Below are 113,772 nucleotides of genomic sequence, written 5' to 3' on the forward strand. Positions count from 1 at the left end.
CACGTCGGTCTGAACAGTACATTCTCTCCCTGTAGGCAAGATACATGGGAAGCCAAATTATAATCAGAAGGTTGTTTAGTGAGCGGGGCGTCAGAGCAAGGAAAGTTAATTACAGTCTATGATTAGAATTTTTAATGGTATCCAGTTCTAATAGCATGATATATCCAATTCTATAACCAGAAGACACCTGCCAGCCAGCCAGCTGGTCGCTTGTGTTGGCTAGTCAGGGCTGCCTTGGACTAGACAATGCCCCAGTGGGCATGACAGTGCTTGCCTCTGTGACTCGCCTATAACCTGGCTCTATTTGTAGACCTTCTCACCCCCAAGACTGAGATTGCCCTTTGGATTCCTTGAGGGAAAGATTTCTTACACGACACGGGAAAAGCCATAAAAAGAGTACCTGTGAGTGTAATAAAACTAAGAGCCTCCGTTCCTTAGAAGACACCATAAAGAAAGTGAGAAGTGAAGTTATAAACTAGAAGGTATTCACTATATTCATAATACATACGACAAAGGACATATGAGGAACCCCTACAGATCAATAAGAAAAGCACAAATAAGCAATAGAAAAATGGACAAAAGCATATGATAAACATATGAAGAGGGGTACCTGGGTGGCTCATTCGGTTGAGCGTCTGACTCTTGATTTCGGCTCAGGTCGTGATCTCCTGGTTCATGGGATTGAGCCCTGCATCGGGCTCTGTGGGGCCTGCCTGGGATTCTCTCTCTCCCTCTCTTTCTGCCCCTAATCCACTCACTGTCTTTCTCTCTCTCTCAAAATGAATAAATAAACTTAAAAAAAAAAACATATGAAGAGATGGTTACTGATTGAGGACATACAAGTCAAGACCACAATGAGATGCCATTCTATACTCGTTCAACTTGCAACAATCAACACGTTGGAGAGGGGGTGGATGATAGGATCTCATATATTATTGGTGGGCATGTGACTTCATAAAACCACTTTGGAAAATAGTTTGGCGTTATCTTCAAAAGTTCACGCTTCATGGTCTAGCTGTTTCACCCCAGGCATAAACCCAAGGAATTCTTGCACATATACAACAGGAGACATTTATGAGAATGTTCACAGCAACCCTGTTCATAATAGCAAAAACCTAAAAACAACTCAAAAGCCCACCAGGGGGAGAATGGGCGAATAAGGTGTGGTATTTTCACATACTGGAATACTCTACAACAGTCAAAACAAAATTTAGTATGACTTCCTTTCTAGAAAGTTCCAAATAATGGAACAAAATAGAAATAATAATTCCTTTTCAGGAAGACACGTAAAATTTGACAGAACTGTATAAAAAGGGAAGAAAGATAGGAGACATGCTCAGACCTCTGTTCCTGTTCAAGTGCACGGATTCCCAGCTGCCATGAGTGTTTTCTGCCAGCAGCTCCATTCCTCTCTGGAGAGTTGCCGCTAGCCAGCTGGGGGCTGACTCACCCAGGAAGCCGTGCGCTTGCTTTTTCTGTATCACCTCCCCAGATGTCAGCCAATGATTGACTGACTCTGGGGCACAAACACCTCATCTTCTGCCTCAACGTAGGGTCATACCGTGGGGCAGTGGTGCTCCAGAGCTCTGAATACCATTTCCAGCTGATTCCACATCCTTGCTTAGCTTTTTTACTCTGCCCTGTCCTGCTTCCCAAACTCCCCTTCCCCTGAGAACTCCCTCAATAAGTCACCTCAACAGGATTCCCATCTCAAGCTCCATTTCCAGGGACATAGACAGAAGACAACAGGAAATGAAGAGCCTGGGTTCTGAACGATGATTACCTTAGATGGGGAGGGGCAGGAGGATGAGTTAGGGGTAGGAACCTTAGGGTTAAATGCAGGGCCTTAGCTTCTGTTGTAGGTTCTGTCTTTTTTTCAGGTATTTTTTACCCGATTTAAGACAAAACAAACTAATTCAACAGCGAAATAAATCGTAAAAGAGGGCCATGCGTGGATCAATGATGAACATGCCATTAGCCAAGGATTATGGTAAATCTATTTCTGTGGACCTGAAGTCCGGTTTTAAAAATGTTTATAAAGATACAGATTTCAACAAAGAAATGTTTGTGTCACAATGCATCAGTACGCATATTTTGAATGTCTAGTGTGTGCCAGGGACAGTTTTAGATGCTGGCAGTGCACTGGCAAACAAGAAGACAAAATCCCTTCTTGCATGGAGTTTCATTGTAGCTGGAGAGACAGAAAGTACTCCTGAAAACAAATGAAAAATTTTAATTCGGTTACTGAGAGCTGCCATAAATAAAAGAAGACGGGCTGCTGTGAGGAGAGAGATGTGTAGTGGTGGGGCCTGTAGATTGGGAAAGTTCGAGAAGATGGTATTTGGGCTTGTGTTATAGAATTATTCTTAACTCTTTTCTTTGTATTCTTTTTGTACTCCCCAAGCCATATGAAACATGTGGGCTAGATGTTATTATCCACATTTTGCAGGTGGAAAAATCTCAAGAGCAGTATGTTTCTTGCCTCCGGCAAATAATATTTTCTCTTCTCTAAGTGAAGACCCCATCGAAAAAGAGAAAACTTGAGCCATTAAACATTCATGGACACAACTTAAATTTCTGAAACACACTGAACTTTGAAAGGCTTTCATACCTCATCAAACCAGCCTCTATGGAATTTTCCACTATTAAGGACACCAGTGGGGATGGAAAAGGGATAATCCATTGATAATGGAAAAAAGTATTTTGAGTTCTCTTTTTTTTTTTTTTGCAGTACTGGGGGTGGGGTGGGGTTTGCCAAGCCATTCCTAAGTCTTACACCCAGTCGTGTTGGGGTCCAAAAAGAGACCTCTGTGAAGTAGGTGACAGGGTGAGGGATACAGTCCATGGCTGCCGATGAGATTAGCTATTATGCCTGTGCTGCCCACTTGAAACTAGAACCATCCATTGAGCTGCAGCCACCTGGGGCCTGACAAACAGACCACATCTGCTTCTGTTCTAGATGGTGAGGAGCAGGAGAGTAGCCCAGCTCCTGCTCTTGGCCATGAAGTTCGTTGGGTCTTAATGTAATTTCCGGGAGCTCAAGTTTCCTGATCTTTTCTTTTTTTAAGCTTATTTATTTTGAGAGAGAGAGAGAGAGAGAGAGAGAGAGAGAGAGTGCATGCATGAGTTGGGGAGAGGGGCAGAGAGAGAGAGAGAGAGAGAGAGAATGAATCCCAAGCAGGGCCCACTCATAGTGGGCTCAATCTCATGACCCTGGGATCATGACCGAGCTGAAATCAGCAGTTGGATGCCCAACTGACTGAGCCACCCAGGCGCCCCAGTTTTCTCATCTTTAAAATGAGAATAATGGTGGTATTTACAGTAGCGTATTAAGATAATTTAGTAAGCTCATGCATTAAAGTATTGAGCACCTTACCTGTGGTATGGTATGTGGTATGTGTTAGGTTGAATTATTATTCTCACCAAGTGGTAGAAATTCATTTACGAATCAGGTTATTGGCATTTCCCCTAACATCATCCTTTAGATTTTTCGTGAGGCTTAATGACAAAGATTTCAACAGTTCACAAAAAGGCACTAGTTGGATGCTAAATCATTTTTAGTATTACATGGGTTTTGAAATACTGGAGTTCTTTCTCTGGGAGCTGATTTCTCATGTTAAATAGATCTCGATGCCCTTCTACGGGGTTAATGCGAAGGATTATTGCCTGAAGCCGTTACAGGTCCAGCTTCCAACCACGTCAAGTCTATGGGGCCACCTTTGATTTTTACAGGTTCTGGGAAGACCCTGCCGTAATGTAAACCTGTCGCAAGTGAAGTTGAGGGTAGGTTCTGGCTCTGGAATATCCTATGTAGGCTGCACATTGTTTAGGTCCCTATAGTAGGACCGACTGTGAAGAATCGTTTGTATTGTTATCATCATCATCCTTATCTTTCTGTTTGATGACTTCTGGAATTTTGCCAAACCAGACAGCTTGTAAAATAAATTCTCTCTACTATTTGTATCAGGCCCTAAATCATGAACACCAGCTGTTTCTTGTATTTGAGGTAAAGCTCCAGGTGTATTGGGGGCATACAGAGAGCACAGTTTTTTCCTCCTCTACAGTGTATGGGTGCTGTGGTGGAGCTGGGCAGCTTTCTCCTTTAATCCAAAAAGTGAATCTCATAGTTGTGTGTGTGTGTGTGTGTGTGTGTGTGTGTGTGTGTGTGTGTGTGTTTTGTATCTCCTGCAAGGTCGAGCTCAGCAGCTAGTAAATATTTGTTGATTTGATTTGCTGCAGGGGCAGTGAGTTAACAATTGCATAAGCCCTACTCTCAACAAGTTAGGGCAGCAGGAAGAGAGGACTTTTTCCGACAAATATTAATCAGTGGAATTCTGGAGAACAGTTTGGAATGTAGGTGCCTAGCTAAGTTCTCGGAGAGAGCATACATGAAGCCTTCAGAGATAAGAAAGACTTGATATGGGCTAAATTTTGTACATTCTTGTAATGATTTATAGCTTTCAAAATGCTTGTCTAGATATTGGATAATTACATTCTCACAACCACCTAGTGACATATGCAGGATGGCTGTTACTATCCCTGTTTGACTGATGAGGAATCAGAGTTTTACGGAAGTGAGGTGATGAAGCAGCTGCTCAAGAGCAGCACGATAGGTTGTTGCTTCGGAAGCAGTTTGAATACCTTTAAAATCCACCGAGTTCCTCCAGCGCCTCTGGTCTCACAACGCTGTATCGTCTGCCTGGCTCCTCAAACCTTTGTTTCCCGTTTTGCAGTGATGTGGGGAGGAAACAGGAGCTAGGTCTCCCTCCCTGGCTGCCACCGATGACGACCACGATGGAGGGGCACTGTGTGTGGGTCCTATGGGTCTGCTCCTCTTGTACCCACACCCGAGATTGCCATCCAGGGAGAGCTTGGGGGTAATTTTCAAATTATGATAGAACATCCAGAATGGACGCGAAACGCTATTTTCACTGTTCAGGGTCTTTATGCCCTTTCACGGGGATTCGACAACCCACAGAACCACCAAGCCCTGTCTTTAACTATTAGCTCTCAAAGTCTGGGTGACAAAATGCCCACTTCTCTCAACAAGCAAATAGATACATTCTGTTTGAGTATTTCAACAACTTGGCCTAACCTTAGGAAAATGTTAACCCAGATTTGAGGCTTGTAATTTTCTCAAGGGCAGAGCCAAGGTTTTATTTATTTTGGATCCCTAGCACCGAAGCGTATACTGGTGCATCGCAAAGATATATTGAATGGATATCTGCACGCGGTGTCAGTTTCACACCTGACCCAAAAGAAGCCCGGCGTCGTCTTCCCACTTAGCTGAGGCGGCCTCCCTCCTTCAGCTCCGAGTACATTGCCATGGCACTGTTCTTTTCTGATGGATGTGGGAAACACAGAGATCAGGGAAAGCAAAGCCCTTCTCCAATTTCAGCAAATCTCTGTTAGGGAGCTCAGAGACGCCAGGCCCAGTGGAAAGGGAAGGAGGACCTATCCCGCTGTTGTGACGTGGTATTTCTAGAAGTCTTCCAGAGGCAGCTGGTGGCGGACAGGTGTTAACTTGTTAAGGAGGCACCGGATCTTCCTCCGCCCCCCTCTTGCCTAGGGCCATCAGTAGGATGAATATTTAACAGGCACGTTTCTCTCTGTCCTCAGGCTCCCTAGTACCTGGCAGGTCTGGGCCCTTCCATTTGCTCTGGAAAAGAAGTGAGGGACTTGCGTAGCCAGAAAGATATTTGATCAAGCTGGGTAGTAGACAGATTGCTGGATTGGGGAAGGCCTGGTAACGAATAGCACTGGCCCTGGGGAGGGTGTTTTCCTCCCTTGCCAAAGCTTTAGGATGGTGGAAGGGTATAGATGCCAGCTCGGAGACCTCAGAGGCCAATGCCATCAATGACCTTTCGAAATGAAACGAGGAGATTAGGAAAAGTCGGTCCAGAAACATTTCCCTTATTCCCAATAGAAGAAGAAATCATAACAAGTTGATCCATGTTTTCCTGAGTTACTCAAACCCGATGTGGCTTTTCCTCCAGCAATATCAGGATTTTACTTAAAAAAAATTTTTTTTTAACTTTTTTATTTATTTAAAAAAAATTTTTTTAACGTTTATTCATTTTTGAGACACAGAGAGAACGGAACGTGAGCTGGGGAGGGGCAGAGAGAGGGAGACAGAATCCAAAGCAGGCTCCGGGCTCTGAGCTCTCAGCACAGAGCCCGACGCGGGGCTTGAGCTCACTGACCGAGAGACCGTGACCTGAGCCGAAGTCAGACGCTCAACCGACTGAGCCACCCACGTGCCCCTTTTTTTAATTTTTAATTTTAAGTTTTAAGTAATCTTTGTACCCAGTGTGGGCCTCGAATTTACAGCCCCGAGATCAAGAGTCACACACTCATCGGCTGAGCCAGCCAGGCAACCCCAGGATTTTACTTTTTATTTCTCTGACCCTCGGATCCAAATTTGTGGACTCTTCCCTAACTGGTACCTTCGTCAATATGTGAGGAACGTAAGGTTCGGCAACATAAGGTCGCTTAGGATTTAATGGCCCTGGGTTCTAAATCTCTGCTTTTCAACCCCCCTGAGGTGTCTTTCAAACAGTTTGTCATGATCTCAACACCCAGGGTATTTCTGTGGTCCTGAGAAAGGATAGGCCTTACTCTAATTGCGAGAACCGTGTTTAGCAGCAGGCTCTCTTCTCCTTTCATATAGGAGAAATTCCTGAACACAGCTGTACATAAAGCCCAAAGTATGAAAGTCTAGCAGGAGACCCAGACTATGATGAGAAGTATATTCTCAGTGAGCCAAGATCTTTCTACTCAAAGTTGAATGCCAACATCCGGCTATCCCAGGGAGCTTGTCAGAATCTCCGGCTTTGCTCTGACTTACTGAATCGGAATCTGCGTTGCACATGAGTCCCAGGTAAATATACCCATATCATATACCCGGCAAAGTTTGCGAGGCCCTGAGCTAAACATGAATATTACTAATTACTTCTCACCTCATAATCTCTCGGACAGGTGGACTCCACCCTGTCTGTACATCAGAATCACCCGGGGGCTGCTGTAAACTGCTGATGCCTGGGTTCCATCCCAGATCAGTTAAAACAATCTCTAGGGGCGCCTGGGTGGCTCAGTCGGTTAAGCGTCCGACTTCAGCTCAGGTCACGATCTCACGGTCCGTGAGTTCGAGCCCCGCGTGGGACTCTGGGCTGATGGCTCGGAGCCTGGAGCCTGTTTCCGATTCTGTGTCTCCCTCTCTCTCTGCCCCTCCCCCGTTCATGCTCTGTCTCTCTCTGTCTCAAAAATAAACGTTAAAAAAAATTAAAAAAAAAAAACCCAAAAACAATCTCTAGACATTGGTTTTGTAAAAACCTGCCCAGGTGATGCTAGTGGACAGCCAAGGCCGAGACCTTCTGTTTTAAACCCGGTTTCCACGGCCCTTTCCCCGGTGTTTTACACATCGGTTGGGAGACGATTCTCCACGGATCGCTTACATTTCTCCCTGCCTGGATCACGCCAGATTCAAAGAACTGAAATCATAAAAGGTTTCGGGTTCCCTTCGCTCGTGGTTCCTCTTCTGTGATTCTGCCCTACTCCCCGTGAGGGTGTCACCTGGCCCCCCTTTGCGGAAAAGGGGGCCCACGGAACTGGCACAAAGACCGATATTGCCATGAGTGACAAAGTCCGTGTCTCCAGCCCCGGGATTTTTGTTTCTGCCGCCGGCATCCACGAAATTGTGGCAGGCTAACGTATTAGCTCGAAGGTAGGGCAGACTCTTCGAGCTTTCACAGCTCTGGACAACATCTTTCATAGTTTTGTTCTTCTGCCCAAATCAATACCTCGCTACCTGGGTTAATCCAACAAATGTCTGACGAGGCTATTTCCTGCGAGAACGTTAATCTCTGTCGTTAGCTCAGTTGCATCAGGTTCACCTCAATTGTTTCATCATGGGCACTGGTTTACATTTTCCACTAATTTTTACAAAATGTGGGCAAAACGCACGAACCCGGCTGTTTAGGTGAAATCAAATAAACTGAGAAGCTACCCTGACAAGCGGTCCCCCCGGCCGCTCACTTGCGGTCCTTCTATTACTGCACAGAAGTCTGCTGTTGTAGAAGAGACTGTATTCCGCACGCACGGGGAATGTTAGTATATAATTGGTGTCAGTCAAAGAGAGCCTGAAGTTAACATGGACCTGGCATTAGTTTTAAAATTCTTGATCCCAAAGGCCTGCCAGAGGAGGGTGGTTCTTACTCTTAGTGACAAAAAGGAACAGCAAAGATTAAAATCCCCACCAGACATCGGGTTCCAAAAAGAGAACCTTGATCATAGCAGTGCTCAAAAAATAGCGCCCCCCCCCCCACCCCGGCCCAGGCCACATAATACACTGATTTCAAGGATAGTGAAATTCTTCAATATTTGTCCACATTGACTTAAATACATTTTAAATAAAAAATCAGATTTTGCCATCCAACATAATGTGAAAGGAGAGCCACTTACAGAAACAAAAGCATGACCGAGATAAATCGGTCCCTGATCATCAGGCCAGGATTCTTCAGATGTTTTTCATCCTGCACCCATATAAGGAAAACTTTTTAGGGGTGCTCGCGTGGCTCAGTCGGTTAAGCGTCCGACTTCGGCTCAGGCCATGGTCTCACGGTTCGTGGGTTCGCGCCCTGTGTCGGGTTCTGCGATGACAGCTTGGAGCCTGGAGCCTTCTTCGGATTCTGTCTCTTGGTCTCTCTCTCTGTTCCTCCCCGGCTCGTGCTCTGTCTGTCTGTCTTTCTCTCTCAAATAAATAAACATTAAAAAAAAAAATTTAGCATATCACACCCAACATACGTAGTTACCTAGAAATCCTGTGCAAATACCATTGTACTCACTATGTATTTTACAAAACACAAACAAAAATTGAAATAAAAAGGATGAGATAAAAGTACACAGAAGTCTTAACAATTTCTTCCTTTCCCCCCAATAGGAGCGAATGCCTCTCTTTTGGAGATCATTGGATTTGATGGGAATGCTTCGAACACGGGTCTCTGATTTCCCTCGAGCTCTGTCATGGCTTCTCATAGTCTTATAAATGAATGCCTGCCTCTTCCGTTAGACCAGGAGCAGACAAACTGTAGCCTGCAGTCCAAATCTAGTCTCTACGTATTTTTCTATAGCCCCAAAGCTAAGACTGGTTTCTATATTTTTACTTGTAAAACAGACAATTCAGTGAGAACGCTTGCTCTCTCATACCTTGTGGTCCCCCCAAACCTATTATGATTTATTTGGGGCCCTTTCTACAAAAGAGTTTGCCGCCCCCTTGGCAGGGAAAGTGTTTGGGTCATGTTCACCTTTTCTTTCACACAGTAGGACTTCCTGAGCTCCTCACAGGGCCGTACAGGTGGCTCTCCAGTCCAAGGGGCTGGCCCTGGCTGTAGCTATACCCCTTGGCCTGTAGGCACCCTTTCTCCAAAGAGCAGGAAGTGGCTTCCTCAGTGGTGGCTGCCAACCCTCTGTGTTCCTGGGGACAGGCTCTTGGGCTGTGGTCCTGGGCACATCACAGTGGTCATTAGCTGGGTTCCGGGTGGCCAGACCCTCAGCCACAGGGTGGCCAGAACAGCGGGCCGGGAGCCAGAGCACGTCACTGGACAAACCCTCGGCCCTGCAGAGACTAGGTGGAAGCCGGGGAGTGGGGGGAGCTCTGGGCTCCCTTGGTGGGTGGCCGGACCAGTGCGGAAGGGAGTAGCTGTAGTGCAGTTGGGAGGCGGCCAACTGGGTGCCCAACTGAAGGCAGCCGTGTGGCAAAGGGCGGCCCAAGAGCCCGTCACCAACCGCTTGGCCTAGGTTCAGGGGAGGAGAAGGCAAGACCCTGGTATTGGAGGGCTGCTCTTAAGGGTGACACCAGGTGAGGCCTCTGACTGTGGCGGGTGGGAATGGGGTCCAGGGAACTAAAACTGGGGAGCAGAACAGAGCAAAGGTTGGGGAGCTCTGAGTGGATGGATGCAGAACTGGTGGCACCGGCAGGGGGTGAAGGCCTAGGAGGCAAGTGTGGGTTCCCCAAGCTCTGGGCAGTGCTCACTGGAACGAGGCAGTCAGCGAATCAGTCAATAGGTAGGTCGTGGCCAGTGGCCTGGGCTGCACGCAGGGCTCCCGGGTCACCTAGGTGAGGATGACCCAAGGAGATTGTTTCATGTCTAGACTGATGCTTGCAAACGAGTAGAATCTATGTGGTTTTTGATGGTGGGGGGGGGGCACAAGGCGTGATCAGCTAAATTAGAAGTGTGGTGAGTCAGCTATGGCTTCCCCGGGGGGGTGGCCCCAGTGTGGGGTTTTGAACCATGAAATGGATTTGGAAACTCCAGAGCAGCATTAACCACCTTTTGGGGGGTTATTGTTTTCTTGGATTTTCATCGCTCAAGTTCCTTGGAAAGCGCCTGTCTGGCATGTGTCTCGAAGGTGGGATAAGCCTGGTTTTTGTTAATTAAATCACATTTTGAGTGTACCGGGGGGGAGCTGGCTATAGTTAAGAAACTGTGGTAAATCCTCTTGTTAATCAAAGGATCCTTTTGTAATGTGAACGATGACACTCCTGTTATTCTGTGTTTTAAGATTCCACTTGATATAATTTATTTCCGTTAAACGCCCAAAGGGGACTTTTGGAAATCAAACATAATTTAGTTTGGGAGTTTTATGTGTACATATTGGAGCACCTCATGCCATCTCTGGAGACCCTCAGGGAGGTCCCCAACCAAAGTGGGAATTAATACGTTTAATGAAGAGGGATTCAGGGCAAGAATCAGATTTCCTGCAACCTCCCCACCAGCTTTGGCTGGTTAACTCCTTCGTATCTTTACCTAACTGCCACCCTTTTTTGAGCTTTAAGTTTTTGGTGTTGTAAAATAGGCCTAACGTGAAATTTACCACTGTCATCGTGTCAGGCGAACGGTTTCGCGGCATTAAGTGTATTCACGTTGTTGTGCGACCGTCGGTACCATCGACTTCCAGAACTTTTTCATCTTCCCCGACTGAAACCCTGCCCCAGTGAAACAATACTTCCCCCGTTGCCCCCACCAGCCTTTGGAAGCCACCCTTGTATTTTCTGTCTCTGTGCATTTGGCCACTCTAGGGATCCAATGCTGCTTTTTTAATTTTTAAGTTTTTATTGTTTTTATTTTATTTTATTATTTTTTTAAAGTGTATTTATTTTGAGAGAGAGAGCATGAGCAGGAGTGGGGGAAGGGCAGAGAGAGAGAGAGAGAGAGAGAAAATCCCAAGCAAAGCAGGCGCTGAACTGTCAGTGCAGAGCCCATTGCGGGGCTCGAACTCACAAACCATGAGATTGTGAGCTGAGCCAAGATCAACAGTCAGACGCTTAACCTACTGGGTCACCCAGGCGCCCCTTATTTTTGATTTTTTAAAAGTTTATTTATTTATTTTGAGAGAGAGCGAAAGCGTGAGTGGGGGAAGGGCAGAAAGAGAGAGGAAGAAAGAGAATCCCAAGCAGGCTCCACACTGTCAGCGTGGAGCCCAACGTGGGGGGCTCGAGCTCACGAACCGCGAGATCATGACCCGAGCCCAAGTCGGACCCTCCACTGACTGAGCCACCCGGGCGCCTCTGCGATGCCACATTTTGAACTTGACTTTTATTTTAATTGGTTATACGGTACAGTGTTTAAAGAGTCAAATAGTTTCATAAGACTTGTTATAAAAAGCAGCCAAGCCCTCGTTCCTCCTTCCCACGTCCTGCTCTCCAGCGACAACCATATTGAATTCTTTTAGACTTGACATTCACATCCACAAACCTAGGTAAGGTGCTTGTATTGCTACTTCTTGATTTTTCTGTTTTAGGCATTTTCTATTGATTCCTCATTGTGCAAAATAAGAATTTAGCTTTCCCATAGTTCCTTTGGAATAGATTTTATTGGGAAGTATATCCTACAAAAGCCTGTATAAAACGTCCGTAGCCTTTTCAAAATAAAATACCGTTACTTCAGTTTAAGAATGAGACCCTGACACTGTGAGAAGCCTGCTTGTGCCCCTCATGGCACTCCCTTCTCTCTTCCAGATGAAACCACTAATCTGTACTAATAATTTCCTTCCGTTTCCTTATAATTATCCTGTGTGCACGTATTCCTAAACAATCTAGTGTTACCTGTTTGTGAGTGCATTTAAATGGAAACATATGGTATGTTTTCTGATTTTGCTTCTCTCACTCAGCTTTACGGTTCCAAGTTTCATCTACTGGACGCATGTAGCTATGGCGGGTCCATTTCCTCTACTCTGCTGTGTCCTATAGGAACACAACTAACTACATCCCCATTTATCCAGTCTTGTCCATATAGCTGGTAACCACGAGCAAGAGTTTCTCCAGGCCACACAGGTGGGAGTGGAATTGTCAGGGCGTAGGGTGTGCGGTAACGTTTCAACTTTACTAGGAAACAACCGTTTTGCGAAGTAATTTCATCCAAGTTCCACCAGAAGTGAATGAAAAATGCTGCTTCCCCCCCCCCCACCCCCATCCTCGCCGACACTGGCTATTGACTGACTTCTTAATTTTGGCCAATTTGGTTGGTGTGATACGGTAATTTTAGTGCAGTTTTCATTTGCTTTCCCCTATTGCAAATTTTCATGTTTTGAAAAGATCACTTGTGAGTCATCTTCTGTGAAATGGCATTCATATATTTTGCCTGTTAAAAAAGTTAATGCACAGGTGTTCTTGGTACATCACGGATATCAATAGTTTACTTCCAGTTTTATGTGTTGCAAATAGGTCCTCTCAGTTTGAAGTCGGCTTTCTTTTTTTTTCTTTTTTTTTTTTTAATTTGAGAGAAAGAGAGAGAGTGCATGCATGCACATGCGAGCTGGGGCAAGAGGCAGAGAGAGAGAGAGAGGGAGAGAGAGAGAACTTTAAGCAGGCTCCACACTCAGCATGGAGCCTGAGGTGGGGCTTGATCCCATGATCCTGGATCACGGCCTGAGCTGAAATCAAGAATCCGATGCTTCCCGGGGCGTTCAGGTCATGATCTCACAGTCCGTGAGTTCGAGCCCCGCGTCGGGCTCTGTGCCGACAGCTCAGAGCCTGGAGCCTGCTTCGGATTCTGTGTCTGCCTCTCTCTGCCCCTCCTCCCCTCATACTCTCTCTCTGTCTCTTTATCTCTGTCTCTCTATCTCTGTCTCTGTCTCTCTCTCTCTCAAAAATAAACATTAAAGAGTTGGATGCTTAACCAGCTGAGCCACCCAGGGGCCCCTGAAGTCAGAATTTAATTTAATTTTAATTTTCTTGATTTTTATCCATCCTTCCCTCTATGGGAAGGTTTATGTTCTTTTTTTTTCCCGTTTGTGTCTTATTCAGAAAAATCATTCCCTGTTCCAGTGTCAGGAGATATTCTCTATGTAGCTTTATAATATGTTTTCCTGTCTGGCAGAGAAAGTCTTCTGTTCTTCAGGATCGTCTTAGACTCTTCTTAGGATGTTTGCTTGTTTGTTCGTGTTTTTGGTATCCATTTTTATCAGCTTGTGACAGTTAGTAAAATGGTTGGGTTTTTGACCAGAATCGCATTGAGTCTCTAGATCTATTTGGGATAGCTGAAGAATACATACGTGAAGATAAAACTAAAGGACATCAAAGACAAGAAGATCTCCAAAGCAACCCGGGGTAGGAAAAGATCACCTACTAAGGAACAGTGAATAGACGAATTAATTACCTTTTAACGGTAAAAATGGAAGCCAGAAGACTGTGGGAGGATGTTTCCAATGTGCTGACAGAAAAGCAATAATCAACCTGGAATTGATATCCAGTTAAACTCTTTTAAGAATGAAAGCAAGAGGGGCACCTGGGTGGCGCAGTCGGTTAAGCGTCCGACTTCAGCCAGGTCACGATCTCGCGGTCCGTGAGTTCGAGCCCCGCGTCAGGCTCTGGGCTGATGGCTCGGAGCCTGGAGCCTGTTTCCGATTCTGTGTCTCCCTCTCTCTCTGCCCCTCCCCCGTTCATGCTCTGTCTCTCTGTCCCAAAAATAAATAAACGTTGAAAAAAAAAAAAAAGAATGAAAGCAAGATAACAAAAATTTCAAACAAATGAAAACGGAGACTATCACGAAAGGAAAGTTTTAAGAGCTATACTTCAAGCAGAAGGAAAATGGCCATAGACGCTAGGTATGTTCTTCCAGGAGGAAGATCAAGAACTCTGGGGTTGAGGGAACTCTTCCGGGGGGGAAAATTTGCTGACTTCTCTGATGTCTGCCTTTTACTTCTTTGGGGGATCTGTAGATTCTTACTTTCATGCCCACTCAGTGATGTGTTTTAACGTTTATTTATTTTTGGGACAGAGAGAGACAGAGCATGAACGGGGGAGGGGCAGAGAGAGAGGGAGACACAGAATCGGAAGCAGGCTCCAGGCTCTGAGCCGTCAGCCCAGAGCCCGACGCGGGGCTGGAACTCGCGGACCGTGAGATCGTGACCTGAGCTGAGGTCGGACGCTTAACTGACTGAGCCACCCGGGCGCCCCTCAGTGATGTGTTTTAAAAGTTATTAAAAATATTTCATCGTATCCAGAATTTTAGTGGATAAAATGTTTCATGGAGGCAGGGTTGTTTGGGTGTCTAAACCACCCACTCACGGGAGGTAAAAGTCCTCCAACAAAACTTCTTTGAGGAAACTCTCCCTGTCTCAGCCCGTGCGGAGTCCTTGTTATCTGTCCTCATGGTAGATTGTATTTTCGCCTTAGAGCACATACGCCAGCTATATTTTTACAATTATTTATATGCTCTTTAAACTAATTGTCTACTCACCCCATTAGAAATCTAAGGTCCAGGTCTGTATTGTTCTCTGTTTTCTTCCCATACTTTATTCCTAGTAAGCAAGTGCCTGGCACATTATAGATATGCAGTAGACACTTATTGAGTAAATGATTAGATGAATGATTAGTTTTTGGTTAGAAGCCAATATTAGGTATTAAGTCAAGCCCTGCTGTGTATCTCTGCTTCATATCCAGCCATTGAAGGCCCTGCGTTAGGGCTAGTGAATTCCCATAGAACTGTGCCGTGTAATATGATAGCCATCAGCCACCGTGGTATTTAAATCAGTGAAATGAATTAAAATGAAATAAAATAAAAAATTCAATTCCTTAGTCTCACTGGCCACATCTCGAGTGGCTAGTGGCTATCCTATTGGATGGCACAGACACGGAATATTTCCATTATCACAGAAAGTTCTACTGGAAATTCTCAAGAATTCTGAAGTGCTCTTCTCTCTTCCTCTCTTTCTTTTGCTCTTGCTCTCTCTCTCTCTCCCTCTCTTTCTCTCTCTCTCATCCCACCCCTAAACCAAATACAGGGATAGTTGTCTTATTATTAGTGACTTAAATGATGCTTTTGAGCGAGAAGATGCTGGGTACTTTTGGTGCCTAGCACCATCCCACTTTTTTCTTTTAAATTCCTGAGCTGTTGTTTACTAGGGCGTTCTTTTATTCCTGTTTCTACTAAAGCTGAATGTTACTTGGGTGGAAAGCCTAATTGCTTTCTTTTCTAGGTCCTTAAACCCTTTGTTAATGTTTCTGTCTGAGAGTTCCCAAAGCCAGGGTTCTAGGAGAGTTTGGCATGTCTGAACAACTGAACCACGAAATAATGGAGTAGGTCCGGCGGGGTGTGGGAGCAGGGCATTCTGTCAATAAAAGAGCTCCCCTCTCTGCACACATGGCCAGTTAATTGACCATTCTGGGGAAGTATGGATGGGGAGGGGGGCTGCTGAGAATCGCCGGTGACAGTTAAGTGGCCTTTTGTTGACGTCCTCTGCTGAACAACTTTGTTGGATTTAGTCTCTGCCTTTCTCCCCCCCCCCCCCCCCCGCCTCCTGTGGATTTTCTGTTAGATTCATCATTTACCATTCACGTATCATCTTTCACTCTCTCCTTCCAATATGACTGCTTTGTGTGCTGGCCTCCGCTTTATTCCTGCTATTCCCAGCCCATAAAGGGGGCTGTGTGGGCCTTCAGCAGGACTGAGAAATTGACTCTGCTGTCTGTTGAGAACTATAATGATTGCAGTGACCTTCATGTCTGGCAGAAAATCCACTACCTGTGCCGGCATAATGGCGGCCAGCTGAACATAGAGAAAAGGGAGTCTTCACCGAATTCCTTCTCGTGCTATATGTATTTCCTTTGTTCCCCTCTCTATTCCCTTCTGTCCCCCTTCTCCCCACTGCCACTGGAGTGCTGACCTAAGATGCAGCTGTGACTAAGAGTTAATGCTTGGAAATAATAATACATTCTACTTTGCGGGCTTTCCCAAGCCAGTTCACCCACGTTGTCTCATCTAATATTCCCCCCAACCCCTGTGAGGTAGGGAGGGGAGGTATTATTAACCCCATTTACTGATGAGTAAACTGAGACTTAGAGAGATTAGGGCAGTTGCCCGAGGTCTTTTAGACAGGAAGTGAGCCCATGGTCCCTGTCTCTAAACCCGGCGTTCTTTCAATGGCGTCCACACCCTTATGCGTAAGGGGGACGTGGCCCAGGGGAAGCGTGAGCGGATGGGGAGGGAGAAGGAGAGCAACAGAAAAGACTTAAATGAGGAGGGAGGAACGGAGTGGTTTCCTGGGGCCTTCCAGCTACTCTTCTCTTTCTCCGGAGAAGGAGGACTTGGTGTTCACCAGAGGCTGGCCCAGCAAACCTCCAGGGAGGAAGGAAAGCCAAGAGCCTCGTCTTCCTCTTTTCCTCTTTCCTCTTGCCGGGAGGGGATTTGCCTAGCCGTGGGGAGGGGTGGCCCTAGCTCTGTCAAGGCCCTGCGTGTGGGAGCCACATGCTGGGTCTCCCCCAGAGAGAACCTAACGCCCCTTCTCAGGCCGGGCCTGCCGGCCTTTAGGTGCTGTCCTGTCCTGAGGCTTCGGCCATGCCCGCGCACGAAGAAAGGCCTTGAAGCTCACCTGAAGGAAGAAGCATGCAGGGGGCCCCTGGAGGAGGCGTGGGCCCTGGGCTGTCCCCTGTGGACAGGTGGACGCTCCTGGCCTTCAGCTTTATTCTGGCAGCAGCTTTGGGCCAAATGAATTTCACAGGGTGAGTGGCTGCTCCATAGTGGGGAGGAAGGGCTGCTGAGAGCTTGGGGACCAGGTGTGCCAGCAGGGAGGAGGCTGTCTTCCTGGGACCTGGTCAAAGTAGAGGGAGTTGGGACCTCACTTCCCATTCAGGTCCACAATCTCCCACTCTCACGCTCAAGGGTGGGACAAGCAGCTGTCTTACTGTCCTTCCCCACATGAGTTCTTTCTTCTTCTTCTTCTTCTTTTTGAGTTTATTTATTTATTTTGAGAGAGAGAGCACGAGTGGGGCAGGGGCAGAGAGAGGAAAGGAGAGAGGGAGAATCCCAAGCAGGCTCTGCACTGAGAGCCTGATGCGGGGCTCGAACTCATGAACCAGGAGATCATGACCTGAGCAGAAGTCAGACCCAGGCGCCACCTCCCCCCCACCACCACCCCCCCCCCCCCACAGCATGAGTTCTTAATCTGCAGCCCATGGGGAAGTTTCCAGGGCTCCAAGATCCCCCTGATTCTTGCTTATATGTAAAATTGTTTATCTATTTTTTTTTCCTGGGGGGATGGTTTCCTCTAATTTTGAAAACTTTTTTGAATGTTTATTTATTTTTATTAAAAAAATTTTTTTTAAAGTTTATTTTTTTTTGACCCAGAGAGAGCGCGCGAGCATGAGCTAGGGAGGGGCAGAGAGAGAGGGAGACACAGAATCCGAAGCGGGCTCCAGGCTCCGAGCTGTCAGCACAGAGCCCGACGCGGGGCTCGAACCCACAAACTGCGAGATCATGACCTGAGCTGAAGTCGGATGCTTAACCGACTGAGCCATCCAGGCGCCCTGAATGTTTACTTATTTTTGAGAGAAAGAGAGAGGCAGAGCGTGAGTGGGGCAGGGGCAGAGAGAGAAGGAGACACAGAATCCGAAGCAGGCCCCAGGATCCCAGCTGTCAGCTGTCAGCACAGAGCCCGACATGGGGCTCGAACTCATGAGCTGTAAGATCATGATCTGAGCTGAAGTCAGATGCCCGACCGACTGAGCCACCCAAGTGCCCCTGGTTTTCTCTGATTCTTAAAGACGTTAGTAACCCCCAGAAGACTCTGTATCCCTACCATATGGATACAGTATTGTCCTCCTTTGAATACGAATAAGCATTAGGATTTTACCCCAGGCCCTCTAGGGACATGTTTCTCAGCTTCCCAGACGTCACCTAATGGAATGACCCCAAAGTATCCCCATAGTAGTGATTAGAGGGGGCTGGGTGGGGGCGGGGTTCATCCTCCCTGATATCCAAGCCAGTCAGGGAGGGAGTCAGCGGCATCCCGGGTGGCGGACACCGGAGGTCACGCGCACAGCCTCTCGCGGCCTCTCCGCCGGGGTGGGAAGGGCTCAGCTTCCTCTCCTATGTTAGCGTGAGGCTCATCTCCCCTTCCATGTCCTCAATCTCTTGAGAGAAGGCTGGAAGGGGCACAGGGTTTGGACAGACCATGGCCTTTGGCCCTTGTACGAAGAGCGCTCGGGGCCACTGTTGGTCTCCCCTGCCCTCTGTATCTATTCTTTTCTCCCCTTCGTTCCTTTGGTTTTCCAGGCCTCCTCCATTCTCCCATGTCCCTGTCCCATACTTCCTCCCCTGTCTTGCTGCTGGGTTCATCACTAGTTGTGACGGGCTTTATTTAGTGGCTCGGGTGGTCTGTCCTTGGTCTGGAGCGACCGCTGTCTCATGCTGAAGGACTCGCGTGCTTCCCAGAGTGGCACGTCCTTCTGCTCAGTCTCCTCCGGCCTCCCAGCCTTCCTGCCGGGTCCCCTCAGCCTGGTCCTCAGGGTCCCCTAGCCCAGCCTTCCAGGGAGCCGTCTCAGCATCTCCTTCCACCCTCCCTGTGTCTTTCCAGAGATCAGGTTCTTCGAGTCCTGGCTAAAAATGAGAAGGAGCTTTCACTTCTCAGGGATCTGGAGGGCCTGAAGCCCCAGAAGGTGAGGACTCCTCAGGGCTGGGGAACACATTCTCCACTTTCTTACGGTGGCCTGCATCTTCAGCCCCCCGTCCTGCTCCCCGAACCCCAAACCTGCCCCTATCATATCTGCCAAAGATCACAACACCGTGGAAAATCACATGTGGGATCTTCTTCAGGAAAGGTTGGGAACACTCGCCCGGAAAGTTGGGTGGCCTTTCTTGGCCTTCTCCTCTGTCCTAGATGGGGAGCTGCCGAGCAGACCCTGTCAGGGGCCACCTCACAAATGACTGGAGTGTCCGGAAGCCACCCGGGGAGTACATATGTCTCTGGGTGGGATGCCATGTAGCATGCAGACTGGACACGTCGGTTTCCCCCACTGAAACGGCTCAGCTTGGCGAACCTGTGTTTTATTTGGGTTCGTCCCTGTCAGCCTGAGCATTTGTTTCCGAGAACGTTTGTCCTCTGCAAGTATTCCACAATGGAAAACATTTTCTTCAACAGTTACAATAGAAGGGTTTTGTTTGAGGGCTGCCGAAGCAACCAGGTATTTCTGGATGTGGCCCAAAGCCCCTGTCCCTATTCGTTTGAGTGCCCCTATCTACTAGGACTCATAACACTTTATAACAATTCTCTCCCTTTTACAAGTTGGTGAGTAGACGTAGCATTTGGAGGTCATGGGAATGCAGGTCGGGTTCCTCCCCCCTCCCCAGGGCTTGAGGGCAGTGATGCCTCCCCCTTCTGACCAAGGTTCTTGTCCATGTGAATGCCCCGTATGATGAGCTGTCTCACTTTTAGCAACTGTTTAGGGTTCTTGGGGTCCAGGCGAAGTTGGAGTGAGGCGGGGAGCGAGGGTGCTCGGAATCGGAGAAAGAAACGCAGCTCGGGGGTTTTGTTTGCCCCCATCTCTGTGCTCGGCCTGAGGGTTTTCATTTTGGAACTGGGGCCCTTTTAACTGTCTAAGAGAAGAAGACCGTCTGCCTGTCTAAGGTGCCCACAGGATCATGTATGAGGACACACGATTAAACACATCCATTTTCCTTTCCTTTGTGGCCAAGGTGGACTTCTGGCGTGGCCCAGCCAGGCCCAGCCTCCCAGTGGATATGAGAGTTCCTTTCTCTGAACTGAAAGACGTCAAGGCTTACCTGGGCTCTCACGGCCTTGCTTACAGCGTCATGATAAAGGACATCCAGGTGAGGTCCTGCCCCAGCACCACGGCTAGGGTTTCACCTTCCACGCGCCTTTCTGGTTTGAGCCCAGCCCAGAGGAAAGCAACCCAGGGCTCACAGTGGACAGGTTTCTAGAGTTCCGTCTGCATTCTTGTGGACCTGCTGTAGAAGGAACGACACCTCACACTTCTCAGAGAATATTGAAAATCTAGGACAGAGCCCACGGTCGGGGGAGGGGGGACGTCCTCCTCGTGTGGTAGTGGCAGTCACTTGTGGACGAGTCCTCTTGTGGGGGGATTTGCAGCTCACAGCAGAGGAGGAGACCAGGGAGGAGGGAGACAGGAGCAAGTAGCTCGGGTCTTTCCTGGGCACCCGGGGGAGGCAGCTCTGGAAGAGTCCCTTTGCTTTTCTGACCGTCCCCGCCGTCCTGGCTGTCCCACGACCCTTGTACCTCCAGGCTCTCGGTACTAGGAGGTACCAGTCTCCTCTCCCAGGCAGGATTCTCCCAGGGGAATAGCTTTGGGAGGGCTGCACACCCACCCTTGGGTAGGACAGAGAGAGCCTTCATCCCGGCCCTGCCCGTGTCCCCACCCGCCCTGGTCGGCGCAGCTTACGGTGTCTTTTCTGAACACCGTGACATTTTATTTCTGTTGTTCTGTCTTCAAGGGTGTCCCAAGGAGCCCCCTTCCTAAAGCGCTTCTTGTGGGCACCGCGTGCTGGTTAGGCGCCTCTGGCCGCACCCCTCCACAGTTGCTGTGGTGCACCTGCAGGGTCGCATCCCCAGACATTCCTCCCCAGCCACGGCGCGCTGCAGCTACCCTCTGAGGGCTCTGAGTGTGGGAACCCAGTCTCCCGGAGCGCACACACATGACATCACATGCCAAGGGATAAACGCATCAGGGGCATTCCTTTCCCGCGAACGCACCGGGCTGGGCCACTTAGATCCACGCACGGACCTTTGTCCCTCATCGGGCCCATGTGTTTGCTGCTCAGTGCGTAGGGGTGGCCCCTTTCTCTAATTAATCCCCCACAAACCCAAATGGGGAAACTCCCCGCAGACAAGACAGGGTACCACATCGAAAGAAATAGCACTCAATTCTCATTTTTCGCCCATGCGGGCATCTTCAGGTTTGCCTTTCCTCGCTTCTGCCCCGCCCTGAAAGCCCGCAGCATTTAGCCAGCAGATGCGAAGACGTCTCTCAAAATGTTCTGTCGATTTCCGCACCTCAGGAGTGGCCCCAGAGGCACCTCTGAGCCTGCCCCCTGGCTCCTCTGGAGCTGTCCTCTTCACGTCCCTCCCCTGTCGTCCCCAGGCTGGAATCCCTTCCGGGGGCGCTTTTTACTCCCTGTCAGTAGTAGATGCCCTGGACTGTCTGCCCTAACCCAGCCGGGCAGGATTTCCCCCAACACCTCGCTCTGTCTGCAGTGCATCAAGCTCCGATTGTCAGACTTAAGATCCCATTTTGGCTTGGAGGGAGCTGGGGGGGCGGGGGTAGGGGAGGCTGCCGCGTTGAGTTGATTTGTGGTGACGAGGGGGAGGGTGTCCAGGAGGAGAGAAGCTCAGAGGCGCTAACAGGAGGGGAAGGCTTTGCACCACTCAGGTTTTTGGCCTCTAGCCTTACGTTTCGTTATTGACGCACGGGCCTAATCTCTTCTGAATCTTCCGGATCTCTCCGCCGCAGCGTTTGGCGTAGCCTCTCTTGCACGGCGGGCCCTCAACGGTCTCCACAATGACTCTGTTGGCAGGTTCGGAAAGAGTGTGCCCAGACAGAGGCCTTGCTATTAGGTTGGTCTTTGTCTCCAGGGCCCCCTCTCCTGAGCCCCTCAAGGTCCAGGCTCGGGCCTCTTATCTATCTTTATGCCCTAGCGCCTTCCATGGCACCTGCCACTCGGTTGGGGCTTAATAAATGTTGGTTGAATTCACGGATGCGAGGAAAGGAAAGAAGTGAGGGTGTGTTTCCTCCGCAGCACTAGGCTGAGAGGGAGCGTGAAAAACCTTGGTGCCGGCTTCCGGCTTTCGCTTTGGCCAGGGGTGCTGGAGATTTTTGAGGAAGGGAAGTGTCCCCTGCTCCCCGCCCTGCCCACCCCCACCCCTCCCCCCTCCCCAAGCTGTGATCAGACGCGTGCTTGAGGTGGAAGAGCTGGGTTCGTTTGTTCCATCTCCTGATATGGAGATACCTACTGTGTGCAAGGTGCAGGAAACACAAAGACAGGAACTCCGGTTCCGGTTCCGTATCCAGGGGAGCTGGGTCGTGGGGGTGGGGAGTGGAGGGGAGTAAAGCAGTGATTACAATGGAGTGGATGAGCTTGCTGATGGTGCTGATGGCGTGCAGCAGGTTGCTATGGGAGCCGAGGACAAGAGGCTCTGCACGTAGGGAGGCTCTGAGAAGGCGGTAATTACGGTGCGGCTGAAGAGCAGGCGAGGGGGGGACCGGCAGGGGTAAGGCCCCCCCCCCCGCCCTGTTGGCAGTGAGGCCCGACCAGATCACAAGGGGCATCCTCTGTTGGGTGAAGAGGTCGAGATTTATCCCGAAAAATCATGGGGGAGCCATGGGAGGGCTCTGACGGGATCAGATTTGCATTTAAGAAAAAAAATCCCTCTGACAGTGACAATGTTGAGCTGGGGACAGGAGCAGGGAGAGACTGACAGGCAGGAGGGTGCTGAGGAAATTGCAGTGGGCCAGGCAAGAAATTATCTGATTCCGAGTGAGCTCTATTTGCATTTAATTTTTCTTCACCTCCCCCTTTTTTCTCAGCCCTTTGGTTTTGGTGTTGTTGTTGTTTTTTTTTTTTTTTTCTTTCTCTAGGATGAGTCACCATGGAAAAGCTTCACTTGAGCAATCAGCTCTGTGGATTTTAATGGCTTTTTTCTGATTACAAAATTAATAAATATTCATGTTAGATAATTTGGAAAATAGGGGAAAGCACAACGGAGAACACAAAAATCACCCGGGCTCTGAGCATCTAGAGCAAAATGCAATTTAGTGTAAATATTGCTTGGCCAATTTCCCCCTCTCTACTGGATCATTCTCATTAGCATACAAATGTAGCGTTATTTCTCTTACCCCCCAAAATCCTCTCTCGATCCCGTCCCCCCGTCTCCAGCTATCACCCCATTTCTCGGCTTCCCCGTGCAGCACAACTCTTGGAAATACGGGCCATACTTGCCACCTCCATCCTTCTCCGTGGGTGGACTGTCCACCCCTCACTTCACCAAAACTGCCCTTGACATTCGTCACCCACAGCTCCTACGTCCAACTCAGTGGCCAACTTTGAGTGCCCGTTGTTCTTCCACCTTATTTAGCCCAGCTGGTTGCTCTCTCGTCTTTGAAACGTGTCCTGTCTTGGCTTCCGGGACACTGTCCTCTCTTGGATGTTGTCCCATCTAACTGGCTCTCCTTTGCATGTCATTTTGCTATTTCCCAGTTCTGTCCTTTGACTTCCCCTGGATCCTCTCATTCAAGATCATGGCATTGGATACCTTCAGCCTCCTGAATATTCCCATACTTGCATCTCCAGCCAGACTCCTACGCTCACCCTGAACTCCAGACTGGGGTCTCCAACCGCCTCTTCCTCATTTCCACCTGCCTGCCTAACGGGCGTCTCAAATGTCACCGTTCCCAACCGAGCACCCCCCCTCAACTTGCTCCTCCACAGCCCTTCTCCATCTCAGGAAATGACAACGCCATCCTTCCGGTCACTCAGGCAAGAAGCCTGGAGTCGTCCTCAACTCCTTTCTCGCATCTCACATTCACCAAATCCCGTCAGTTCTCCCTTTAAATTGTATCGTACCAGGGCACCTGGCTGGCACAGTCGGTTGAGCGTCCAGCTTCATCTCAGGTCATGATCTCACGGTTCGTGAGTTCGCGTCCTGCTGTCAGCACAGAGCCTGCTTCGGGTCCTCTGTCCCCCTCTCTCTGCCCCTCCCCTGCCCCATCCCCTCTCTCTCAAAAATAAACATTAAAAAAGTAAATAAATAAAATGTATCTTACCATTCTATGCTACCACCTTGGGCCAGCACGCCATCAGCCCCACACCTGGATTGTTCTAAGAGTTTTCTAACTGCTGTCCCTAATTCCATCCTTGCCTCCCTGTTGCCTAGTCTCAAAACAGCATTCAGAGGGGTCCTTTAAAATTATTATTATTATATATTATATCCCATTATGTCACTTCTCTGCTTAAAGCCCTCAATGACTTCCTAACTGAGAGTAAAAGCCCAAGTCCTTAAAATGGCCCTGAAGTACAACACCCTTGTCACTGACTGCTCTCCCCTGGCTCGCTGTGCTCCAGAGACCTGGACCTCTTTACTGTCCTTGAACTTGCCTGACCCATTCCTGCCCAAGGGCCCTTGATGAGATTCACGTCTCGGGGCCTTTGCACTTACTGGTCCTTGTGAGTAGAATGCTGTTTCTGCAGATCCCTGCATGACTTATTCCCTTGCTGCTTTCAAAACCTTGTTCACACGTGAGTCACCCCCCAAATTACTATCGCCCTGCCACCCTCCTCTCGCTCCTCCTCATGGCTACGTGCTAGGTGACACTCCAAACATTTTACATGTATTAACCCCTCTAAGCCTCACGGGAACCCCTTAAAGAATGTGCTCAAGGGTGTGATAACGTGACCCCCATTTTTGAAGGCACAGAGAGAGATGAATACTTTGGTAAACTGAGGCCCAGAGAGATTAGTGCCCCGTTAGTGATGGCGTCGAGATTTTACCAGAGGCAGCCTGGCCCCGGGCCCTGCACTCTTTGCTCCTGACCATCTGCTTCTTCCACAGTTGTCACTGTTGTTTGTGTGGGTGGTTTTAACTCTGCCTTTGGGGCAGTGAAGCCACCCGTTCAGCCTTGACCTCTGAGGGGGTCCACGCTAAGAACCCCCGGGTCTGTAGCCACCCACCACGTAGGCACAGACTGCATTTGCTACCAGCCACGCAGCTGCTACTGCAAATGTTGGGCCTGTTAGAGAAGGCCAGGGACACATGAGGAGAGGTGACTGCTGCTGTCACGGAGCGGGGGTGGGGGCGGGGGGGTGGGGAGATGCTCCCCGTTCACCGTCACCCGGAGCCGCGTCCATTTTACGTCTGCGCGGCTGGAGTTCAGCGGCCGAGTGCTGGTTCCCTTCAGGCGTCAGCTTCGCCCTTCCTGGGCCTCCCGTGGCCTCCTGCCCTCCTCCATCCTGGAGGTGCTGTTCTTTGCTTAATGTTCCCGTCCTTCCTCACCCCTGTCATAAATTAATTCACACCAAGGTATTACTTTCCTTGTCAGGTTATGGCTTCCAGGGAGGCAAATGGCTTGCTTCTGAGCCGTTTCTTTTTTTTCTCTGAGAAGCCTGACAGGGCTGTAATTAGGCTTCCCTGAGCCTGTGGCAAGACTGCGTTCTCAGTTCTCCCCTCTCCCCTCTCGGCCTTGTGAAGGGAGCCAACATCTGTGTATTTTTCAGGCCAGGGTAGATTAGCGTTCTTGGGATTGGGGCCCAGCTGTGAGGGCTGAGCATTCCCAATTTGTGAGCGGGTGTCACATCCATTCACAGGGCTGTGAGGGTGTTTGGAAAGTTATTTGCAGTTTGGTGCCCATTTCCCATTTGCCCCCAAGCCGTTCTGTGGAACAAAGAATGGCCTCCTGGGAGCTGTTTGCTGCTGTGGGTGTCCCTGGGCTGTGGGAAGAGCTTCCCAATTTCTCCTCCCTGTCCTCCACCTTTTCCTACCGCCTCAGGTCCTCCGCCAGTCCCTAGGAAGTTCATCTCGGTGGGACTGGAGGGGGACTTCTGGGTGCGCCAGCCCCGGGCTGCTGGCTCCCTGTGGCTGCTCACCACAGCTGGTAGTGCCCGGCCCAAAGTGATGGGCACACCCTGGTCACGGTGGGCTGCTGAGATTTCCGTTGGTTTCCTGGGAGAAGACAAGTCCCTTTTGTTAGAGTGTCCCGGGGTGGTGCCTGTGCCAGCAAGGGTCAAGGCTCCTCCAGGCTTCCTTACTTGCACAGCAATCCCAGCTTTGCCCAAGTGGGAATGTATCCAGCTTAGCTAATTCAGCCAGAAAACATTGCAATCACAATTGCCTAACGTGTGGTCGGTGCTCAAAAAGAAAAGAAAATGAGGCCCAAGCAGCGATTTCCAGTCCCATTTTTAAATCTGTGAACTTGAGGGTTGTGAGCAAGCTGACTGGGGCAGCAGGGTGAGTGGGCACTTGACAACGGCCTCGTCTGTGGGGATGGTGGTGATGCCTCTTTTCCAGCCCTGGGACTGAAGAGTCCATGGCTGCTACTTTATTTTAGCCATTGGGCCTTTTTGTTTTTGTTTTAGTATTATTTATTCCCTAGAAGATTTTACTTATTGAAGTAGTAGAAGCATGCTGCCAAAATATAAAAATAGGGAACATTTAAAAATTGCTTGAAATCATAATCTTTCTATCCTAACAAGCATTGTTTTCATAGAGGTATTTTCTGACATTTTATTGTCTTATTTTTCTATGCTCAGGGTATTGCTTTTTTGTTATTTTTTTCAAATAGTTTTTAAAAATGTTTTACTTTTATTTATTTTGAGAGAAAGAGAAAGAAAGCAAGTACAAGCTGGGGAGAAGCAGAGAGAGAGAGAGAGAGAGAGAGAGGGGGAGAGAGAGAATCCCAAGCAGGCTCTGTGCTGTGAGCGCGCAGCCCGACGTGGGGCTCGATCCCATGAACCGTGAGATCATGATCTGAGCCAAATTCAAGAGTTGGACTCTCAACTGACTAAGCCACCCAGGCACCACACTTTTTTGCTATTTCAGAACACCTTTTAATTGCAAGAATAGTATGATGGATTTTTCACCTGTTAACATTTTACACATTTTCTTGCCCTCTCTGTACACACACACACACACATATACATACCTACACACACACACAGATAAACATACAGTTGACCCTTGAACAACCTGGGTTTGAACTGTGTGGATATACGTGGATTTTTTTTTTTTTTGATAAATACAGTACAGTACTATAAATGTATTTTCTCTTTCTTATGATTTTCTTAATAATATTTTCTTTTCTGTAGCTTGTTTTATTGTAAGAATATAATGTATAACACATATAACGTACAAAATATGTGTTAATTGTCTGTTTATGCTATTGGTAAGGCTTCTGGCCAACAGCAGGCTATTAGTAGTTAAGTTTTTTGGAAGTCAAAAGTTATGTGTGGATTTTCAACTGTGGGAGAGTTGGTGCCCCTAACCCTCTCATTGTTCAAGGGTCAACAGTATATACCTATAGGTATGCATATCTATCTATGTGTGTGTATATATGTTTGTTATTTAGTATTACATATAATACATACATTTATTATTCTAATTCACCTTTAGTGTTGATAGCTAGCCAGCCTTAAGGAAGCCAAGGCTAGGAATAGGATGTCTGGGTTCTTACCTCACCTTTGCCCCTTGTTGGCTTTGCCATTAAGTCCCTTCACCTCTCCAATCTGTTTTATCTCTGAAACATGAATAGTGAATTCCTGCCCTGTCATTTGGTCGTCTGACCAGACCAATGAAGACACTGAGGATAAGCATGCCTGGTAAAGTGAAAGGCTCTGCCTGAAGCAAGACATCATCAAGACTCCCTTGTGTGACTTCGGGTTGAGGTCTTCTGCTTTCCCAGCACCCTTTGTGGCAGAGAGGCCGAGGCACCTCCCATGCTGCTGGTCAGTGCAGAGTCCTGGGGTGCCTCTATCCCTGGGTGCCAGTGTAAGGGTATGAGCCTGGGGTGAAGGGCACTTGCCCACCTCACTGAATCTCAAGCTGGGAAAAGTGTCCCAGAATGATGTGGGAGGGCAACCCAATCCAACCGTATGCCCCCCCCCCATGGTCAGTGGGAAGTACTGCGTGTGGGCGGAGTACCAACTCCAAATGATACCCAGGACATTGCTTTTGGTTCATCCATACTTGTGTTTAAGAGGCAGTTAAGACAGTAAGTAAAAGATTGTTGGCATATTAGTTCTATAATTATTTGGATCAGCTTGCTCCATAGTTGGTTTCCCAAACGGCCTGGATATCAATTGTGTAGGCTACCCCCCGGGGGTAGAGTAGAGTGGGTCAGGGGGGCCCTCTGCTCCCCCAGGGGGTCAGCTTGAGCCTTGACTCAGCAGTGTTCATAGAGGGCAAAAACAATGTTGGCAATAGATCACGAGCACTCTTCTAAAATACTTTCATATCCCTTATTACATTTTATCCTATGAGCTGGGCAGGGCAAGATATTGCTATCCTAATTTCCATGCTGAGCAAACTAAGGCCAAGGCTCCACAGCAAGTTGGTGGCAGACTTGGAATGCAGCTCTCCGGACTCCTCGCCCCGTGCTCATTTGGGAAACGGAGGCATGAACACCAGCTGGCCAAGCAGAATCATCCAGCAACCGGCATCTCCTCCCATTGCGCAGCTCACACTCATGGTGGCTCGTTCTCCTGTGTCGGTGGTGTCTTTGTGCGCGGCCCAGCCGATGCGGGGTTCGGAAGAGGCCTGCCTGGCCCGGTTCTCCCCTTCCCTTCCAGTATGTGCTCTTGTCTCCTAGGTGCTGCTGGATGAGGAGAGAGAAGCCATGGCCAAATCCCGCCGGTTGGAGCGTAGCACCAGCAGCTTTAGTTATGCCTCTTACCACACCCTGGAGGAGGTAGGTCTGCCCAGTTGAGCTCCGGGCTCTCTTGTCCCTTTGGGCCCTCAGGGTCTCCCGACTCAGGCAGAGACTAATGAAAGACTCTGAAGTCCACGGGAGAGTGTGAAATGACTCTTGGGGAGTCTCTGGAGAGCAGAGCAGACACTGGGTGAAGGTCTGTCAGACAGACAGCTTCAAACAGGTCCAGAAGCCAGGATCCATATAGAGATAGAGAGAACTCAACAGTACAGCCCAGGGCAGGTCCGGGACTGAGGAAAGGTCTACTAGGCAGAACACTGAGGTAGGGATGCATCACTGGCCAGAGCAGAGCAGGTAGTGGCATCTCCAAATCCAGCACTGTGGCTGGGGACTCAGGGGTCTTGACTTCTCCACAAGCATTTCTGGTGTCAAGTGGCCCCAGCTGTGGGTCCTGGAGCATAGAAGGGACAGGAAGCCAGGCACATTGGAGAGCCATTTTGTAGAATAGAACAGAGTTGCCTCAGTTGGAGACAATTCTTGCTCCCAGTTACAGCCCGCCTTTCTGGACACCCAGCCCAGAAAGAAACTCAAGGCATAGGTTCCATTTTCATGAAAAAGATGTGATGGGATTGATATTGTCCCCTCTGGTATCGCTGTCATTACTCTCCCATTTCACATGGCCTGGAATAGAAGATCCATTTTTTCCCATATGTTTGGTAATTCAATTATGTACATTGAAAGAGTGAGGGAAGGGGTTAATATGGCCTGTCAGTATTTATTGACATCCGAGATAAATAGTCCTGCCTTCAAACGGCTTAGAATCTCTAAGGGCCGAGAAGACCAAAACAGCTGGGTCTGTGGGGTCTGTCAAACGGACTGAATGGGCCAAGAGAGTGGAAGCAAAAGAAACTTCCACCCTGAGAGCCTTGCAGGTTGACCCTGGGGACTGGGCAGGGTGAGGACACTCCTCTTCCAGAAAGAGGCTCAGCTCTGCACAGGGCCAGTTGCCTTCGACACCAGCTCCACGTCTTTGATGTGTGCAGTTCTCCCGCTGGGTCCTTTTAGACCCTCAAGGGAGGTGGGACAGCACTGGGAGGGTGGGGTGGGAGAAGGAGGATATCCGGGGAGAGCCTGGGCCCCGCGCCTCCCTGCCTCCCTGCCGGTCTGACAAACTTCATTCCTTTCAGATATATAGCTGGATCGACAACTTTGTGGCCGCGCACTCAGATATAGTCTCAAAAATTCGGATTGGCCACAGCTTTGAAAATCGGTCCATTGTTGTCCTGAAGGTAAAAGCGGGCGGTGTTGACCACCAGACTCTACAGTGAGAGCCGCTGGCATAAGACTGAACTCACGTAGGGTCATGGCAGGGTGGGAGTTTTAGGGACAGAGAAGATGTGTATACTCCTGCCCTGAGGTGACCCACAGCTTTGGGGCTGTGGTGTTCAGGGACCTACTCTCGTAGGTATGGACAGGTGATGGTGCAGCGACCTGGCAGGTCCTGGGTCAGGAAGTAGGTGGGAGGGTTGCAAAGGAGATGGAATTGCAGGGTGGTGGTCATCACCCTGGTCTTGGGAGGTGAATGCGGGTGAGTCAGCATTCTCCCTATTCCCTTTGTTGCTTCATCTGTGAAATGGGAAGGGAGATAAATAGAGGCCTCATTTACAAATGATTGAGGTCATCTGGCTCAGGCAGCCCCACAGATAGGCCCGAGTCTGTGGGGAGACCTCCCAGCCCTTCACGGGGGCCACTGGAAACAGTTGGAGCAAACTTGACGGCGGCAATGGCCTTGGTCATGAAGAAGGCAGGATAGGTAGGAGTGTGGAGTCGAGCCAAGCCAAAAACAAGTCTTAGTATGTGCCCTAAAGGGCCCCCTCAAGGCACTTGACGTCCAGCTCTCAGACAAGACGGCGCTCCGGCTCTCGACAGCCCTGGGGGACTCTTCCAGAGGGCCAAGTGTTCTCATCTAACTTGGGACTTGACCTCCTCATTCCCTGCTTTGATTTCCCCCAGGGGCTGTCCGTGTCCTCTCTTTAATGTGGCCTAGGACCTTGCTACTCAGAGTGGGGTCCTGGCACCTGCAGCAGCACCCCCGGGAGCCCGTTAGAAACGCCCAACCACAGACCCCTCCCCAGACCTACTGACTGAGAATCTGCATTTTCGTGAGATGCCGGGGGATTCGTGTGCCCTTTAAAGTTTGAGAAACACTAGTCTCAGACACTGTCAAGCCTGGGAAGCTCTGTGCTTCCAGCTGGATCACCTCGCTTCCCCAGTGCACCACTGTGTCACCGGGGCTCCCACACGTGTGCACTTCATGGACCCATGCACAAGTCCCTGCATATATAGCCCCTGTGTCCCGAGACAGTGCTCATACACCTGGGGCCACCTTCTGGGAGCCGAGGGACAGCTCTGTAGCTGTCTCCGTTCAAACCCGTTTGGGACCCGGTGCTTTTACCCAGTTTAGCACTGGAGGACCTCAGCGCCGGGCCATCTGGATCGACACTGGAATCCACTCCCGGGAGTGGATCACCCATGCCACTGGCATCTGGACCGCCAAGAAGGTCAGCACAGATGATGGGGGTGGGGCTGGGGTGGCGGCTACTCGACTATTTTAGGGCGCCCCTGGTTGCGAGATTGTACTTGGCTTGTTTAAACCTCGGGGGCTCTCTACTCTCCTGTCCTTTGGAACAGCTGCCATGCGCTCTGGCCTTTTGCAGCGCAGCGCCCAAATCCACCCTCCGCCTTCTAGTTTTTAACCCCCAAGCCCACAAAGAATGTATCTGATGGCCTGATGCCACCCCTGCCTGCGGCCACTGGCTGTGCAGAAGTCCTGATCTACCTCAGAGGAGGGCCTGCCCGCGCCTCCCATCCCTCACCCTGTACCCACTCTGCCCTGGCCTGCAGATTGTCACTGAATATGGCAAAGACCGCACGCTGACGGACCTACTGAACGCCATGGACATCTTCATGGAGATCGTCACCAACCCTGATGGGTTTGCGTTTACCCACAGCATGGTGAGGACATTCGGGAGGGAGAGGGTCAGGGGTCAGGGTCAGCTCTGGGGGGCGGGGCGTGCAGGAACGGTCACCGTGGCTTTGGGAAGCTGAGCTGAGGTTCACTGGGGGCTGGCTCCTCAGGGGCTCCTGGTGGAGAGTCTCACGAAGGCAGGCAGGTGACTCAGGTACTGCAGCTGCGACTCAACCCCTGTCCTGCTGCCCAGGGAAGGCCACTGTTGGCAGCCTGTCCTCGGGCCTCCCCCCACACCACAGCTTTAACCATAGGTGATCCGCAGTCTTGGCCCAGCCTCGTAGCAGCCCCATCCTGCCCTAGACATTCCTTCCTTTTGCCCCTCTCTGTCCCACCAGACACCCCCCACCCCTTCCTAGGACAGGATGTCGGAGGCTTCCATCCCTGGGAAAGGGGTGAATGTCCCCCGCCCTGGGCTTTTCAGAACCGCCTGTGGCGGAAGAACAAGTCCACCAGACCTGGAATCTTCTGCATCGGTGTGGATCTTAATAGGAACTGGAAGTCAGGTTTTGGAGGTATGGCAATCTGCTGGACCTGGGGGCAGGGCTGGAGAAGGACGTCTTGGCACGTCTCTCACACAGTCAGGTTATGTGGACTCATAACCGGAGAGGCAATGTAGTTAGTTAACGCGAGTGAGTCATGGCAGGAACAGGCAAGCACACGCCTAGGATTGGCTGTGCGATATGGGGAGGGGTTGCACATGCGTGGGCAACGTACGCATCCGCTCCAGCTTCGTGGGAAACGCGGGAAACGGCTCCTTGCTGCAGGGGTCAAATCCTAAATACGGCAGGGAAAGGTACAAGAGAGTCTTCAGGTTGTCCCTTCAGGAGGGACAAGATAGTCTTGCTGGTTGTTCAAACCCTAGAGTTTATATGCCCCCCAGATCTCTCCAGCCCTTCCTTGTAGGGAGCCCACCAAGAGAAAATGCCTTCAAACTCATTTCCCGAGAGTCACGACCTGAAATTTGCCCTCTGGGGAGGCCAGAACAGTAGTTTAAATCTAAAATAAGCCAAGTTCTTATCACTGACACTGTCTGGAGCCTGGTTTTTACTTGCGACCCAGTTGCTTCGTAATCCTGGGCTGATGGACTGGTGCGTATCTGCAGGGCTGTATTTCTTCCAGGCAGAGGTGGGCAGCTTCCTCTCAAGTTCTTGGTGTTCTTCCTGATTGTCACCCTTACCACACCGGGGACGGAGGGATTAGATGGGGAAACTGAGGTCTCCAGAAAGCCTCGGGACTAGTATGTGGACCCTGGGAATGCAGCGATGTGATGAATGGGATCCTGGGTCTAGCCAAGACAGGTTGCGTGGGCACCCCCTATTCTGGGGGCGTGGTGGGGTCGGAGTTTGGCTCCACAGGAGGCAGTGCCATTGCCGTTGAAAAGCAGATCCGCAGATGGATGGCCAGACCAATGAGACAGAACATTGTAGATCTGCCCATCGCTGAAAATCTAGCTTCTTTCAGTCTGTTTTCATTGAAAAATAAGCATCTAAAGCATCCAGAGCAAGGCGCTCAGCCCATGGTGTGGGGGCTGCCTGAGGATCTGGCACTGTGTGTGTAACCACTTGTGTAAGGGAACACAACCGTGTAAAAACGGGTGTGTTCACCTTCAAATGACCAGCCCCTTTGCCCCAAGTTGCAATCCGCGAGGGCCCCTCAGAACCGGCTGCAGTGAGTACCCATGGACCCTGAGACAGACTGGCTAGCAGAAAGACAAATTACCTTTTAAAGAAAATAACTTTTGTGTGTTTCACCACAGGGGGCTGGAGGAAATCAGTATATATACAATGTAAAAAAAAAAAAATGTATGAAAAAAAAAAAAAAAGCCCAGAGGGGACAAAAAGCTCCCATAATCCCACCACCCAAAGATTACTGCTTTTAATAATTTACCATGTCCTTCCAGAGATTTCCCCTTGCTACAAATTACATTTTCAGAGAAGGAAAAATAAATAGCTAATGAATCCATTAGCAGGTACTTGTGACACAGGCAGGCTCAGAGGACTTTGACTATGAACGTCAGAGAGAGGCAGGCAGCTAATTCCCATTTGGTCAGGGGAAGATTAGTTTATGCTGCTTAGCTCAAACCAGAACTAATGGCCTGAAGTGTTTCTCCATATTTGGGCAAAGCCACCTGGTCGTTGGCAGGGGAACCGCTTTCCTTGCGTGGGCTGCAAACGCAGACAAAGCTTTCAGCCTCCCCCGCTCTGCTCATCTGTTGCTGTTTGTCATTCATCAAGTGTAGCAGGTGCAGAAGCTCCCGGCAGACACAACAAACAGGGCCACTGTCCAGCCTGTGGGGCCGCTCCTCACCCTTGCTTCCTGCAGGCACGTCCCCTTCTCACCAGGGTCCCCGCCCCGGGCGAGGACCCGCAGACCGAGGGGGTCTCGCTCCCCGGTGACAGAATTGCCTCCGGGCCTGCCTGTGGACAGAAATAGTGTGTGTCTGGGTTGGTGACTCAGGCTGGAGGATTTTGTTTATGGTTTTATCATTGCCTTAATTTAATTGCTGCATAATGAGTAATCTGTAGACCATCCCTCCCACTCACGCTGCCCTCCCCTGCGCTCTTGGGGAGGACCGGTTTGCTGCAATCCTAGTGCAGCATCCGAACCAGTCCATGGGCCAGGCCCCCCAGTCCTGGGGCCAGTGCACTGCCCTGAGGGTCTGGGGGCGGGGGGTCCTCTGGCATCCTTGGGAGGCTCCAGAAGTTGGGGTGATCCCTGACCTCTGCATTGGGCTTGTGCGCAGTCATTTCAGGAAGGAGGAAGAAGAGGAAGAACAGGGATGGCTCCTTCCAAATAACCCCCAAATCTTGACCAACCCACAGCCCAGCCCCCCATGACGTGGCCCCTGGGGAGGGCAGGCAGACAGAAGAGGAAGAAAAGAAATGGAGAGCAAAGAATCTAGGAGATAGGAGCAAGTGAAATTTGCGAACAGAATAGAAGGTCAGTTCCTCTTTGTCCTCTCCCCCAACTTAGGTCCCCAAGAAGAATCGTCAAAGGCTCTTTACATCTGTGGCTCCCAGACCAGCTTCAGGCAGCTATGGGGATCTAGTCTCTCTCTTTTTGGCCCCAAGTTCATGTTGCTCCTGGGGCCACAGCTGTGGCAAAGCTTGAGCAGGTGCTAAGTCTGAGCGCTCAACTGACCAAGTTTTCCGCATGGCAGTGGACAGTCGGCAGAGAAGGGTCAGCTCGTAGGGGTGGCTGCTCATTGAGGAAGCCAGGGTTGGAGACCTAGAGTTTCTTCTGAAGGCAGCTGCCGAAGAAGGCCCACTTTTCTAATGGAACACGTGAGGACTTAACCAAAGGACGAGCCGGGGAAGCTCTCTACAGGGCAAGAGAGTCGCTGAGTCGACCCTCTAAGACTAGGGTTTGTGATAAATACCCATCCACATCTCAGTGGCTTAATATAGTAAAAGTTTGTTTTTCATGCACAGGAAGCTCAATGTGGGTAGGTGACTCTCCTTGGCAGCTTTCTCCCAATCGTGAGAGAAGGATCCGGGATGCTTCCTCCATCTAGAGGTTTTTGCTTTCAACCACATAGACTGAGGAGAGTGTGGAGAAGTCATGCCTACTCTTACCAGCCTCCAGCTAGAAGTGACACCTCATTACTGCTCACATTCTCGTTGGCCAGAAGTGGTCACATGGCCTCAACCAGACTGCAAAGGAGGCTGGGAAATGTGGAGGAGCAGCTGGATATTTTGTGAGCATTAAGTGTCTTTCCCAAGCCTTGGAATTTGAAGCCTCTGGGTGCTTTTCTTTTTCTTCCAGGAAATGGTTCTAATAACAACCCCTGCTCTGAGACTTATCGTGGGCCCTCCCCTCAGTCGGAGCCAGAGGTGGCTGCCATCGTGGACTTCATCACATCCCACGGGAACATCAAGGCTCTGATCTCCATTCACAGCTACTCTCAGATGCTCATGTACCCTTACGGCCACTCACCGGAGCCTGTTCCAAACCAGAAGGAGTTGGTGAGCTTGGCTGCTGGGGGCTTGGGGGAGGCATCAGGCAGGCTCCCACAGGGTTGAGGCCCTCACTCTGAAACAAGGGTCTGGACCAGTTGACCCCATGGTAGGAAGGAGAGGAGAGCTTGTTGTGCTCACATGAGGTCAAGTTCAAAGCCGGAGGTGCTGTGCTCCCTTCTCGTGAGAGTCACCTGCATATCCAACTTCCAGGACTCCTGAGTTCCCGTTTCTCAGCAGCTGGTGAGGGTGTGGGAGCACGGGGAGCCCCGGCCTCTCACCCTCTGGACGTAATCTCGCAGAACGATCTTGCCAAGGACGCAGCGCGGGCCCTGTATGAGGTCCACGGGATCCAGTACATTTATGGCAGCATCAGCACCACCCTCTGTGAGTGAGCCTTGCCCTGGCTGCTGCTTTCGGCACCACATCCACCGGGGGGGGGGGGGGGGTGGGCGGGTGCAGTCTCTTTGCCGACTGGCAGCACTGGTTGGCCACAGGGCCATAGGTCTGACCAGGCTGAGTCAGAGCTGGTTTCCAATCGGAATAGAGGGGTGAGTGGTGGCACCCAGAAACAGGCAGCTGCTTCTCTGCAGCACTAATTAATGTCCAACTCCCAATGCCTGGCTCTGTGATGGTCCCTGAGAGAGGAGATCTTAAGGGTGGTGGCCTCGAGGAGCTTTCCCTTTGCCGGGGGGAGAGAATGGGGAGAGAAGGCAGGGGGTGGCCCAGGTTGAGGCCTGGGTCAGGAAGCTTGATGTTGTCCGGGGTGAGTTGGGGTCACGCTCCCAGGGCCCACTTACCACTCAGGATGCCTCTTAGCAAAACACCCTATTCTTCCTTTGGGGGGGGGGATTTCTTTGCCCTTTTTTTTTTTTTTAATTTTTTTTTCATTGCCCTTTTACATCCAGATGTGGCCAGCGGGATCACTGTCGACTGGGCCTATGACAATGGCATCAAGTTCTCCTTCACCTTCGAGCTCCGGGACACGGGGCGCTATGGCTTCCTGCTGCCGGCCTCGCAGATCATCCCCACGGCCCAGGAGACGTGGCTGGCGCTTCGGACCATCATGGAGCACACCTTGAATCATCCCTACTAACAACACCACCGAGGACAGAGCGGGAAGGTTCATTCCCTTCCCCGAGGACCGGGGCTCCTCCTGAAACCCAAGTGATGCCTCCTGTTCCCCACACCCCAACCCTGACCCCTTAGGAGATAAATACAAGTTTGAACAGGCTTGATGGCCTCCGGGGCTGGCCACCAACCCCTTTGGGCTCGCATTGAGGTGGGGAGAGGGGCACTTGAAACGCCTCTTCAGTCCCCAGGTACTCAGGAGGGTTGAGGGGCCAGCCGACCTTACACTTGCTCCTCCTGCAAATGTGGGTCCTCCAGGCCCACGGCAGACAACGCACCTGCTGGGGGCTGCTAGTAGGCACATTGTCCCCTTGGTGTTTACATCCTAAGATGATCCTGGAGGGGACAATGTTTGATCAAAAGGAGTGGCTCTCCGGTGGCGACATTTCCGGCACCTTGAGGGAGAGGTGGGGACAGGCAGGCAGCTTCCTCCTCTTCCTGCTTCATTTCCTATGTTGGTAGGGGTCAGGGGTTCATTTCAGACTCCCCCTCTTTGAAGATCCCATTCACCCTCTAAAGGAGAGTGAACAAGTCACTGGTTTGTGACCTGCGCCTCCTGGGCACCCTCGCAGTCTCCGCTGGTCCTGGACAGAGTCACGGCCAGTCAGGGCCAGCACGGCGAAGCCCCACACATCCAGGGAGAGGAAATCCTCTTTTCCCCCCCCCTCTTTGCCACAGTCACCATGGTTGTCCTGCGCTGAGCGGTTAGTGCCGGCCCGGCATTTACTAAGTAAGCACTTTATTTAAGGGAGAGAAGGGAGAATATTTTGAGATAGAAGAAACAAGATGCACCCCCTCCCAATCCTGCGGTTTCTTTATTTCTTTATTTTTTTTAGATTTATTTATTTATTTACATTATTTATTTTGAGAGAGACAGAGACAGCATGAGCAGGGGAAGGGCAGAGAGAGAGAGAGAGAGAGAGAGCATCCCAAGCAGGCTCCACGCTTGGCAACGCAGAGCCCGACACGGGGCTCAAACTTAACGAAACCACGAGATCATGACCTGAGCCAAAACCAAGAGTTGGACGCTTAACCGACGGAGCCTCCCAGGCGCCCCTCCTGAGGTTGTTCCTAATACTTTCGCCTTCCTCCATCCCCGGGGAGCAGAGATAGTGGGTCTGTTTGCCCCGCCCTCAGGGCAAGGCGGGTACTCTGAAGAAGCTGGAGGTCAACAGCAACGCTGGGTGGGTCTGTGCACGTCTGAGGCAGAAAGCGAGACTTTCATTTGCAAGGGCCAGACTTTGGTTTTGTTGCAAAGGAGGAGGATGGTGGGTGCCCGGGAGCTGGCCCCTGCAGGACACAGAGCACGGAGTTTTACTCTAAATCGCACACATGGAAGAAAGGAGGGTGAAGTGAGAACAAGTCCCTCCTTCCACCCTAAAAGGAGATAGAGGTTCAATTGGTAGATGGAGGGGATGGGTAGTGATCAGAACTCTAGGTAAGGCCCAGGTCCGAAAGGGCAATGAAGGAGCAGGTTAACAATGGCCGAGCCAAGGGGTCTAGGCAGGTTATTAGAGTGTACCCACGAGGCCGGGTACACTCTGAGCTGCGTAGCGCTCTGAGCAAAGAAATGGTGAGGAGGCCCGGGGTGGAAGCAAGAAGGCCGAGCCCGGGGGCCATGTGGCCAGCGGCCATGGTGGCACGGTGGCCATCGACTGGGGATGCCTGTGCCCAGGACCTGCCATGCCATGAGGAGGCCTGAGCAAGTCAGGGTAATGAACACCTGAAGAACCCAGATCCTCTCCAGGGGAAGAGCCAAAGGAAGGGAAGCAGCCCGATTTGCGCCGTGGTTTCTCCCAGGAGACAGATTGTTTTTTTTAAAGCTGGAAGTGATTTGAGCGAGCTAGCATTTCCAAGCTAAAGTTTTCTGCTATTAGCGGGAATATGAGGCCATGGGCTAAATTAGTATAAGCTACAGATAAATAAAGCAAGTTATACCTTTGTACACCGGAGTGCGTGATTATAACTTTTGTACCCTCTGTGCAAATATTTTAATTTCGGCCTCTTGGGGAGGATATTATCAGTGTTTAAAAGATTTTTTTTTCTTAATGTTTTTATTTATTTTTGAGAGAGAGACAGAGCATGAGCAGGGGAGGGGCAGAGAGAGAGGGAGACAGAATCTGAAGCAGGCTCCAGGCTCCGAGCTGTCAGCACAGAGCCTGACGTGGGGCTCGAACCCACGGACTGTGAGATCATGACCCGAGCTCAAGTCGGACACTTAACCGACTGAGCCACCCAGGTGCCCTGATATTATCAGTATTAATATGCTTGTACTTCAGATAAGGGAAGTATGATGATTATTTGGACAGGTTTTTTTAATGTTTATTTATTATAAAGAGAGAGAGAGAGAGAATGTTCATGAGTAGGAGGGGGCAGACAGAGAGAGAGAGAGAGAGAGAGAGAGAGAGAGAGAGAATCCCAAGCAATCTCCATGCTGTCAGCGCAGAGCCCGATGCAGGGCTCAACCCCACGAACCGTGAGATAATGACCTGAGTGAAATCAAGAGTCGAATGCTTAACTGACTGAGCCACCCAGGTGCCCCGGTTCGGAGAGATTTTAAAGGCCACACAAGATCACATGGATGGGAAGTTGTCAAAGGGGTTTTGAACTCGGGTTTGTCTAACTCCAAAACCACTATGTCTCCATTTGTCCAAGTGTGACCTGTGGCCACACTGGCAGCAGAATCCGTGGGGAGTAATTTAATGTGAAGATATTCGGGTTTCATTCCCAGAGTGAAACAATCTCTGGGGTGTACCCCCCCCCCCAAATGTGTATTTGTACCATCTGCCCCAGGAGTTCTGAGGTCCCTTAAAGGCTGAGAACCACCTGCTTTCCTGTCTCCCAGAAGAACACATTTGAGTTTCCCTGGGGGAGTTGGGGCCTTGGGTCTCCCACCTTTTGCCATTATCTGTTAGGGCCGAGGGTGGTTACAACGGCGGGACGCTGGTCATCCTTTGCCAGAGTATTGCCAAGGGGCTGCCTTAGCCTAGCCCTGGTCTGCAGACCACAGGCCTCAGCATCACGTGGGAGCTTGCTGGAAATACAAAGTCTCAGGCCACCCAAGACCTCCTGAATCAGAAAGAACCTCTGGGCATGGGACCAGGTGATGCCAATGCCATGCTGGAGAGGCATGGCCCTAGAGGCAGGAGGGTCTGGACCCTGATGAGCTTCTCAGTAACAACGGTGAAAATAATAACCGTTTCTAGCACGTACCGTGTGCCATTCATGGTTCCAAGCGCATGACAGGTTTCAACACATTGGCTCCTCACGGCTCCGAGAAGTAAGACTCTCACTGTTTTTATTTTCAAATCAAGAGGCTCAGGATGAGGATAATAGCCAAAGGGCGCCCAGCGACTGAGAGGCAGGCCTGGGACCTGAGTCTTGCCCAGAGCCCCTCAGGACCAGGGGCCAGGAGCTTGTTTTCACAGCCATGTTGGAAAGACCTCTGCGAGGCCAACAGGCTCACAAGAGTTGGGGCTGAAGCTGCTTTACAGATGGCGGTCTTCTTGAAAGGCAACTTTCCCTTTAAAACCCTTCAATGATTTAACCCCCCCGCCCAAGGTGCCGCGTGGCCGGCCCTGCACACCTCTCCCGCTTTGCCTGAACACCTTGGTCATCAGCCCCAAGCCCTCTGACCTCCTCACAGCTCCTTCGGCTCCTTCCCAACTGGAAGCCCTTGCCTGTGCTCCTCCTTCTCTGGAACATTCTCTCCTCTCACTCTCCCTCCAAATGACCCACTCCTTAAATTTTCCCCTTCAGTATAATTTCCTCACTTAGTCCTTCTAGGACCATCCATGAGAAGTAGATCTATTCTCTTTGCCGAGGCCTTACGTACTTCCTCGATTACAGTGATAGTAACTGACTTCTTTGTTGCTTTGTCTCTGCCACTAGTTTGACTGCTCTGTAAGGGTAGGGACCACGTTCGGGTTATTCACCCTCAGTTCCTGTCAGGTGCACAGTGGGTACTCGGTATTTGTCAAAAGAGTGCTTCTCGTCCTCGTCCTCGTCCTCGTCCTCGTACGGATTAGAACTAGGTTTAGCATTAGGTGACAGAATGGCTTTAGCAGATCGGGGTTTTATTATTTTTTTTCATGTAATAAGTTGCCTGAGGTGGGTAGACCAGCCCACCTGACTGAACCTGACTCCTTGGCGCGCTGGGGACCCAGACCTTTCTGGACTGTTCTGTTTTGTCACTCGGCCATCATTTTGACCTCCGGTCTACCTCCATCACGTGACTGAATTCCAGGCAGGATGAGGGGGCAAGGGCAACAAACGTGAGCCAGCGGCTGAGTTGGGCGATCCACGGACTTCAACTTACACTTTATTGGCTGGGACTGTGTCGGTGGCCATGCTCAGCTGCAAGGGAGGCTGGGAAATCACTTTATAGCTGAGCACATTGCTGCCCCCAGTGAAATTAGAGTTCTGCTGGGAGGGAGAAAGGGGAGAATGGATATTGGAAAGACAGCCAGCAGTCGGCTGCTGCTTCTCAGAAGGGAGAGAAGATCTGAAGGGGGTCTCTGAATCAGTTTCTTTGCTCTAGGTAATCAAGTGACTGACTAAATGATTAAGCCACAGAACTTTCCAGGGCCCTTTCAAAGCTTCTGGCCCAACCCCCTCATCTTACAGTTATGAAGGCTGGGGGTCTCTGGACTCGCGAGGCCCTGCATGAACCTAACATCTGGGAGAAGACTAAAGCGAGGCCTCTTCTTCCTATGACCGAGGGGGTCTCCTCAGCAAGCCCAGGGACGTGACGGTTGGAGGAGTTTATCAAGCGAAAGCTCAATACTTAAACATGTGAGTTTTAGAGATATTACAGAATAATCTCTTTTTCATAAAATCTGAATATTTTTGTTTTTCATTTCTGGGGTATATAATGCCAAACAGGAGTTCAGTTTTTCTACATGCTGCCTGATTGGTTGTTGTTTTTTTTTTGCCCACCCCCCCTTCCAACAAACTGCTCTTTTTAGGTTATGTTTTTTCATCCTTCTCACCAGTAAAATTTATGAGCATTTATTTAAAAGAAAAAAACATTGGAAAAACTGAAGAGAGAAAGAGTGATTATACATATGGAAAGCTATAAAGAACCACAGTGAATGTGCTGCGGTTATTGCTTTCTTAAAAAAACAAACCAGGCAGGCAGTTTGGAACCTGAAAGAGTCCTGTGTGAGGGCAGGCGGGTGGCAGAGGTGGAGAGCGATGGCCGAGTGGCCGCGGTCCAGGGAGCCCAGTGAGGAGCCCTTAGCTCTCCCCACCCCCACTCCCCGCCCTCCGCCATCTCCCCTCTGACCGCCCCCGACCGGCCCAGAGAGAAAATGACTTTACTGAAATCATAAAATTAAATTTAAAAAAAAAAAAAAAAAAAAAAAAAAAAAGCTTCTTCAGAAAACTAAGAAGGCCCAGACAGCCACTTGCTACAGGCTGAGAGAATCCAGGGAACGTCAGCCTGTCAGTGCTCCACACACGGGTGAAGTCAGGCCACATCTTGAGCTTGGGGGGGCAAGTCATGTTCTTCTGGGGATGGGGGGGAGGGGGCCGGTGTCCCAAAGGACAACTTTAGCCTGTTCCGCCTTCCAATGTTCTCCTTCCCCAAGTATGTGGGACAGTCCTTGGCAACGACGACGTGTTCGCAAATCCGTTGGTCCGGCTTGCTCCTCATTCACCTCTTGCTGTCTTGGCCAAACTCTGTGGCTCCCCATCTGCCCTCCTGCCCTCCCCCCATCAAGTCCCCAAAGCACAGTTAAGAACGCAGGGTAACATTTCACAAAATTTGACCTGGGCATACAGAAGGGAAATACGATGTGGAAAGTAAAACCCTTCAACTGGACGCTGGCTTTGGAGCTGGTTCGTGTCCCTTTATGAGACAGCCCCTCCTCCTCCACCCTCTTGACCCGGTTCCCACGTTGCCTCTCCCCTCCCCCATTTTCTTTTTTTTTTTCTTTTTCTTTTTCTTTTTCTTTTCTTTTTCTTTTTGTTTTTCTTTTCTTTTTGTTTTTCTCTTTTCTTTTCTTTTCTTTTCTTCTTTTTTTTTACATTATGGGACATTCCTGCTTAGGTCTTCTCTCTTCCACATCTCTGTTCTGAGATTTCGCTTCTGACTTGACGCTTCCTAAAAACCCATTGAGTGTTTCTGTCTTTGGGATGCGGATTCTGCCTCCCTTTTGGAGACACACACTAGCCACTTGAAAGTGGGAGTTCTGCAGCTTCAAAGCAAACAAATAGGTCCTACTGGGCGCTCCGTTAGGAAAGTGAAACTCAAGGAGGCTGCCACCAGGGCCTCGTCCTCCCAGCCTTCCATGAAGCCCCCGAGACCCGCAGCCTCCCCCTGCAGCCCCCCCCCCCCCCCGCAGCCTCCGCAAGACGTGGCCCCTCTCCACCCCCACTGTCCTGGGAACACTCATCCATCACAGGCCCCAGGACCCCTGTGGCTCTGCTCTGATCTGTTCACAAACCTGGAGAGCCAATCTCTCCCCTACCCAGACCTGTCATCACGGCTGTGATTCGTTCGGGGGTACGGAATACAAATGTCCTAGAATCATAAAGCGTTACCGCTAGAAGAGACCAAGGAGATCATTCTGTCCTACTCTCTCAATACGTTGATGAGGAAACTGAGGCTGAGGGATGTGCACGTGATCTCCCCAATCATATAATAGGTTTGTGGCGATTTACTTTTGGAAGGCATTCCCTCTCCTGTTTTTTGCTCTTTTCGGAAGGCAGAGGCTGTGTTTTTTGTTGGTTGGTTTTGTTTTTTAGGTACGTGTGATAGAAAGCCTCCTTGATAAAGCTTGAGGGGGGGGAAATGGAACTAATTGGTTCTTCCAAGAGCGGGGGTGGGGGTGGGGTGGCTAGAACCGCCTGAATCACCCGGTCTTAGTTAGAGTCGGGAGGGGTGGTCCTTCGGAAGGAGGAGGACGCCGGGCAGGGAAAATGAGATGTGTTCATTACAGTCCACCGCTTAGCTGCCTCAAATTCTCATAGACTTCTCTTCCCATTCGCACGAGTGTACCACATACAGCCTGAAACACACGTGCCGAAGGGAGACGGCTGAAGTCTCATCCAGCTCCTGCATCCAGTCATTTTGACTGTGCCCATTTGTGCTCTCTGCGAGGATCCCTCTTGTCCACTGTCTCCCTTGATCCCCAATATGGACATGGGGAACTGACTCTCCTGCCTTTATAACAACCCATTTTCTAGGTTTTAGTTTGGGGATCTTTAAGCATTGTCGTAGAGCCTCTGTTTATCATGCTTGGGCACTCTCTGGCAACAGGGTTGCCATGGATAGTTGTCCAGTTTGTACACTGCACAAAAACATTCTGCTGAGAGGATGAGGGACTATGTCTGCCCAGAGGGAGACTAATGCCTTTTCCCATTTCACATAAAGGCTCCCCTAGGCTAAAATTGTATTGTCTTCTGACAACACAAGCACTTGAAAAGCTTAGTAGAGGGGCGCCTGGGTGGCTCAGTCGGTTGAGCGGCCGACTTCGGCTCAGGTCACGATCTCGCAGTCCGTGAGTTCGAGCCCCGCATCGGGCTCTGTGCTGACAGCTCGGAGCCTGGAGCCTGTTTCGGATTCTGTGTCTCCCTCTCTCTGACCCTCCCCCGTTCATGCTCTGTCTCTGTCTGTCTCAAAAATAAATAAGCATTAAAAAAAAAATTTAAAAAAAATAAAAAAATAAAAAAAATAAAAGCTTAGTAGATGCATCAGTTAGCAACAAACAATAAACAACGGTGCTTTTTACAGTTCTTTCATATTATATAGTCCAAAGGTGGGGCAACAGACTTGATAATATCCAGAGAAAGGTGTCTCCTTCTCAAGAGTGGAGAAACATTTTCTAGTAGCTTCCTTGCTGGCTTCCTTTCACCTCTTATTGGCCCAATGGAGTCACATGCCTACCCCCAGACCAATCACTTGCAAAAGACAATGGGGTTCCTCAATCGTCTTTTTTTTTAATGTTTATTTTTGAGAGAGAGAGAGCATGATCAGGGGAGGGGCAGAGAGAGACAGAGACACAGAATCCGAAGCAGGCTCCAGGTTCTGAGCCATCAGCACAGAGCCTGATGTGGGGCCTGTGGAAGAAGGGAGGGACACTGGACTCTACTCCATGTGGCTTCAGCTGTCCTTCCTCTGTTTGCGTTCAGGCCTCAGCCCCGTGACTTGTCCAAGAATCTGCATACCAGGCTGGTGGCTTCTTTCTCATGCTAATAGGTCTCGATGGCCTTCATCTTGGCCCTTGCTTTGGACCAATGTGAAGCAAGCCACTGTGGAAAGGCAGTACTGTGGCCCTCTGCCCCAGGTTTCGTTCTAGCAAATTGGTTTTTACCAAAAGGCAATTTTCAGCACCCTGAGGTGCTTTGGAGGGGCCCAGGGAATTAGGCCTAGCCTCCACCTGAGACCCAAAGTCCTCTCCCATTGTGTTTCCAGATTCCTGCCAGTGCTGGCCCTCATTTTAGCTTGCAGCATTGAATTAATCTTTTCCAACCTTGCAAGAAAATAGATTACATGACTCTTGGACACCTTAGATGGCTGGCTGGAGGCTTCAAGAGGCCCACTTGGCAGGGCAGGGCCCTTCCCCCACCCCTCCTCCTTTCGGCAATGGGTTTGTCTTTTCTGGAAGGAATTCACAGAAGGCCCAAGAATTAGCCAACACCCCCCCCCCCCACCCCAACATGTGTAATGTGCGTGAAACAGAGTCAAATTATAGGACAGCTTTAGAGTTAGAAATACAAAAAGAAATATTGTTTTCATAATGCAAACTGAAGACAGGCTCTACGAAACCTTTTTTTCCTGCTGGGGGACAGATTTGAAAGCTTGAGAATGTTACAGGGCACTGAGAGATGAGGGGGAGTAGGAGAGATGGCTAAGAAACAGTTCCTGGTCTGAGGAAGCTTCTAGTCTCGCTGGGAGACATACATTAAGGAGGAGTAAATGTGAGTTTGTGTTTCAGCACCGAATAGTGTCACGAACACCCCTTCCTTTCTCAGCCTAGCAAAATCCTGTCATTAAGCCCCAGGTCAAATGTCACCTTCTTGGGAAAGTCTTCCCTGGACCCTCCTGGACAGGCCAACAGTGCAGAGTCCGTGGCCTTACTGGTGCCTCTCACGCACGTCAGAGGAAAAAACACTGCTCGGGTCTCCTGCAGTGAGGAAAGCAAGCCAGTAAGACTTTTGCCCTTCCACCCTGGTCTTGGTGACGGCTTCTCGTAAGACCTCTTGGAGAACCGACATGTTGGTTGGTTACTCGTGTTTTTCACACCAGACCGTGAGCTCCCTGAGATCAGGGACCGGCGTGACTTGGGCATCATCCCAGGGCACAGCACAGTACCTGGGCCAGAAGAATGAATAAGGCAAGGGGTGAGCATTCGGAGAAGGGGTAGATACTTGAAAAAGAAGCCAGAGGAAGCTTCGGGGAGAAAGAGGGTCTTATCTGGGCAAGGCTGCTGGAGTGGAGAGGAACAGTCTTCATGAGGTTCAACGTCTGCTGAGGGTGAATTCAGTGTTTTACTGTCTTCTCAGAGCTAGGCTCGGCAGAGAGTGGGGGGTAAATCTAATGGGGTCACTCTGCCCCAGCCATAGAGGGTAGGCCAGGTAGGGGGTGGGATAGGGAGGCGGAGGGAACAGATGGAAACCAGAAAGGGCCACCTTGGCTGTTGTCAGTGTCCGAGCCTGAGCCCCTGACACAGAGCAGGGCCCCCAGATGGTGCTGGGTATCCGTCGGGGGCCCCCTGTGGATTAGGGCGGATTTGTGTTAGATGTTTCTACCATGAGACCAGAATCCAGAGCCCGAGCGAATTCCCCTTTGTGAGTTCCGGTTTCTCCTGTATACTGTGCAGCCCCCACAGGGGTCCGGCCCCGGTTCCCACCACCACGCTTTCTATTCAGATGACATCTGGTTACAGTTCCCATCAAGGGCGACCGCGATCCCGGGCCCTGTGGTGGTGGGGGTGGAGGGAAACACTGGCGAGAGTCGAGTTCCTGCCCCAGCTGCGGTCGCCGTGGCCTGTCTCCCTCAAGACCGCCGAGGCCGGGAGGAGTGGGGCCTTGAAGCCCCCTTCAGGGGGCTGTACCCCAGAGCGGGATGTGCCTTGCGCAGGGCAGGGGCAGCCCTGGACAGAGCCAGTGTGGTGAGAAGCCAGCGGGTGCAGGAACTGGATGGGGGCAGAGAGTCCCAGCGTACTCTGTCCCAGGAACAGAAGAGCTGGCCGTCAGGAGCGTGGGAGAAGGGGACGCCCCACACGAGGCTCCAGCTGGTCTGGCCGCTCCGAGTCCTGGCTCCCCCGCTGCCCGGTCAGCAAACAAGGGCTGCGGCCCGGGTGCAGGTACCCGCGGCTGTGGGCGAGCAGGCTCCCAGCTGACCCTCAGGCCCCAGCTGACCCTCAGGCTCAGGCTGGCACTTCATGGCCAAGGGGTTGAGGCCTGGCTTATCTCCCCAGCTGCCCTGTTCCCTGCCACTTTATCAGGGAGAAGGTATCAGAGATCGGGGCCCTCATCCTCCCTCCCCGTGGGACAGGGCCCAGGTGCAAGGCGCGGGGGGAGGGGACCAGCTCTCGGGCACGGTCGGAAGGACCCGGGAGACCTGGGAGAGTTTAAAAGGCCCCCGGACCTTCTCTCGGCCTCAGTTGATGTTCCCAGCTGGCCGCAGCATGAGGGGGCTGCTGATTTGGAGTGTGCTGCTAGGGGCTGTCCTCGGCAAAGAGGACTTTGTGGGGTAAGGGTATGGAGGGAAGGGGGTGCTCAGACAGGAGACGGGAGGACTCCGCCCCCAGCCAGCGTCTGGAGGAGAGAGACTGACTTATGGGATGACTCCAGAGAGGAGCAGACTAGCGCGCCCTAGGAGGCAGACTGACCGGGCACCAGGGCTGAGAAGGAAGGGGTCTGGTCCCTCTGGGCAGCTTCCCGAGCCCCCGAGAAATCTGAGCTTGAAGGAGGAGTTTTCAGGAGAGGAGGTGGGAGGAGGCCTGATGGGCTTTGGAGAGAGAGAGAAATAGTCTAAACCGGGACGGGGTAGCAGCTGTGTCCAGAAGGCTCCAAGGAGCCTGGGCCTCCCCTTGCGAAGACCCCTCGTGCTTCCCCCTGCTCAGCCCCGGGGGCTCGAGCCCAGCCTGGGGCTTCCAGGCCACTGGATGCCACGGTCCTCCCACCTGGGGAGTGTGGAGGGCCAATCAGAGCTGCTCAGGCCCCCAGTGTCCCCTCCCTCTCTGCCCAGGCACCAGGTGCTCCGAATCTCTGCTGCCGATGAAGCCCAGGTCCAGAAGGTGAAGGAGCTGGAGGACCTCGAACACCTGCAGGTCGGAAGAAGTGGGGAGTCCTCCAGGAGGCCCCAGGGCTCCTCCCAGGCCAGCTGGGCCCACCCCAGGACCCCATCATCCCCTGGGGCCACCTGGGGCCTGGCCCTGCTCTCCTCAGCCACCCAGAAAGGACCCGTGGGACTGCTTCCTGTCGGGAAGTGATTTAACCTCCTAGTTCCAGACTCTTCCTGCCCTTGAGCATCCGAGCAAAGGGAGGGCCTTCTCTCTAGCGCTTCTCTTTGCTTGCCGTCTTGAAGCTCCTCCGCGATGCTTCCCGGGCCACTTCCCTGACCGCGGTGGACGCCGTCCAGGGCCCACGGTTTCCCCTCGGTCCCCGGCCCCTAACGCCCACGCCGCAGCCCCAGGTGTACGTGACCCCCTGGCGCCGGCACCCCCTCCCGGCTGGCCCTTGCGCAGCTCACCGTGACGGTGCCCGCTCTCGTCCTCTCCAGCTGGACTTCTGGCGGGGCCCTGGCCAGCCCGGCTCTCCCATCGACGTCCGAGTGCCCTTCCCTGGCATCCAGGCTGTCAAGGCCTTCCTGGAGGCCCACGGCCTCGGGTACACGATCATGATTGAGGACGTGCAGTCGTTGCTGGACGAGGAGCAGGAGCAGATGTTCGCCTTCCAGGCCCGGTCCCGCTCCACGGACTCCTTCAACTACGCCACCTACCACACTCTGGAGGAGGTGAGGGGCCCCCGGGACCACTCCGCACCGGCACGGAGCTCTGCATCAGGCTGGCAGAGTGTGGCCAGAGTCAGGGCTGACCTGGGCGTGCGCGGCACCCGCCCCGTCTCTGGGGGGCCCGGGGCGGGGGTCTGGGCTGCGGCTCCGCTACGTTGCAGGGCCTGTGGCAGGCTGGCTGACGCTGCTGCAGGGAGGAGGCGTCCGGGTGACAGCCGGCCTCCCCTTCTCTCCCTTCTCAGATCTACGGCTTCATGGATATGCTGGTGGCCGAGCACCCACAGCTTGTGAGCAAGCTCCAGATCGGCAACACCTATGAGGGGCGTCCCATCTATGTGCTGAAGGTAACGGGCACCTAGGCAAAAATGGGCACCCACATCTGCGTGTGGGGGCCCGTGGGTGAGCCCAGGGTCACCGAGAACGCTCTGCTAAATGAACTCCCCGTGCTGACATTTGGGAAGGTCGCAATTTCTATGCTGGTCTAGCCGTAGGCATACCCGGGCACACACGGTTCTTAAACTTTTCAGCGACCGAGTGTTTTCAGGCAAGCGTCCCGTTGCGGAAAGTATCCGAGAGTCCGGGTAGGCCAGATAAAATGGTTTATTTGTGACACCCCACAGAGAACTGTGTCTGGGCAGAGGAAAAGAGTAGGGCCCGGAGTTCTGGCTGAGTCATATTTGCCCCAAGGCCAGGGTGAAGGCTGGAGGCCAAGTTCTGCGGGATTCCTGCGCGGGCCCCACCCCCACCCCTCACCTGAGTGATGGCCCCACAAGGAAAGCCTTAACCTGAGATACCCAGGGAGCCTCTGGCCTCTGGCCTGGCGTGTGCTCCCCTTCAAGGAGGCAAGATAAGACCCGAGCTGGATCTCTTTGCTTTTCTTGTTCAGTTCAGCACCGGGGGAAACAACCGTCCCGCCATCTGGATCGACACGGGGATCCATTCCCGGGAGTGGGTTACCCAGGCCAGCGGGGTCTGGTTTGCCAAGAAGGTAAGCCGGGGGAGGTGAGGAGGGTTCTCACCTGGTGGGCTGGTGGTCAAGGCCCACGGGAGCCCGGGCCTCCCCTTTGCCTCCAGAAGCAGGGATGCGGAGGTGCAGATGTCCGTTGCTCTAGGGTGGCCGATGCCTGGCCTGACCCGCTCTGCCTGCGTGTCCCCCCCACCAGATCACACAAGACTATGGCCAGGACTTCACTCTCACTGCCATTCTTGATTCCATGGACATCTTCCTGGAGATTGTCACTAACCCTGATGGTTTTGCCTTCACCCACAGCAAGGTACAGACTTCCTCTCGTTCTTGGGGAAAACACGGCGGGCCCCTGGCCTCTGAGCCCCGCAGGCTACTCACCCCGAATCTCAACCCCCAGAAGTTGAGGGAGGGGCAAACAGACCTGTTCTGCTGGGCCAGGGTTCTCATCCTAGGCCTTCTTGATGAGGCCCCTCAACTCTCAACCCCTCCGTTGAGACAGCCAAACGTGTCTTCAGACATTGCCGTATATCTGGGGATGGGGAGGGGGGACAAAATCCCCCAGACCCGCTGCCCTGGACCTTATTTCCTAACTTTATTTTACTTTTATGGCAGGTACAGCCTGCTACCAATCCCGCGTGTACGGGCAGGGGGCGGGGGGGGGGGAGGGCCACCTTCGTTTCCGCCGGTAGAAACCTCTGGCCAAGCGCCGTCCACTGTTGCCTCTGTTCTCCTTCAACCAAGAGCCCCCTTTGCAGACAGACCTTCCCGACAACCAGTTGAACGTGGCTTCTGATCCGTGCTGTGTCCACGCCCATGCTCCTGATCGGAGCGCCTCGTGTCGGTTGTGGCCGCTCACGGCCCGCACTGCTCTCCGCGGGCTCTGGCCCCCGGCCCAGCACGGTGACCGACAGGTGTCTGGTTCCTTCCTCAGAATCGCATGTGGCGCAAGACTCGATCCCTCACACCGGGCTCCTCCTGTGTTGGGGTGGACCCCAACCGGAACTGGGACGCTGGCTTTGGGAGTAAGGCCCAGTGTGATTTGGGGGCAGGGACGGGAAACCCAGATGGCTTCTTCCCCGCCTGTGTCCTGTTGCCCCCCCTCCACCCCTTTCCTGCCCCAGCAGGGAGGGCAGAGATGTCAGCCTCTCCGCTGAGGCTCCCAGGGAGGGAGGAGGGCCTCTGAGATTTTCTTGCGCCTCGTCCGTAGAAATAAATCTCCCCCCGTTGGAACTTAGGTCTGAAACCTATGTAGGGGGCTTCTAGAGTAACTTCAGCTCCTTCTCTCTGTGGTCCCTTCACTGCAAGAATGGGTCTTGCTTGGGGAGCCCTCCTTCCCTCTCTGGGCACGTCCACCTGGCTGGGGAGGGAGGCAGGCCCCCCCAGGTTATAAAAGGCCTTGGCCTTTCCTTAATTCCAGGGTGGGGGTGAGCCCTCCTGCATCCCACCCTTATTTCCACGCAAAGAACTTGAGGGTGTGGAAGCCACGCTGCTTGGCTGTTAAGGAATGCTACCCCCCTCTCCTCCCACAGTGGCCGGAGCCAGCAGCAACCCCTGCACGGACACTTACCGGGGCAAGTTTGCAAATTCCGAAGTGGAGGTCAAGTCCATCGTGGACTTTGTGAAGAGCCACGGGAACATCAAGGCCTTCATCTCCATCCACAGCTACTCCCAGCTCCTCCTGTATCCCTACGGCTACAAGGCAGAGCCAGCCCCCGACCGGGACGAGCTGGTATGTGCTGATCCCTTGCTTGCCCTGCCGTGCCCAGCACCCCTTTCCACGGACCCCTGATGCCTTGGGAAGACCGGCAAGGCGGACTTGTCTCGCTTTCTGTCTGGGAAACTGAGGTACAGAGTGGCCGAGTCACTTCTGTCCCATGACACTGCAAGGGCAAGGGCTGGACTTTGAGCTCGTACCGCAAGTTCAATCTGGAGCCGCGGTGTGATCAACGGGCAGCCAGACGTCCTGCGGGGTTCGGGGATCGCGGGGCTGCTGAGCTCCCGCTGTGCGCGGGGCCCCATGCTCTCTGCTGGGCTACTTCCCAGCTAGACGCTGGGCTACCCTGGCCCTGGCGTTGCTGGCCGTAACAGGTGGTATCGCTTGGCATTTTCTCCAGGATCAGCTGGCCAAGTCTGCTGTGACGGCCCTGGCCTCTCTGTATGGGACCAAGTTCAAGTACGGCAGCATCATCAAAACGATTTGTAAGTGGGTGCACGGTCTCTGGGGTGGCACCGGGAGGAAGCTTAGCCGGCTTTTCCCGCCTGACGCGGTGTCCCTCCTGGAGGAAGCAGCCAGGGGTGTGCCTAGATCTGGGAGCATGGGCGAGGACGACAGCCCTTGGCGGTGCCTCGGGGAGCAGTGGGGCCCTTTCCTGAAGTGAACTCTGCCTTCGTCAATACCTTCAGACAAGCCTATCAGTTCCTCTGAGAACTTTTGTCCCCTTGTCTGGGGTGAAGTCCAGCTTTAGGAGGGGATGGAGAGTTCCGCTGGCGTTTGTAGATCACCAAGAAACTCGCCTTAAAAAAATACTCTTCCTCCTTACTTGTACGTGCACTTACTTGTACGTGCAATGCCCCTGCGAGGAGCACTGTTATGTCAGAATGGAATTAAGTCAGCAAATGTTTATTGAGCACCTACTCTGTACCAGGCCTTGTTTTCTGTGCTTGGGAAATAGTTGGAAATAAGCGAAGATCAGGAAACGTACGTTCTAGTCAGGGAGAGTGACAATAAACACGAATGAGTAGACGATACAGTGTGTTAGGCCATGAATGCTAGGGAGAAAAAGAAAAGCTAGAACCTGGTGAGTGGAGTCAGGAATATCGGGCATGGAAGTTGGGTGGGTGGGTTGAAGGGTAGGCCTCATTGAGACAGGAAAATTTGGGCCAGTGTTGAAGGACACGAGGAAGGGCGCCAAGAGGCTATCTATCTGGGGGAAGAGCCTCCCAGGCAGAGGAACCTTCTAGAACAAAGGCCCTGCCATGTGATCTGGACTGGCGCATTGGGGGGATAGCAGGGACAACATGGAGCTCTAGGTGATGGCCGCAGGGTGAGAGCACACGGGGGTCGTCGGGGACAGGTGGGGGGCGGGGGGGGGCAGATCCCGTAGGGCCCTGAGGAATGCAGTAAGTTTGCTGGCCGACGACAGGCAGAAGTACTGAGTCAGAGGCCGAGGACAGAGGTGAGAGGGCTTGCAGGCACCCTTCACGTACCTCCGCCCCCGCGCGCCCAGGGTTTGGTAGATGAGCGGGCCACGGTCTTACTGAGGGCTGGCCTTGCTTTTGGACTTCAGGCCTCGTTTGGAAATGGGTTTCAAACCGCACCAGAGGTTGTCGGTTCAGTCGGCGTTGCCAGGTTAAGTCCGGATACGCAGCCCACCTCCCACACCCCTGCCCAATTCAAAACCAACTTCGTTACCCGCTGTTAACCGCAAATCTGGGCAAAATTCCCTCCAGAAAGACAGACGAGGGGCCTGTGCTTTGCCTCTGGCCTTCTGCACTCTCTCCTGCAGACCAGAGCCCCAGGGGACAGATCCTGGTTACTCAAGCGGGTAACTCTGGTATATTTGGAGGTTTGACCAAAGCAGCTGTTGGAGGGAGGTGGTTTTCAGCGGGGCTTTTGCAACGGCAAGAACTTTCTCGCATTCCCCCGTGATAGGAGATCCACTGCCGGTCCTCCTGTCTGGGCCTCTGGAGCTCAGACCCCTTGGGGGACTTCCTGGGAGGGAGCCAGGCTGCTTGGTCAACAGCAGGCACTTAGTAGACGCTGACTCCAGTCAACCCTGCATGAGGCTCCGGGTTTAGGACCGTTGGCCCAGCCCGTACCAGTGTTTCTAAGTGATTGACCTTTGCTCTCCGGCATCTGCTCCTGCCCCAGACCAAGCCAGCGGAAGCACCATTGACTGGACCTACAGCCAGGGCATCAAGTACTCCTTCACCTTCGAGCTCCGGGACACGGGGCGCTATGGCTTCCTGCTGCCGGCCTCCCAGATCGTCCCCACGGCCCAGGAGACGTGGCTGGCGCTTCGGACCATCATGGAATACACCCTGAATCACCCCTACTGAACTGGTCCTTCGGCCCTCTCTTCTTCCTCCTCTCTGGCCCCACCCGGGCGACCAAATAAAGTCTGAGTGTACGTGGAACAGAATCTTGGGGCTTACATGTGGGAACGTACGTGGCACGTCCGCCTTTTCAAGCTAGGGCAGAAGTGATTTAGTTTTTGCAGGCCTCGCCGGAAATGTGCGGGTGGTTGGACTAGATGACCCCTCGGTTGCCCCTGCCTTCCGAGGTCCTCTGAATTTGGATCCAAGTGGTGTCTGTTTTAATTAGACCACCCTGGGCTTAGCTCATGGGTGGGATGATGTGTTCATACCTTAGTAGCAAGCAGCAGCCACAGCTGCTGACCGAATGCCTGGGACCCTGCAGCGGTCAGGAATTCAGCTCGTACAAGAGTGTAGCCAGTTGGATCCATGTATCTACAAGAGCCATAACTCTATGAGACAGAATAATCCTGGTGGCCACCGCTGTCCCAAATAGACATCGCAGCCGGGCCCGGCCCATTTCTGTAAAGCCAGATACGGTCTCCCACTCCTGGATTAAATCGGAAGAAAACGATTAGGTCGAATGAAATAATTTTCTGAAGATAAAGAGACACCAATCCCAGGATCTTTTATTAATTGTGCGTCATGACGACTTTGCCTTTAGGGACAGAAGTAGCTTTCTTCTCATACGTCACATCCTTTCTAGCATCCTTCGGGTCTCCGCTTCCTTTTCTATTTGACCACCACTACTCCTTATCATTTGCAAAGTTTCTCACATATAAGGCTCTCCTCTTGACACTCTTCAGAGCTCCTAAAACTCGTTGGGTTTCCTCCTTTGGCTTGGTGATTCTGCTGGCTATGAGATCACACTCGGCGGCTAGTACAATGCATAGGGCATCCCGACTCTTGTCAGAGCAAGAGTCTAACTTCTGTTCCTTCCAAGTCTCTTCGGACGCGAATGCGGAGCAGGGGTTACTCCCACGGGAGTCACTGGGGAGTGGGTGAGGGTGGATTGGTAGCTCCCCAAAGATGGAAACTGGGGGCGAAGGTGGCGGTCTTGCCCTGTATCAGCTATTTGAGGTGTTATAGGGCATCTGGCTCCAAGATCTTAAAAGTCTTGTCTTTTCCACAGAACATGGTCTGTAGGTCAAACGCTTGCTTGCTGTCTTTCTTTCTTTCTTTTGCTACCATTCTAAAAAGCAAAATGTACAAGGCTGGATATATACCTATCTCTCATACATAAACTTAGACACATGTAAGTGTATGAGGCAAGGAAAAATGGTGTTTTAGTCTTTACGGAAAAAAGATTTTATAACACTCCCTTCAAGTTATCTTTCGGGAAACATTTCCATTCAACCTACGCAGATGAGCTGAAACCCATTTTAATGGCTCAGTTTGGGCCAGTGAAAAGCCAATCGTATTTTTTGCTTAATAAAAATGGATAGGCAAAAAAATGTTAAGTTAGCAAGGACAGTAAATCTTACAAAATTGGATTACTTAGACTTCCAGGATAGAATTGCTTAAGGTTAATTGTGCTTCCTGAGAGCAGGCACCACTTTGGCATTCAATCTCCAAAACCACCAACAATAGTTGATGTACGGATGCCCAATAAATGTTTGTTGAGTGAATGTTCTCTACTTTTACTAATGAATGAAGTTAAGAATTTTATAATCTGTAGAGTGTAGGCTCGTGAGTTATTTTGAATTCCCCGAGTTGTAGTTTAGAAAGTAAGGCTCTGAGCAAGAGTCGTTTTCCTTTTTTTAAATTGTTTTAATGTTTATTATTTATTTTTTTAAAAAATTTTTTTAACGTTTATTTATTTTTGAGACAGAGAGAGACAGAGCATGAACAGGGGAGTGGCAGAGAGACACGGAATCGGAAGCAGGCTCCAGGCTCTGAGCCATCAGCCCAGAGCCCGGCGTGGGGCTCGAGCTCACGGACCGTGAGATCGTGACCTGAGCTGAAGTCGGACCCTTAACTGACTGAGCCACCCAGGCGCCCCTACTATTTATTCTTGAGAGAGAGAGACAGAGCACAAGTGGAGGAGGGACAGAGAGAGAGAGGGAGACACGGAATCCAAGGCAGGCTCTAGGCTCTGAGCTGGCAGCACAGAGCCCGACACGGGGCTGGAACTCGTGAACCACGAGACATGACCTGAGCCAAAGTCGGACGCTCAACCGACTGAGCCACCCAGGCGCCCCTGAGCAAGAGTCTTAAGAAACCTGGTAAGACAAGGAATGAAGCACCAGAAAATTCCCTGAGGGGAGAGACTGCACTGTTTTGTTCAACACGTAATCCCTACTGGTCTGCCAAATACACGGCACAGAGCAGGCACTTAATAAATACTTGTTAAATGGAGATACGGAACTTGTTAATACCTTTTTTTTTTCTATTTTCAAGTAAAGGAAGAGGTTTACATTTTGTTTGCAGATACATAGTTTTACAAATCTGTGGGTAAGAAAAATTTATACATAAAAGCATGAAGCTAAAAGAGAAATAATACTTTTAGAAAATATCGCAGCGTATATGAAAAAGTATTAATGTTCTTGAAGGGAAAAGAGTTCTTATAAGTAAAAGGGATTTAAAATTTTTTTAACGTTTATTTATTTTTGAGACAGAGACAGAGCATGAATGGGGGAGGGTCAGAGAGAGAGGGAGACACAGAATCTGAAACAGGTTCCAGGCTCTGAGCCATCAGCACAGAGCCCGATGCGGGGCTCGATCTCCCGGACTGTGAGATCATGACCTGAGCCGAAGTTGGACGCTTAACCGACTCAGCCACCCAGGCGCCCCAGTAAAAGGGGTTTTAAATAAAAAAGGACTAAAATTTCCAAAGAAAAATAAGCAATTCCCCAAAGAAGAAACACAAGAGGCCAATAAACGTATGAGAGATACTGATCCTCCGAGTGATTTTTTTGTACATTAAAGAAAGGCAAATAAATCATTTTTCTTCCATCAGATTGACAAAGAATAAAAAGACTGACAACTCAGTGCTATCAAGGGTATGAAGAAATGGGACCTGTCATGTACCATTGGTGTCAAGATAGATTTCCACCTTCCTGGGGGGCAGAAGGTGGGGTGCCACATAAATCAAAATTTCACATGTATTGTTGCCTTAACCCAGAAAGTCCACTTGGAGAAATTTAGTTTATAAAAATATTCAGACCAATTCAAATGCATGTATGTACAAGGCTGTAATAGTAAAAAATGAAATATAAAGGAAAGAGCCTAAACAGATACCAGTCTTGATACCCCTATGACATGTTTAAACGGAGTCTCGTGAAGCCATTGCAGCCCGTGTAGACGTGGGGAAATGGGTCACGCAATACTGAAAGAAGCCAGCCACATGATGGAGATGTTCTCAAATAGGATTGTGGTAATGGCTGCACAACTCCGTAAATTTGCCGAACACTGAATTGTATACTTAAAGTGCACGGATTTTATAGTATATGATTTATACAGTTGCTTACAGAAAAGTAGTTACAAAGTAGCATGTTGAGTATGAATTTCATTTTTGTTTGAAACACACACACACACACACACACACAATGCCTGGAAGGATATACTCTCCAATGATAATTGAGGTTGCCCTGGATAGTGGTGATGGTTTTCCTCCTTGTACCTTTTTGGATTTGTTGCAGTAAGCTTTTATAATCAGGAAAAAAACAAACTAGTTCACACACACCAACTAACCCCGTGGGTAAAGTTATCTAAAATCAACTTAATATCAACATCTAACATCTAAGCGGTCATCTTCATTTGCGCCCAGATTCTTTTTTTACAATCTGCCTCAACTCATTTCTTCTGCTCTGGCATTCCATTTTACCACCTTGCCCAGAACAATGTATCTTATCACTGGAAAAATTTGCACTCCCGATAGAGCTGGAAGCAACCGCGTTTCTACCAAGGGAAGGGTTTTCTCCCGCTCCCAGTTGGGAGCTGTTCCCTAAGCACTCTGCCATAGCTCAGACGAAAATCCCCAAGAGGCCTTTCTGCTCACATTCAGTTCCTGTAGCAATCCGGGGAATTGATTACGCTAATGCCTATTCTCCAGGGCTTTTCAAAAATCTTTATTTTTAAAGGAACTCATTTGACTTTTTTCTGAGACCCTTATATATGGTTCTCCGTGTGGCCTGTGAGCCATCGGAGGTCCGTGAGAATCCTTCGGGTGGTCTCTTGAATTAACCCTCCGATACGCATGTGTAGCTTTCTGGTTTTGGCTTGAAGTTAAAATTGAAATGTCATTGAATACAATCCAGGTATGACCTCACTGGTCCTTCATCCAGTGCATGGCCATTCATCATCTCAGCAAGTGCTTTGCAAGGGCAAGTGCGGCTAGGTGGGTTTGAGGATGCAGAAGGGCTCTCGCTCTAAGGACTCTAAGGACAGAAACATCATTCTGAGAACATACTCGGACCCAGATGCTACTTACAGGAAACTGATATGACCAACCATAACATTCAAATTGGCCACACGAAGGAAGAGCTCTGAGAAAAAAGGCACGGGGTGCCCGTCAAATCTGAAAAACTGTCAAAGGGTAATGGATTTTCCCCAAAGCTTTCAAGATCTGCATTAATTTGGCAACCCAGATCGCGAGCATCATCTAAGAGCCCCAGAGACCGAGACTGCCAAACGTGTATTGCCAAACGCAAAGAAGAAAATTGAAAGTCTCCTGCTCAACCACGGCAGCGGGTTTCAAAACAGCACAGTGGAAAACAGCGCTCTGGGAACGGGGGCCGAGGCAGAGGCTTGCGGCTTGCCACGGCTTCCTCCGGGAGGCCCAGGCCTGTGGCCGTGAGCCAATTCACGCACCTTGGGTCCCCGCCTAAATCAGAGACATCACCGCAAAGCAAAGCAAAGATCAGACACGAAGTCCTAGCAGTATGGTTTATTAAGTGAATGGTTCAAGTTACGAGAACAAGCCCACTTCTTTTCCAACGGTCTAGGTAAAAGTTTTTAAGTCCCATTCCTTAAGTGAGACCTCATTAGGGTTCACTCAGGAGCGAAACCAATCTCAGAAACCCTGGTCATCGGTCATTCGATGCAGACAGTGGATACGGGGAAACACGTATTCCCAGGAGATGTGCCGCCTCTGAATTCCTGTTGCCTTTTGTGTAGACGGGGTGTGTGTGTGGGGGGCGGTGGAGGCGGCTTTTGGAGGGGCGGGGGGATCTCTGGTGACCAGGAGGGAAGGGAGGCCAACAGCCAGGGGAAAGTTGCATTTGCGTGCGTAAATTGGAGGCATCGCCGAGGGAGCGCGTGGCCGCACCTACGCAGAGTGAGCACAGAGCTGAGCGGCTGAGCGAGGACTTGATCTGAAGCCCCAATCCTCAGGCTGGCTCCTGGCGTCTCCACCTTTAGCTCAGTGAGTCAGGGCCTCACGATGAGTTGCTTACTTTCCACCTGTTCCTCAGTCTCCTCCCCTGACACTGGGGCACCCATCTCACGGGACCGTCGCCAGAGCTGAGGGTCAGAACGCCTAGGAGGAGTCTGGCCACACTGCCTGACACAGAGGGAGCACTCCACGCGTGTGTGCTGGGGTTATTCTCCCGCGAGCTTCAAGGTGTGAAACAAAAGAGAAAAAGAGCCCACTCTCGGATGGGGACGGTGTGCACGTGTGCGTGATGAATTCTAGAGGCTACTTTGAGCCCGAGGAGACCCTGCAAACAGGCCTGGCAGACTGCAGACGGCCAGGGTAATAACCACACCCCTAACGGCTCCCAGGGGGCCTCCTGCAGTAGGTAATCCAAAAATCTCAGGGTTGTGAACGGCTCTCCTACAAAAGCAGGACGTATACAGGGAGACAAAAGATAACGAGCTTTCCGGGTTTCCAGAACGGCAGACCAGCACGGAGTTGGCAACCACCACGGGCATTGCCTCCCGGATTTCCGTCTTGACAGGTCCGATTGTTCACGGACGCTTACTAAAGGTCACTGCCATATCATTGGCCATTTTCACCCTCTGGGAGCTGACAGTCGAAATAATTTCGAACAGAAGACCTATCTGCGTCCTTTAAAAAAATGCAGCCCAGCAGTCAAGAGCGCTTAATAAGCGGCCTCTGTCTGTCACACGTTTTTACCAAGTGTCTCAAGATGTCACGCGGGCGGAGAGAATCTGCTTCCGCGTTCACAACAAAGGAGGATCAGCCGGACGGGGAGACCATAAGGGGACCGCGGCGTGACAAATATTGTTTTGTAAACACACATAAAATCAGGCACTGAATCCCGTTTTGTCAGAATCCGGTGCGGAAAAATTTCCACCGTTCTTTTTTTTATGCTGTAACTGACCTATGGATCAGTGTGAGGGGACCGCAATAACAATTTTATTAAAGATGACTGCAATTTTCGGAGAGTAGGGTATTAATAACCAAATGTATTCTGAATGCTCTGGAAGCACAGTGTGTTTTATTTCCTGGCTTCACAGGAGAAGCGTGTTTGTGAATAAAAAAAGTAATTGAACTGCGTATCAGCCTAGCATCGTGCCCACGTAATTGAACTGATGAATTATAATCCATGTTTCTGACATTTCTTGCAAAGAAAGAAAAGTGTCATGGGAGTAATATCTTTGAAAGAATTGTGAAGAAAATAAATGCATATGAAAGACACGGGGAACATTTCGCAGGTGGGGAAAGAAAGTTTCTCAGTGATAACCCATCAGTCAGGCAAGAAGGGGAGTTATGAATGTAAAACCAGGAGGACAGGAATTCACTACTGCCCCCGCCAAAACGCTGGATAACATAAAGACGGAATCTATGACCAATATGTAACATGACAGAAATCAAAACCGACACAAGAAAAATGACCTACATCTTTCTTCCTAGCCTCGGACTCTGATTTCACTGATATGCCACCAGGGAATTAGGGAAAAGAAGGTTTTTGTTTTGTTCTGTTTTCTTGGTGAGTAGCCTAGAGTCTTAAGAATTTTTGTATAACCTTGATAGCAGCACAGGAAAAATCCCCTCAGCAGCTAATGAACGCTATTTGTTCTCTTAACGATTCTGATTCACACGGAGTCCAATGCGACTGTGCCGATTCCGGTTTTCTACTAAAGGTAAAAAGATAAAATGACTTTTAGGCCATTGGCATCATTCTATACCTTTCAGTGGATTAGACCTGACATATTTACAGCCCGAGACGTTCTTTTTGTTTTCAAAGGAGTTATATAGCTTTCCTTTTCAGTCTTCCCTCCTCCTTTTTCTTGCTTCCTCGCTTCTCTCCTTTCTCCTTAAATATACACCCCTATAAAGCACTGAGCGTATCATCTAGACTTTGGCCATCACCACTGCTGAGGCAAAGCTGAAGTTATATATCAACAAAGCACCCACCATCATGTGGGGGGGGGGTCACAAGTTCCCAGGCCTTGTCACCCTTGACACACTGACAAGGAAGTCCTGCTGTGATGTGTTTAAGGGACAGTCGGCCCCTGCTTGAGCAAGAGCAGAAACCCAGGCCTTCTGTCCAGAGAGCTAAGTTCGGTCCCTTACCCTAATTGGAAGGGCGTCCTGATTTTTTTACGCGGAGACTGTGTGCCTTCTTGGGAGATGCAGTGAAGAGAGGTATGCTTTCAAATCCCCTCCGTCTCATGTGGCTCCCCCAAATCGTCTCAACAGAGAGTGCGAGAGAAGTGGGCAGATCTCAGCGTAGTAATAGCAAACAACAAGTTAATAACTATGTACTTTAATCTTCAGCGTTCATAATTGCACAGAGTGTCACGGATCACTTAAATAATACATGTCCGTTAATCTAATGAAGAAACCAGTAAAGTAGAACGTTTGGGACGGTCACTTGAGCATGTAAAAACTGTCTGCGAGTGACACTTAACACACAAAGAGCAGAAACAGAACAGGTCTTTGAGGGGTAGTTATTTAAAATCCTTACCAACAGGCAAAGCACCATGGAGAAACACACATAAATATATTCAACCTGCCAGACGCCTCAGCTAAACGCGCAGCGATTCTAATAGGTTTGGCTGCAGCGACTTTCCACATATATACAGTAGGTTCTAAAACACTAGGGGGGTTTGGTGATTGGAATGCAGTGTAGGAACAAAGGGGGCCTATCGTCACTTTCAGAACAGAATCGAGTGGGGAAATCTAAACTCCTGACCAGTCAACTTTAAAATGGCATAAACAGAACTTTGTTACAGAGAGAGATGGGTTTTTTTTTTTTCCCTTGAAAATGTATATGTGTCATAAATGGCTGAAAATCTTGTCCATGCTAGGGGAAAGTTGAGGGTGGAAAATTGGCATTTTTAAAAAATCTATGCTGTAAAGAAAATAAAAAGCCAGAGCATTCTGGCATTAGCAAAAGGCTGAACTAAGTTCTCAGGCAATAAATTTATGGGGAAACATGACAGGCTCCTCATTAAAGCTATGTGTACGTTGGCTGAATTTTATACAAGATTCTTGAATCTTGTGGAAAATTGGGTACGGCTTGACATCTGAACAATGTCCCTGGTTTGTTTGATTTCTAAAGCATCGGAATATGTTGCACTTTGGAAATCAAGTAGAGAAGAATAAACACACTAAAACAGAACTGGGCTGAATCTTAAAGTTATTTTTCCATATGTCTCTATGAGATATTTATTACCTTTGTTTCTCTTACAAACTACGCACCCCCCCCCCCGCCATGCTAGAAATACTGCGGTGCCTTCTCTTTTTCCAGTTGTTTTTTTTTTTTTTTTTTTTTTTTTTGGTGGCGAGAAAATAGTCCCGTTAAGGCAAATCTTACCCAGCAGCGGTAACCACCTAAGGATAGGCAATTTTCAGTTGGCTTTTCAGAAGCTGGTTGCCATGACAAAGAGGACAATTTATTCCTTGGTCCCTTATCACAGCTACAGATCACAGACCATAAAAATTAACAAGGCTCTTTCCCTTTTCCTGATGATTTCGGAGTTCCTCATCCTTACCTGAGGTCTTTTGTTCCCCCAATTAAATGGAATGAATGTCAGTCATCTAGCAATTCAATTAATGCTGATTCAAAATTCTGGCCCAAACCAGAATCTATAATCACAACCTCCTAATCACAGCTCAGTCGTGAGAATGAAAAGTAAGCAGGAAATTGCACTAATTACTCAATTAGACTAATACTGTATTTTTAAGCCAAGGCTTAAAGGGGCTGTCGGCTCTGACAAAGGACCTCGGAGTCGTCCTCACCATGTGTGCCTGCAGTGGCCCGATTGAGGCTGATGTTTTCAAGTGGCCGTAATTTCTATCCATCTAAGACGGATGGACCTGAGCTGGGGAATGGAAATTTACAACCGATAAGCCAACCATGAATGAGGGGCAGGTCGGGGAGGGCAGGGGGGCTTCACCGGCTCTGAACACAGGCCCGAATAACGGACAGGGCTCTTCTGGAGGAAGCCGGTGGCCCATGTGAAGGTGGCTGAGCACACGTCAGCACAGTGCTGGTTCCAGGAAAACATCTGGTGGGGAGCAGCACTCAGGAAGTGTGAGAGTGGCTCTAGCAAACCTCAAGATTGAGCAATGCTCAAGGTGCCAGCCTCCAAACTCACCACGGAGCCTGCGGCGTGTGCCGGGCAGAGAGCTCCTCAGCCAGGGGGCCCGCCCCTGGGGGTGGCTGAAAGCTGAGGATCATCCACCCCCAGGGACAGCTTCTGGGGCTGCAAAGCCCACCTGGACAACCTCCACGAAGCCAAGAACAGCGAGTGAAAAAGAACTGGCTGGGAAGAACGTACCAGATGTGCCCGAAGAACTTACAAAACAATGCAGGATATGAACCAATATAAGCTGGACCTAAGTAGAAAGAAAGAAAAAAAAAAAGCCCCCAAAATTAGACTCTCTTTTCTTACTCAGGTTCAGAAACTTAAATATTCTGTAAACAACAGGGAAGACACTAGAGCCTGCCATGCGTCTGGTTTTTGTAACACTCCCCCCGAGTTGGATGCAGGAAGGGAGGCGGACACAGAGGAAGGAGGGCCCATCGCACATGGCGTCGTCTTTCCTCTGCAGCAGTTGCTGAAAATGACCAACTTGGGAACTGCTCAGGGGTTCCGAAAGGAGACAAAGTATTTATTTGACTAAGACGGGCAAAGTCTTTACTTCCAGGGTTTGCCTTGCAGGTGGCCACTGCTGAGCGAGCGGGGATTCGGGGGGCCACCAGGGCCCCTGGCGGGCGGGTTCTGACCGCTGCGGGTGCCTGGAACCTTGGAGTCTCTTCTGGAGGCATTAGCTTGGCTCAGCCGGCCTGCAGGAGGCAAGAAAGCAGGGAGCAGAGCTGCAAGAATGACTCCAGGGACGATCTGCCAAGTATACTTTTAAGCTAATGAAGTCGTACGGTATAACCACTTGCAAGCTAATGAAGCCCTATTCAGCATCTACTCTAGGCTAAACCCTACTCTTCATCCTTGGAGGTAGGGAAGGGGCAGGGACGAAAGGAAGCCCAGAGAGCTTCCCCCCCCCCCCTTCCTCTCCGTTATCCCAACCAACTTAGTCTGGCCTTCATTTCTTCTTGGTAGAGACGGGTACAGGAGTGATTAGGGGAAAGACAAGAGAAAGTAATGTGCTCAAGGGAAGGTTGGACGTGCTTTCAAGGTGCCCAGAAGCTGCAGAGGGAAACAAAACCTGCGGGAGAGGAAATCTAAGTGCCTCAGCTTAGCCTCTCAACTCAGCCTGAAACGCATACCTTATCTGAATGATAAGTCCTTTCTCTCTATTGGCAATGCCTAATTCTCCCCACAACCTGGGATCACCTCCCCTTGCCCCCGCCCCTCCCCGCGCGGCACCCGCACACTCCCCATGCCCTGCAAATAACGTAAGAATCTGAATATAAGAGATCAAGCTTTTCATATGACGATATTCCAAGCCGCAAACCTCAAAACGTTCTACACAAAACGTTCTCTACCCAAAACGTTATCTCTACAGGTCAAAATATCTTACTAGGATGGTCCGTAGGACCCTGCTCCTCTTCCAGGTAATATTCTATCTTTTTCAAGTCTTCTGGGGTAAATCTCCATTTATTCTCAGCTGGTGGAGGCGGCACCTTGGGGCTGGATCGTTTCCGGGCAGAGCCAGAAGGAAGGGGCTGCTGGCAAGATGCTGGCAGGGAACCCGTAATCAGTCCTTCTGGGAATTTCTGAGCTAAGACTTTTAGACCTAGGTGTGGAAGAGCATCAGAAAAAGCGGCATTAACACGGTGAGGCTACGGTGAAACCTGGAAAGCTGGAAAGGAGCCTGCGTGTCTCCTGGTCTTTGGTCTGCTGGCCCAAGCCAACACAAGGACGTGAAATCTTAACTGCTTCGCCATTAAGTAAATTACACGAGAAACATGGTGGTTAGGTGGGATTCTGTGAATTCCGCCAGAAATCCTTCTGCTCCAGTCTTCAGCCTTAAGGCTTGCTTACAGAGCCCTAAAGCAACAGCATTATTTCTGGAATTAAAAACATGTGCCGATGGAGCTAACGGAAGTTTCACATAACTCCTGACCCCTTGCAGCCAGCCAGCACGGTTGTCTCTCTTTCCAGAATTCTTAATTCTGCGCGTGGAGAGGAAAAGGGTGACGGGGGAGGGGTTGAAGGACTCTGAGTCCAACTCTCTGTCTTTTCAGTCCTAAGCAGAATACAGCCCACTCACCTCCGGAAAGCATGAAGAGGTTCTCAAATCCCCGCTCACACATGGTGGTGGCCGCCTGGCTGGCCAGCCTCTCGTCGTCGTCGTACAGAATGATGATCTTGCCGTGAGCATTTTTCTAAGAGTCACATGAGTTAAGGTCCCCCCCACACTGAGCTCAGGCTCCTAGACTCTAAAGAAACCCCCAGGGAACAAAGAACCGTCAAGGCTCCCGTTTCTGAGTTCAGAGAACGTCGGACAACCCCATCACCCCAGCAGTTACTGGGTTTTTTCCTCTCGTGGAAACCACACAGGCTGGTAGTCTTATCTTTTAGAAACTAGTATTACCACGGTCCAAGACAAAACTAGCTCCCTGCTTGATGCCTTTTGATTCTTGTAGCTTCACAACCTTGAAAAGTTAAGTATTAACAACCTCCATTCCACAGGTGTGAGGAAATAGAAAAAAAGCCTGTGTGCCCCACGTGTCTACCGTGGCCTTATTTATAATAGTAAAAAAAAAAAAGGGAACCACCCAAAAGCCCACTAGAGAGGAACAGTTTAGTAAATCATAGTAGAGTATATAAGATGAGATAATGTAGTGCAAGCAAAAAGGAGTTGACAAAGAGCATGGGGAAATACACTGTACTACGGCAAGAGGAAGAGTCAAAATACTAAATTATACATACAGTATGATTTCTACTCTGGTTTTCAAAAGAATACATAGAGGACAATCTGAAATAAAGTATGCAAAAAACATAATCGGAGTTGTTCGATGGTGATTATCAGTCTTCCTTTTTAGATCTTCCCGAATTGAAATTATTTTCTATTTGTGTAATTTTTGTAGGCAAAAAAAAAAAAAAAAAAAAAAAAGTAAAATTTTAAGAAGGGAAAAATTTAAAACAGAGGGAAAAAAATTTCCTTAAGTTTTACTTGGGAAAGCTTTCTGGGGGGAAAAAAACAAAAGTCTTAGGACTAACTCTCAATAGATCACAGCCTTTCACCTAATGTGTTTTGGCCCACTGCAGGATGGCTTAGAAACATCTGCAAGGATAGTCAGGACACTCAGCAAGAGCTAAGAACCCAAATTCTAAAATATGCTAAGTAAGCTAATTAATATCAAAGGTCCTTCACAGAGGTTTTTTCCCTAGGAGCATGATTCATGGCAACAAGTTCAACTCGTACAGTCCTCAAACCACCCAACTCCATAAAATGCAACAAAGGATACGTATTCAAGAATGTCATTTGAATAAGGGTTCATTGTCCTAGACAGAGTTGCGATGGGGTAACTGTAAGCTGCGGAGAGAAGAAAAAGCTTAGGACGTTTGTTGCTTTCTGTACAATTTTGCCCCAAATTCCTGCCTGGTTTAAACTCTAAGAGTTCAGGGGCGCCTGGGTGGCTCAGTTGGTTAAGCGTCTGACTTCGGCTCAGGCCATGATCTCGCGGTTCGTGGGTTCGAGCCCCGCGTCGGGCTCTGTGCTGCCAGCTCAGAGCCTGGAGCCTGCTTCGGATTCTGTGTCTCCCCCGCCCCTCTGGCCCTCCCCTGCTCACGCTGTCTCTGTCTCTTTCTCAAAAATAAAGAAACATTAAAAAAAATTTTTTTTCAAGTCTAAGAGTTCAAAGAAATACAGTTTCAAAATCAATAAGCCATAAACGTGGACACGTTTTCGAGAGAAAAGAAACAGGACACTATGAACAAAACATGAAGCTTCGTGTCACCGTTTCTGACAATTAGCACCAGGCCCCAGGGCCATCTGAGAATGTCCCAAGCCTCTCTCAGAGCATTACGGTACAGCCAACGTACAGGTTCCCATGGTGGGTTTGGTTAACACGTCACTTCCGGAATTGCTGACCCTGGGATGCGGCTCAAGCTGGCCTGGACTAAAGAATGGGCTCTGTTCTTGGGACTGAGATGCTAGAACGTCCCCTCTCTCTTACCTCCAACGATGTGGCACTGTTGGTAGGAATCTCTGTCTCGCACATCTAGCAGCAGGAAGGGGCAGTCGGGATAAGGTCGGTCTTTGGTGTTGGGCTCGGCTTTCTTCACTAGCCCTTTGTCTAGATCCAGTTCCCCGACACCACTGATGACGCTGCAAGTGAAAAGCAGGTCGTCAGAAACCACTCAGGGGTGAGTGGCTTCAAGGTCAAATGCGTTTCTTCAGAATAGCGAGAGTGCTCAATGTCTTTCAAAGGGCACGTCAAAGAAAAAGGAAAATGGATATGGTGTCTCAGTTCTGTCTCTGAATGCACGACCCTATGGATTCCTATTCTATCACACTGGACCCCGAGGAAGGGACCCATGTGTCCGTATCACCTTCAGAGAATGCATGTTAGGTCATTAGCATGGCTGAGGGGACAGAGACCGTAGGGCACATGCTGCCTCCAGCAACAAGAGCAGCATTCAGAGAAAAGAAAGAGGCCAACAGTTGGTCTGATGGAATGTGAGGAGTGTAAGAAAGCAGAGCGAAAGGGAAAGAATAAGGTTGATAGGACAGGAAACGCGGAGGCCTTCTATGTCCGTCATACGTAATACAAACCAACAGCAACGTTTTAATGTATTCCATCTACTTATAGGGTGACCTAGCCGATACGTATTTTGAACCTTAATATCGTCAATAGTTATCTGTACTTATTCCCAGGTTATAGGTCACAGCGTTGAGGTTGAAGAGGCTTCCAGATTTGGTGGCATTCGTATAATGAGACAGAGGAAAAACGAGGATCGAAGTGAGTGAGTTCACCATTGACAGTTCTGTTTCTAAGGTCGTAAGATTGGTCGCCGTATTCAGATTGGAGGCGAAATGTAGTAAAAACACGAATCAAAGGAATAAGAGGAGTAGGCGTTATGAATAAGACGGCAGGTAGTGAAATATCTGTATTGGAATGAAAAGGGGACTCCTTTCCCAGGCAACTGTGAAGGCTTGTGTGCCGGACCACACGCCAGCACGCACTGATGTCTCCTCTCCCGGCACGGCAAATCAAATTCTGCGTCTAAACCTCGATGTCACTCGATGCCACAGAGCGCATATTTCGTTGAACCAAAGGAGAAGAAAATCTGCCTCATATGAAACCGCGTCCTCAACGGAAGTCCCGTTGGTCCATCTCGTAAATGCAATTTTCAAGTTCTTGCGAAAAGTAGTCACAGAAAAGTAACAGCGGTACCGATGATGGCAATTCTTTCTCTGGTAGACCTGGTTTCTCGACTACAGTTGTTTTCGCCATTGTAGAAGGGATGGTTATGTGCGGAAAATCAGCACCGTCTTATAATCAATGCCTAGTGTTTGTGAGAAAAGGGTTGCATCACAGCAAGAAGGACCCATCACATGCGGTTTGCAAATCGACACCGAGGGCTGCTTCCCCGCTCCTTTGCACCTGTGTAATAGCAGAGTATGGTGTAGGGCACTCTATTTTTCTTCTGATCTCAGACAGGGTAATTATAAGCTGCAGCAGACAGAAAAGGGGGTGGGAGTGGGAATCAAAAGATGGGAGATGTAAAGCTGAGTCCTAATAGCAAACCTGCACACAGGAAGGCTGAGAAGAATGGAATTAAGGAGCGAAAATTAATGCTCTCCTATCAATATATTCTTACCTAAACGCACCGAGATGCTGTGAAAAGATTCAGGCGATGGCGTTTATATCAAGAGAAAATAGAGGGGCTGGGATGAAAATGTGGGACTTGACTACTGCCAGTCTGCTTCTAAGGCGATTATATCACTGAAACTGGTACCCAGGTTAGTATGAAGTAAAATACAGTGAAAACATGAATCTGATTAGCATACCTCTGCAGAGTCGAGCGACTGGAATCCCCGGCTCCCGCGCTGTTTGTGGACTGGACAGGGCTTGGCGACTGCTCCCCGGGGCTCCCCTTCCCGTTGGTCCTGGCACTGACTTCCCCATCGGGCTCCGAAGTCGCAGAATCATTGTCTAAAATTTGCAAATGAACAGGTATATTGGACCTCAGAGTTGATTTCACTTGTCGGGCAGTCCCACTGAAATGAGGTCGAGGCAAGGAAATCCTATCACGGTGATTAAATTGTCCCCTAAGTTCTAACACGTAAGTTCTCAAAACGTAGTCGCGGATCCCAGGAGTCCCCAAGACCCTTTCAGGGGGACCTGCGAGGTCTCTTTTACCGGGCTGATATTTGCCCTCAGGGTGCCAAAGAAGCAGTGGCTAAAACTGTGAGCGCCTTAGTAACACTCAGGGCAGAGGCACCAAGTTTGATTAGGAATTATCGTATTTTTTTCACCAACACGAATGCACTCAGTTAATAAATACAGCGGTCACATTTTAGCCAGTCCCTGATGGAGCTGCGATAATAATTCTATTAAGTCTCATCTTTTTTTTTTTTTAAACGTTTATTTACTTTTGAGACAGAGAGAGACAGAGGATGAACGGGGGAGGGTCAGAGAGAGAGAGGGAGACACAGAATCTGAAACAGGCTCCGGGCTCTGAGCTGTCAGCACAGAGCCCGACGCGGGGCTCGAACTCACGAGCCGTGAGATCATGACCTGAGCCGAAGTCGGACGCTTAACCGACTGAGCCACCCAGGCGCCCCTATTAAGTCTCATCTTTAAGTATACGCCTTTTTAACATTCTGTGTAATGACATCGGGGGCCCACATACGGTAAGTCTGCTCCATACCAAGATAACCAAGATACCACTGGGGTCTCAAGGGAAAGTGTTAGTGTGATTGTTGCTGCTTTTGCCCTGCACACCATTTTTACCCGGAAGAAAAACTGACAGGAAAATTATAGTTACTTAGACTCGTGCACGTGGCAGACATTCTCTCAAAAAATGATCTAAGTGAACTTGTCGTTTCAAGGAAAAAAACAACTGATGGGCTCTGTTGTAGCGACTAAATCCTACCCCAAAATCAGAGTTTTGGAAACTAGCTGCCCTCAGGAGCTTGGGTGCCTCCCCGTACTTAATGACTTTTCTGATACAACAGGCGATGACGTTAATAAGTGTGATTTTTTTTTTTAATTTCTTTAACGTTTATTTATTTTTGAGACAGAGAGAGACAGAGCACGAACGGGGGAGGGACAGAGAGAGAGGGAGACACAGAATCGGAAGCAGGCTCCAGGCTCTGAGCCATCAGCCCAGAGCCCAACGCGGGGCTGGAACTCGCGGACCGCGAGATCGTGACTGAGCTGAAGTCGGACGCTTAACCGACTGAGCCACCCAGGCGCCCCAATAAGTGTGATTTTTTAGATGTTGTGTAACGAACAAAATTTGTCAGTATTTGGAAGATCTTCCTAACTCGGCGAATCAATATTTTCCAAGTGGCCAAAGAGTGAGGTTATAAAATTATGCGTGGGTAAAAAGCTTCGTTCAAAGTACAGGACAGACCAATGAGCTTAAGGTAATGGAATCCAAACCATGCACTGATCCGGTTTCAGATTCCACATTACAACTAACCTTTAAGAAGCTACCGGTTGTCAAATTTCAGTACAGCCTCAAAGATGTGTATCCATAATTATCTGAAAGAGCTATTAAAAGATTCTCTTTTTTTTTTTTTAATTTTTTTTTAACGTTTATTTATTTTTGAGACAGAGAGAGACAGAGCATGAACGGGGGAGGGTCAGAGAGAGGGAGACACAGAATCTGAAACAGGCTCCAGGCCCTGAGCTGTCAGCCCAGAGCCCGACGCGGGGCTCGAACTCACGGACCGCGAGATCATGACCTGAGCTGAAGTCGGCCACCTAACTGACTGAGCCACCCAGGCGCCCCAGATTCTCTCTTTTCAACTACAGGTCCGTGTGAGGCCAGAGTTCCTTCGTATACGTCAATCCAAGAGCATATTGCCACAGAGTGAACGCAGAAGATCTGAGAATCGGCTGTCCACTCTTAAGTCAGATGAGGAGGTTTACAAGAAGATGGGAAACAAGGCCATGCTCAATAAACTTTTTGTTTGTTTTGGCAACACAGCTATTTTGCATTAAAATGCCAGTTATGCATGTCATGGGCTTAATATCACTATTTGTAAGTGAAATAGTGAATACATATTTTTAAGCTCTCAGTTAAAATTTTTTAATGCCTTAAATATCGAGAGAGGGGTGCCTGGGTGGCTCAGTCGGTTGAGCGTCCGACTTCGACTCAAGTCATGATCTCATGGTCCGTGAGTTCGAGCCCTGCGTCGGGCTCTGTGCTGACAGCTCAGAGCCTGGAGCCTGCTTTCGATTCTGTGTCTCCCTCTCTCTCTGCCCCTCCCCCGTTCATGCTCTGTGTCTCTGTGTCTCAAAGATAAATAAACATTAAAAAAATTAAAAAAAAATATCGAGAGATATAATCACCCACACCAAAACTATTTGAGGTCCTCGATAATTCTGAAGCGTGCGGAGGGAGACTGTACCAAAACGTTCGAGAATTTGCAGTTTCAATTGGTATGATGAGCGAAGAAAGAAAGATAAGAGGCCTCGTTATTAAAGAGGACACTAAAATTTATTTTTCATATGATATAATCTACCTAGAAATTTCAGGAGAATCCTCTGAGAATAAGGGAAATAAGCGTGCACATAGATAAAGAAAAGAAACTAACAGGCAAACAGTTTTTCCCACATGCCAATTAGAAAGGAACATGGAGAGCATCTCATTCCCAGTAACAACAGCAGATATAAGATATGTTCTCCTAGAAAACAGGACTATTAAGAAATGCAAAGGGCCCGTACAAACTTACATCCTTTATAGGTCTTAGACATATTTTACTTGAGAGACATTACAGAAAACCTGAATGAAGAGAGTGATGTATCTTCACATTCCTGACTGGGTGACAAAAGTGAAACGATGTTAATCCTTTCCAAATTTCATTTTTAGTCCTAAAACAATCCCAATGGGGTTTTTGAAAAGCTTAAAGGGATTGTACAAATGAGAAGGAAAAAAAAAATACACACACACACACACACACACACACGTACATACGGGTAATTTGGAGAACATGCCTTACCAAATAGTAACATATGTGGCAAAGATAAATGATCAAAACAACGCAGAACCACAAACCAGAACAACGGGATATAAGAGAGAACACAGAAACAAATCCCAGAATATACATAAAAGCTAACATATATTAAAGGTAACATCGCAAACGAGTGGGTAAAGGGAGAACACTTGCATAAATGGTGGTGGGATAACGTGTCACCTCTCTAGAAAAATCAAATTTAGATAACCCCCTCACATCATATGCCACAATACGTAACAAGTGGATTAATGTAGGGAGAAAACCCAAACCACCAAGCAAGGTAATAGAAGAAAATATAGGTGAATAATTTATCTTAGCTTGGATGTTACGAGTCTAAGGCAATAAAAGAAAGCACAATGCGAAAGGCTAATAGATTTAATCACATAAAAATGCAAACCTTGTGGATGTCAAAAATGAACACCAAGAAAATTAAAAGGTGAGTAACAAATTAGGAAAAACATCTATGACATATATGCATTAGAAAAGCTTAATATAGTGAATTTACAGAATTAAAAAAAAATTAACTAGTGCTTTAATTGGAAAAAGATCATGTGCACCAGGTAAAAATGCAAACAAGATAAATTTGTTAATATGGAAAGGAAGTCCCTTCCCACTCCTGACCTCTAGGCCCTCAGGCCCCCTCTTCCAAGGGAAACACCTGCACGTATTTATGCCTCCCTCCAGAAATAAAACAGCTACGTACTTTTGCACATATTTTATTTCCTCCCCTTTTTACATATCAGGAGAACACTATCCATACTGCTCTACACTTAGGTTCTTGGTTTGGTCGTTGTTTTATTTTTACTTAACGATGGAGATTTGGATTTGCAAACTTCACATTGTCAAGTGAAGCCTTTTCTCGTTTTCAAGGCTATACTTGTTTCCAATGTTTAACGAGACCCTAATGCACGGAGCTTTTCCAAATCAGTAAAAGATGAGCGTTCCGTGAGAAAAAAAGAATGGGGAAGGACAGGTAATGTTCTCAGAAGAAGAAATGTGTGTGGCCAATAATCGCACACATACACAAGGCTCAGTTTCATGCCCGGAGAGATTCAAAAGAAAATGATCAGATACTACTTTTGACCCATCAAGTTGGCAAGCATGTGCAAAAATGATAATTCTTCGGCACTTCCTGGGATGGGGAGGAACAGGTCTTCTCATTTATTTGCTGGGAACGCAAACGGGGAGAACCATTCCGGAGACAGTGCGGAATCAGTGCTTGAGCGTCTGAAAATGGTTCCGCCCTTTGACCATCTGCAGCAAAATTTATCTACAGGGAATAATCAGAACCACACTCATGTTTACGTATTTACACAGCAGCATTATTTTAGAAAAGTGAAAAATCAGGAAAGCTGTCACGTCCGGTAGGAGAATAGTTAAATCAGTTATGGTATGTCCAAAGGACGGACATTATATGACGACACAACCTTTACGATCAAGCTTTTGAAGTCTATTCAATGACACAGGACAGGAGGCATGATGAAATGCTAATCTGGAACAGCATAATTCAAAAGTATGCACAAAGAATATGGATTCGGGTGCGCAGTTAGGGGGAAAAGTAGAGCAAAATGTTAACAGGGATTATTATTTTAATTTTCTTCCTTACATGTTTTTTGCAATTTTCTAATTTTCTAGAAATATACTTTGAAGTCAGGAAAAAACAATAAACATCACAAAAGGAGGTTTTTTCCTCCTTCAAAAATAGCCAATATGCATACAATCTGTTCTACAGGCATTCCTGAGTGAGTTATTATTCTGTGTAGAGCACTAGAAAAACACTAATATTACTCACACATTATGGTGTCCTACTTTACAAGAGCCTATTTTGCTGTGCAAATTTATCTCAGAAGAGAAAATTGCATGTGCCCATATGTTCTGGTGCTGTAATCTCTGTGAATTCAAGGACCAAATCCAGGTACTTATATAACCAGGTTAAAATTGGGAGTACTTGTATGAGGAGACTCAATTATCTCTGTTACAAAGAACCCTTATTTCTCTGCCGTGTGAGAGGCATCTGTCAAAGATAAATTCCTGTCTTTGTCAGATGCTCTTTATCCTCCCTAACAAAAACAAGCCCAGGGAAATGACAGTTAAGTTGCACAAAGCCAGTGTTCGAACTTCCTGAGAAACTGGTCTTGAAATCCGAAGTCAAATTCCTGGCCTGCATCAACCTTAACAAAACATATTCCCCTTCAATAAACAGCCACACGTTGATGGTTGAGGGCCTGAGGATAGAATAAAGACCTTAACTCTGCGTATTCTTTTCATGACAGTGCCACTGAGAGGTTTTATTTTCGACTTGGCATTTAAGAAAGGAAACCTGGAGCTGGAAAGCTATCTTCCCAGCCCTGTCTCCAACCTAGCACCTACGCCTCCCGAGGTCATCGCCAGGCTAGATGACGCGATTCTCCAAACCGGCTCTCCGTGCCTTTGCTCAGGTTGCAAGACTCTCGCCCGTCACTTGCACCTGTTCAGATCCTACCCTCTGTTATGGTCCAGCTCACAGGCTTTAAGAAAGCCTCCCTGGGTTTTCTAACTGGAAAGTACCCTTCCTTCTTCAGAACTCCCAGAGCGAAGACCCTGGTTATGAGCGGAGACTCGCAGATTTGTATCCTACGCCCCTCCCTTACTGGCTGTATCCCCTTGAGCAAGTCGTTTAACCTCTGAGGCTTGGGCTTCTCATCTCTAAGCATTTGTTTCTTCCAGAGTCTCTGGTAAGGTGAAGTAAGAAAGCTGCGTGAAGTGCTTAGCAATGTATATTTAACGAATGATGACTTCTTTCTAATCCTTCATTATGAATTTCTGCCACGTTAGCAATTTTGCGCTTCTGTTCTCATTTTCCTCGCCCAACATGCACACATGCGCGGACGTGTGCACACGCGACTACCCACTCCATGTGAGCAGGGCTGTGTCGTCTCTGTAGTCTCCTAGCACCTAATTCTGTGACCTGTACGTAGGTAGAAGGCACTAAAAATATCCGTTGAGAAAAAGTAATTGGTATATTAAACACACACAGAACGTTTCAAACCACGAAAACACACCGGCCAACCCACCACACAAAAAAACATTAACAACTACAAATGTTAGCGCTGGAAAACCAGATGGCTTTTTAAAAGACAGAAGAATGAACAATTAAAGCACCAGAGAGCATGTCTCGGACGGTAACAATCTAATTTCAAATAGATATATCGAAGTCCCAATTCCCCGTGGACACAAGAACAAAGGCGGACAGGGCGAGAACTTCGGTCACACGGTCAATCGGTTATTTCCCCCACGTCCTCAATTCTCATTACCTTCTAGCCTTTGAATCTCTTCAGCTGTCACTTCCAGTGTTTGATCAGATAGGGAAGCAACCTGGATGACCTGATAGAAAAAAAGAATGAAATATGTAGATGTGTTTATGTTTGTTAGTCTTTAAACAGAGGCAATTCTGTCTTTAACAAAAGACGAGGAAACGTCAAAGATCTCTTGTTTCAAGAAACTGTCAGGGTCCTCCACTGGAGACTAAATCTCAGGCCTCCTTACTTTTGAGGAGCGGGAATTACACCGCAGATGATCATTCCAGAAACACAGATTCGTTTAAAACATCACACAATAAACCTAAAAGTCCAAAAGGATAATTTAGGACAAGAAACATGCGTAAATGGTCATACACATTCCAGTCCCAACATAACACACAATACTTAACCGTGACAGAATTGAATCAGCAATTTGACATTCAATGAAGAAATCAATGTCTTATGAATATATATATATATATTTTTTAATGTTTACTTACTTTTGAGAAAGAGAAAGAGAGAGCGGGGGTGAGGGGGGAGGGACAGAGAAGGAGAGGGAGACACAGAATCTGAAGCAGGCTCCAGGCTCCACGCTGTCAGCACAGGGTCCCAATGCGGGGCTCGAACTCACAAACTGCAAGATCATGACCTGAGCCGAAGTCAGACGCCCAACTGACTGAGCCACCCGGGTGCCCCTGAATGTATTTAGCACAACACGGTATACCCCCCCCCCCCCACGGTTTTTAAAGCACTTTTCACAGCTCGGCTCATAAGACCCATGATCCACCACGTCAATGAAACTCTAGAGACCAGAATTCTAGATTCGAAACATGAAATTAAAGCGTGCAAGGAAAAATACAACCTAAACCATAAATGCGACGATTTAAAAGTAGAATGCACATTTTACTTTATCAAATTCTTATCAAAGAAGATAGCTCACACCATCCTTGAATGAGCACACACAGCACACCTCTTAATCCTCCCATGGGTGAAATGTACAGACAGAAGAAACCCTTCTGCAAATATTACCTAGAGTGGAATTTAGAAATACACTCACATAAACCGGCACTCATTAGAGTCTTTACCCCAATGGGAAGATCACTGAACTTACCAGCTGGGCAAAAGTTGTAACTTTCAGTCTCTTGAAAAGCTCATCTTTTTTGTATCTGTAATCTGAAAAGCAGGATAGGACAAATAATTTTGCAGGTATATTTTTCTTTCTTAGAGGTACTCGTTCTGTCTAGTCGTCGAGTTACATGGTATGATTTTCAAGTTATTTATATGCTTTTACATATATTATCAAATATTTGATCCTCATGACATCCTCGGAATTAAGTGTGGCAGGTATGATTATCATCTCTTCATTTTTTTTCCCCTTTGCTTCAGCTGGTAGGAGGCCTAGAGTTGAGTTTATAAGCCACCCTTTTGTGTCTAGTGACTTTACCCCTCATGTCATTTCATCCATTTGCCATTTTCCTTTTACTCGGCTATCTCTCTTTGGACCGTGTTGTCTTGCATGCATGTTGTAAGACACTTTCAATCCTTTGCAGAACAGAGCAAGGAATAAACGTCTGCATCTTACAGATGAGGACAGAGACCCAGAGAAGCTGAGTTGCCCCAGGTCAAACAGTTGGTGAGACATTTACACCCTACTATTCTAACCCCGCCTCAAAGAGAGAACAATTCTGTTCCTGAGGTTACAAATTACACTGGAGACACTGGGACAACCTTTTTTTCTCCCCGGGGTACAATGCTGGGCACAGAGTTCTTATGCCTGGTCCTGATAATCTTCTCTATCAGTTTCTCTGCATTTCCACCTTCAGTAAAAATCCACACGCTCAGTTGTACGAGATGAAAAAGTTCCCGAGATCTATCAAGCAGCTGTGTGAATGTACTTACCACTACTGAGCCGAACACTTAAAAACGGTGAAGACGGTAAATTTTGTTATGTGTGTGTGTGTGTTTTACCTCAGTTAATAAAAAAAAAAAAAAATCATCCTAAAACATCCATATTTATTCTGCGCTATCTTTCTGGTTCTGACTCATAACTCAAAAGGGGGTACTTCTGCGCTTGTTAACATTTCTTCATATCACATCTGAATGGTCGTTTTAAAATTTTAGCCAATCTCACTTGATCTAATACCTGTCCCGTGGAGGCATGCTAAAAGTTAGCTTCCATGCAATTTTCTGAAGATGACTGCCGATTCTAAAGAATTTTTGGCATTGAACTTCCCCCCCAACCCCCTACACTCCACTACTCTTCTCCATTTTCATATTGGTGGTCACGACTCCTCAAGTATTGCCACATTATTTCAGAATCATTAAAGGTTAGATGGATAATTACTATGGCCTTCACAGCAAAAAAAGTCTCCTAAACCAAGACTCCTAGCAACAAAGGAAAGGATTAGAAGTATTTAAAACGATTTACCTGGTGTCACTAATCATTTCCGTGAATTTTCTAAAAACGAACACACAATGAACACTTTGGAGGATGATGTTAGCTTGGTTTACCAAACACTTTACGAACCATGGTCAGGAAATAACAGTACGTTAAAAACTAGCCTTCTGTAAATATATCAAGACTGACTGTTACAACGAATTAAAGCTTCTCTGTTCTGAGACGCCTCAAAGAGAGCGGTGTGGCTCACAACGAACCACTACTTCTAGAAAATTCTCAGGGTAGCTTCCTCTGGACACAACAAGGTAACAAACCTAGATGCAAAGGACCTTCCAAGACTCACCAGGATGCAGCCCCAGCAAGTTGGGCAGAAGCTTGCAAAAAAATCCAACTGAATAGCTACAGCATTCCTCTCAGTCACCACCGATTTGCCCACCAAAAGCCACTCACGTAAGTCAGAATGGTGATAAGTCAGCCAAGAAAGAGAGGCAACAGCTCTCGAGGGGTTTGCACTGCGGCATTCGTCCACTGATCTTCTTTTGGTACAAAGTTTGAAATACTTCCCCAATTCTTCACATGCGCAGTACAAAAGGTACACGTGCAAATCCCCTTTGACTACATACAGACGATCGCAAACCCAAACCAGGCTCTACCACATTCTACCCATTGGCATTTCTAGTACCCTCTAGGCACGAGCCGCCCCACCGTGCATTTGAGCCTGCACTCTACATACCTGGTTCTTGTTTAGAAGGACAGCCATCACTGGGACTTTCTGACATTATTACTCAGAGATAAAAGATCAAACTAGACGTCTGACAGTAAGTTTTAAATGTTATGGAAAAGGACGACTGGGAACACTCTGTCAGCCCGTCCTTGCAAGGGCGAACAGAGCTTTAAGAATGGAGCCTCTGCTCCCATCGTCGCTCCCCAACTCGGGGATGGAGACAAAAAATCCGAGTTGCAGATCCGTTATCAAGGTCTTCTTCTCCAGTAAGTCTGGAGTCTAAGTCTGACTCTCTCGAGTTACTGGAAGGACAGAGACCTGACTATCTAGGATGCTTCACGCTGGTGTCATCTAACCACCAGAAGCCAAGAATAGGCTTTGTGCGCGGTCAATAGGCACAGGGTGTCTGTTTTCTCGAGAGAGAGTTGAAAGAAGATTCAGATTACAAAGGAATTCTGCGTTTTCAGGGTTCTGTTAAAACACGTTATTAGCGAAGGGAAGCTGGGCTCACAGGGGAAGACAAATCAAAGGAAGTAACAGAACGAGGTTTGTGATTTCACAGAAAGACACGGCATCTAAGGTAACCCGAGAAAAGTGATGGATCTAGGGTGTCATGAAACAAGGCAATATTCTCCTCCCTTTCGGCCCAAAAGAACATCTACAACAGAAAATGGGAAAAGAGAAGGAAATAGCTTCCAAAACGTAGATCTCAAACCAGAATCTGAAGTAATTCTAGTCGGGGAATCAGCACAAACTGTGTGTGAAACAAGGTGAGAGGGGCCTCCTGTCTTACTAAAAGGAAGTCCGAAACTTCTAAAGAGGGAAGCAAACATTTTCAAGGACTCTATTCTAGAGGTATTTGGGGGGCGGGGGTGGGGTGGGGGAAGAGAAGCTCCATTTAAAGTTTAGATATTAAAGAAATCACATTGCGCTTTTAAGAAATGTTTTCAACAGGGCTTGGCAATCTGGGCGGAACGGGGCGTTTTCAGGGGACAAATTTTGGTGTGGACGTGAGAACTTACGCTAAGCTACGAATGGACAGAGGAGGCAAAAGGGGACCTCAAACCCAAACAGAAGCAGGCCGGCTGAACTTTACCTGCTGTGGATGAATTACGGGCGACAACAACGAAGCATGGGTGAGTAAATGAGACTTTTTTCCTAGTTGAAAACGTGACTGCATACTTAAAATATATACACTTGTGTCATGTATAATGGAATAAAGCGATAGCATCTAATATAAAGGACCCGAGAAGAAAAGGATACTGTGACGTGACACATTAAAAACCAAATGTCTAGAACATTAGCCCTCATAGCGAGACGTGGCAAATAACAGAGTCGGCATAAAGCTGTTCCTGAGTCCACACTGATGGCTGCGGTTTCTCGATACCCCAGCAATTCAAAAGAAGCAGAAACATTATCATTTAAATGAAAAGGTCTGCTGTGTAATAACAGAAGTTCTGGTGAATTCTGGATTTGTAGTATTCTCTTCCCAAAAGATGTCTATTACCAGAGGGAAGTCCTGAACTGTTAACCATCAGAGTGCCTCTTTACTACCGTCGGCTAAAGATTCCCCTGTCACTGGGCTCTTCTGCTGAGGATATGAACAAATCCATCTAAGAAAATAGATGTTCCTACTTCTTTAATTCTTGCCTTGATGTGTACACTTTACATCTATTTTGGACACAGGATGAAAAATTATGCTTTTGTGCAAGGGTAATGCACAAAACGACTAGTAGCATATCTTTGCAGATGAGTAGTTTTTAAGAAGGAACGCATGAAATATGATTTTTAATTAAAGGAAAGCAGAGACTGCAATGAATTTATAAGGCATAGCACCGCTTTAAGCTTTCTCCCTCACTCCTCTGTGTCTTTCATGGATACTGACTAATTTATACACACAAGGATGTTACAAAATAAGAGATAATATTATTCCCATCTCAGGAATAGAGAAAACTAAGAAAATGGGAAAGACCATGACCTTGGAAAAGGTCGTGGAGACTGCAGTACAATGAAACCAGAAGCTTGGACTCTTGCTGCTTAAGTAGAGCTCATTCTACATTCCAACACTAACATCTCCTATGGGATGGAAGTCGGGCAGAACTTGGCCCTCAAGCAACAACCTTAGCAGCTGGCCGGGACGGTACACGGCGTTTCCCACATCCTTCTAGGCACCTGCCAGGCTCACCCGCCTCCCACAGCTCTCTGCGCGTGTCAGCTGTAGGGAAGGGTTAAGGTTGTTAATAACCGACTTCTAGATGGGCTCCATTATCCCAAACCTTCAATAGGGTTACTCACTTTTTTTGATCTCTTCTAGCTTCTCAGTGTATTTAGTCATGCTGTTACCTAAAAAGAGAATAAGATAGGCTTTTTAACGGAAGAAAATGAGTAACTCTGTAAAAGCAGAATGGAGTACAAGTGTTCCCTGAGCCTCCCTATCCTGTTCTTACAGAACTACAGTAGGCAAATGGGCCACACATACTTAAGAGTCTTTTGGATTATACAGCATCATTAAGTGATGAGGAATCAAGGAAAAAGTTTTGGCCAAATAAACACGAGGCAGTACGGATGATCACTTTATATTTAAAAAAATTTTATTTTATTTTATTTTATTTTTTATTTAAAAAAATTTTAAACACTTATTTTTATTATTATTTCTAATGTTTATATATTTTTGAGAGAGAGAGAGAGAGAGAGAGACAAAGCACAAGCGGGGGAGGGGCAGAGAGAGAGAGGGAGACACAGAATCCGAAGCAGGCTCCAGGCTCTGAGCTGTCAGCACAGAGCCCGCCGTGGGGCTCGAACTCACCAACCTTGAGATCATGACCTGAGCTGAAGTCAGATGCCTAACCGACTGAGCCACCCAGGCGCCCCTGTAATTTTTTTTTTCAAGTCAAGGCTTTCCTCCTTTTTTTTTTTTTTTAAATTCCCCCATAACCTTTTCGTGGGGAAGATGTGCAGAAGAGAAGGAAAGAAGCAATGATCTCTGAATGTCTAAAATGTGCCGCTGTGGCTACCCAAGCAATCCCTTGCGCTGCACTTAGTCTTTGTGGTTTCCCTCGCTTTCCTGAACTTGGTCTTCAACTATTCATGCTGATGTTGCAGCCTGAACTAGACCACACAGTCTGTGCGGTAGTATTCATCACGGATTTGCTCTGCTGAGAAGAGCAGATTCCCACCACTGCGGAGAGCACCCAGCCTTCGTGTTCTACAGCCTGCTTCTACAATACCAGGCTCTCGCCAAGGTGGTTTGGAGAGTTTCCACACCCTAAAACTGGGCCAGGATCGTTTTGGTTTCCGAAAGAACGGAGGTCTAGTTCCCAAGCGAGGGGCTATTATTTTTTACTGGGCACGCTTCAGTTTGATTCAGTTCAGCACAGCAAGCTCTGCCTGGCATTTGAAAGGTACAGCAAAAAGGGAAAACCTGTCAAAAAGAATTTCTCGTTTCTACAATCGCGCTCCTAACTTTCAAGCCTTGAGAGGGGCTCGTCAGATTCAGTCCCAACTTCAGATAAAAGAAACGCATCCAGTTAATGGCGTGGACTGATGTTGTTAAGGACCATCCTGAACTTTTCTGCATGGCTGAGGTCAGAAGTAGAGAAAGAAAATTCTTGCTCTGAAACCCAAAATACCTTTTCAAAAAACAACTTACATCACGTTAGTATTAAATCTTCACTTATGAATCCATCCGGGAATAAAATTCTGCTGGGTTAAAAAAAATTTTTTTTTTTTTTCCCGTCTGAAGACACAACTCTCCGAATCAGGACAGAACAGCAGGACTCAGTGTAGTCCTGAAGTCAGGCTGTTGCGGCCTTCTGAAAGCTCAGAGAGACAGGACGGTAGTCAGGGCCGCGGGAAGGCCTGAGCCTTCTCAAGAGAGGCACTAAAAACGCCTAAGAGGTCCAAATAGCACCACAAACCAAGATTGGCATCAAATATGATCTTTTCTAGGTTCTTCAGACTGGAATGGATCTGAGACGAGACCAGATCTCCGGAGGGAACCAGGAATTCCTCCGGAACCTACTTCCCTCTCCCCCGCAATTTTGACCTGAGGCGGGAACCCCCCGTCAGCAGGGTAAGGGAAGAAGTGAGCTCTTCAGCGACCCGCCATCTTACTCGTCAGCTATTGTACATCACAGCTTTTGGTTCCGCGCTCCCGAGATCCTACATTTGCGTGTTTTTGGCGTGGCAGTTGGTTTCTTTTGGCTGGGGCAGCTTCAGGCAGTCTCCTCACAGGAGGCTGAGGTGCAGAAGAGATGACTGATTCGCTCAGTGACACAGCAAATTAGAAGCTAAGCCAGGATTAATATTCCCCACCTCCTTGTTTGTAACACGGCTCACAAGAACAACACCGCTTCTCTAGTTGTGTTGGTTCAAAAACACGGTTTCACCGTGAGGTCAATACGGAGGGAGTGTTACTTCCCTAACAGGGGCAGGTGGGAACCATTTTATGCTCCGAATTCCCCAAGGCATACCACGCATGGAAAACAACAGCCAGCCTTATTATATGGTCTTTATTATCAAAACATTACATTTCCAATCTACAGTGGAGTCCACTTCTCCATCAATTATCAACATTTTCGGACTCTTCCCTCCCCCCCCCCCACCCCCCGCGCTTCATCTTTGTAGCAACAGAGCCTCACAACAACCCAGTGAGGTAAGGCTGTCACTCCTCCTGTTTGTTTTTCCCACCGAAGGAGAAGGCAGGGAAAACAGTCTTTTGCAGAGGTGTACAATTACTTGGCACAATTAAGAACAGATCTGAGAGGGCTACCGAGAAGAAGGTCTTTTCATGACAGACATTCATTCTGTCCAAGTAGAGGGGGGGAAAAAGAAAATGGAGGATGTCTGCATTGTTTTAGCTGGAGGAAGACCCGGGGATGGCCGACTCATCGAGGCAAAAGGAAAAAAAAAGAAAATCCTTCAAAACGATGGTAGAAAGTACGAGATCTAGTATTTTACCCTCCTTCATACGCTGCTTGTATCTTAACTACACAGCTTATCTTACTGGATCTAATTGCATCTGAAAGCAGGTTTCTGACTACCTCTTAAAAAGGCTAGAAGTGAGTCAATTCCATAATTGGCTTATTTATAAATGCAGCTTTGTTTTATACAAGAGGAGTCTAAAAGACTATCGGCAAACCAGTTCTTTCTTAACTGAAATTACACGTTGCTGCCAGATAAATTTTCCTAGACAAGACTTTGATTAAAAAAAAAAGAAACAAACAAAAAAAAAAATGTCAGCGGCTCCCCGCTGCTTCGTGACTGAAGTTTAAACTCCTTGCTCCAGAGCTGAAGGCGCCGACGTCTCACCTGCCTCTTCAATCTTGCCTTAATTACTAAACTTGACAAAGTCTGCGTTGGTCTTCTGTTCTCTAACAGGTCATCTTGTCCATGTAATCATAATAGCTCACCCAGCTGGAAGTGACCTTTCCCTTCTCTGAACTTCTCCAGCACTCAGCTCCCCACTCACAAGGCATTTATCATCGCGCCGCCTTATTTGTGTGCAAGCCTTATCTACCTTCTGATACGGAGAGCCAAAGGCTGTTTACGCTCGTGCGCGCGCGCACACGCACGCGCGCACACACACACACACACACACACACACACACACACATAGAATGTCTATCTCTTCCGCTGTCTAGCACGAAAGGCACTCGGAGTCACTGGCTAAGTGAAATTTACTATGAAGACGTATTGTCTGAAGAATCCTTATAATAAATTCTTTTACAACACAAATAATCACATCCCAATTTGGCTTGGGTTTTTGTCCACCTGATTTGCTTTAAGCTCTGCACGACCTGATCTATTACCATCCATGTATGTACGATCTGTGTGACATCCGTATTGTTTCAAGACTCAGGTAGCCTCGAAATGCTTAAGGTGCTATTTAGCTTCTACTTAGCTTATAAACCCAACTCTATCAATAGTGTTACGCAAAGACAGAGTACAATCGATAAACTGGGTGACTCATTCATTAGACTTTTTCCCTTTGTTTCCTTATTATTTAATAACATTATTTGTACTGAGCCAGTACGAAAAGCAAGTGATTTTTGAGCAGCAGTAATCTAAAGTGGGCAAGATTTATAAGGCACGAACTCAGTTGCTAAGAGACAACTCCATTGCTTTATTTTTCTTCAATATTTCCCTCCTCTCCGGAGAAGTTCTTTTGGCTCAGAAGGAGCAGAGAGCGTGAAAAGAGGCACAGTGGTCCTTTGTTAATCTCAGTAAGTTATATGAGTATATAGTGCTTTCTGCTTTGTAAGAGGCTTTCACATACATTTCTTCCTTTGACATAAAAAAAAGGACAGAATTAAATACCAAATAAAAATGAAGAGTACCTAGTCCGTAATGAGTTTGAGTGCTTAAGACCAAGGCTATTAGCAAATATTCAGGAAAAGTAAAGACTAAAGAAGAAAACAGGAAACGACTAGCTTGTGGGGAGAGAACAAGAGTAATGTGAATTTACAAAAAAATTAACAACAAGGCTAGAAAAGACTAAGTGGAGGAAATCTAGAGAATTTTAGGAAACTGAAGACATTTCAAATATGAGACTGCGTCTAGACTGAAATGAGGGGATAAACGCAGGCGATAAAAGAGTGTGGGACACTGACAAAGGGAGAGCCCTGTGGTTTGGCAAGTGTCCCTGAATCGGCCTGCAGTGCTGCAGAACGGAAACCCACAGAGGGTGCTTGAGAATACACAAGAGCCCTGCGGTGGAGACTGAACAAAACGCCGTCAGGGATTTCATCGGAAGCGTAATCCATTCATGGCACAGTCTGGCAATGCTGGGGAGCGGGTAAGACACACCCAGGCACCTATGGAACAAAAGAAATATTTGAAGTTCAAAACAATTCTGCTATTTCCCGCCATGGCTATACATCAGTGTTTGGGTTTAGAGGAGAGGTGGAGTCAGAAGCATAGAAATCAAAAATAATCTTTACCCAGGAGGAAGATAGCAGTCTTTGAAGAACTCAGGAGGTGATGTGGGTGAAGACTGGAGATACCACGCAATTCTTGATTTCTTGTGATTAACTCTGAATTGCTCACTGTTTGGTAAGAAAAGATTAAAGACCCATCTATTTAGCCTAGAAATGAGGAATGTTCACTCATACCTGTGCCTATTTCTACTGCTGTGACTGCGGACCTTAAAAACCTACCACTCGGGCTGTAAGGTTATTCTTGGGCTCCCTTAACCAGGACTCCTCACCCTTCGCACCTCTTGGCACCCATACAAGTGGTAACATTTGAGTAGAATGCTGGCATAGACGCTGGCTGTCCCAGGCTGATGGGTACCCAGAGAGCTAAAGGGACATAGATCGTGGCACGTAATAGGCCACGGCACATCAGGTGGATGCTTTCTCTGAATACGCAGGGAGGTGAGTCATAAGAATGCACAGAAAAAACATGAAAATAAAATCCTCCCCTGAAATTGACTTTAAAATAATTTCTAAATTTGAAACAACAAAAAAATCGAACACTAGAATAAGATTTCTCTCCCACACTGACTTTAAAATACTTTTGAGTTTTAAGCAACGAAGTACACTTTGGCCCTTCCAAAAGCTATTATAAAACTGGTTTGGGAGACTTCTGCCTCCAGGAAGATGAGTAGGTGTACTTTTCTCTACTCCCCCAGCTAAGCACAACAAAAATACTAGACCACTCAGTAGATGGGAGGAAGTATTGGTAAATCATCCTTCTGATAAGGGCCTAGTACCCAGAATACACCAAAGAACTCTTATAACACAGCGATTAAAAAAAAAAAAATTAAAAACCGGGCCAATGATTTGAACAGATAGTCCTCTATGGGAGATACACAAATGCCGGTAAGCACATAAAAAGGTGCTCCACATCATTAGTCATTAGGAAAATGCAAATCAAAACCACAATGCGATACCCCTTCACATCCGCAAAGATGACTATAATCAAAATGACGGACAGTAACAAGCATCGTCGAGGACGTGGAGAAAATAGAGCCCTCCTACATCACTAGTGGGAATGCAAAGTGGTGCAGCTGCTTTGGAACACGGTTTGGCAGTTCCTCAGAAAATTAAACACAGAGTTACCACGTACGGTCATCCGTGACTCCTAGGTATAGAACCAAGAGAATTAAAAACATATGTTCACGCAAAAATTTGCACATTAATGTGTATAGCCGCGTTACGGCCAAAAAGTATAAACAATCCACATGTCCCTCAACTGATGACTGGCTAACCAAAACGGGGAAGATCTATACAACAGAATATTATTTGGCGGTAAAAAAGACCGAAGTGTTGATAGATGTTGCAACAGAGACGGACCTCGAAAACATCATGCTGAGTGAAGCCAGACACAAAAGGCCGCATATTACAGGATTCCATTGATATGAAATGCTCAGAAAAGACAAACTCGTAGCTACAGAAAGTAGGTTAGTGGTCACCAGGGACAGGAAAAAGTAAGGAATGAGAAGTGATTGCTATTGGATATGGGCTTTCTTTTGGGGGTGACAAAAATGTCCTGCAGTTAGACAGTGATGATGGTGTCACAACCTTGTGAATGTACTAAAAACCTCTGAACTGCTTAAAAGGTTAAAAGGGTGAATTTTATGGTAGGTAAATTATACCTCAATTTAAGAAAATAACGTATCAGTGCGCCTGGGTGCCTCAGTCGGTTAAGCATCTGGCTTTTGATTTCAGCTCAGGTCATGATCTCACGGTTGTGAGAGGGAGCCCCGGGTCAGGCTCTGCACTCAGTGTGGAGCCCGCTTAAGATTCTCTCTCTCCCGCTCCCTCTGCCCTTCCCCTGCTCTAAAAAAAAGTTAAAACAAAAAAAAAAAAAAGAAAAGAAAAGAAAAGAAAAGAAAAGAAAAGAAAAGAAAAGAACGTATCAATTATAAAAAAGATTGAATAAAAAAAAAAACCCCAAACCCTGGACATTATGTATAAAATATAAGAGAAGACTGATAGGTTGGAAAGAGGAAGGCAGACTGGCTAGAGACCTCGGGACCCAAGAATGGCATAATGGTTGAGTTACTTAGCTTTTTGTTTTGTCTGTTTGTCTGTCTGTCTGCTTGCCTCATATATCTTAGAGTTATATCTATAGTTATATCTATAGAGTCTATATCTTAGACTTAGAGCTAAAGAAGCCAGCAATCCAGAAACACCGATGGACAGACAAGAAAAAAAGAATCCCCATCAAAGCCTGCTGTCCCCGCCCAAAGGACTGGGAAAGGGGCAGCCTAGCAAGCCAGAAAACTGTCAGACAATAACTGCTTTTACTCCAGCCAAACACCACCCTCACCTGGCAGCAAAGGTCAAGTGGGGAGCCTTGATTTCCATCCTTGCTGGGCTATGATGTGGTGCCATCAAAGCACGGAAAGAGGATCAAGAAGGTGGGGCTGGAAAAGTGCTCAAAGATACAATGGCTGAAGACTCCTCAGATCTGACAAGAGACATAAACCTATAGATAGATGTACCTAGGAGCCAAGTGAATGCCAAACAGGATAACCCAAAGAAACCCACATCATGATACATCATAATCAAACTTTTGAAAACTAAAGAAAAAAGAATCTTGAAAGCAGCAAGAGAAAAAATGGTATCTTTACCTATATAAGAAAAACAGTTCAAATGACAGCAGATTTCTCATCAGAAATCATGGCAGCCAGAAGGAAGTGGCACAGTATTTTTCAAGGGCTGAAAGAAAGGGATTGTCGACCTAGGTTCCCACAGCCAGAGAAAATACCCTTCAGGAATGAAAGGAAACCAAGACATTGGGCAGATGAAGGAAAACTAAGAGAGTTTGTCACCGAAAGACTTGCCCTAAAGAATAGCTAAAGAAAGTTCTCTAATCGGAAAGCAAAAGGAGGAACCTGGGAATTTCAGGAAAGAAGAAAGAATACAGAAAGCAAAAGTATGGGTATATACATTTTTTTTCAAGTGCCTATGGGATATACACCAAGATAGACCATATCTTGAGTAATAAAATGGACAACGATGCATTAAAAAAAAAAATCAAGGGGCGCCTGGGTGGCGCAGTCGGTTAAGCGTCCGACTTCAGCCAGGTCACGATCTCACGGTCCGTGAGTTCGAGCCCCGCGTCAGGCTCTGGGCTGATGGCTCAGAGCCTGGAGCCTGTTTCTGATTCTGTGTCTCCCTCTCTCTCTGCCCCTCCCCCGTTCATGCTCTCTCTCTGTCCCAAAAATAAATAAACGTTGAAAAAAAAAAATCAAAACGTACAGAGCATGTCCTCCAACCACAATGGAATCAAACTGGAAATCAAAATAACAAGAAAATCTCCAAACACTTGTAAACGAAACAACACACTTCTAAATAATCCATGAATCAAAAAAGGAAGTCTCAAAGGAAATGAAAAGGTACGCTGAACTGAATGAAAATAAAAATACAACATATCAAAATTTGTGTGACACGGCTAAAGCAGTGCTGAGAAATTCATCGCACGAACTATGTGTATTAAAAAAAAGAGGGAAAGTCTTAAATCAATAAGTTAAGCTCCCACCTCAAGAATCTAGAAACAGAAGAATCTAGAAACGCAAAGCAGAAGGACAGAATAATAAATATGAGAGCGAAAATCAATGGAATTGGAAACAGGAAAAACAATAGGGAAAACTGATGAAACCAAAGTTTGTTCTTTGAAAGGATCAGTAAAATGGACAAATGTATAGCAAAGAAAAAAGGGGGCAGATGCAAATTAGCTGTATCAGGAACAAAACGGGGGCTGGCACTTCAAGAATCAGCAGGATAATAAGTGCAGATGACAAACAGTCCTGCTCACGTAAATATGAAAATTCGGATGAAATGTACTAATTTCTCAAAAAACACAAACTAGCACAACTCACTCAATAGGAAACAAATAATTTGAATATTCTCCGTAAGTATGAAAGAAATTGAATTCAAAATTTAAAAACTGTCAGAAATCTCCTGGTTCCGATGGTTTTACTAGAGAATTCTACCAAATGCTTAAGAAAGGATGAACACCAATTAACCAACTGTAAAAATTAACACCGAGGTTTTGTTTTGTTTTCGATTCAATCTTTTTCCTAATGGGTATGTTATTTCCTTAAATTGAGGTGCCATGTACATACAATAAAAGGCCACCCTTTTAAAGCGTGTAATTCATAATACACAATCTCTTCCAGAAAACAGAACAAGTGGAAATACTTCCCAACATTTTATGATGCTGATGTTATGCTGATGTTTATGATGCTACTAACACTAGACAAAGACAGGAGAGCTTGGGTGGCTTAGTCGGTTAAGTGTCCAACTTTGGCTCAGGTAATGATTTCACGGTCCAGGAGTTCGAGCCCTGCGTTGGGCTCTGTGATGACAGCTCAGAGCCTAGAGCCTGTTTCTGGATTCTGTGTCTCCCTCTCTCTCTGCCCCTCCCCTTCTTGCACTCTCTGACTCTCTCTCTCTCTCTAAAAAATAAATAAACGTTAAAAAAAATAGAAAAATAAAAAACTAGGCAAAGACAGTCCCCTCCCAATAGAATTACAACCTAATGTACCTCATTAATATAGACACAAAAATCTTTAACAAAATAATAAAGAGAACTGAGCAATATGTAACAAGAATTATACACCTTGACTAAGTGAGGTTTAGTCCACAGATGCAGCAATAGTACAATATTTGCAAATCAAGGTAATCCATCCTATTAACAAGCTAAAGACAAAATCATATGATTCTATCAATTGATGCGGTAAAACCATTTGATGAAATTCAAGTCATACATGATGGAAAATTCTCACAAAAATAGGAATAGGAGGAAACTTCCTCAGACAAATATGGCTCACACTGTACCTGATGATGAAAGACTGAATGCTTTCCCCCTGAGATCAGGAAAAAGACAAGGATGTTCACTCTTAACATTCTTATCTGACATAATTCTGGAAGCCCTAGCCAGTGCAATAAAGCAATAAAAGGAAATAAAAGACATGTACAGACTGGCAAGGAGAAATAAAACTATTCTTTTTTGGTAGATGACATCATCATCTACATAGGAAAGCCCAAGGAATCTACCAAAAGACCCCAAACAAACAAAACTCCTTTTGTACCTAATAAGTGAATTTAGCAAAGTCCCAGGATTCAAGAGAAACATACAAAAATTAGCTGTATTTCTGTATGTTAGCAATGAACACAGTAACACCAAAATTAGAAATACAATACCATTTACAACTGCTCAAAAAAAAAAAAAAATGAATACTTAGGTGTAAATCTAACAAAACCTGTACAGGACCCTTATGCTGAAAACTACAGTATTGATGAAAGAAACCAAAGAAGATCTAAATAAATGGAGAGACATATAGTAGTCCCCCTTTATCCTCAGGGGATATGTTCCAAGACCCCTCCCCTCAGTGGACACCAGGAACCATATATAGGTACTGAACCCTATATATATACTATGTTTTTCTATACATACATACCTATTATAAAGTTTAATTTATAAATTAGGCACAGTAAGAATTTAACAACAACAACTAATAATAAAAGAGAACGATTATAATACATACTATGATAGAAGTTATGTGAAAGTGGTCTCTCTCTGTTTCTCAAAATAGCTTATATCCTTGGGCGCCTGGGTGGCTCAGTCGGTTACGTGCCCCACTTCGGCTCAGGTCATGATCTCAAGTTTGTAAGGTTGAGCCCCCCCGTCGGGCTCTGCGCTGACAGCTTGGAGCCTGGAGCCTGCTTCAGATTCTGTGTCTCCCCATCTCTCTTCCTCTCCCCAACTTGTCCTCTCTCTCTCTCTCTCTCTCAAAAATAAAATAAAAGAAACAAAAAGAAATATCTTCTACCCTTCTTCTTATGACGACGTGAGATAATACAATGCATGATGAGACGAAGCGAGGTGAATGACACAGGGGCTGCGACGTGGCATGAAACTACTATTGACCTTCTGAGATACATCAGGAAGAGGAACACCTGCTTCCGGACCGCGGATGACTCTGGGTAACCGAAACGGTGGAAAATGAGATCTCAGAGAAGTGGGGGGACCACTGTCCCGTAGTAATGGGTTGGCAGACTCAACCTAGCAAAGGTGTCAATTCATCCTAAATTGACATACAGGTTTAACGCAACTCCTATCAAAGTCAGAGCAATGCTTTTTTGTACATGTAGATAAGATTATTCTAAAATTTACACGGGGAGGCAAAGGAATTAGAATAGCTAAAATAATTTGTAAAGAAAAATAACGTGGGGGTAATCAGTGTAACCAATTTTAAGTATCAAATTTACCATAGGGCTACAGTAATCAAGACTGAGATATTGGCAGAGGGACAGACACATAGGTCAATGGCACAGAATAAAGAACCCCAAAATAGATCCGCGTAAATAGGCCAAACTGGCTTCTGATAAAGGTGAACATACAATTCAGTGGAGGAAAGGCAGCCTTTTAACAAATGGTGCTAGAGCACCTGGACATCCATAAGCAAAAAGTTAATCCTTATCTAAGTTGCACATCTTACGTAGAAATTACCTCAAGGTGAATGACGGACTTAACTGTAAAACCTAAAACTATAAAACTTTTAGGAAAAAAGCACGATAGAAAAATCTCTGGGATCTGGTCTCGGTAAAGAGTTCTTCGATTTGACAGCAAAAGCAGGATACAAAACAGGAAACATTGATAAACTGGACTTTGCCACAATTACAAACTTCTACCCGTCAGAAGGCCCTGTAAGGAGAATGGAAAGACGAACTACAGACTGGAAGAAAATATTTGCCATGCATCCAACAAAAGGCCTGGTAGCTAGAATACACGAGGAATATTCAACACTCAAGTTAAAAAGCAAACAATCCAATCAGAACAGAGGCAAAAGACATGAACAGATATTTCACTGAAGAAGATACACAGACGGCAAATGCAAATCAAAACAGCAATGAGCTACCACTGCTCGTCTATCAGAATGGCTAAAATTAAAAACGGCAACACCACCAAATGCTGGTGAGGATGTGGAGAAACTGGAGCATTCAGTCATCGCTGGTAAGAATGTAAACCGGTGTAGCTATTCTGGAAAACGGTTTGGCAGTTTCTTAGAAACCTGCAAACGCAACTATCATCCGACCCAGGAGTTGCTCCTGTGGGCATTTATCCCAGAGAAACGAAGACTTAAATTCACCAAAAAAATCAAGACATGAATGTTTATAGCACCCTTATTTGTAACAGTCAAAAAGCTGGAAACAGTCCAGATGTCCCTCAACAGATAAATGGTTAAACTGTAGCACATCCATACCAGGGAATACTACTCAGTAATAAAAAGGTATAAGCCAATAAATGCAGCAACCTGAATGAATCTCCAGGGAATTATGCTGCGTGCAAAGCCAATTAAACAAAAAAAGTTGCATATTGTATGATTCCATATATATGGCATTTGTGAAATGACAAAACTATAGAAATGGAGAACAGATCTGTGGTTATCAGGGGTTAAGGAGGGACTGAGGGTAGAAAGTGGGTGGCGAAGCCTTTAAAAGGGCAACAAGAGGGACCCTCGTGGTGAAGGAAATGTTCTGTATCTAGACTTGTATGTATCAATGTCAGTATCAGGGTTGTGATACTGCAGGATAGTTTCTGTAAGATGTTACTATGGGAAACTGGGTTAAGGGTACATGGAATCTCTCTGTATTATTTCTTAAAATTCCATCTGAATCCATAATCGCTTCAAAATAAAAGGTTTAATTAGCAAAAACACTACTTTAAAAACCCGATGATATAAAACGATACAGGCAATTACTATGTATTATAAAAAGCAGACTTGAGTCTCTCAGTTTCAAAAAAAACTGAAATTACTATCAGGTACTACTATTAGGTCAAATTTTGGTTATGACTTGGGGAGTTGAAGGGAAAGAAATGGGTTTTCATTTCTGTCAATTTCCAGGAGAAAAAAACCCAAAGATACAGACCAATCTGTGTATCTGAGGTAAACCTCAGGTCTTAACACCTTTAATTTTAAGAAGGGTCCAAAAGAAATGCATTCCTTTATAGCTGTCTTTGAAATATTGTTTGGACTCCTCAGAAAAAATATGGCGTCCTTCACAGAGTAGCTTATTCCAGAAGGGTGGGTCACAGCTGCAGCTAAAGGGGAGACAGGAAGACACGGAGGAGTTGAAGGAGTTGAAGTAGAAGGAATGAGGCTGGGGGGGGGGGAGGTGGGACAGCTGGCCTAAGGGACAGTGGCCAGGACTTCACACCAGATCCCCTGGTGTGCCATCGACTTCCTCACCCTGCATTCCAATCCTAGTTCTGTCTCCTTTATTGAACATTAAGCAAATCACATCATCTCCGTGCCTCAATTTTAAGCAAATCACATCATCTCCGTGCCTCAATTTCCTCCTCCTCAAAAATGGAGCTAAAAGTTTCTACCTCCTGTCAAACAGGATATTTGCAAGGATAAGTATCTGTACAGCCTGGAAATGTTTGAAAGAAAGGTCCCAAGAAATAGTATCTGCAAATGTGGTTCATTTAGAACATTCAACTGAAAGTCTATTTTATATGGGGAAACCTGCATAATGGAAGACAGTAATTTTGAAGGAGACTGGTGAAAGGGAAAGACAAAATGAATGAACTTTAAACCAAGTCGGTAGCTCATCTATATTTCTTCAGTTGTCCTCAGGTTACTGACAGCAAATTCAGCACTGCCCAAGCCATGTGGGGCCCCAATCCACCAGCAAAACCATCTTACTAGAACAGATTGTCCATAGTAGACGTTAAAGGATTGGAAAACAAAACAATTAAGAAACCAAAATCTCACAAGACTGCAAATCCACTAGGGACCTAAGCAGTGGTCTGCATCGTGCCACTGAAAAACGTTAAGAGCATGGAAATAAGCAGCGATGCGACTCTTCATTTCATTTTACCTGAAGCACTAATTGAATTTTGCCCAGTAGTTTAGTGACTCACTCAGGTCTGTCTGCCTGCACTTGAATCTAAGCTCTCTGATTGCAAAAGTCACAAGTCGCACTCATCTATGTCCCACGGTCCATAACTTTGCGTGTAGTTGGCGCTCAGCGACTACTGAATTGAACACATGCTCACAAATATTATCTACCACTCCTAGCTTGAAGGAATATACTTAAGTTGTTCCAAAGCAGAGGCCGACCCCCTGGTATTTAGCTTCAGCCTTGTTAACTTATTGAACAATGTTTTTTATCAGTTTCTCAATTTATCACAAGCTAAGGTCTGTAAGTGGAAATTTTTACTGATGATCTGGGGGGGGGGGAAGGTTTTAAAGAAAAATTCTGAGCCCAGAAGGACATGGGGCAAGACAATGAGAAACTTTGCGCTTTGACTGATATCGGGCGTAACAGCCTGCTTCTTATCAATAATTATTGGATTTTTAAAAAAAGTTTTAATTTTCTAGTATTTACTCACCAGTATCCAGTCTTGACTTGATATGCTGATACCTTGGGTTTTGTGGTATTCTTTTGGTTAGATACTAAAAAATAAGAAAATTCACAAATTAATCAGGTTAATGTAAAAATAAGGGTGACAAAGGTGGGAAAGAGTCAGATACTTAAAAAACAGAACAGGTGATAAAATTTCACCAAATTTAATGATTTTTTAAACATTTATTTATTTATTTTGAGAGAGAGAGAAACAGGAGGGGCAGAGAGAGAGAGAGAGAGAGAGAGAGAGAGAGTGAATTCCAAGTAGAGTCCGCACCGTCAGCCCAGAGCCCAACGTGGGGCTCGAACTCATGAACTGTGAGATTGTGACCTAAGCCGAACCAAGAGTCGGATGCTTAACCGACTGAGCCACCCAGGCACCCCAAATTTTATCAAATTTAAAGAAGGAAAGAGCCCTAGAGGTCCAACTGTCCATTCAATCTAGGACTCTTCGCCACAGCATTTCCATAGGTGAGAATGGTTATCTTGTTTCCGTCAAAATATTTTCATTTTTTGTCAAAATAATCTCATGGCCCTATATAATTAGGAAGAAAAAAAAAAAAAAACCTCGTAAAAATTATTTCTGACATTGAGCCCAAACTAGTCTCCCTTTAGTTCCATCCAGTCCACTGTCACAACCCTGAACGAGACACCCTCCACCCCCGCCTCAAGAAATCTGTTCAAATAACTAAAGGCAGCTCTCTGGTCCTTCTTTTTTAGTTTTACTCTTGGTATGATGAGGCCATCTCCTCTGCACACCCTTTAGATTTTCTCCACATCTCCCCTAAAAAGTAGCTTTTGGACCCAGACCTGAGCACGGCGCCCAGATGCTACTAGGCGGGGACCCTGCTTGGCAGTCCTCCCCTGCTGCTTGCCTGGAGTCTGAGGCTCCACAGATGGCATTGCGATGGCATCTGCTCTCGGGGCCACTAAGGCTCATCATGGGCCCAGGGTAAGTTTGTGGTCATCAGAGAATGCCTAGGTCAGGTCTCCCTTGTCCTGTACTCTGGGACGGACCTCTAAATCCAAGCACAAGACCTTTACCCATATTAAGTTTCACTGGCATTTGCGAAAGCCATCCAAGCGAGGGAAGGCTAGTGAATCGCCATTTCAAGATCTAGATTTCTTGGGACGCCTGGGTGGCTCAGTAGGTAAAGCATCTGACTCTTGGTTTCGCTCAGGTCATGATCTCACAGATTGTGGGTTCGGGCCCCACATCAGGCTCTGTGCTGACAGCATGGAGCCTGCTTGGGATTCTCTCCCTCTCCCTCTCTCTGCACCTCCCCTGCTCGCTTGCTCGCTCTCTCAAAATAAATAAATAAACATAAAAAAAAAAAGATCTAGCTTTCTCACTCAGGCTTTTTTCTGGTCTACAAGTATGAAAATCGTATGTTCAGTCACAGGTAGCTGTGGAATATGAAATTAAAACTGGTTAATACTTTTCTGGCTTCGTCTTCTGCCACTCTCACACATGACCCCATGTTAGTGTTGCCCGAGTGCTCCCTTAATTTGCTGCACTCCCTCAGATCCTCAGGCTTAGCAAATGTCTGCCTAGAATGCCTTTCCTCGACTTGTCCTCGGGCAAAACCTTACTTCCTCTGTAAGGTGTCCAAGGTGGAGTTGCGCATTTCCTCTCCCAGGCTCCCAGAGTACCCTGTACCATTGTTCACACCCCCCCCCTTCTCTATATGCCCTTGGAGGCAGGGACAAAGACGTACTCATATCTGTGCACACCCAGGACCTAGTACGTGGTAGGCACATTGATTGAGATGCAGTCAACAAATGAATATCTAGAATGCAAAGTATATTACAGTAACTACCTGGTTCCTTGGAAGGGAACACCAAACTTTATTATTATTTCTTGAGACTATTTTTACATATTTATTTTTTTTAAGTAATCTCTACACCCAGTGTGGGGCTTGAACTCATGATCCCAAGATTAAGAGTTGTGTGCTTTACCGACCAAAGAAAAAAAATCAGGTGGAGAACTAAAATTTAAAACCCCTATCATATGCTCTTGAAAACACAGTTAACTACAGCATGTCCTGTTGGCCAGAGTTTTGAATTTCAGAGACTAGGAAGAATTTCTAAGAACTGGGGGCACCCATAGAGAATTATCAACTTCTAATTTTGCCAAGAATGGTCTTTTATTGTTATTAAAAAAAACTCATGACATTGTCTCTGGTTTTCATTTCACTCTAGGGAAGTAAAACCTTTGTTCTGAATGCTTAGCATTGGGCCTCAGATGTGTGTGTGGAACCCCTAAGCTTTTTCATCCTTAGAGAAAGCCTGGAGAGCCCCCGTTTCCATCTGACCAGTAATCTACTGTCTTTAAGACAAACTGACTCTAACACCAATTCCAACTCCGGAATTCCTAGATGAAGACGGAGAAGATTCTTATGCGAGAGAAGGGAAATATTTAAAGACTAAAAGGGGGAACTTTAGGGCAAGATATCCCAGAAGAAGACAATATCATAGCAAAACAAAACGAAACATCAAAAAAACAACAACCCAGAAAACCAGGGAAAACATGTGTCTGGTAAATTGAGTCAAGAAAAGCTAATAGTAGAATTCAGTTATCTTAGGCTAAGGGATTTTTTTTTTTCATTTTTTTCTGTACTCTGTATTTTTATAATTTCTATATGCTATTTCCTGTTTTTACTTTTGTTTTGTTTTGTTTTCTGCTAGTTTCCTAGCAAAGTGTCTTTTGAAAAACTCCAGGCTAGTCTCTGCTGAACCAAGGGGATTTGTCCATACCTAAGCCAACATAGCTAAGAAGTGAGGGTGTCTCTGGGGACCAGGTGTGGTGGCAGCAGAATGATGGGGGGGGGAGTGTGGACAGCTGCAGTCGCTGGGCCCCTCCCGCCCCCGGTTTTCCCTTACATAGACTAATGAGAAATCCATATGCTGCAGTAGAAAAATGTAGTGTCTCTTTTCCATTTTCCCAATTTGGTCCAACTTCTCGTTCCTGGCTTTCGAGTGCCAACCACAACGTAAAACTCTAAGGAGACCATCACAGATTTTATGGAACTTTCATACTTTTTTCCTTAAAATTCTTGTTTTGGGGGTGACTGTTTCTTGACCTACTGACCAACTGGCTTTTTTTTTTTTTTTTTCCAATTACATAAACAGGATGGAATGGTGGAAAGTGAAAGAGCTGAGAAAAGTTCTTTCAAGAAGGACCATTCATTCATTCATTCAACAAAGCCTTATTGAGCACCAACCCTTCAGCAGACATTTACTGGGTGTCTACTAGGAGCGAGCCGCCATGCTAAGCACACAGAGCCCTCCAGCTCTCAGTGGTGCTGGGAAGAAAGACAAGTGAACAAAGAGTGAACAAAGACAAGTGACTAAAAGAGTCAAGAACTGTGTCCTGAGCTATGACTTCCAGGCTGAAATCTGAGGGCTAAGAAAATGAGTCAAGCTAAAGGAGCGGTAGGTGGAAGGTAGGGTTTCTGGCAACTGGTAGACCTGGAGCATAGGGGGCAACATGGGGTCAGATGAGACTGAAGAAGCGGGTGGGGGGGGGGTGGCGTTCATAAAGGGCCTTGTATCCACCCATGCTAAGGAACCTGGATTTTTTTTCCTGTAGATGACTATCCTTAAATGGGCAATTTTGCTGCCCCCCTGCTCCCGGGGACAACAGTCAATGTCTGAACACCTTTTGGGTGGGTGGTGGCTGTGGTGGGGCTGCTACTGGTATCCAGTGAGTAGAAGCCAGAGATGCTGCGAAACACCCTACGATGACAGTCCCCCACAGCAAAGAATTAGCTGGCCCAAAATGTCAATAGTGCTAAAGTTGAGAAACCTTAGTGTAGACGATTGGGGAGTTACTGAAGAAAGTAAGAAGAAGTGATGGGATTATATTTCCGTTTTAGAAAGCTCATTCTGGCAGCATTCTGGAGAGCTAATGGGATCATAGTCAAGGCTGGAGGCACAAAGATCAATTAAGAGGTAGGTGTGCTAAGAAGATCTATGATGCTAAGAAAGTGGCAGAAGAGATGAGGAAGAGGAGACAGCTTCAAGATGTAAAATCAGTAAGATTGAAAACTGACTGGTATAACAGGGTGAGGACAGTGTTACCATTCTCCAAAAAAGGGAATTAAGGAGGAAGCATACATTGAAAAACAGGAGGTTTTTCATGTTGAGGCATGTTCAGTGTGACGTATCTGTGGGTTATCCAAGACGGAAATGGTGAGCTGGCTATTTGGGTCTGGAGATCAGGAGGTCTGGGGTTGCAGAAGGAAGGTTTGGTGATTGTCAGCATAAAGGCAGCAGGGGAAGCCATAGGAATGGACAAAATCACCATCAGGGACCGTTTAAGATGAAATAGCCCAGCACTTAAGGTCTGGTAGAGAAAAGCACCATGTTTGAGGCTCACGAGAGGCCAGAAGAAAGTGGGTCATGAAAATTAAAGAAGAGTTTCGGGAAGAAGGGAGTGGTCAACAGTGATCAATGCTGTCAAGTCCGAGAACAAGAGGTCAAACACGAACAAGTGAGCAAGAATGAAGGCCAAGTAAGAGACTAACAAAGTAAATGTGGATTGAACAAACCAGAACGTTGTTGACGGCCCTGGTGGATGAGGTTACAGTAAATTGACAGAAGCAGAAGCAAAACTGCGGGTTGTATGAGATGGGGAGGGAGGAAAGCACAGGATAGTAGCCAGATGGCCTTTTTTTTTCCCCCTTGAGAGTTGCTAAGGAATAAGTTTTTGTTGTTGATTTGTTTTGTTTTGGAAGAAAGGAGAGATGTGAGGATGTTTAGAGGCTAGATAATAGAAGCTGGAAATGGAGCAAGAAGGTATGGAAATGACGGAGTGGGAGAGGATGAGGCCCGGAGCCCAGGCAGAAGGCTCAGCTCTGGATACTGGCTATGTATTCAAGATAAAGATACCAGATAGGCGATCACAATGAAGTTCCTCGGGAGGAGGGAGGAAGCTAAGAAAGTTCATGGTTGTGATATGATCAGGGGCTCTTGGAGAGCAATCAAAAATGTCAAAGACTCTTTGAGGGCTTACATCTCTAGAAAGGTCCAAAGATAACGTCCTCCCCGTGTGGCCATGCCTCCCCAGCTACTTCACTTCCACTCTGCTTTCAAGACCCAGCACAAACATGTCTTCCAAGAAGACTCCTCTGAAGGCCCCAGTCAGATGGACATCTATTCCCTACCTGGACTGTCACGGCTCTTTGTACTAATCATGATTACTCCTTGCTTCCGGCACTTGGGACATGGCTCTACCTTCCAGATCTCTGCACCTGCTGTGAGGCCTCGCACCAGCAAGAGCAGTCAGGACTGCCTAATGGATGGAGATGGTTCTCACACCTGAGCAACACACAGCATGCGTGTCAGCACCACGCGACGGCCCTGGGAGTCTGAGGCAAAGGGAGCACTCACACACGGCTGGGGGATGTGGGAGACTTTGAGGGAGAAATGGCACTGGAGCTGTGTCTCAAGGGTTGAACTTCTATGGATACGATGAGAGAGGAAACAGGTGGGAAAAGCATTCTGAGTGGAGGCAATTCTAACAGCAAAGCCACTTTAAAAGCAAGTGTAAAGAACAGCATGTTTTCGATTTGCGAAAGAAGGTACAACAACCGTAATGAAGGCAGCCGATGCTAACATTTATTGAACACTTAACCATGTTGTCAGGCACTCGACTAAGCATTTTACCTACATTATCTCATTTAATCCTCACAACAGCCTGTGAAGTAGATACCAGCATTATCTTCATCATACATAGTAGGAAAACGGGCACAAAGTGGAGTGACCGCTCGAGGTTACTCAGCGGGTGAGAAGGATGGAACCTGGATCGAAACTGGGTCGTCTGGCTCCAGAGCCTCCACTCTTCCACATTCATTCCAGGGTTCTGAAAATCAGATCCTCTGATGGATTTTGGATAGTCCACGAGTCCTGTGAAACTACGCAAAATTTTGTGTGTGTGCATTTTTATGGGGAAGGGGGTCCTCGTTTTCACCAAATTTGCAAAGAGATTTGTGACCTAAAAGGGATTAAGAACCAGGGGTATATGAAATCCTGTGCTGTATGGTGGGACATGGACAGGCAGCAGGCTCCAAGTAGAGAACCCTGAATGTAGACGAAGGGCCTGGAGTAGGCCCTGAAGACAATGGAAGGTACCAAAAATACTGAGCTGTGAGCCACATAATTGCAAGAGTATTTTCGCAGATTACTAACACACAATTTATGAATCCATGGATGTTGGAGAGGAAGGGAGAAGTATGAGAATCAACAGTGGGATTTTTCTGAAGGAAAATCACTAGAAAACGAGTGGCATTGTCCGAATCTCAAATCATTCAAACACGAATGAGCTTTTTTGACTTCCTACCTCTCTCAAAAGGGAAATCACAAGGTTGGTTGTATTTCAATGGCAACATATGTAATAAGATTTGCCTTTAAAGGATTTTTGAAAATACCATTATACATTTTGTTCAGAATTTCCCTATTTATCTCCTTTGTATAGACAGGAGGTCCATCAAATGAAGGAAATGAATTCAATCTTGAAAAGAGCCTCATTTAAGGCAATCTCACACTTAACATAGGTCTTTTAAAGAGCTTTTTTTTTTTTTTAAACGGGAGTTTTGATCTGGCCCAATTCTACTGATCTCAAACACTAACCCGGACCCTGTATGCACATGCAGCAGCCCCTACTTTGCCAGCAGCTACTGCCTATGGCTGATTGTATTTCTCAAGATGTTTGCAACAGAATTTCCCATCTCACCTACACTGTGATGTTGAGACTCCTCCCATGGTGGGGTGGGGCCAAAGTCTCCATCCCCAGCCCCACTGGAATCTGGATGGGCTAGTGAGTGTGATGGAAGTGCTGCCTTATGACTTCTGAGGCTAGATCCTAAAAGGCAATACAGCTTCCACCTACCTGTCCTGGGACATTTGTTCTTGGAATCCAGCTACCATGTTGTGAGAAAGGCCAAGCCACACGGAAAAGGCCATGTGTAGGTAGTATGGCTGACAGCCCCAACTGAGGGCCTAGACAACAGACTGTATCAATGGCCTTGAAGAAGCTTCAAGTTAGCTCTAGCCCTAGCTTCTGTCTGCCTGAAAAACCACAAGAGATCCCAAATGAGAAGTGCCTAGTCGAGCCTGGTCAGCCTCCAGGACCATAAGAGATCATAATAAAATGACTATTATTTTAAGCCACTAAACATGGGGTGATTCATGAGGAATCGATCTATAATCAGAACATATATTCCGATATATAATTGGAACACCCTCCCCCCCCCCCCGCTTCCTTTCTAGCTAAGCAACTTGGGTGGGGTGGGGGGGGACCCCTACACTGGGTATCTGCACTTTACTCCTCTATCTATTGCACTGCAACATGGCTACCGTCCCCACTATTCTACTATGGTTCCTATGGCAGCTGGCCAACATCAGAGATTCCCTAATTGCTGAAAAATGGCTCCTTTTCATTCTTTAACTCACTTGACCTTTCTGTACCATTTGACACTGCTATACAGCCCTACCTTCTTCAGTTTCCACTCCCTTGGCTTCAGTGATACCTCTCTCCCCTGATTCTCCGATGACACATAGATCATTTCTGTCAGCCATTTAAGCACCATGTTCGCCAGGATTCCATCTTCTCAATCTATAGCTTCTCTGTGGGCCAAACACTTAGGTTGAATTCCATTTGTATGCTTCTGATATCCAAACAGGGAACTGTAGCCTGACTTCTCCTCCCAGCTCAGCCATATATTCATGTACTCATTCAACAAATGTTTATTTGCATGCCAGGCAGTGCGACAATGCATACAAGTTTATGTTCTTGTAAGTATGCCAGAAATAAACAAATAAATAATTACAGATTACAAATAAAATAATTACAGATCATGATCTACTGAATGAAGATAGCATATTGAACACAGGCCTTTAATTTCACTTCCTTCCAAAACCTCAATTTTGTCTTCTATTTTAAGGACATAAAGCTCAAAAAACCAGAGAGAGTGGGAGAAGGTACAGCAATAGATTTTTGAAGTCTAGAAAGCAGATCACCAAAGGAAAATGACTTGACTGATTCAAGAAAATCAAAGGGAAGGCCAAGAACAATTCTTAAAAGGCTTAGGAAGTGACAGCTCCAGGCACCTCCAGAAGTGGGGAGTAAAAGGAGGGGCTGAAATAAGGAAGATTATTTGAAGGCTGGTTGAAAAACAACTGGATCTCCAAATCCCTGTCCCCTGTGTGCCCCTGAGTGACCTCCCCTCCTCCACCATGGCAGATCTCTATAGATTTATTCCCTGAAAAGAGTTTCTGGACTGGGAGGTATCCAGACAGAGAAAGGCAGAGATATCATTACTGAAAATAGGGGCATTAAGTGAATGATGCATACTAATGTTGAAATTTAGCTCCTAGCTCTAATTCCTCCAGGAATTCAGTTAGGCTTTTATTTTCAGGAGACTGGAGGAATTCTCTGAGCAAAATAACCAGCCTAAGAGGAAAGAGCTGAACCTACAGATTTGGGAGGATAGTTCCCCAAATCATGGCCCAGTGAGATCTTCCTGTAGTTAGGCTCACCATCAGCAAGTCCCTCTCAAATATACAGATTCAAATCACCTGTTTAAGTTTCCTTCTCAAAACATAAATTAATAATTTAGGATTATTTATTAAATTATGTATTAAATTAAAGAAGCCTGAGAACATTGCTGTGAAGTGAATTGTGTCTCCCCCCCCCCCACACCCCCAAATTCATCGCAATGTTCTCAGGCTTCTTTTAATTCTAAATTATTAATTTATGTTTGGGGGTTATATTGAAGCCCTAATCCCCAATGTAACTGTATTTGGAGACGGGGCCTTTTGGAGGTAATTAAGGCTAAATGAGGTCATAAGGGTGGGGCACAAGTGTAATAGGATTAGTGTCCTTATAAACAAAGACACCAAAAGAGCTCTCTCCCCTCTGCACAGGGCACACAGAAAGAAATCTAGTGAACACAGTGAGAAGGCAGTCATCTACAAGGCAGGAGAGACCTCTCACCAGAAACTAAACTGGCCAGCACCTTGATCCTGAACTTCCCAGCACTCCAAAACTGCCAGAAGTAAATTTCTGTTGTTTAAGCAACCCAGTCTGTGACATTTTGTTATGGTGGCCTGAGTTGACTAGTACAAACATCTCCAACAAACCAAAAAGAAGAATTGCAATAGGGAGGAAATACACTATGCAGGGAAAAAAATAGTTCAAAAAACTATCATTAGAGAAATGAAAACATATATCCACACAAAAACTTGTACATGAATATTCATAGTAACATCATTCATAATAGCTCCAAAAGTAAAAACAACCCAAATGTCTATCAAAAAGAATAAAAGAAGTATGTCTACGCAAAGACTATTATCCAGTAATAAAAAGGAATGAAGTACTAATACATGATATAACACGGATGAACCTTTAAAACATTATGCTAAGTGAAAGAAACCAGTCACAAAAGGCATTTTGCATGACTCCATTTATATGAAATGTAGACAATAGGCAGATCTACACGGAGAAGATTAGTGATTGTCAAGACTGGATGGGGAAGACAACGGGAAAATTGGGGAGTGATAGTTAAAGGTTACAGGATTTCTTTTTGGTGAAATGAAAATGTTCTGATCAATGATGATTGCACAACTCTGTGAATATATTAAAACCACTGAATTGTATACTTTAAATAGGTGAATTATATCTCATAATGCTGTTACTAAAAAATGAAAACTTGACAAATTAAAAAAATTTTAAAAACTTTAGCTCTACAACCATACCAAGTACTCATGTAAGCGTTAAAAGAAAATAATTGAGTTGGGCTGTATTTGTCTGACATGGAAAGATCCCCAAGACTTATTGTTAAGTGCAAAAAGCAAGTCAAAAAGCCATATATCAAATGTCATAACATTTGGGTAAAACAAAACCACAAAATAAAATTCTCTCTCTTTACACACACAAGTGTGTGCTCACACACACAGACACAAATGCAGAGCAAAAGTTTTGGCAAAGATAACTGGAAAAAAAGTATAAATAGTGATGTAGGAAAATTTTCCTACATATTTACAAAACCTTATAAATAGTACAGAATAAAATAAAGGCAGATAGAAACTCCAGGAAAAACAAAAAGTGGTAAGAAAGAAAATGTAACTGTAATGATTACTGCTTTGGCAATAATCAACATTTACACAGTAACTTAAAAAACAAACACACAAACAAAACAACAGTAAAAAAAAAAATCCAATTAGAAATCAGGCAAAAGACAAAAACAGATATTTTGTTGAAGAAGATATATAAATGGGAAATAAGCACGTGAGAAAAATGTAAGATGTTCAACCTCAGTATCCATTGGGGAAATGCAAATTGAGACCACTATGAGATGTCACAGTGCACCTATTAAAACCACTAAAATAAAAAATATCGACAATACCAGATGTTGCCAAGAATGTGCAAAAACCGAATCTCTCATACACTGGTGAGAATGTAAAATGGTACAGTCACTCTGGAAAATAGTTTCTAAAAAACTGATATATGCTCACATACGACCCAGCAACTACACCCCCAGGCCTCTATCCCAGAGAAATGAAAATGAACATCCACACAAACAGCTGTACCCAAGAGTTCGTCTCTTTATTTATAATAGCCTCAAACTGAAAACAAGCAAAATATCCTATAATAAGTGAATGGGTAAACAAACCGTTATACATCCATGCCCCAGAATCCTAACCAGCAACAAAAAGGAACTATTGCCATAAGCCACAACTTGGATGTGTCTCAAGGACATTAGTCTGACTGAAAAAAAGCCAATCTCAAAAGGTCACATATGGTGTGATCCCACTTATGGAACATTCTCAAATAACAAAATTACAGAAATGGAGGACACATTAGTGATTGCCAGCAGTTAGGATGAGGAGGAGGAAAGTGGATGGGACTAGGAAGGGATAGAACGAGGGAGATACCTGTGGTGATAGAATAGTTCTGTATTTTGATTACAAATATAAACCTGTGCAAATCTGGATTAAACCTACACAAGTGAAAAAACAGCCTAGCCTAGAACTATACATGTATTATATAACCATCAATTTTATGGCTTTGATAGTATACTATACTTACATAAAATATCATCAGTGGGGCACAGTGGGTAAAAGTACATGGGACTGTACTGTTTTTGCAACTTCCTGTGAACCTATAGTTATTTCAAAATAAAAAGGTTTTTTTTTTCAGATTTTATTAATTTTTTTTTTTAGTGTTTATTTTTTTTTTTTTTAATTTTTTTTTCAACGTTTATTTACCTTTGGGACAGAGAGAGACAGAGCATGAACGGGGGAGGGGCAGAGAGAGAGGGAGACACAGAATCGGAAACAGGCTCCAGGCTCTGAGCCATCAGCCCAGAGCCTGACGCGGGGCTCGAACTCCCGGACCGCGAGATCGTGACCTGGCTGAAGTCAGACGCTTAACCGACTGCGCCACCCAGGCGCCCCTAGTGTTTATTTTTGAGAGTGAGAGAGAGAGAGAGCACACGCACATGCATGAACGACCAGGGAGCAGAGGAGGGACAGAGAGATAGGGAGACAGAGGATCTAAAGTAGGCTCTGCACTGACAGCGAAGAGTCCAACACGGGGCTTGAACCCACAAACCGTGAGATCGTGACCTGAGCCAAAATCATGAGTCGGATGCTAAACCAACTGAGCCACCCAGGCACCTCACAATAAAGTCTTTTATAAGGACACATCAGAGTCCAAAACAGAGCTCTTAAGAATTAAAAACATGATGGCAGAAATTAAATAGAAGGATTACAAGATAAAGTTAAATAAACAATCTCCAAAAGAGGAAAAAGACCAAGAAGTGGAAAACAGGAAATAAAACTTAAGCAACTTAGAGAATCAGTCTTACAGAAGCAACATGAGAATAATGAATTCAAGCAAGAGAGAATGGAGAAAGTGGGAAGGAGAAGTCAACAACAAAATAATTCAACAAAATTTTACAGAATAGACATGAATTTCTGGTTCCCACCAAAATGAGTGAAAACAGACCCATAGCAAGGCATATCTTTGTGAGACCTAACACTGGAAACACAGAGAAGATTCTACAAGCTTCCAGAAAGGAAAAAATCAAGTCACATACAAAGGAACACGTGGCTTTGGACTTCTCCACAGCCAACACTGGATGCTAGAAGACCACAATGTAATGTTTTCAAAACGCTGATGGTCTCCCACCAAGAATTTTATACTCAACCAAACTTGCAGGCAGGTAAATGTGAAGGCAGAATAACAACATTTTCAGACATGCGTAACATTTTAGACAGAAATAAAAAATATTTATTCCGCATGCACTCTTTTTCAAGAAACTACTGGAAATTGTGTTCCACTAAAACAAGGAAATTGGACATCTTCCTCTAGGACACAAATGTATGACCACACAGGGCATCCGTGCTTCTCTCCCCTACACTCCTCTAGGTAGCCCCAGCTGGGAAACTAAGTCATCCATTCCACTCTCATTTCTCAAAGCTAAGCATGAAGTCTTAACGACTTAATTCCCTAAATATTTTTCATTTCTGTCCCTAGTTCGATGGCCTTACTTTAAGTCTGTATCATAAATACCACCTAACTAATCTGCCTATCTCCAGTCCTGGCCTCCTCAAATCCTTTCTCCACAAAGCAGCTATAGCCATCGGCCTAAAATGCAAATCTGACCACATCACCCAGTTAACTTACAACTTCTCAAAAGTTTCTCCAATTCAGACCAGCAAGCAAGATAAGGATGTGGCAAACTGCCGGTCTCCACACCTACCTCCCTCGCCTCCGTGGTAGAGATTATATTCGATCCTGGCATTCTCCTGCAGAGCCCAAACTTAGCCTCACAACTTTCTCAACCTAGCTCACAGATATCCACCGCGAAATGAAATGAATTGCGACTCCTGTTCCGTATAAAGGCCAAGGACTTTAACGAGGCACAGGGGGCCCTTCCAGAATTTCCTCCTGCTTCTCTACAGGGAACTGTCCACTCCCCCCGTTTCACACCTCCTCATCTTTGCTTTTGCTATTCTATCTGGGACGCTCCCTCACCTGGCTCATCACCTTGCCATTTCATACCGTCTCCAGGACCTTCTCTCACTTCCTTAAGTGAGCCCAATCTTTCCTCTGCGCTCTTTTAACTTGTTCCCAAACCACACTGTACTCAAATTCTGTTTACAAGTCTCCCTCACTAGGCTGCACTTACTAAAGGACAAATGCCTTGTCTTACTCTCTGTATTTCTAGCACCCACGGCAGTGTACGAGTCCCATAAACATTTGTTGAAATTAAATGCGCACAAATGCAGCAGGGTACCAGGGGTGCAACAGACAAGAAAGTAAAAGGTCCCATCGGGAAGAGGGTAAACTAACGTCATAGTTTGCTTCCTTTACACATGGCTTGATCTGCTTGTTCCTGCTCATCCTGTATCCCCAGAATCAGAAACGATGGCTCCTTTTGACTTTGCTCCTTTTAGGGTTCAGGGCGTTCATCTGCATGTTCGTTATATTGTGGAACTGCCACACCTAGACTGTAAGCCCTTTGAGGGAAGGGGCTGTGTCTTCGGGCACTTCGCTTCTCTGGGCGACAAATGGCGGGGTACAGCGAACGTTCGGGAGGGTGGTCTCTCACCACCTGATGCCGGACTTGGCTCGCAATCCCCCAGGCCCGCCCCGCCTCCCTCCGCTCTCCAGACCCCTCCTCACGGCGGCCGCCTTCCGGCCGACGGAAGTCGCTAGCTGCTCTTCCCGGCCCACGTGGAGCCTTTTCCGGTGCGCCCGCCCCCTCCGGCTCTCCGATCGAGACCTGACCCTCACCTCGGGATTCCCAATGTGCCTCCGGACAGACATATCTGCTCCAACCGACCACGCCGGGATTCTAGCCTCGCCGGTAGCCTCTAACCCTAACTTCCTACCCCGACCACCTCTCTCGGCCGCCTCCTTACAACCTCTACTCCGATTGGCTTCCCTGCCCCGGCTAGCCAATGGAGGCTCTGTTTACTCTCTCTTTCCAGGGTCAAGGGGGAAGCGAGACGCCGCTCAATGGTTGCCAGGGGCAACGGGGGGACGCCGGCTGCAGAGGCCTTTTGTGCTCTGGGCAAGGCCCGGCAGGCTGCTGCCTGAGAGCGGGAAGAGGGGCGTGGGGGGAGGGGCAGGCTGGCGCCTGCGCGTGAGCGGCTATGCGGAGCCCGGGGGAGGGGGGGGGAGGGGAGGGGGAGGGGCCCCAGAGCAGGAATTGGTTAAGGGGGCTTTGGGGGGAAACAAGGAGCTAATGTGCAAGCACATACATGGCATGGGCACTCTCCCCTCCTAAGGCCATCTTAAGCAAACATCTGGGCTACTTCTACAATAGGGAAAAGATATGAGACAGGGCTGTTCCTCAGGAATTGGAGAACGTGTAGTTTCTTATTTCCAGGTTAGGTTAATATGCAAATCATGCGAAATATCATGCGTCAATACAGTAATTATTGTTGCCTTAAAAGCGCTTTAGCTAGCTAGAGAATGGCAGCTTTAATTGCAAAGCGCACACACCATTCTGTGATTCATCATTCACTTAACAAATATTTAATAAGCACCTTATGAGAAAAGCTCCAGTAGGTTGCGTGGAGGATGGGAGGATGACTAAGAACCAATCCCGTTGTCATGGAAACCATTGTGACTCCTGCCATCAGCTGCCACCTGTTCTTATTCCAGATCTGAAAATTAAGTCCCAGCCACCTTTACAAAACAATCACACACACAGTTTGACTTTGGCTCCAAAATGTCCCACCAAATCCATCAAAATTACTATTTACTTTTACATGGGAGAACAACACAGTAACCCTTTGTCCTTTGCTCGAAGTTGTTTTTCCAGGAATGGAGAAAGGTTACTCTGAACTGCTCATGTTCACCGGCTGCCTCTGCTTGTGCATAATAGCATACAGCTGAGCTCCTTCAGGGTCTGTGCAGATGACCCATTCGGCCACATGGCCTCACGTGCCCTTGTCCTCTCAGACACTTCAGCGTTGCACCCTTAAGGCCGCACCTTAAATCGTGTAGTCACTTATGGCTGCTTGACCTCCAGGATCTTAAGCTGGCCACAGCTGTCTCTTGCCCATTCCTGTCTACTGAGTGTGTCTGAACTTTCCTAGTGTTCTCCAGTCTTTTAACCCCTCTAAAATCCCCAGTTTCTCACTTCTCCACTAGAATAAGGAAGAGTTTAGAGGCTGCAAAAAAAAAAAAAAAAAAAAAAAATGGGAAGGGGACAGTGGAGAGGATATCTTAGTATGCAGAGGCTTCTGGACACGTTGCTACTTAGAATGAATGTTTGCCAGTGCCGTGTGGAGGTGCGGTGATGATGGGGATTATGGGTAGGATAAAGAGAAGAAAGAAAAGAGAGTGATGATAAGGGATGAAACTAAAAGGTGGTAAGAAAGAGAGGAAAAGAGTTTTAAAGGCCTTTGTGGGTCACACGAACGGCTATTATATATGTGGGAAGTAATGAGTGCAAAGGATGGGAAGGCATCAAGGGTGGCTATAATTTTTCCAACTTGGGGGACTGAACAGATGAGTGATAATGCATTAATCAAGTTAAAGAGCAGTGGAGGTCAGTAAATCAAAAGAACAGAACAGCCTTTTTGGAGTTGGAAGCTCACCTTCCGTTCTTCGGTGTTTGGGCTCACTTTTCTGGTCATCTTCCTTTTTTCCCAGAGGGTATGGGAATATCAGGTTTATTTGCCTCGGGACTCATTTTGGTTGTCCCATTGGGGCTGCCTTATTAAGCCTGCAGAGAGAGTGTAGAATGTGGGGTCTTGGGTCCAGCCATCAGAGATGCCAGTGTTTAGGGTGAGGGTTTAGGATTTTGTAGCTAAAAAAGAATTTTTTTTAATGTTCTTCATTTTTTTAAAGAGAGGTGAGAAAATGCAAGCCGGGGAGGAGCAGAGAGAGGGAGACAGAATCTGAAGCAGGCCGCAGGCTCCGTTCTGGCAGCACAGAGCCCAGCGCAGGGCTCAAGTTCATGAACTGCAAGATCATGACCTGAGCTGAAGTTGGACGCTTAACCAAGTAAGCCTCCCAGGCGCCCCTAGGATTTTGTAATTTAATACATGTTTCCCCACTCCTACTCCTTGATTCTGGTGCAGAGTCCATGGGCCACACCATGAGAGGCTCCGCCGTGGAGGAACTTCTCATTTTGTCTCAGTGGAATCCTTAGAAAGCTTAAAACTATAAATCAAAAAGCGTTTAACACCATAAATTTCCTTTCAGGATGCCTTTTGGACACAGAGCAAAACTGCATCATAATTCAACAAGGTGCTTACTGCTAATGTGAAAAATAGGTAAATGTCAAAACAAGATAATTCATAGAAGAAAAGCATTTAATAAACATAGGAAGAAATACCCAATTAATAATGAAAGAAATACAAAACTGTGTAGCTGGACCTCATTTTTCAAGTAACAAATGGACAAAAGTGTTTGTTTTCTCTGTTTTGTAAACAATAATGCCCAGTGCTGGCTAATGTTTCATGAAACGAGCACGCTCATACATTGTGAGTGTGACTATAAGGAAGGGTGACCAGGGGCGCCTGGGTGGCTCAGTCGGTTGAGCGTCCGACTTCGGCTCAGGTCATGATCTCGCGGTTTGTGGGTTCGAGCCCCCTGTCGGGTGCTGTGCTGACAGCTCGGAGCCCGGAGCCCGCTTCGGATTCTGTGTCTCCCTCTCTCTCTGCTCCTCCCCCGCTCATACTCTGTCTCTCAAAGATAAATAAACGTTAAAAAAAAAAAAAAAAAAAAGAAGTGTGGCCGTGTTGAAAAGTAACTTGAGAGTGGGTATCATGAAGCCCTCAGATCTTCATAGTCTAAGACTTTCTTCTAAGAAAAGAAGCAGATACACAAAGATTATACCCACAGATATTTACTGGAATCTTACGTAAAGTGATGAAAATGGAAACAACTGATCGTCAGCTAAAAAATGATCAAAATAAGTGATGCCATATCCCTGAAAAGTAATACTATGGAGCCATTAAAAAGGATGTTTCAAGGAATAATTAAGGCAATGGAGAACTGTTCCTGATATAGGAACTTTTTCTGTTCAAAACAGTAACAAAACGGGGCGCCTGGGTGGCTCAGTCGGTTGGGCGTCCGACTTCAGCCAGGTCACGATCTCGCGGTCCGTGAGTTCGAGCCCCGCGTCAGGCTCTGGGCTGATGGCTCAGAGCCTGGAGCCTGTTTCCGATTCTGTGTCTCCCTCTCTCTCTGCCCCTCCCCCGTTAATGCTCTGTCTCTCTCTGTCCCCAAAATAAATAAACGTTGAAAAAAAAATCTATAAAAAACAAAACAAAACAAAACAAAACAAAACAAAAAAAAACAGTAACAAAAGAACTGTTCCTGATATAGTAACAAAGAAGAGCTGGAAACAGTTTTTTACTTAACAGAAAGAATCCTGATTCGTGTGGAGAATCATACAGGGTACCCACAGGAAAAAAAACTGAAAAAAAATCTTTTTTTAATTCGTTTGAACGTTTTTATTCACTTTTGAGAGACAGAGAGAGACAGAGCATGAGCGGGGAAGGGGCAGAGAGAGGGAGACACGGAATCTGAAGACAGACTCCAGGCTCCAAGCGGTCAGCACAGCGCCGGACGCGGGGCTCGAACCCACGAACCGCGAGATCGTGACCTGGCTGAAGTCGGACGCTCAACCGACTGAGCCACCCAGGCGCCCCGGAAACCATTTTTTAATGTAAGCAATCTCTGGGTTATGAAACGTGGATTTTAAAAATTCTTTACACTTCTGTGTATTTTGCAGATTTTCTTCCAATGACTATGAGTTACCTTTATACTTTAATAAAAGCCTTTTCCTTCTAAGGAACAAAAAGCCTGATTCTGATTTCAGCCAGAAAATGGTCTATGGCCTTTGTCTGGGCCGACTTAGACCCGAGCTGAATTCTGCGTAATTCTGCTTTCTGAAATGCTGCTGCTCTGTCGTTCTTGGCAGTAAAAGACCCTCCAGGCACTTGAGCAAGAGCCTTGCAATCAGAGTCGTGATTGCTAAGAGGTTCAAGCTTTGTTTGCAAGAGAAGAAGTTCTGATTCTTTTCTTTAAAAGTTCCTACTCGCACTGATTAATCTTATTTTTCATGAAGGTTAGAAGTGCTCTTGTGAACTTCCAGTTGTGTGATGTCTTCTTTTTTAACCCCGTAGGTGTTCCAGAAAGCTTTCAGTCTCTACGGAGTTGGTGGGAGCCCCAGACAGGTTAAGGGTGGCCGTTGAGGAGTAGTTCACGTGCTAGGTGCTGCTGTGCTCGATCCAAGCACTCTTCCCCCTCAGCCTCCCTTCCTGGGGAACTACTTGGGCATTTGGGTGTTGTGGTCTGATGCTCTCCTGAGCCTAAAACCCTTTGGACCCATCTTCAGCCTGAATCCGTGGAGCCTGAATCCAGCCTCGGGCCACCCAACTCTCCATCTCCCTCTCCCTCAGTCTCAGCCTTGTTTGCCGGTCAGAGCCCAGCAGGCTCCCCTCAGACATGTCCCATGACCTTGCTTCTCAGGTAGGGGCCTTAGCTCCCTTCCTCGGCCTCCTTTATCTTTATTCCCTAAATATAGGACTTCTAGGTGCTTAAGGACGTAGTTCTGCCCAATCCAGCCCAGTCCTGGGCTGCTTTCTCTCTCCTCCAGAAATGGATCTGCAACCCGCGGCAGTGAACCCGCAGATCCACAGGCCCCACCCTATGGTAAAGTCCTTGAAGTTCCGGTAACAATGGAGTGTCA

General features: G+C 47.3%; 3 protein-coding genes across 4 annotated transcripts; 2 read left to right on the plus strand and 1 right to left on the minus strand.

Moving 5' to 3' along the window:
* The first annotated feature begins 16,883 nt into the window (after window positions 1-16,883).
* CPA5 (carboxypeptidase A5) lies at window positions 16,884-36,749 on the plus strand. Of its 2 annotated transcripts, XM_047096841.1 has the most exons (11): window positions 16,884-16,999; window positions 18,853-18,934; window positions 19,971-20,105; window positions 28,607-28,705; window positions 29,854-29,955; window positions 31,126-31,227; window positions 31,571-31,681; window positions 32,119-32,209; window positions 35,463-35,662; window positions 35,956-36,040; window positions 36,562-36,749. In XM_047096841.1, exons 1-11 carry the CDS (start codon window positions 16,884-16,886, stop codon window positions 36,747-36,749), a joined length of 1,311 nt encoding a protein of 436 aa, XP_046952797.1. The 2 variants fall into 2 exon arrangements, with proteins under 2 accessions (XP_046952797.1, XP_046952798.1); XM_047096842.1 differs by lacking the exon at window positions 35,956-36,040 and having other exon boundaries at window positions 36,562-36,735.
* Window positions 36,750-47,400: 10,651 nt separating this feature from the next.
* On the plus strand, window positions 47,401-53,775 carry CPA1 (carboxypeptidase A1). The gene is made up of 10 exons (XM_047097028.1): window positions 47,401-47,486; window positions 47,985-48,066; window positions 48,519-48,752; window positions 48,992-49,093; window positions 49,636-49,737; window positions 49,913-50,023; window positions 50,648-50,738; window positions 51,246-51,445; window positions 51,831-51,915; window positions 53,588-53,775. Exons 1-10 carry the CDS (start codon window positions 47,401-47,403, stop codon window positions 53,773-53,775), a joined length of 1,281 nt encoding a protein of 426 aa, XP_046952984.1.
* Window positions 53,776-60,876: 7,101 nt separating this feature from the next.
* On the minus strand, window positions 60,877-108,951 carry CEP41 (centrosomal protein 41). Its single transcript, XM_047096903.1, has 11 exons — window positions 108,849-108,951; window positions 95,028-95,091; window positions 80,967-81,014; window positions 76,661-76,722; window positions 75,565-75,634; window positions 69,092-69,236; window positions 67,254-67,405; window positions 66,543-66,610; window positions 65,342-65,456; window positions 64,649-64,864; window positions 60,877-63,956 (listed from the first exon to the last, which is right to left on the minus strand). The coding sequence occupies exons 1-11, from the start codon at window positions 108,879-108,881 to the stop codon at window positions 63,808-63,810; spliced, it is 1,122 nt and encodes a 373-aa protein (XP_046952859.1). The 5' UTR covers window positions 108,882-108,951; the 3' UTR covers window positions 60,877-63,807.
* Between the last annotated feature and the right edge of the window lie 4,821 nt (window positions 108,952-113,772).

Source organism: Lynx rufus, unplaced genomic scaffold (genome assembly GCF_022079265.1).
Source record: "Lynx rufus isolate CCGP_SWC_20201006 ecotype Redwood Valley unplaced genomic scaffold, mLynRuf1.p SCAF_4, whole genome shotgun sequence".
In the NCBI taxonomy this organism is placed as follows: domain Eukaryota; kingdom Metazoa; phylum Chordata; class Mammalia; order Carnivora; family Felidae; genus Lynx; species Lynx rufus.

Coding starts and splice junctions, on each gene's coding strand:
- CPA5 (XM_047096841.1), top strand. CDS start 16,884: ATGCAGGGGGCCCCTGGAGGAGGCGTGGGCCCTGGGCTGTCCCCTGTG. Junction 20,106..28,606: donor TCATGATAAAGGACATCCAG/GTGAGGTCCTGC, acceptor CTTGTCTCCTAG/GTGCTGCTGGATGAGGAGAG. Junction 31,228..31,570: donor GCATCTGGACCGCCAAGAAG/GTCAGCACAGAT, acceptor CCTGGCCTGCAG/ATTGTCACTGAATATGGCAA.
- CPA1 (XM_047097028.1), top strand. CDS start 47,401: ATGTTCCCAGCTGGCCGCAGCATGAGGGGGCTGCTGATTTGGAGTGTG. Junction 47,487..47,984: donor GGCAAAGAGGACTTTGTGGG/GTAAGGGTATGG, acceptor CTCTCTGCCCAG/GCACCAGGTGCTCCGAATCT. Junction 51,916..53,587: donor CAGCATCATCAAAACGATTT/GTAAGTGGGTGC, acceptor CTCCTGCCCCAG/ACCAAGCCAGCGGAAGCACC.
- CEP41 (XM_047096903.1), bottom strand. CDS start 108,881: ATGTCTGTCCGGAGGCACATTGGGAATCCCGAG. Junction 95,092..108,848: donor GGCACATTGGGAATCCCGAG/GTGAGGGTCAGG, acceptor CTTATTTTTTAG/TATCTAACCAAAAGAATACC. Junction 75,635..76,660: donor TTACAACTTTTGCCCAGCTG/GTAAGTTCAGTG, acceptor TTTTTCTATCAG/GTCATCCAGGTTGCTTCCCT.